The sequence below is a fragment of the Sphaerodactylus townsendi genome, linkage group LG07, assembly GCF_021028975.2.
Source record: "Sphaerodactylus townsendi isolate TG3544 linkage group LG07, MPM_Stown_v2.3, whole genome shotgun sequence".
Classification (NCBI taxonomy): domain Eukaryota; kingdom Metazoa; phylum Chordata; class Lepidosauria; order Squamata; family Sphaerodactylidae; genus Sphaerodactylus; species Sphaerodactylus townsendi.
In genome coordinates this window covers 70,580,543-70,719,072 of record NC_059431.1, presented here as the reverse complement: position 1 = coordinate 70,719,072, position 138,530 = coordinate 70,580,543, and the positions used below count along the sequence as shown (strand labels likewise).

The window sequence follows — 138,530 nt, the reverse complement described above, 5'->3', positions numbered from 1 at the left end:
GCGCCAAGGGGGGGTGCGTCATGCACCGGGCACATGCCCGGGAGGGCGGAAAATCGCCCCAAGCCCCTCCCTCTTTCCCCCTGCCCCCGCAGCCCCCTGCAGCTCCCCGCAGCACCCCCCGTGGCACACACACACACCGCCCCCCTTCCCACACTTACCTATGTTCCTTTTCTTTTTAAAGTACTTTTTGAGGCTGAAAAAAGTGGCCTATTTACAGTTCTGGCTAAAAATTGCCTGAGGAACTACAGTTCCCAGGAGATCTTGGGGCTCACAATGTCTCCTGGGAAGTATAATTCGTCAGGTAAGTTGATGAAATTACAACTGTAAAACAATGACAATATAAATGAGGTGGTCATTAAAGGTATTAGTCAGAGGAAGAAACAGTTGAACAACACTGGGCAGGTAAGCACATTAGCACATCCATTATCTTCACACTGGGCTGTATGGTCCAGGGTTGGCGATGGGAACTCTCTCCAGGCCAAGGTCTTTGTGTTCACTTAATCCTGTCAGGAAGGGTATGAGAGAAGCTTTGTGCAAGCTGATTTGGAGGGAGACAAATCAAGACATAGTTCTTTCTCCTTAGGGTGCACTGAACCAATGCAAGCAATGGGTTCCCCATTTTGGCATTGCACTGCTAAGAACCCCAAGGGTTGGCTGAAGTGGGTAGAGATGCCATTGTCTTCCACACAGGGTCCCCTTGGTCCACCATAGGTTGATCTGGCAACATGTGTTTGTGTACAGTGAACTACTTGTTACTGACATGTTGGTATTTACATTTGTTTGAATCTTCACAGAATGCCACCTGCATGCAAATTAAATCAATGAGCCACTTTCATCCTCACCATCCATAAATAATGATATGGTGCCTAAGAATTTCCTATCATTGCAGTGTTATGATTAGAGAAAATAAAAGCAGACATTTCAGGCAGTAAGGCTGGAAATTGAAAAAAAAGGCCACAACCTGTTATTTTTACTGTGCACCAATCCACCTTACCCTCTCCCCTCCTTACTTTCTGAGATATTTTCTTTTGTCAAGCAGAGTAATAGGTTGGAAATTTTAGGTAGGGGGAAGCGCCACCAATTACACTGTCATAGCGTCACTGATGAATAAAGCAAGGACAGTATGACTTTTTGGGAGTGGGGGGAATTAAGCCACTGCAAGTGTTCGATATTGCCGTGTCAATGCTTCAAATGTTTTTAACCATTCCTTCCCACAAAATAGAAGTCCTCATTGTTATGCATGATTGTTTGCATTTTTGTAACAGTTGCATTTTAATCACCAAGTTCTACCAAAGTTTTAGGAGTGCTTCCAAAATCATAAGTTACTGTTATTTAAAGTAATGTTGAAATTTCTAATTTCTAACAAGTTCTAATTCCTGAATGTTAAAACAGAAGATAAAAAGATAAACTTGTTGCAGAGACTGTATTGCAAGTGAAGTCAGAATGCTTCAGAAACAAAACGTTAAAGGCAAAAGTTTGATCCCAACAGAGGTTTATCCCAGTGTAAACTTCACCAACCTCTTTTCTTTCTTTTACTATAAATGCTAAAACATATTTTCAAATCACAATCAAAGTACAGATTTTTAAAAAATTAAAAATACTATTTCGTTCATTTCATGTTTCTCTGTGTTTAGTTTCTTTATTAGAGTGGAAACTAATTTGGGATTTTTTTGGTTATATTAATGTTTTATAACTATGTAAAGGGCCAGTTGCAGTTCTCTTAGAGCTCTCTCAATCCACTGGAAGCAGGCAATGGCAAACCACGTCTGAACATCTCTTGCCTTGAAAATCCTACAGGTAACATAAGTCTGCTGTGCCTTGACAGCACCTTCCACCACCAAATCTATCACAGAAAATTATAAAAGATCTCCCTGTTATATAGGATAATCCTACAGTGATGCGAAGTGATTTTCTTACATTGCTCTTCTTATATTGCTCGTTTTCCTTCTAGCCTTCCATCTACAGAATCTGTCTGGGGGTGAAAGCACGACATCGAGACATACTTTAGCAATATCTAAGCCATCAGCTCTAAAATCCTGGGAACTGACAGTAATGAGTAGCTAGTTGATTCCAAAAGAAAAAGAAACAAAAGGAATCTGTGGGCCTCCCTTCTACAAAATACCACAGGCCGTTTGGCTACTTTGGGTTTTTTACTTTTTTCAAGGACAACAAGGGAAAGCATATTAACACAGAAAAGAATAAGCAGGCGCTGCATCCGAAGGTATCTGCAAAATAGCTCTGCCAGCTGAGTCATCACAGCAAATGCCCTGTCTCCAGTTGCCATCCACCTCACCTCTGAAGTGGAAGTCCAGACAGCAAGGTTTGAGAGGCTGATCTTAACTGGTGGCCTGGATAGTACCCTGACCTCAAGCCATTTAAGGCTTTAAAGATAAGAACCAGCACTTTGAATTGTGCCCAGGAACAGATGGATAACCAGCGCATATCTTTCAGCATAGGGGTGATATGATCCCTGTAACCAAACACTGACAGTAGCCAGCCTGCCATATTTTAGACCAGGGGTAGGGAACCTGCGGCTCTCCAGATGTTCAGGAACTACAATTCCCATCAGCCCCTACCAGCATGGCCAATTGGCCATGCTGACAGAGGCTGATGGGAATTGCAGTTCCTGAACATCTGGAGAGCCGCAGGTTCCCTACCCCTGTTTTAGACCAATCAAGGTTTCTGAAACATTATCAAAGGGAGCCCCACAAAAGCATATTACAGCAATCTACCTTGGATGCGATCAGACCATATATCATTGTGGCCAAATCACATATTTCAAGGAATGGCTCCAGCTGGCAAATCAGATGGATGTGACTGAAAAAACTATGTGCTATAGGCTAGGATCTCCAAGCTGCAAACCTGCTCCTTCAGAGGCAGTGCAATTCATGTCCAAATGGGCTGAAGATCCTCAGCCAGGGTGATGTAACGACCCAAAGGACCCCAAGAATATTATTTATATATATTTCTGCTTTAAAATCATATTGGCAAAAGCTAGTTGCCAAAAGCACTCCTATGGGTTGTAGGTAGCAGCATGTCAAAAGGTCAAAACTACTTTAACAAAAGCTAAGATCATGAGTTACTCCAGCATAACTTGGAGGCCTCATTTGAGTCACTAGAATGCTTGATTACCTCACCTTGCAAAGATACTGTTAACAAAGAATATGGATCAGATACTGTCATTTCCCTATCTCTTCTGGAAACCAAGTCATCAACAGATGGTTGCTTCTCTGCATCTCCTCTTCCCATTGTTATGAATTTTCCTAAAGCACCCACCTTTCCCCGGTCTAATGTCTCAGCCCAAAATCAGAGTTACTTTGCATAAAGCCATTCTGTGCTTCCTGACTTAATCTAGGACCAATTGACTCCCATTGTCCCGGGTTTAGCAGTAGACCAGCTGACTAATGACCTCAGCACCCCCCAAGCCCAGCATGGGAAATTCCAGAGAATTTAGAAAAAAAAGGAAAACTCACTAGCTCCCGCCTCTTCCTGGGCAAAGGGTATAAAGGTTCAGTTTACCTGCAACATATTGCTCATTTGCCACATGTTCTCTTGCTGTGGTGTTGAGACATGGATTCGTCCTTCATTGGGTTCCTGTGCTGGCATGGAATCCCTGCCTTCTACTTCTACTCTCCTAAGAATCGATAGGTAATGTATTACCCAACAACCTCCATTTCTATCATCCAATCTATCTTTTAAAACCTTTTTTATATCTCAGGAACTTGAATGTATGTGCCCTTGTGTCTTGCTGTGCGTGTGTATTTTTAAACAAATTTATATAAACATTTAAACTCAATTTGGACTCTTGCTTCTCTGTGGAATATCCATTGCTAGAATTCCTTCCCCGTAGATACAGTCTAAAAGATCTCCTCTCGGCCCCTCTCGCTGCCAACGTGAGTGTTCATTCCCCATTGATCTACTTTTAAAAACTATATGTGTGCTGTTACACTTTTTAGCAGCTGGTGGAGAATCCCTTTAATAAAACCCTTACTCCTGTTAAGGCCGTAACAGTGATCAAGGCCATTTCCATTCCAAAACTAGCCCTGAATCCAGATTGAAATGGTCTCTGGATAATCCATCACCTCTACACTGAAATGGTCTAGATAATCCATTTCCTCCAAGAGACTGTGTATCCCAACCACCACCACTGCTCGTTTTTAAAACATGTTGCCTGATGAAGAGTTCTAGAGAAAGCTTATAAAATGTGTTGCATTATTTTGGTTTATCTTAAAAGAGATTGCTGGTACATGGATTTCTACACAGTTTAGTATAAAGCATTTACACCTACGCACATTATTTTCTTCTAACAAGGCTTTGTACCATCTCTTTACACCCTTGGCGGAGAAAGGTACATGTGATATGTGAAGGTTCTTCCTTAATTAATCACCTGAGATTATGTCATTATGTTTTATTTATAGTTCAGTTTATCATAGCAGAAGTATGTATCCCTACATTAACACTGTAATAATAATACAAAATAAAGTGCCCAATATGCATATAAGACATTTTCAAAGGTTGAAGGTGACTATATTAATTCAAAGCAAAATCCCAAAACAAAAGCCTCATAATACCTTTTATTTGAGCCACTCAAAACAGCACAACATGAGTGCAAGCTTTTATGTTCTTCAGGATTCTTAATCTGGTTGCTTGTTTAAAAAAATTGTGGGGGGGAACAGGAAGGAAAGTAGGTGTTGGGTAATTAGTCTATTTGCTAGATTTTTTTTTTAAAAAAAATCCATCTTTGCTTTAAGAATATCAGGCCAAAATAATTAATTATCCCTCCCACTTTATTATAACAATCCTGCATGGAAAAGTTGACTGAGGGAGACTTACTATTGGAGATTTTAACACAAGCTTCTGCCATCATAGTTTAACACCCTAGCCATTACAGCACCACAGCCAGCCTCTGAATGGTCTTTTTGTCATGTTGCATTCCTGTTTTTAAGTTTGCCATTTAATAAAGTTCAGTTTAATATATACATTCAGAGCAAGATAGTTACTGCCAGTGTCACTATGCCTACTTATAGCACCATCTTGCCCTCTGTGTACAGGAGCCCAAAGTGAATAGGACTGTACTGTGGTGTCTTTGAAATGGTCCACTGCATTGAGGAAGACAACAAAACAACGAGCTGCAGAAGGGTTACTGCATTTGTGTGAAGGACCTAAGTCCAGCTGAATTACCAAAATCATTGTGTAGTTCATGAGTGGGTAAAGAAGAGGGAATAAAAACACATCCTAAAGCCAGTGCTAAACTACAGTCCCATATAATTCCAGTGTGTGGCAGTTTGTATGTCTAGGCTAGATTGCACCTTCTTCACCTTGGGCATGGCTTGTGGAGTCCAAGCATGGCAAATAGGCCCCAATGGCCATTTTGGCTCAAAAATGTTACAGGGGGCAAGATTGAAGCCCCTCCTCCCCCCTCCCCCCATGCCACACTCTCCAGCTGAACAAGGCCCTGGGACATTTGTGACATTAGTTCCTCAACATGAATTCCATCTGCAAAACAGATCAACCTGACTCATAATAGAAACCACATCTAATTTGGCACAGAGAGTACAGCTCACATTTATCCATGCAGAATGTAGTCATATTCTCCTTAGTCTTACACCTGTAGAACTGGGAGGATTAAAGAAGAAGAGAAAACAGTGAAAGCAAACAATGGTAAAAGGGCACAAATTCAAAAGAGAGAGAAGCCCCTTGCACAAAGACTAAACTACTAGGGAAATTAGAATCCCAAACAAAAGAAAGCAAGGCAGTTCTGTGACACTTGTTGGCATTCCCAAACTCATGCCTCTGTAAAGGGAATGTATGGATAAGACATCCCACTGGGGCAAGTGAATTAGAATCTCACCATGAAGGAAGAAGGAACAACCACACCTAGGCATAAGGGCCAGCACCCAAACACTAATCAAGCCTTCCTCTTAAGTCAGCACTTCCAACACACTAGAACACAAATGCCCACTAACAGTGATGCTTTAATTCATAACTAATATTTACGTTATGCTGAATCAAAAGAACACCTTCCTCCTTAAAGGAAGATAGGAAGTTTGACTACAGTTGCTCCTTCCAACCCTTCCCTAACTTTTTTGATGTCTTCTCCCTCACACTATACAGTTGTATCAGAGCAGTGCCAATGTCACATACCTGCAAGGATGTAGGTAAGGGGGGTTTCTTGGGTTCAACCCCCACATTACATGTCCGAAGCTCCGCCCTGTTTGTGTTTTTTTGTATTTTTTAGTGTTTTTCAGTTTCTGGCCTGCAGGGGGTGCAGTTTTTAGGCTGCACCGGGCTTCATTTTCCCTAGCTATCTCTCTGCCTGGAGGGAAGGGCAGATGGGGCTGCCGGCTGGAAGCCCAGCTGGTGTGGGGGGGCAGGCAGGGCAGGGGAGTCTGCCGTCCCTGGCCTCGGAGATCTGCTTTTATAAGCACTGAGGGTGGGGGTGGGGCTTGGGGAGGCATGGTCATGCCCCCAGGAGCAGGTAGGGGCATGGCCCCACCCTGAACTCCCCCCTTAAAAAATCTATACCTATGTCACAGCTGTGCTTCAGCTTAGTTCAATGGATACAATGTTGAAAAATAACTGGGATTAATTTTTTTTAAAAAAAACCTCTGGGCCTAAATTTGCACCCATACATGCATGTTGGGACACAATCAGTGGCTAAACAAACAAAAAATGTTCTGCATGTGTTCAGGGCCATTCACACTCACATATAAACAACACATAAATCTTATGTTGTTTCTGTGTTGTATCGTTGAGTCTTAGGTTTACAGACTTCAGCTTGGGAAACTGCTGAATATTTGGGGCAGTGCCTGGGAAGGATGAAGTTTGATGAGGGGAGAGAGCTCAGTAGAGATGTGATGCTGTAAGTCCAGGCTCTGGGGCCCCCATTTTCTTCAAAGGAATTTATCTCTGTTGTCTAGAAATCAGTTGTAATTTCAGGAAAAATACTGGCTCCATTAGTCAGCTAGTGACCCTGGAATCAGTTAGCATGGCGAACTTTGGGACTTGGGGGTGGAAACCTCGGTGCAGATCCTTAGTGGTGTATCTAACTGGATGACAAGAGTCGTATTCTTTCAGGGAGACAACAGGCTATTAAGAAACAGCCAACGTTGAACTTTTCCCAGGAAGCTGCCTCGGGACAAGGGGAGGAACAACGCAGAGAGGGCTGAACGAAGGACGCCCAAGAAGAGCTGGGAACGAAGGTCAGGTGAACAGAAACGTTGGCCGGATTCCTGGACATGGCTCTACTGGTGGTCATGGGAGTGAGCGGCTCGGGAAAGTAGGTCCCCTCTGCGGCGCGATCGGTCGGGGACGGGTTCGCCCAGTCCGAAGCAGATCCCCTGGAGAGGGCGGAGCATAGACAAGGCTGACGCTCCCCCGAGCGACGCCTCCGCTCTAGCCAGCCATTGGGATCCCTGAGCGCCTCTGAGGAAGAGTGGGATCGTTTTCAAGGCCTGAGCTAAAGCGGGAAGGGGCTAGGGGGAAAGGGTGGGGGAAGGGAGTCTTACGTAGCGCGCTCTTGCTGCTGGCTATGGATGGCTTAGCAAGGTATAGGCTGGACCCCGTGAATTGTGCAGTTTCTTATGGTGTGGTGTGTAAAGATTACACATATATGTATGTTGCTAGATGTACCCTCGTCGGGAGGCTGGTGTTGAGACAACTGGGAACACAGACGCATGTGTGATCCTCACCCACGTGAAGAGCTGGTCAAGGTTTTTCACCTATGTCCTATATACCAACCAGAAGACAGCACACTTGTGAAAAAAATGTCACAGTAAAATGGTCCTGAACAGAATGATGACCAGTTATTCCAAGACCTACTCAGAAGCTAAGAAAAATCGGGGCGGGGGGGGGGGAACCCCTGGAGATTTGGGATGGATTTGAGTTAGGACTGCCTTCCTGAAAAGGTTACACATTTAAATTGTGAGATTAATTTCTATTCACAATCAGTTGCTGAAGCTGCTGTCCTCCCCCAGATCGTCCTCAGTTATGTAGCGAGAAAGACATCCTGTATACAGATGAGAATTCTCATTTATATAGCACCACTGGGGGGGGGGGGGGGTTGTGTGTGTGTGTGTGTACGTCTTCAGCACAGTTTTTCAATACTTTCTTCCCATACTCTCCATCACATTTTTGCTGTTCCTTATCCTTCTTCCTCATAGATTTATGTACTTATTTAAAACGTTTATTAATTGCCTTATAGATCAGTCATAGCCTGCTAATGAAGTTATTTTTGTTTGCTATTATCCCTACCTATTAATTTTAACCCCAGGAAATAGCCAAAATAAATATCTCTGACCTAGGATTGCCAAATATTTTTACTGATTGAAAATTTGCTCCTTTAACAGCAACAGAAATTATGGTTGTTCCAATGGTCCAGCTTTTCTTTGTCACTGTATCCCAATGATGGAAAATGCTGGATAACTTGAATTTCTGTGAGTCAGGAGCTGTCTAATGTAAGAAACAGAAACAATGGTGGACAAGACTTTCTTTGCCCCAAATCATGTTCCAGCCCTTGTGCTAGACAACTGGGCTGGACCAGAAGTGAGGCTAAGATTAGGTCTCTTCAGTATTGGATGAAGGACATGTCAGAGAATTCGACTTTAATTCCTGTTGGAAGATGCAGTCATCTGGTTGTAAAAAAAAAAGTTGGAGAATTAGGACAGCATTACTTAGTCAAATAAAATTATAGCCTTCACTCAAAGTTTGCTAAATACCACTGGTCTTCTAAATGCAGCAAAGATTTTATCATTTAATGAATGGAGGAACTTAATAGGTATGTGTTGGGTGTTGCTGCATTTTTGCCAATACAAAATGTCAAAAATAAACTGTAATACACGTAGTATCATAGGCTAACAGCACAAAATATTTTTTAGAATTTGTATGGAAAACACTTTTATTAGGACTCATAATATTGTAAATGCAGGTGATGCCAAGTGGATTGATGTATGCTCCCAGTAAATACAGCAAAGCAAGTTTTCTTTTTGCAGGTATCGTTGGGGATCCCCTGATATGAAAATTTAAACCCATACTCTATGAACAAAATCTTTGTGGGTGTGTTTAACACCCAAACATGCATGATAAAACATATGTAATACCCTGTTACCAAATATTACTTTGGAAGCGCTAGCCTATCTTTTATAGGCCACCTTATTTTAATTACATATCATACTTTTGTTTCACATGAATCATAGTTGGTAAACCAGTTTTGTGTAGGCGTATTCATTAAGTGTATTATGATAACCAAGCATTTCTCAATGAATAAGAGCAAGAAAGTGAGTTTCACAGCACTGACCTCTAGTACTGAGAATTGATGCAAAGGGTTTTATAAGTTTTCTGTATTGCAGTAGTGTAATAAGGGTGGGACTTGAGGGAGCTAGTGTCCTGGGCACCACTTGAGTAGGTCACATGGGGGTGCGTTAGGTGGGCCACCCCCTCTTTCTTGAGCAACTGCACTCCACCCAAACTCAAGAGGTGGAGTTTGGAGGCAGGCACGCAGTTGAATTTGGAACCCACTCTGAAGCTCCACCTCTGAAGGTCAGATGTACATTGGAATAAACTGGAGGGAAGTTCAACCTGGAGACTCCACAGTAAGTCATCTACCGTCAGTTAAGCTAAAAACTATTGGCTATCACAAATTATAACCATTTACAAATGCACTGACCTTTACAGATCAGGGCAAGATAAATAACATAGATGTATAGATAATTCAACATACAAATAAGGAATTTCCCTTGTACAAATTAAATGGATAAAATAATTTTCTTCATTGTAGCAGCAAAAGAAAGTTTGTACATCATAAATCTGTCTTACCATAATAATGATGCAACCCTGACCTGGGTAGGCCAGGCTAGCCTGATTCCATCAGATCTCAAAAGCTAAGAAGGGTAGGCTTTGGTTACTACTTAGCTGGGAGACCACTAGGTTTGTTATGCAGAGGAAGGCTTTGGAAAACCATCTCATTTAGTCTCTTGTTTAAAGAACCCTACTCGGTTGCCAGAAATCATCTATGGCATATTACACATACACAATTATTACACAAACACAATCACTTGGTCACTTGGAGCCTTAGAGAACCTCTCATCATCCTTTGCAAATGTAGCAAGAGATTTTACAAGACTTCTTACAATGCTATAATAGCTTCTCCATAGGTTTTCATTCTTGCCCAAGAGATTTCAAAAGCTCTTATACATAACACACTAGGATTTTCTTTCACTTTTCTCATGGAATACAGTGTGAAATATATTACAGACCTTTTAATAGTGGAGTATAATTTCTGCTTGCTGAAGCACATGATTGTGCCCAACTTCATAAGCTACATCTAAACAAAGATGGAATTCCTACTAGTCATTTTGTGGAAGTGGCTTCTCTTGACTTGTTGATACTGTGGTCCTAAGCAGACTTGTTCTTAATTTCTTAATAAACATATTACTTTGGGAAGTAAATAGTGGGGAAGCCTATAGCTAGGAATTATTTATGTGTGCTGAATATTCTGCAGATTGAAGAAAATTTTCTAAAGTACAGTAAAAATTGGAACAGAACTTTAGAAAATATGTTGAGTCAAGGTTAAAATGTGAATTCAAATTAGTTGCAAAAGGAATTTTTTATATTTTCTTTAGGAGGAGAGCATAAAACTACAAAAAGCACACAGAATCAGCAGCCCTTATATGTGAAAACCTGATAGCTCCCAGGTTTTGGAACCTGATGCTGGAACAGCCCCTTCCCCCCGGCATTTAGGAAAGGGAAATAAAATCCTATCAAAGTCATGCTTTACCTGCATAAGGGAGGACTTCCAGAATAATATGGAGAGCCAGGGTGATGTAGTGGATAGGAGTGGTGGACTATAATCTGGAGGCTCAGGTTTGATTTCCCACTTCTTCACATGAATGGCAGACTCTAATCTGGTGAACCAGATTTGTTTCCCCCCTTGTACACATGAAACCTGCTGGTGACTCTGAGCTAGTCACAGCTCTTCAGAACTCTCTCAGCCCCATTGACCTCACAAGGTGTCTGTTATGGGGAAAGGAAAGGAACAGTTTGTAAGCCCCCTTGAGTCTCCTTATATGAGAGAAAGGGGATACTAATCCAAACTCTTCTTCTTCTTCTGGAATACACATATTTTAATTATTTTAAGAGTCTGTTTCATTTTTAGCACTAAATCTATAGTACGTTATGTCTTGCACATAAAAAGTCTTTAATTGCTAATTGAAATTTGTTTTTAATCTTTAAATTTTGTATGCATAAGGTCCAGCTGACTTATAGTGAACCCTCATGGGATTTTCAAAGGAAGAGACCAACAAAGATAGTTTGCCATTGCTTTTAACTGACAACACCCCTGGCATTCCTTGGTGGTCTTCCATCTAAATACTAACCAGGACTGACCCTGCTTAGCTTCTGAGATCTGAGGAAATTGGGCTAGGTGATTTATAATTCTGCTATTGCTTGTAGATTAAAATATTTCACAGCTGAAGGTTTTGAATAAGGAGGTTTTAAATAAATGAACTTTTCACACAATTATTGGTATAGTCATAAACCCATTTGCAAATCTTTTAGGGGGAAATCTCTGTTGACATGTATGACAGAACTGTGATGAGTACATTTTGGTGCCACTTTGACCATGTCTATACAAAAGCCATATTGGCATCAAAAAAGGCCACAGATTCAGCCTGCCAGTTCTGGTTACATTTTCTTTCCTTTATGTGTATTTTAAATTCCAAATATATTTGTGCATGCTATTGAAGAAGGCAGCTCTGTAAGCGAAGAGCCTGTAACCCTGTTGAACCTCACACACGTTTAGAGTTTTGAAAAAGGGTAGTCAGTATCACTGCGAAATAGTTGCCATAGATAGAGCAAGCCAGATCACAAAATGACTATTAATAGACCCAGTTGCAACCAAATGAGAGTCCTTCCTGCAGATGTAAAGGTGATTATTCCAGAAGTCTTCTGTAACACCTTCTCCTTCAAGAAAGCTGAGGAAAGGCAGAACTGGCTTTACTTTGCTTTGGAGAAAAGATGCTGTATGGTTTCAGTTTCTACTGAAAGGAATGGTATCCAAAGGAGAGCTTCAAACCTCTGACCTTTCAAAATGCTAATTCTATTGTTGGGTGATAGAACACGCATCTAAATTAATTCTTCTCTTTTCATTTCAATTTACATTGAAGATTTTACGCTTGAAAAACTCATAGAGCAATTCATGGCAGGTCTTAACCCTCCCCCCCCCCCACCCCCAAAACCTTCCCCATAAGTTCTGCTAGCATGATTTTCCATTACATGTCTATCTGACAAAGTAGGCTGTGACTCAGAAAAGTTCATATAAAAATAACTGTTGTTGATCTTTAAGGTGCCACTGGACCTCTAATTTATTTCGCCTGTTCCTGAGTGATAACAATGTCTGTGTGTTTGGCCAAGCCTGCCTGGGAAGAACACTTTGTTAGTATAGTCAGCTTGTGGGAAACAATACAAAGCTTCTTTTGCTTCTGTTTCATTCAAGAGCCTTTAAATTTTATCTCCAAGATACAAGAAGCAAGCTGGCAGCAATAGACACATTGGTGGGCATTACAGAGCATGGGGTTGCTGCTGTAAACACACCCTAATGAGTATTATATTAACTTCTGTTTCACTGTCCCTTTTTTCCTGTCCCTTGGGATGACTTCATAACACACGTTTCGCAAACCACAAAGATACCCCTAAAAAGTAGCCATCTCCAGCTGCCCCAATGTTAAGATTACTTTCCATGGCGGTCATCATTCTTATCAAATGTTCCTGGTGGAGGTGTGGAGACTCTCAATGCTGTGATTGGTGAGGGGTTCACTCTTTACACTGAGGCTGTTTTTCACAGTATTTCTGCACTAAATACAATAGGTGAACAGCCCTATTTGTCCAGAGGTATCCCCCCTTTTCTGGTGCCCACCAAGTATTTTTAGAAAATAGGTGGGGCTTTTGCCCAGCAAGGCTTCTGACTGGACACTTGTGCAGATTTTTAAAAACATTATTTTGATAGCAGCCACCATGTCAGTGTAAGAATCCTCACTGTGTGACTGAAGATAAGCTGGGACAACCATTTTGTAGGCGGCTTCACCTCCTGCAGCAGACCTTTTATGACAGCCATTTTGTGGCTGTGCCAGTGCCCACAATGCTTTGTCAGAACATCAAAGGTGCCTGTAGGCACAAGAAGGTTGGGAACCTCTTCCTTAGTCATTGTTCAACTTGAAATAGTAAGCAATACACTTTTGACTTTCTATCCTATTTTTGTCACATCTGCCCTACAAGGAGTACAGTGTTTCTGATTTCTGCATAGATGTAGAGTCAAGAGTGCATCACAGTGTTCTTGCACCAGTTTTACAGCAGTTACCGCCAGTTATGGCCAGTCACATCTATCATAGTGAGCCAACTTTTTTGTTTCTGCTGGAAGCAGGACTGGCCCCACCTAGCTGGAAGATTGGGCAGAGATGAATGGATTTACCACTTGCTATAAACCAAGGAGCAGGCATTACTCCCTTTCTGTCTCCATATTCAGTCTTATCCTCTGCATCGAAATTATGCTGCCAGCCTCAAAGCTGTTTCTCATCAAATCAGTAGGCATGGAGGCCAGCATCTCCTCTTAAGAAACTACACATATCACTGTTTTTTGTTCTGTTTTTGAACCACAGTACAGTAGAAAGTTCTTGAGCACCAACTATTATGTTCTTGAGCACCAACAAATCTGTGCTCATGTACATTGTTCCTGATGCCCCCTTCCTTAGTTTATGATCATAACAACCTACCAAACCCTATTGGTTTAAAACTGGGGCTGATTCCGCATGGGCCAAAAACAGCAGTGTGAAAACGGTGTGAAAATGGTGTAAAAGGGTTTAAAACGGTGTAAAAGGGTTTATACTGTTTTCACACCGTTTTCTCACTGCTGTTTTGGGGCCATGCGGAATCAGCCAAAGATTGCCAGCTATCAATGAACATTAATGACAGTCAACTTACATCAATGTGAGTATCATAAGACTGCACTTTTACCTCGTACATGAAATGAAAATCTCTACTATTTCCTACTGGTAGGAAGTCACTCTTTCCAGATTGCAATATATAAAGCAAAGCACTTCCAAAAGCCAGATCTCTGCTCTATATAGGCATAACTGTCTATTTGGTCTGATGGGTTTACAGATGCCAGTCTCAGCACAGGATTGAGTTATGAAGGATTTCTAGTTTGGGCCTTGGGACAAATCCATAGCTGCCTGGTTGTCTGCAAGTCTCTCTGGGATTGTTGAATTTCAGAACTCTAACCACCAGCTCCTTTCATTGATCTGATGATACAGGAGAGCTTAACAATTCTACTTCTGTTATTACTGCCATGCTATGGCTACTGTCCATTAGCCAGCTGTCTCTACATATGTTCTATTCAAAAAGGAAAATAGTTACATAAAATCCCAAGCTACCTCAATACTTTAATTCTGACAATTACAGACCGAACAACTTGTAGGTTTCATTGATAATTTTTCCCTATATCATTATTTATTAAATGTATTTTTCCTCCAATGCCTTGTTTTTTAAATGTCGATTTTTGCTACAAAATTAAAATATACATTTATGTTGTATTGTTTTACAGATCCACTGTGGGCTCACTTCTGGCCAGTAAGGTACAGTTTATACTATATAGGTGTTGTATAGGTGTTTTTAATAGCCTTTCTGTGAGTGAGTGCTAAGGACACAACAACTGTGAGCCAAAGGCCATTTGCAACATGGGATCTTCATTTTATCCTGGAAATATGAGGTTTGTTTCACTGGCACTGTCAACTCGCTCTCTTGCTTTCAGGAGCACACTGCATTGTTCATCTTCTATTATGTTGGAGCAGCACCCAAAGGAAGCAATGTGAAGCCCACTTTTTATTGCATGTGAATCTTATCAGTTTATATAGATGGTCTTTCGTTTCATCACTGAATCAGGCACATAAAGTGCACTTTTGACTTAAAAAACAAAACACAGTCATACCATCTATTATAGACTGTTTCATCTTTTTAATTACATAATTTACTTTTCTGAGAAATGTAATCATGTAAATGGTGACTCATTTTGTGACAAAGCAAGTATTTGTATTTGCTGAGTTTTGTTGCTGCTGTACTTGCCTGTTTAATCCATAACTGTATTTCCTATTTAGTTGGGATGGAAATTCTATGATGGGGATGACTATCATCCAGAAGAAAATAAAAAGAAAATGGCACAAGGAATCCCTCTGAATGATCAGGTATCACATACCCTTCAGAAACCAAAGAACTCTTCTAAATATTGAGCACATTTATTTTCTAAAAGGTTCCAAGCTAACAAAATACCCACTGACTTGATTTGTTCTTGCACTTGTAATAATAGTTGATGTGCAGGACTCACCTGCTATTTGCTACAGCTCAAAAGCTGCTAAAGGCTAACTGTAGGCGTTCATGCCAAAGCAGGCAAACCTAACGTATGTATATACGGTGTTGAGAAGGCTCTGAGATTGTACCCCATGATAAGGACTTTAGACCAGCCTTTCCTTGGGATAGTTCTTCTTTAGATGAGAAAACCTTAAATATTTACAATGTGCTTACACCTGTCAATATGTAACTTATTGGTAACTTAAAGAAGCATTGTGGAGGCCTAAGTTGCTGTTGAAAGCCAGCATGGTGTAGCGGTTAACAGTAGCAGCCTGTAATCTGGAGAACTGGGTTTGATTCCCTAGTCTTCCACATGAAGCCTGCTGGATGACCTTGGGCAAGTTCCAGTTCTCTCAGAACTCTGTCAACCTATGCAGAGGCAGACAATGGCAATCCACCTCTGAATGTCTCTTGCCTTCAAAACCCTAGCCTAGGGAGTCACCATAAGCCTTGCTGTAGATTCATCACCTATTTGAAGAAGAGAGTTTGGAAGAAGAGTTTGGATTTATATCCCCCTCTCTCTCCTGTAGGAGACTCAAAGGGGCTTACAATCTCCTTGCCCTTCCCCCCTCACAACAAACACCCTGTGAGGTAGGTGGGGCTGAGAGAGCTCCGAAAAGCTGTGACTAGCCTAAGGTCACCCAGCTGGCGTGTGTGGGAGTGCACAGGCTAGTCTGAATTCCCCAGATAAGCCTCCACAACTCAAGTGGCAGAGCTGGGAATCAAACCCGGTTCCTCCAGATTTGCAGAGAATCCTAAATTCCCCCCTTCCCTGCTCGCACACAAGTACAGACAGCAAAGTGCGGCATGGAAGGGAGTCTCTGTATGCCTCTTAAATTCCCATCCACTTTTCTTCCATGCCTTTGTAAGGTACTTGTGCTCTTGCAGATTGTTGGAGTGTCAAGTGGACTGGGCCTTATGTTTCTGTAAAGTTAACTATATTACTGAATTTGAACTGGCAAGCCACAAGTATAATCTAGCCCAAATTAGGCATGCTAATGTGCTTTCAAAGGGACACAAATTTACTCATTTCCACTGAAATCATTAGAACTTTAAAGTGATTAATTATGGTTGGTTGGTGCCCCATTGCAAAACAATTTCTTTTGCTTGTAGCACAGACTCAGTTACTCTTCAAACTCGTGTAACCCTAAGGAAGTAAATTTAAAAGACAAGGGGGAAAATCTTCATATTCATTTCCTAAGACTACATGTTCAGTTTAATAGACTACATGTTCAGCTTAATCCTTTGGGCACCACTGGGGCCACTCCACCAGAAGTTGTCTGCTAATTGCCCCTTTTGGAGTACTTTTCCCAACACCAATTTCAGTATTATGAGAAACAGCTTGCTGTGAATTTTATGTGCACATCTCCAATTCCCTTTATCCCTGTTACCTCATTTTACAGACTTATGTGAATTGTTATGAGTACTGCCTATTACTCCACAAAGACAAGCTGATAAGAACCCCTCAACAATAGCATAAAATTAAACAAAACATTTTTGCTTGATGACTGGAGCCTGTGAAATCCGTTAGAGAAGAATATAAGAAAACACTGCACTTGCCTTTTTAAAGGAAATTACAACTGTCAATTTTTGCACATGCCAGTCAAAAAGTCTACTCTTCTTACACCATGCTTCAAGCAAATTAAATCTTGCAGCCATTTGTCATAGATGGAAATGCTGCTTATCCTGACTGCCTCTTATAATGAACAAAACCTTTTTTTTGTAATAAGCAGAAGAGTTGGTTTTTATACCCCACTTTTCTCTACCTTTCTCTACCAAAGCTCCTTGCCTTCCCCTCCCCACAACAGACACAGTGTGAAATAGATATAAGAGAGTTCTGAAAGAACTGTGACTAGCCCAAGGTCACCCAACAGGCTTCATGTGTAAAAGTGGGGAAACAAACCTGTTTCCACAGATTAGAGTCTGCTGCTCATCTGAAGGAGTGCACCATATTGTTTTATTTGTGAAAAACCTTTTTCATAAGCGTATGTCTATAGTAATGTCCTGCTAAAACCAATGATATGGAACTGAAAGCTTGTTGGAAATGGGAGAGTGCTTTGTCATGACTATAGAGTTTCCCATCTTCTTCCCAACATAGCCATCCTATCAGGTTCCCAAACAGTGTTCCATGGAGCACCTGGTGCTCCGTGAAGCATCTCCAAGTGCTCTGCAAAGAGTTTGGAATAAATGTCAAAATTGTGAATTTGTGCAGCCATGAACTGTGTATAGGTAAGTATTGGGTAGAAAGTATTTAGCTCCTGCAGCATGCTGTGAAGCAGTGTAGATAGCAAATATTATAGACTGAAGTGTATGCTATATATATGTTGCAAAACTGACAACTTGAAAAATACAGTTAGATAAAAACAGCCAAGAATGCACATACGTGCCTTTTGCATAAGGGCTCCATGATGAATTTGTCTCCTGAAAAGTGTTCCACAACTCAAAAAGTGTTCCACGACTCAGAATCATCTTGAATGCATTTGCCATACTTATTTGAATCCAGTGCATTCACAGGCAGAAATTATTTTCTTGCTAGGAAGAACTATTAAAACTAATGGGCTAGGATGATTTGAAATTGCTAGCAGCGTGACAATGCCATGAGGATTTTCTGGAGAAAAAATTGAAAACCTCCTGTAAATGGTACCATTTATTGTTTTCGGTGTACTGAAGCTCGCTTGCTCTTTTTTTTCTTCCTTTTTTCAGGACAGGATTCCATGGCTGTGTCACTTACATGATATGTTAATGAGGTAAGAGGATGTTTGACTTGCAGCATAAGGACTTATAATCATTGTTTTATGAATTCTACAACTGTTCAAACAAGCAACAATTGATAGTGAGCAAAGAACCCAAAATTCGAAGAATCACAATTAAAAATAAATAAATAAAAAGCTAGTTTCTAGTCCCTCTGACTGTATTCCAAAGGCATGAAATTTATGAAGGCAATGCCTTGTGAAACATTATCAGTGGGAGAACAGGTGTTAGGGCTGTTCTAGATTTCTAGTAGTTGGGAGTCATATGTTCAGTGTCATTCATTGTCTCTTCCAATGTCTAGCAGAAACCAAACCTATACAGATCTTACAGCAAATAAGGGCTGAAATGTAAATTCAAAAGAACAGGTCAACTCAGAATGGAAGTAGGGCATTATATGCATGTGATTCTTCTTGCTCCATTAAAAAAAATCTGCCCAACAAAGTCTGGCTCATTCCGCACACGCAAAATAATGCACTTTCAAGCTGCTTTCACAACTGTTTTTGCCATTCCGCACAGCTTCAAAGAGCCCTGAAAGCAGCTTGAAAGTGCATTATTCTGCGTGTGCGGAATGAGCCTCTGTAAGGGGAGGAGCTCTAGTCCAGCCTCCTTTTCATTGTATTTTTCTATGCACAAGAACTGCTTGCTTTGGCAAATGTTCAGAGACACCACCTGTACTCCAGAGTGGTGTAGTCCAAAGTCAGTCTCCTGAACTGCAAGCATGTGACAGAAAGTAATTCTACTAAATTGGATAGATAATGACAATGTTTTCTCTTTCTAGGGAGCACGCCTCTGGGCAAAACACAATTTTAGCCTGTTCAGCTCTGAAAAAAATGTACAGGTGCCTTTTAGAATATGGAGAGGCAGGGATCAATTGTGAGAATTCAAGTAGCCAGCTGGAAGAACAAAAGGAGCCTGCGTCCCGAAAAATCCTTTTTATCCACTTAGATGCACCTATGGACCTCATTGCTCAGCGCTTGGCAAAAAGGAGGGGCCACTTTATGCCACCTGAGCTACTACAATCTCAGTTTGATGCTCTTGAAGCTCCGTCAGCACCAGAAAATTTTATCACTGTCAGTGTGGAAAAGCCTGTTTCAGAAACAGTATCTGTAATTGAAGAATATGTTAGAAACAGGTATGGATAGTTTGCGTCAGATTGGTTCCTGGTTTACAGGACAAGCTCAAACAATGTTGTCCTTCAGAGTTGCTTTCTTATCACTGAACAGTACATATTAACTTTATTGTGCTTATGAAATGACAAGAATGCTGCTTAGTTGCAACATATTTTTCACTTTTTGCTTTTATGTAAACTGGATTTAGGTGAGAGTTCTTACAGCGTTATTATTGCCCTAATATTCCAGTGGATTATGTTAGAAAATGCCATTGAAAAATCTGGAAAACACAATTAAAGATGGAACCATAGAAGTTCCAGAGCTTATGGTGAAGTCTTCTAACAGAGCAGTCCTATCCTCCAGTTGCCTCTGGACAGATGTAGCATTGTTCCTAACTCCCTCTTCCTTTTGACAACTAAAATTTAGTGGCACTAAGTTAGCATGAAAACATATGTACAAGTGTGGCAGCTGAGAGGAGGGATTCCTGTCCTGCAGCTGGAAAAAAATGGGGAAGAGAAGGCTGGAAGTCTCTTAAACCAGAGGAAGGGAACATCAAATCACAGTACATTGCCACTATCCATGAGCCTTTTAAATATGCAGATGTAATATGGAAACAACCTGTAATATGTGTCAAAACCTTGAGAGAAGGAGATGCACGAACTCCTCAAAAGAGCCATGCAGAAAATAGTTATCTCATGTCATCTCAACTGTGGTGTTGCTGAGCAGTTTCAGAGCATGTACAGAGTACAGAGAAAAAACAAAGAAGTTTTGAGATACAAAACGAAATGAGTATTCAAAGTGTTAAAATGAATTGAAACTATATTTCTGAATTGGGGATCGAGTAATCATTATGCAAATTTCACCCAAAAGCAAACATGAAGTAAGATTAAACAGTCATCTAGCTTGTTACATTCCTAACTCTCTCCTGGTTCTCCAGAATTTCCCTCCAGAGTCCTCTTCGTTAGATCAAAGTAGTCCATGATTGAAATGACATATCCTTTTGAAGTCACACAACAGAAGGATGTTCTCAGCGCATTGCTACCATTTTAAAACCTAAACACCACATTATGGCTTATTTTTCCAATGTTAAAGTTCTTAATAGTGCAACTTTCATGGTCTGAAACCCTCCCCATCTTTCTAATCTGTGGACCCTTGCTGTGCTGATCAACTAGGTGTATGGCCAGTCTTTATGCTGTAGCCAGACCCAGTTTACTTTTTACAAGTACACACAGAAGTGATTTTGAGGGGAGAAAGTTTAACAGAATGATTTCTAGACCTCCACATGACGTCCTTGTTCTGCCAAGAGGCTGGTCCTACCAGCATAACCCATATGCTGAAGGACAGCGCCAGCTTGGGAGAATGGAGTGGAATTTGGGGCATGGTAAAGGAGCAGCAGAGTTGTTTGGAATTCTGTGCTTTCTCAGAGGTTGTAACTATCCCTCACAACAGCATAATGTTGCAGCCACAGAATATGCTATAAAATAAAAAGCTCCCATTGGAGTCAGTCTCCCAGAGGGAGATCCTGCCAAACGTAGGTATAGATTTTTTTAATGGGGTGGGTTTGATGACTGAGGGCTTTCCGGCTGCTCCATTCCATACATTATTTCAAGTGAGCCAGACATGTAATGGGAGCCGTTTGAACCTGAGAAAACCCCCCCCCAACCTTACCTACGTCCCTGCCAAACTGTCCCCTCCTACCTCTCAGAGGATACAATACTGACTAAGCCTGTAGCAATCATGGCAGGCTACCAGGAGTATGCAAGATCCAGCTATGAAACACAGTAGACAGTGTCCCTCACCAAGGACCACTGATAAATCAAGGGCAACAATTTGTTTTCGTGGAACTTTGCCTTAGCTCTCTTCCCAGTCCCACTGTTGCAACCAGGGTGTCAAGAAACCACATACAAGCATGCTAGGAAATCATGCCTCAGATTCCCTAAGTCTCTTCCATTTCACCCCAGTGCATTCTAACATATGAAGTGCTCAAACATCCTTGATCACGGTTCATATCCTACTCCCACTTTGAAGTATCGGGAAAGTATGCTTCTGTACTCAGTTTCAACAGCAGTGTGCCCCGCACACAGTAAACATAAACTGTGCAGAAAAAAGACCACAATGAACTTTTCCAAATGCAGTCACTTTCACGCCCAGTGAAGGCAATCAGGATCACAGGAGCTACTATGCACAACACATTGTGTTGTGGGCAAGCATTTATGACTTCGCTTTTTTTGCAAGACAATGCCCCCCTCTCCAACTCCAGTGATGAGGGTGACTTTACCTTTCAAATACACTGCCGAAACTAAGTTGGCTGCACCAGTCCTGCACAGCTGCCAAAAATGTTGTGATACAGTGAAAGTTGTGGCTAACTGGAAACATAAACACCTATTTCCCTTAGGTGTGTAACAGGAAGCAAGCAAACCAGGAGGCCAATGGATCACCCAGCAGAACTGACACTCTGCCACTTAGGCATGGCCTTCACTCTTGGAGCAGCAGCAAGGGATGGGAGTTGCAGCAACGGAAGACTCAGCTGGTTTCCCAATTATTGTTAGGATTAACCCAGCAGTTGGGACATAATGAGGCTGGAACCCACAGAAACGCTTCAATGTTAATGTTTCTCCTCTGCAGCAGCCTGCTTCTTGTCCTAAAAAGGGAGGAAGGGGGAAAAATCTATTTCACCTACTCCATCCATGTGCTTTTGCACAGGATTCCACCCACTGAGTTGGTGGTTTACAACAGTGTTACTTTGGTTCCCTAGCTAAACAAATATATACCGAATCTGTCCTCTACTTAGCTTTACAGCTGCATAAGACCTGGTTTTAGTCTACGTGACGAGGTCCATTCTAGGAGGCATGATATGGATTATGTGGCACTGGAAGAGTAAAAAGGCTACAAAAGCATGTGGTATCTGTTCCAGGTGTGTGGCCAGGATGATTTGGAGCAGAGGACCTTGAGTCTACATCGCCATATCTCCATTTGAAGATGTGGAGCCCATGCCTTTTACTACAGATTGTGCTTTCCTTTCCCGCAGAACTTAATCGCGTCCCAGGCTTCAGCCTGGGACGACATTGCAGGGGGGGAGGAAGGAATGCAAACCTCTCCCCCGCCGGCGGGCTGAGCCTGTCACGTGGCCGGGTACCAGCACGTGACAAGGGCTTCAGAGCAGCCTATATAAGGGCTGCGTCGGCGGGGTCCGGCCTCTTTTCGAGGCCGGCAGGTTTGAAACGACCTTGATTAGAGCTGGGCGAATTTAGCTGGGCGACCATCCCCCCCCCCCTTAACTCGCCGGGAGAGCACGGCCCGTTGTTCGGCTGTTTGCAACAGCCTCGACGATCGGCAGGGCGTCCAAAACAGCTGAGCGGGCGTTCCTCCTGCCTTTTGGTGGCCGTGCGGCTCTGCGGCTGCCGGGGCTTCTGCCGGCCGTCGGCTCGGCGGCTCCTCTTGCACGAGCGTTTCTGCGCTTGTGTGGCCTTACGACTGCTCTGCCCGGCGGATCGAGCGCTTTGGCAAGTCGTCAACTGACGGGTCGGCTGCCGAGTCGGCTGGGGTGCGGGGTTTTTTCTGCTCTCCCTTCCCCCACCCGTGTGCGTTTGACAGGCCCGGGGAGCCGGGCTTCAGGCGGGCAAAGCTTCTGGCCTTAGAGACGGTCGCGCGGGAGAGGAGCAGCGGCCATTTTGTTTACATTTAACCGCGCACCTCTCCTCGCCTTTTCTTCCTTTTGGGGTTCATAGCGGGCCAGTGAGGCAAGGCCGGCTTGAAGCTGTCCTGGCTGCGGTCCGGGGGGCTTAGACGAGGTGATTAGTGGGGAGGCTTCGCCTGTTCAACTTTAGCACCCATAATCAGAGTTTGCAATTTCTTTTTAGCGGCCATTTTAGGCGAGTGGGAGTGAAGAGACGACGGCCATTTTGGCAGCGTCATCTTCAGTGGGCCTGCTGTCCGTAGGCCATTCGAGGCATCACGAGCCTTGCCTTGGGTCGAGTGGCAGGTGGCAGTAATCGGAGGTAGTGATTTTCTGTGCCACCACTTTGTGCCACTTGGCTTCTTAGGATTTTATTGGCAACAATTTTATTATAGGATTTTGAAACCAACAAACAAACAAACGAACAAAAACATCTTTAATTTTACAACTTTTATTTGTTGATAGTAATAGTAGAGTTCAGACCATGGCTCCTCTCCCGCGCGACCATCTCTAAGGCCAGAAGCTTTGCCCGCCTGAAGCCCGGCTCCCCGGGCCTGTCAAACGCACACGGGCGGGGGAAGGGAGAGCAGACTCAGGATAGGGGAAGGGCATCAAGCCAGGGGCAGGGAGCACCAACCCCAGGGGTCATCCCAGGGGCCATCCAAGGTGCCGAGTTGGGAATGCCCCAGCCGAGCAGGGAGATGCCCGCTACTAGTGGGCAATCAGGACCGCCTGCCACCTCTGCCAGTGCAAGGAGGCTGGATGCACCCGCAGAACTTCTGCCTGAACTAGCAGGCACGGGGAGCGAGCTTAATGTGGGGCCACGGGCGCAAACAACGCCTGGCACTCCAGGATCGGCTCGGCCTCCGTCCGCAAGGAGTGGGGTAAACAATCCCACAGGTTTCATGACTTCTATTGCTCAAAGTGGGATGCCCACGCCGACAAGCCCCTTTCTCATGCCATGTCCGTACCCATATGCTCCTTATATGGGCTTGAACATGAATCCAGGCATGGGATGGCCAGGTCAATTTGCTCCCTCCCCCGGTTTTGGTCAATGGCCGGGTGGTGTTTTAGGGAGCCAGCAGGTACCCTCTTGCTCTTGGTCTCCACAAGGGCACAATTCCCCAGTACCCCTCTTTGGAGGGAATCAGGTACAACAGAGTCTGGGCTCCTTCTTACCCCCGTTTGCGGGGACTCAGGTACAACAGAGCGTTGGCTCTTCGGTCCCTACAGTCACAGGGACGCGGGGTCAGCAGAGCTTGGGTTCCCCTCTCCCTATTTTGGCGGGGACTCAGGTTCAGCAGAGCTTGGGTCCCTCTGTACCTCCGTGTGTGGGGACTCAAGTTCAGCAGGGCTTGGGTTACCAGGCACCTTTGGGCAGTTCGGACCCTCCGGTGGCAGCGGGCCCCTTAGTGCAGGGTCCAGAGTTGGCAGGCCCTTCCAACCAGACGGGAAGGGCACGAGCCAGAGCAAGACGCAGAGGGAAGAAGGCCTCTCGTCGTTCTCATCGTTCCCCTAGTTCATCCTCATCGGGTGAGTCGACGGATGAGGATTCCGCCCAGGCAGCGGGGGATTATTGGGAGCGAGGGGAAAAGGTGCCAGCTCTTCCTCATTGGATCATGCAAAGGAGGAAAGGGGACCTTGCTGTAGCGGACAGTGCAGGGAATTCAGAGTTGGCGGCTTTCTGCTCAGCTTGGGATCCAGGAGACCCTCCTGGCTCCCATATGCCGAGAAAACTGAGAGAAAGAGCCCTGGACGGCTACTACGTGGACCTCTTCACGGTTTTGCGGCCGGAAGAGGATCCTGAGGAGTCCGGTTCCCGTTCGGCCAGAAAGAAAAGGGAACGCCCGGAAAGAGCCGAGCGTTCTTTTGACAACTGGTCAAAAGGGTTTGCGGAGTATATGGCACTTATTGGAGCCGCCTACCCTCTAAGGGCCTGGCACCTGGCTGCTCACTGGGCCAACGTTTTGAAAGCCCGATCCCTCTCGGGGGACGCAGCGGCCTTGAAGTATGATGAAGCATTTCGAAAGAGTGCTTCACATCGCCCAGGCCGCAGGTGGGACATAATCCACGACCAAACGTGGATGACAAATGTGGTTTAGGTCACCCCTGCTAGTGGGGAAGGGCTGAAGAAGAAAGGGGTTAGCCAGCGAGACCCGCCACGTCACGCCTGCTGGGCTTTTAATCAAGGCTCTTGTAGGAAAGATAAGTGCAGGTTTGAGCACTCTTGCTCTAGATGCTTCGGGGCTCACACCAGGATACAGTGCCCTCAACTGGCGCGGCCTCCCTTTCGACGTGGCCGGAACCCTGGCTCCGGCGGCGCTAAGAAGGACGGTGGCGGCCAGGGAGGATCCTTCCCCGCCCAGAAGGCCTGAAGTCCCGGAGGTCCTACAGAGTCTCGCCCCCACCCCGGTGCGTGTGCAACTTTTAGCCCAGTGGCTGGACAGGTACCCGCGTCGGGAAGACGCATTATACTTGAAGGAGGGATTCCAATGGGGTTTCCACATTCCTTTTTTGGGGAACAGGGAGGCAACATTAGCTCCCAACTTAAAATCAGCCAGGGAATTGCCTGCAGTAGTGGCCGCCAAAATTTCAAAAGAATGCCTGGCGGGCAGGATCGCAGGCCCCTTTGCTGAGCCTCCGTTACCCAACCTCAGGGTTTCCCCCATCAGGGTGGTCCCCAAAAAGACCCCCGGGGAGTACAGAATGATACAACACTTGTCCTACCCCGCAGGGGGGTCGGTAAATGACTTTATCGACCCAGGCATCTGCTCTGTTCGGTACGCCACCTTGGATGAGGCAGTGAGTCTCATCCGGGAGGTGGGAACAGCATCAAGGTTAGCGAAATGTGATATACAGTCAGCTTTTCGGCTGCTGCCTATACACCCCAGGGACTTCGAACTCTTAGGTTTTCAATTTGACGGACGATGGTATGTCGATAAATGCATGCCCATGGGCTGTTCGATAGCTTGCGCAGCTTTTGAAAAATTTAGCACCTTTTTGGAATGGGCAATCAGAGATCGCATGCCATCGGCAAAAGTTACTCATTACCTTGATGATTTTTTATTTGTAGGCGCAGCAGACACTGGTGACTGTGCAGCGATGTTGTCAGCATTTCAGGACTTAGCGGCAGAGTTGGGAGTTCCTTTGGCGGCCGACAAGACTGAAGGGCCTGTGTCTTGCTTAACCTACTTAGGAATTCAGTTAGACACAATAGCAGGAACGTCTTCCCTGCCCCTTGATAAGCTGACGGCGTTGCGCACATTGATTAGTGAAATCTCTGCAAAAAGGAAGTGCAGACTGCAGGAAATACAGTCCCTGCTTGGGCACCTTAATTTTGCCTGCAGGGTGGTCTCCCCTGGAAGGGCCTTTTGTTCCCGTCTTGCCAGGTCCATGGCAGGCTACTCAGTTCCCCACCATCACATCAGGGTGACTTCGGGTTTGCGGCAAGACCTAAGGGTTTGGTTAAGTTTTCTTGAAAACTATAATGGGGTTTCAATTTGGCAAGTGCCTTGGGAGCTGCAAGAAAGTTTTCAAGTTCACACTGATGCAGCTGGCTCTATAGGTTTTGGTATTTATTTTAGGGGCCAGTGGTGTGCAGGGGAATGGCCATCAGCGTGGAATCAGACAGGAATTTTGCGGGACATGACTTTCCTGGAGTTGTTCCCTCTGGTGGCTGCGGTTCACATCTGGAAGGATGTGTTTCGCGACCACACAGTTAAGTTCTGGTGTGACAACCAGGCTGTTGTCAGGGTGGTAAACCGGCAGTCCAGCCGGTCAGAGCGTGTAATGCGGCTAGTACGGGAATTCGTGTTGGTTTGCCTGTCTAACAACATCTCTTTTAAAGCTGTTTTTCTGCCAGGTATAAATAACAACATTGCTGACGCCTTGTCTCGTCATCAGGTCAGCCGCTTTCGCTCCCTAGCTCCCGAAGCCAGCCAGTTTCCGGAGAAGTGTCCAGACCATCTGTGGCGTCTTGGAGGCAGTCCATAGCCGAAGGTGTCTTGCAGTCACTGGCCCCAGCTACACGTCGCGCGTATGAAGGGGCCCTGAGCACCTTTTTTGCATTTGCAGCTTCCATCGGCGAACCGGTGCGGCAAGGGTTTGCCAAGGATTTGGTTCTCCGGTATCTGGTGGAATTGAGGGACCGTCGAATGGCTGCCAGAACTATTAAGGTCCATTTGGTGGCCATTTCCTTTTTCAGCCAGGCTCTGGGGATCACCGACCACTCCCGGTCCTTTGAAGCTAGAAGAGCGGTGGCCGGGTGGCAGCGCGCTTCCCCCAGGCCACAAGATAGTAGGCGTCCCGTCACCAGGGAGCTCTTAGGGACTCTAATCAATGCTACAGAAACAGTATGTGACTCTGCTTATGAGGCTGCACTATTTCAAGCCTTATTTACTGTGGCCTTTTATGGGGCCTTTCGGTGTAGCGAATTAGTTGCTCCGTCCACCACATCATCGGCCCCTAAGGGTTTACAAAGAGTTGATGTTTCCATGGCCGATGGGAGCCTACTTATATGGTTGGCGGGGTCCAAGACTGACCAGCGGCGTCGAGGAACCAGAGTGACTTTGGCCCCTTCCCCACCAGGGTCTCCCTGCCCGGTGGCACACATGGCTGCATTTTTGGCCGTTCGTCCCGAAGGGCAGGGTCCACTGTTCATCCATAGTGATTGATTGGCAGTGTCCAGATACTAAATTTACAGCGGTTCTGCGGCATTGCTTACAGTTTGTGGGCCTCCCCGCCGAACAGTTTGGTTCCCACTCCTTTCGAATCGGAGCGGCAACCACGGCCTCTCAGGAAGGACACTCTGCAACTGAGATTCAGGCTTTAGGCCGCTGGAGGTCTCTAGCCTATCGTGTTTATGTCCGGCCTCACCTTTCGCTGTAACTTTGTTCTCTTTATAGTTCCGGTGGCCTGTCGGTACCAAGTTTGGCTGGTTGGTCACAGTATTGTGCACTGGGCGGGGCGCTATGCGAAGAAATCCGGCTGGGGAGAACATCTGGGCCTGGACACCTCTGCGGATATTCGCTGGCTGGCGAGACGAGGCATGATGTGGCCTGCTCTGCTTCTCCGGTTGCGGAACTCCGTCCTGCAATTTGGCTTCCCTGATGCAGTTTTGATTCAACTTGGGGAAAATGACATTCCGGCCTCTAAAGGGGTGGCGTTGCAGAACTCCATGAGGGACGACTTGATGCTGCTCCACCGTAAGATGCCGAAGACCAAACTGTTCTGGTCGTGCTTACTAGAGCGCAGGACTTGGAGGAACGCTGTGGCTCCGGCCAGGGTTAACAAAACCAGGTCTAAACTGTGTCGGTCCGCGGCCCGGCTGGTACTGAGCATGGGGGGGGGGATGTTATTCCCCATGTTGATCTATCTCATGCTCTGCCAGCATTGTTTTTGCCCGATGGAGTCCACTTATCGGATTGGGGCCAGGACATCTGGTTGCATGATGTCCGCCATGCTCTGCTGCAGTGGCTTCGCGGCCCGCACCGAGACGGCTGAAATCCGTATGCTTGGATGCAGTGCTTTGCGGCACGCACTGAGCTGTGGGACTCTGGGCTGCTGAAGCTGGGGCGGGAGCTGTTTGTTTAACAGCTCGGTGGCGGAGGGCATAAGAGCACATCCTATTTGGGGAAGGCAGTAGCTTGCGTGCCAGACCTTCCCCACCTTGGGGGCCTCCATATGAGGTCCGTGGTGGCGATAGAGCTCTGGTAAGCAAAGCCTTGGGGCCGCGCTGAGAGCTCGCTGCCCGGCAGGGAGGGGTGTCACAAATTGGATTTGCGTCCATGTGGCACCTAGTAACTTCCTGTTCCAGTTCCCTCAGGGGATATTCCGGACAGGGGTTCTGTCCGAAGGGCCTAAGGGGTCAGCTTGGGCTGCCCTATAACCAGGTTCAGCGGTTTGCTGCCTGGGGGCCAGGATGTGCTCTGATATGCTCGCCCAGCTTCAAGGTTTGGTTATGTTAAATAAAATTTGGGCTGCGGCCGATTTATTTCCAATAAGTATGTGTTAGTGTATTGATTGGAATGAGTCTCCACACATCCCCATGCAATGGGCAGTTTACAGAAGTGACTGTTGCAAGGTCGTGTAGCTTGTTTTTCACTGTACATTTGTACCCCCCAGAAAAATGTTTCTTTCCATCAGCACAGCAAACCACGCATAAAATTAGAAGAATTTATCTCTTCGAGTGTTATTATCACAAAGGAGCTCATCCACTTCAGCTGAGTTACCTCTAAGTTCTTCATGCAGTCCCCACTAGTTTCAAGTGCACTAATGTAGCTCCTTGCGGAGAGGGAAACTGTTGAAGTTTGTTCTCCAGTTTCCTGGGGATGTGGTATTGGGTCAAGTGATGTCACCAACCACAGCAGCCATTGCCTTATATGAAGTAGTGCCTTCCATGAAAGGAGCACCATTACTGGTCAACAAAGTGATTGGTGAGTGGTGGTGGACTTCTTGGGCAAGCTTAATTCTTGCAGTTATACTGCTAGTTATTCATAAGTCTGTGACATTCTAGAATTAGCTGAAGAAAAGTGGATGTTTGTATTCCAGGATCATAGATTAAACCTACTTTTAAGGTAAAGCCATCAGATCAGATTATAATACAGGAGTAAAAAAATTAGGAGGCTATTTCTGGTTCTGTTATTAAGCAGACTCACATTTGGACAAACTTTGAACAGGGATTAGAAATTCTGCTATTTTTCCAACTGAAATTTACAAATAGAGAACACTGATTTTTTTCCACCACTGCAATGCTTAACAGCACACTATTCAATGGTTATGCTGTACATTCCAATTTGTTTGGGGGCAGAGGGCAGAAACCCCACAAGTCAAATCCTGTGGCTAGTGCTGGGATTCAAAACTTTACTAATATTTAAATTAGACTTCACTATGTAAGACCATTTTATAAATTATGTACAAGCACTGTTTTCTTGAAGATTTATCACATGAAATAAATTATGGCATACGTGTAATAATCCGCAGGTTATTAATCCACTCTCAACTATAATCCAACAATACTTCAGCAATGAAAGTTTTCTCAATAGATGTACATTTTCCCACTTTTGAGGGGTAAAGTAAGGACATCCTAGAAAGTGTACTTAGCCTCTTGGAGGCTAAGGTGCTAAATCTATTTTTAATCCCACTGTTAAAACACTTTCCCAAAGCAGTTTAAACCTGAATTCTACACTCAAGTCTACAGAAGGGACTACGGTAATTGAAACTCAAATGAAGAGTGCCCTCTTGTGGTGTTTCCACTGTGTGTATGTAGACTTCAAAATTAGTCAATTATTTTAAATATAGTTGGATTCACTAAGCCATCAGTTAAAGGTGCTGTCATAGATCTCTGCTACCCCCTCCTCCCTACAGAAGTCATCTTTCCAAGTCTGGAAAACTTGATTCCTGGGATTGTGGGACCTGTGTGGAATAACAGCCATACAAACAATAGACTGCAATGAGGAGAAAAGAGGTTAAAGTCCTTCCTCCTCCTTTGCTCTGCACAGTTCTGCTGATTGGTAGCAGGAAGAGCAATTTCACCTCCCCTCCCCCACCCCACTGCAGCCTACTAACCTATATTGCCTGGGACTCACATTTTTCCAGGGTCAGAACTGGGAAAAGTAGGGAAAGGCAGGGAAGACCCAAGATCCTTGCATGAAACTCTGATCTATGCACCAGCAGATCACTATATTCCATTAATTAGTTACATCTAAGTGGGCCATTATATGTTTGCTAGACTTAAAGACTACCAGTCCATCATGTACAGTAATAGCATCACGTTTTAAGTGCCCCTCGTGTTAGTTACCAGTTAATAAAAAAGTAAAGTGACACAGGACAGTAAAAGAAACCTGCTGGTCATCCAGCCAAACTTGAGTTAGGGGCCTCTACACTAGTGATGGCGAACCTTTTCAAGACAGAGTGCCCAAACTGCAACCGAAAACCCACTTATTTATCGCAAAGTGCCAACACAGCAATTTAGCCTGAATACTGAGGTTTTAGTTTAGAAAAAACGGTTGGCTCTGAGGTGTGCGTTACTCAGGAGTAAGCTTGGTGGTAGTCGTTGGCTTTGCTTTGAAGCAACTATGCAACTCTTCGAACGGGTGAATCAAGACCCTAGGAGGGTTTACTCAGAAGCAAGCCCCATTGCCAGCAACCAAACTTACTCCCAGGTAAAGGATCGCACTTTAGTTCTTTGAATGAAAATCAGTGGGGTTTAACAGCACTTAACAGGGTTGCCTATGCTGCTTCCCCAAAACTAGGTCTTGGGTTTAATGCTAATAATCGAGCCCAGAGGCCCAGGTCAGCCTAGATGTGGAGATTCCCCCCCCACCCCGCCACATGACAAACTGTTTTCGCGTGCCCACAAAGAGGGCTCTGAGTGCCACCTCTGGCACCTGTGCCATAGGTTCGCCACCACTGCTCTACACAAACCTACCAATAGATTACTCTATACAGGCCATTATCTAAGACAGTGGTTCTCAACCTTCCTAATGCCGCAACCCTTTAATACAGTTCCTCATGTTGTGGTGACCCCCAACCCTAACATTTATCCATTTTACAGATGGAGAACACTGATGCAGAGTCTTAGGTGACCCCTATGAAAGGGTCATTCGAACGCCAAAGGGGTCCCGTCCCCCAGGTTGAGAACCACTGATCTAAGAGCACACAAACATTTTGAGTGCATGCTTAATTACTCCCCTCTCCCAAATTTATCAGATTGGTCCTCCAGCCAACTCTTCAAATGGTTATTTGATGTCCCATTAAGTGCATAAAAGTACTATAGGCCAAGAACATTTTAATGGAGAAATGCTGCCTCCCAATTTGTTTTCTCAAAAGATGACAATAAGCCACCCATCTCTTCCCTTGCTACTTCTTCCATGCCAACAAAACAAGAAATGGATGTTCAAAGGAAGTGTCAGGGCTCTCTCAGATGCAATATTAGGAATAAAAATGTTACCACAAGAAGTAGTACTTTTCTACAACTCGCCTCCCTTCAGAGGACTTTATTTTACAGCATTAATAGTCTGCCTTTCTCAGGAAGACAATCAGCTGCTTTGAGAGACTACCGGTATGTAAAGGAAGGGCTGCCTCATAGCAAGGTCCTAGTTTTCATTCAGCCTCTCCCTCAATTGCCTGCAGTTAGGATTCCTGTTCTGTAATTCAGACATTAACTAATTGTTCTGGTCTGAAGAGCACACACTTAAAAATCATCACCATAGCCTTAAACACGGTATCTGAATATCTACCATCAGGATAAAGTGACTTTGAAACAGGTTGCTCACAAAGAAGTTTAATTCATTTATTACCTGTGCACAAGAGAAATAACTACCAATAAAAACCCAAAAGATATACAGTATTTTTACATGGTGGTTAAAAGTAATTAGAGTATCACATGACAGTGTCAGTGAAAGTATGCTTCCAATTACAAATCATAATACAAGTTAGAATCCTCAAGGGGATAAAGCCAAAGAAGCTTCAGGTAAAAGCAGTTTTGGAGCAAACAGCTCTGCTCCTTCAGTTTGCACAAAGATGAAGGTAATTTACAATCAATCCTTGTGAATATTGAGACAATGCTACAATGCAGGTTTCTGTACAGTTAAGATGTCAAGATCAGATCAACAACCTTAGTATCTTAAAAGAATTTGCCAAAGCACTTTTGCAGAGAGAGACTTGCTAAGATGCTGTAAGATTCTACAACCCTGGAGATGTCCTTCGCATTTCATTTAGACTGGTTTTAAAATGGATGTTTTTGTACTACTGCAATGAAGAAGCCGCCTGGAAAAAAGATCTGTTTTCATGTGTATATCCTCTGTAGAAATAAAAGCAAGAGTTGTGGCTAAATCAAGTGGTATAAATCTTACAGCATTTTGCTAGCAAGAAAGACATGCCAAGTCACAATAAGCAATATGTATCCACAAATCATAGTTTCAATTAGTTTTTTTTTCTTAAATTTGTATTCTACATAAATTACTATCAAAGGCTAATGTTTCAGAAGCAACTAAATTGGACAGTTGAAGGTCAGATAAAACCTGGTCATCCAACTGCAGAAACAGATTTCCTTTTTTAAAAAAATCACAATAGATGCGGGATGAAGAAGAGTTTGATGCATGCAACAACCAAGTGAAAAGGTAATGATTCCCACTGTCCGAAGAAAACTACTGCACTCCACCTTAATGCATCAGACTGGGTTTAATTAGAACAAGACAATTCCCAAGAGTCAGAGTGAAATAAAGCTGGTATTTTAAAGATTTAAGAGCTGTTATCAAAAATAAATTACATTTTTCAAGTTTCAGAAATGTTGCTATGATGGCTGGGAACCCAGTAGCCTTTCGATGGCTGCGTTGATGTCGCCTCCTGTCGCTATGAGAGCCTGCAAGTTGGCTTCTCGGTTCAGAAAGCCCATGGCGCTGAGCTGCTCCAGTTGTTGCTGGAAGCGGACTTCTGGGTTTTGTAGTTGCTAAAAACAACAAAGTGTATTTCACATTATTCTGTATATACACATACAGCAAGTTTTATACACAAATGACCAGTGGCCCCACCCCAGAACTTTTCACTCTTTATCTTTCTGCAAAGATTTGCTTCTACTTCTCAAAGCAGCCAAATAAAGGGCTAAAGTTGTTACTTTAAAACTGACATGAACCAGATTAGAAAAGAGTTGAACTCCAAAGGTTTCCAACCTAGTCTTGAGACAACGAAAACCAGCAGTGAGATTTTATTACTTGCACTGTTTTTGAAAACATGACTTTAGTTGCCAGACTTCAGCTATGTCTGTCGGCATGAGAAACTAAATAATATATCCTTTCCCTCTTTTAGCACTGAGTTACCAATGGGGAAACCAGAATAAAAGAACACACAAAGTGCATCCCACTCTCAGAAAGCCATTGTGGTGCAGGTGTTAAGAATGTCAGATTAGGATCTGGAAGATTCAGGTAGGAATCCCCACTCTGCCATGGAAGTTTGTTGGGTGACCTTGTTTATGCTCATTCATTTCAGTGGGGTAGACTGGAGTAACTCTCCTTAGGATTGCACTGTAACTCATAAGTAGAATCTTAAGCAAGCCTGTGGCTCGATAGTTGAGCACAGACTTTATGCAAAGAAGGGCCAAGAATCAGTCCCAGCAACCTCCCACGAGGGAAAGCAGGTAGCAGACATTGGGGAAGATCTTTTTCTTGCAGAAAACCATGGAGAGCTGCTGCCAGTTGGAGTAGATAATACTGAGTTACATGGATCAATAGTCTGATTCAGTTTAAGGGAGATACACATGTCCCTCTGAATGAAAAACTTATTCGGAAACTATGGTTACAACACCCTAGAAGTAAAATTGCCACTTTCCAGTGGCATTTACCATCCAGCCCATTAAGAGATAAAGTATTAAAAGCATGCATTTCCAGCTACTTATTTTAATCTCTTGTTTCCGCGAGACACCATAAATAGCAAATTGCCAAAAATACCTGAAGCATTAAAAACCTAATTTCCTCACTATTTACCTGAGCATTTGCTCCAGCAAGTGCCTGCAACATCTGTTGGACAAACTGATGGTGTCCAGTTTCAGCAGTTCCTGATGCTGGACTTGCATTTTCACTGGGGATGGAAGTGGGTGCTGTTGTGCCAGGAGGAATGCCAGTGCTCCCTAATCCAGCTATACCAGCATTAAATCTGCATGGGAGAGAAGAAACATTCAGGTGGCTTTTATTTGTCAATGATCACCTAGCAACCAACTAGGAAGCTTGTACTGCAAACAAACACAAATGGAAATGACTACAAGCAGCATCCAAACATCAAATTCTTCAGTAATTTAAGTATTTGTAAAGCATCTCCTCCCAAAATCCAGTCACGAATTTAGAACTCAAACTCTTGGAATTAGACCAGCTTAGTATATTAACATAGTGTGGCTGAACATACACCAAAAATAACACCACATTTGGGCAACACTTACCCAGGGATAAGTCCTGGTGCCTCTGTTGCTAGTGTTTGCAAACCCTGCTGAATTTGAAGCAAAGCCTGCATAGCTCTAGGATTTGACATGGCAGATAGTGTATCAGGGTTCTGCATCTATTAAGAAAAAACACAGTCAGTATGTATGCAGACAGGTTTGTATGATTCTTTTCAAGCTACAGACTTTGCTTCCTCTTATGGGCTGCCCCCCCCCCCCCCCTTTACAACACTTGAAATCCAGCTATATAAGGAAGGGACAAGAATGTGAAGAAGTTTTGCCAATTCTGAAACTGCTGTGGCATTTCTGAGTTCAGAGGTTTAATGATGTAATGCTATTTTGCTTTATAAAGACATTCTTACATTTTGGCACACATTTATGTTATTTAATGCCAAGTCATGGGAGTGGACAATTGATGTGCCTGGTAAACTCTTACTTATTGAAATAATAAACCTAGGGCAATGGACCAGAACACAGAAAGGAACAGAGTGAACTCTCACACAAAAAGTCTGCTTGGTTATGTAAGCACACAGGTGACATACAACACTGAAGAGCACTCAAATGCTCTTGATGGTTGCATGATAAATACATATGTCTGGAGCAGGAACTTTCAGTAAAGTGAACCAGCCCTCTTTTGATTAAAGGCAAGGGAGTTTAATGGTCTATTTGAAACAATTTTTTGCCACAGTAATATATTCATGGCTTGCCTCATTTTTCAACTCACTTGTTGAAGGAAAGTTGGAATTTGTTGTCTCATCTGCTCTTGAAGTTGAGGATTTCCAGCAAATAAAGGGTTATTCAGCATCATCTGTGAAATAAAATACTTACTCAGATGTCTGATGTATCAGTATAACTCCACAGAATAGAAATGCCACTTAGACCATGCTTACTACCATAGTTAAAATATATATGTGCCCAAATCATCAATGTTTCTCTATGTCTAGCACCTAGTTATGAAAATCTAAAACTGGCTGCAATTAGGTTTTGCTCAGATAACATTTAGAAATATTCCAAACTATTCCTTTTTCTGCCATTTCCTGAAACGTCTTTGTTCTAGAATGCTCCATTTGGATCCTAGTGCCTTGGGGAACAGAACCAGGACCCAGGTAGGAACCAGGACCTAAGTGGAGTATTCTAGAATTCCTGTGCAGGAAATGGCTGATGAATTCTCAAATCTGGTGTCATCTTTATCCTGAAAAAGGTATACCTGAAAAAGGTATACCAAAAAACAGATGTGGGTAAACATTGAAGGATGGAAAGTAAAATTGCTGCTGATGTTTAAAACACTGGGCATGGTGATCAGTGTTACAGTTGCTACAGCTACAGACAGGCTCTGCTGAGAAACCAAGCATCCAAATTCCTCCTGCTCCTCATAAGCAATCCTCTTTGCATAGGTGCTTAAGGAGGGATGAAGTTCTACTATCACCTCTCTTTCTAAGCATTCTATGTGAAGAGATGATGGTCTTTTTTTCTCCACCATCTGGGACTTGCAGTGTGCTTGTGTGGATTCTCTCCTCAAGGTCCAGATGACATGTAAGAAATGAAAGGACCAGCCCAGCACACCCTAGAGCCCTCTCTTCATCTGAGACTGGAAGAAGAGATATAATCACATAGGCAAGATGTTGCTGTTGGCAAGGCAGACAGGCCTACCCTTTTTTATCTCAGCTCTCCCCCAAGCCAGATTCCATAGATTGCCACACTTTCTCCGCTGATCTTTATTTCTTTCACATCACATCCAACTGGATCATTTCCTCCCTTCTCATTAACCACCTCAATTTCCTTTTCTACTCATCCTAACAGCTCCAACCAAGTCCACTGTTGTGGGTCTGCCTGCCAAAGCTTCCTCAGATGTGGAAGAGATGAAGGAAGCTGGTCCCAGCCCTTGGGTGCTGCAGGAAGACCCACTGGACAAGGCAGAGACTCCATCAGATGAAGATGGAGAGCCTCAGGACAGTCAGAATACTGCACCCTCAGTCTTGCAGCAGGGGATCTGAGGCTGGAGTGCTGCAGCCACCATCCTCACCCTTAGGGCCCCCAGAGCCTTTGGAACACCAGAGAAAGTGTGCCCTGAGGGAGACACAGGAGTTCACCACAACACACAGTTGGCATCCTAGCACAGTCAACCTCAGCCTGTGAGCTTGAGTCACCATAGGATCAGAGCTGACAGCCATACAGAATGCCCACCCATTGAGGAGCAGCACTTGTTTCTGACCACAGTTGTCCTGATAAAAGCTTGAAAAGGGTGAACCAACATGGAAGCAACTTGTCCACAAACTTTGTGCATGTGCTGGTGTCCTATGCCTTAGCCTGCAGTGTCTTTGACCTTGAACAAGACTTGGACTCTGCTTACTTGATTCCACCTTGATTTTAAGCCATGACCTAGCTTGTGCTCTTTCGATTTGCCTCTTGGCATATTGACCCTGGATTGTGTTTGAACTATGCCTGTTATCTCTTGTCCCACATGACTGCATGAACCAGGAAATCCATCTTCCTCTCTCCCATTATTCTATGTGCCCATCCCACAGCCACAGAACACTTCTCCCCTCATCCCAAAATTCAGGTCTGCTTTGATGTTGCACCTTCAGACCAGGAAGCATTCAGACACTGATCTGAATTGGAGGCAGGCAGTTTTCATTCAGTAATGCGGGAGATTCTGCCAGAAGATTTCCTGACTGTCACTTCTTCCAACCTGACATTCTTACCCTACAACCAAAACAAGAATAGTGAAGGAGGCAGTGCAAAGAGCGGGATAAAAGGTCCCTACTCCAGCCAACATACAAGTACCTGTAGGGCTAAGAGAGAGAGAGAGAAACTGGAACCAAGATTACCCATCTTTTACAGAATTCAGGAGAGAGTGCAAACCAGAAACATGTTAGGCTACAAAAAGAACAGAAGGGACTGAACAACAGAAAGAGCGGGCATTTACAGACAATGCTGTTCATGACACCTGAGATGTATGGCATACCAACCTGCTATGGGTTGGGAACCCAACCTGCTACACCAATCTGCTCAAAGAGCAAAAAGGCTAAGCACAATTATACCATCAATCCAACAATTAGAATGGGTAGCACATTAGGTGCATTGACCTGGATGGCCCCATATTAGCCTGATTTCATCAAATCTCAGAATGCAAACAGAGCCAGCCCTGGCTAGTATTTGGATGGGAGACCACCAAGAAAGTCCAAGGTTGATATGCAAAGAAAGGCAATTATGAACCATCTCTGAGTCTATTGCCCTGAAAACCCCATAAGTAGTCCCTGTAAGTCATCTGTGACTTGGCAGCACTTTACAGACACATACAACACATTAGGTGCCCTGGGCAAAATGCCTCACCAACTCTTGCAAGTATCAGCACTGCACTCCAGTTTAGCTGTTACACATTTAAGAACTTACCTGTGCTGCAAGATCGGGATTCTGGCTCAATGACTGCATCATGCTCCTCATGTAGGGCGCAGACAACATATTCTGCATCAGCTGGGGATTTTCAGTTATTTGCTGCAACAAGCTCTGCATTCCAGGTGTGTTAAACATACCAGCTTTAAGAGAGGAAAGACCAACTTTCAGAAACTCACGGGTGTGACACTGCTTTCCATGAGTAAACATTTCATTGTAAATAATGAAAGCAACAAACCTCCAAGACCAGGGCCCAAGTTCGGCATTGTTGAGCTCTGTCCTGTACTTCCTCCAGTGCTGCTATTTTCAACATTACTTCCTCTTCCAGTGTCTCCACTGTTGCTGCCAGTGCTTGGGGAACTCTGTGTGCCAGACTGAGGAGCCCAAGGGTTTGGTAAAGGGTCTCTATTTTCTGTGCGAGATGGCTGGCTGTCTCCACCTGAAGCTGAGTTGCTTACCAGGGAAGCAAATGGGTTGCCTCCAAACTACAAAAGAAACCCATCCATGAACAAAGTTAAGCAGTGATATTCTTATTCAAGAGCAAGTTTTGGAACAGGAACGCACTTCTGCCATACTGATCTCACTGCAAAGCTACTTTACAAGGGATGCTACCAACTGGCTCAAGAACACCACCTTATAACATTCTGCAATGACAATGACAGCCAGTGTGGTGTACTGGTTAAGAGCAGTAAACTCCGATCTGGAGAACCAGGTTTGATTTCCACACCACCACATGAAGCCTGCTGGCCGGCCTTAGGCCAGTCACAGTTCTCACAGAACTCTCTCACCACATGCAGAAGCAGGCAATAGGAAACCACCTCCAAGCAGTGCTTGCCTTGAAAACCACACCAGGAGTTGCCGTAAGTCAGTTATCCCTTGATAGAACTTACCACCAATGACAATGCAGAGATAGCATGCAAAGTCCCTACAGTGCTTGTGGAACACAGCCAGAAGCTGCCAAAAAGAATTACAAAGGAGGTCCCTCCCATTAACCCTCCTAACATAGCTGTGAGTTTATTTTCCTTCTTACCAGGGCTTGCTTAAAATGGTTCCCATTTGAATACACTGCACTACTCCTGTGACATCAGAACAAATTAAAATATAGATTTTTTTTCTTACAGCAAAATTAGATGTCATACTTGATATTGAGATGGCACCAAAAAAATCAGGCCCATGATGAGTTCTTCCTCATTAAACGTTACTATTCAGGCACTAATACCAGTGTTTCAATGCCTTTTACATTATGCCCCATACCACATCATTGGCTGAAGCTGGAAGGGGAAAAGGCACAGTACATGAGCCTAAATGTTATGCAAGGAGAGGAGAGAACACAGTGTCGCTGTTTGGGCAGCGGTCATGCATCAAATGGAGAGCTTGGTTTTAGTCTTACAAAATGGGAAATATTATACACGTGGTACCAAAGACCTTTCCTCAAGTACAACAGTTCGCCTCATCTTTCAATTTTTGCATTCTCACCTGCTCTTGTGCTGCATTCAGCATTGGCTCCTGAATATCGGTGTACATGCGTCGCAGAGCATTATAACCACCAGGTATACTTTCAAGGTTGCTCAAGGCACGGTCCTGGTTTCTCATCATTTCTTGCATCATTGCAGGATTTCTAGCAAGTTCTAAAGTCTAAACAGGAAAATTCACATGTGACATAAATGTTCAAAGGTACAAGACAAGGATCCAAGGAACTAAATTAGGGGTGCTCAGGAACTTGCAAAAAAAATCCCCAGTGCTCATTTTCTTTTTGTGCCCCCACCTATAAGGATTAGTTCCTTAAGAAAAGCCAGGAAGCATAGGGGCTAGGGGACTTGCTATTTGAGAAGGCCAAACCCCAAAGCCTTCTTGAATGAATGGGGAAAGTTGCATACTAGAGAAATCAAATATCTACTATTCCCAACACTCTATCTAGTCACTTTAATGCAGTGAAGATTTTTGTGCTGTTGCCAAATCAACTTTTTAAAAAAATCTGCAGAGCTAACCAGCTCTCCAATGACCAATCAGAAGCCCTGCAAGTCAAAAGCCCCAACTAGCTCTGACAATTTTCTAAAACCACTTGGCAGGTGCCAGGGTACCTATAGGCATCACTTTGAGAATCTCTGGCTGAGTGGTAGAGCTCATGCATTATTTGCAGAGTCCTAGGTTTTAAGCCTTTCCCCTAATGCTTCCAGTTAAAAGGCTTCCAGGTAACAAAGTCTGGGAAGACTAATGCCTGAGACCCTTGACAGCCGCTACCTGTTGCCGGAGTTCAATCAATTGTACCATTAAACTGACTCAGCACCTGCCAGTTTCACATGTTCACATACGCAAGTGATAGGAAGGAAACGACCAGGATAAAGAGTTGCCCAGTTTTTTAAATAGTTTTTTTCCACCACTATACATTGTTAAAAAACATTCTTAAGGAATGTTGCCACAATAAATTAAATGTGTTTATAGTATAGATCAGTTTGCATACATATTTGATAGAAACTACAATTCAATACCAAGTTCACAAACCAAACTTAACATACCTGTCTCATTATATCTGGGTTATTAAGCATATGACTGATCTCAGGATTGCGCTGTATCAACTGTTGCATTTGAGGATTAGCCATAATTAACTGTCTCATTAGATCTGGATTTGAAAGCATGCTTTGGACAAAGGGATTCTCCATTATCTGAACCATCATCTCTGGATTGGACATTAGTTGTCGCTGCATCTGACTCTGTAGTACTGAGAAGTTTGAAGTATTCAGTCCCAGGCTACTCAGGCTTGCAAGTCCTCCAATACCACCTGGAAGGAACAAAACAGAACATGATAAATCATTATTTATTATATGTCCCTAACACTTAAAACCTATTTGCCAATTTTCTTAGTTAAAGAGTTCACTATGTCATTTAAATTTCCTGATGTCATGAATTAGCTGGAATGCTCTCCTAGCTGTGCCGTTTTTCCTTATCACATGGACATAACCAATGCTTTACAGTACACAGCAGTAAATTTATCACAGATAGAGGAATTGGATCCTATTGGACAGCAAATGGAACAAGGACACAAAAGCAACGGTTGCTGATTCCCATCTTCGTACTGCCCAGAAAAGCTCCTTTCATGGGTAAGGAGCCTTGCGAACAACATGGTGTGCAGTGCAGGGGACTGCACTAGAAGAAAACCCTCCCCTCAGGTGACTGCTTCTGCAAATCATGCAAAATGGGGCCAGGTTCAGCCAATCCCCTTTTTGGACACCACAGCTCACTCGGCATTCCACACTGCTCTTCAGGGTTGCCATGAGAACAGAGGAGGCAGAAAACAGAACATTGGACTTACTGTGAAGGTTCCTTCTTTTTAGGGAAGAGGAGGATACTGATATGCTTAGGTTCCTCTTTTCATGATATCTGAAGGCAGGAAATTGATTATACTTTCTGTCTCAGGAGGAGACACATCACCCTGTCTGGAGATTTCTGAAGCTAATAAAATTCCATAACGTGTGCCAAATAAGCAAAAGAGACAAACAAGGCCTACAGAAACTCTACAAAATGAACCATTACAGTTAAAGACCCACTGGTAGAACAGAGGGGAAAAATTAACACTGAGATCGACAGTCAGTCACCCTTTAGGAAAGTGTAAAAAGAGACCTTTCTGCTAGGGCCGTGGTGGCGAACCTATGGCACTCCAGATGTTCATGGACTACAATTCCCATCAGCCCCTGCCAGCATGGCCAATTGTAGTCCATGAACATCTGGAGTGCCATAGGTTCACCATCACTGTGCTAGGGTGTTCCAGAGTGTCTTCCTCAGCCTTGAGAAGAAAGAACCTAGTAAGCCAATGTTCTGTTTTCTCTCTAAGGTGAGGAAGATACTCTGATATCACTGGGATGTTACAAAGCTCTTCTGATTCAGGGAGGAGGAAGTGCTTGCCAGTCACAGAGAAAACAATCAGAATACACCACTTACTGAAGAATTCTCTGCCCAAATGCTGTCTCAGCCATGGCAACAGAATTCGTTTTGCAGTGCCTGATAAATGTTGACACTGAGGCCCGGGTAGCAGCCTTTCAGTCTGCAGTTGATGCATTTGGGTCAAATGTTGCTGTCATGAAAGAATTTCTTGTTGAATGTGCTATAATTCCCTCTGAAGCTCAAAGGCCCTGGGATATGCCAAAGAAATACAGTATGGCTATAAACATTCCTAGTAGACTGACTTCAAGATTGTATCATAATGTCCACTATTTCCTGGGAGAAACCTAGTTGGTTAGGCCCCAGTGTTCAATGTTCAGATTCAGCCAGGCAGGGTCCAGATGGTACACTGGCTCTTGCCTAGTAAGCACTGATGAATCGGTAGGTGCCAAGGAGAAACTGATGCCAGGCTCACCAGTTCGGAAAACCAAGTTCTCCTGGGCCAATGTGGGCAACTACGATGATCTGGGCCTTTTCTTCCTTGACCTTCCTCAGGAACCTCCCCTACAAAGGAGTAGGAAGGCATGCAGCAATCTTGGAGGCCATTTTGGCAAAAGGCATCATACCCCTCTGCTTGATTTTCCAGATTCCTGGAAAAGTATCTGGGAACTTCGGTGTTCTTTGCTATGGTGAACATATCCAGAACAGGTATACCAAGGCCCTGTTACTGTTTGGAAGGTCTCTGGGCTGAGGGTCCATGCCCCTGGGTCCAGTTGACTGGCTAAGCCAGTCTGCTATTGTGTTATTCACCCCTTTTATGTGAACCACCAGCAGACTTGCCAGATTTCTTTTGGACCAGCATAGAAGCAGGAAAGTCTTTTAATGAAGAGTTATTGCCCAGGTGCCCTCCTGAACATTTAGGTGGGCCTTGGCCCTTGTGCTGTCAGTTCTTATTAATACATGTTGGCCCTGGACTATCTCTTGAAAGGCTAGGAGACCCTTCCTGATAGCCCTTAACTCCAACCAGATTATGCTGAAGGAGCTCTCCTTTGTTGACCAACATCCCTGTGCGACTTGACTTTTACAGTGAGCTCCCCAGCTGCCTTTGCTGACATCTGTGGTTACTGGGACCTAGTTCATTTGCAGAAAATCCTTTCCCCTGGATAAGTGGGCAGGGACAGACCACCAGCTGAGGTACCTCTGCAGGTATACTGGTAAAGTGAACTTCCAATGTTTTTTTCTGGCAGATGTCCCACTGGAACAGCAGAAGCTCCCACTGAAGGTATCTGGCTTTCCTCTTTTCTGTCTTCACCATGACCTAGATGTACAATATCCTGTGTGGGGGTCAGGTGGCCCTTTTCTCAACTTATTACGAAGCCATGGGCCTGTAGTATTATCAGTGTGAACTGAGAATCCCTCAGCAGCATCTCTTCTGACAACGTCCTGATCAGCACATCATCTCAGTAAGAGTTCCTGTTTATCCCCCAAATTCTGAGTAACACAATGAAAGTGATCAGGACCTTGGAAAAAAACCCCAGAGGCTGAAGAAAGTCCAAAGGGCAAAACCCTCTGCTGGTACTGCTTTTCCCTAGACAAAAATGCAGGAAGTCTCCCTTCTGAATTGTTTGCAGCAAGGAGCACAGAGACTCCATATGGAACTTCCTTTTTTTCACCCACAAATTGAGGCATTTCAAGTTCAGAATTACTCGCCAATTCTCCAATTTCTTGGGGACCAGGAAAAGGGGTATGTGCACTGAAATTTCTGTGCCTCTGGAACTTTAAGGCACCAATCTCTAGGGGGTGCTGTTGAGTTTCCAAAAAGGGGCAGAGTTTGTGTGAAAACAGTAGAGATGTGAAGCTGAGGAAAGAGGGCGGGGATGAAACAAACTCTATTTTGTAACCCTGTAGAATCACATTCAAGACCTACACATCCGTGATGAACTTGTTCCACGCTCTAATGAAGTTCAGGAGTCAAGCAGAATTTGACTTTGGAGTCTGGGGCCTCTCCTGATGGTGCTGATTGTACAGTCTATTTTGGCCTCTGGAAAAAAAAATTTAACGATTCCTCCTAACAAACACATTGGAGGCTTGCGCAAAATTGAATGGAGTCTAGGGGGGCATCCACTGCAAACTGAGAAGTTCTCTGTATCTTCAGGAGTGATCTATGAAAATGACCAGGTCAGCCTCAAAGTAGATTACCAGTCCAGACATGGTGAAGAGCCAGAATGGTGTAGTGGTTAAGAGCTGGTGGACTCTAATCTGGAGAACTGAGTTTGATTCCCTACTCTTCCACATGAGCTGCACAAATCTGGTGAATCAGATATTTCCCTGCTACTTCACATGAAGCCTGCTTGGTGAGCTTGGGCTAGTCATAGTTCTTCAGAACTCTCTCAGACCCACCTACCTCACAAGGTATCTGCTGTGGAAGAAGGGAAAATGAGTTTGTAAGCCACCTTGAGACACCTTACAGGAGAGAAAAATGGGGTACAAATCCAAACTCTTCTTCTAACTCTTCTTCAAACTTCTACGGCTTCGGTGAAGTTGAAAACCACAGCCAAGGTTCTGATCCCGAGCATGGAAACTTCATGAGATTTTTAAGGAGTAATGTGCTATATTAAAATGCTATCGCCATTCTTAGTGAGTATAGCACCTAAGTGCACAGGCACCACTGGGGAGATCCTCCATAGTTCGCTGGGAAAAGTGTAGAAGCATTTTGCCACCAATGGTAGACCACTGCTTCCACTAAGGGAAGACCACTCACCATTGAGAACTTTATCCAACACCTTAGGGAAGGGGTATCTGTCAATGGGTTTTATAGGCTGTTTGAAGCCTCTGCTGCACAGCTTTAAGGTGGTGGGACTTCTTATCTGCCTTCTCATCCTGATAATTCAGTGTAGTCATATAAAGCAGTGGGGTTCCGGTTCCGGCTCCACCTCTGAAGCAGCTGCTTGGAAAACTGCTCCGATAAGGCCTGTTAAATCTTCTTTTATCTTGATCACTTACAATAATTTACAATCCATACAATCCCCCAACTTATGCAAGTAACATTCCAGCTGCCTTTAGAGCATTCTCCAGACATAATTTACTATGGGGAGTAAAAAACGAACTAGAGAGAATTCAGTGTAGTGGTCTGAATGGAGAGAAGAAACCTTCTCCTCTTCTTTGGCCTCTCTATTGTCCTCAGGGCATGTGTTTCCTTTTGCAGCCCTTCCCCAGCAAAGCAGGCTCTCCTGGGGTCCCCCTGGTATTGAAGGCTTGCTAAGTTTGGGGGGTGGGGAGCTGGGCCTAGTTGCCTGTTCCTCTTGTTTCCTGCTGCCACAGTGTAAGGGATGTTGCACAATGACTTGCAATGGGGTCAGCTGGCTTTTCTGAAAGCTGTTTAGAAAGTTGTGACTGGAAAGGCATTGAATAGTGTCCTCAATTTCCTGACTACTTGATCTCAAGAGGACAACCTTACGAGGAGGTCATCAGGATACAGATGGATATGAATTCCTTTGAGATGTATGCTTGCAACTAGTGAGATGGTTAGCTTTATAGACATCTGGGAAACCAACCCAAACGGTATGGCTCTGATCTGGAAGTGTTTTTGAACAAAAGTGATTTTCAGGAACTGTCTAGTCCAGGTTGTTATGGACATGTGATGATATGCCTTGGTCCAATCTATAGAGGCCAGGAAGTCCTCTGGTTTCAAGGCTTCCACAGTGATCTTCAGGGTCTCCATCTTGAACTTCCTTTACCTCACAAACCTGTTCAGAAATCTGAGATCCAGGATAGCATTCCAGTCCCTGTTCTTTTTGGAAACGGAGAAAAAATTAGAACAGATGACTAAGAACCTTTGAGACTATGGTAGAGGATCAACAGCAGCGATATCTACAAGATGACTGATGGCATCCTGTGTGTGTTGTCCTTTGACATGAACAGTATTAACTTCTTGTCTTTGATATCCATTAAGATGTCATCTGAGGTGTCCCTCAATAATTTTGCACCAATTAAAGGCCAACATGACACATGACTCAGAAAGAGAATCCATGTTTCAGGATATGAGCCTCAGATGTCTTCTGGCTCCTTCTGTGGAAGCCTAGGCCCTTGTTGAGAACTTAATCGTGTCCAGGCTAGAATTGAACATGAAGGCTGCTGCCCTTTCCATCCTGTGTGTATATCTGAGCAGGTGCTGAATTAAATCTGGATAACCTTGAGAAAAAATTCAAAGCCACATGTGTGAGACTCAGAGAAGTGACAGCAGAAGCTTTAATGGAAAAGGCATTGGCCTCATGGCCTCTGCAGACAAGTGAGTTGCTTTTTTGATTGCTGGCTATCTTTAAAAGTACTCCCTACTTTGGAAGAGCTACCCCAGATGCTAAGCTAGCCACAGGAGCATCCATCACCAGAACCTTCAGTAAACTGCTAACCCTCGGAGAAAAGGAATAATTCTTTTAGTCTATCCAGAATGTACACAGTTAACAGTGGGATCTATCAATTTCTCTTTAATCTCAGCTTTAAAGGAGGAGTAGAGTTCTCTAACCCTAGAGAATACCTCAAAGGCCCCTTTATTACCATCATCTTAATGCTTATCCTTGTAGATCTCCACCTTTGGGGCAGAAAACTGCAGGATTTTAATGCTCTCAGAAGCCAAGAAAGCTCCTCATGAGAAAAAAAAGCAGCGTTTTGACTTGCTCTGTTGAGGGACAGCTGATCAGACAGCTGGAGTTCCTCTATCTAAATTGGCATCATAATCCTCAGACACTAAGGAAGAATTCCTCTCTTCAGACCTGTAGTCTTGAATTTGAATAATTGCTCCTAATGGGGAGAGAGCTTCTACAAGTTATGAGCCTTTTTCTGTGTCAAAAAGCCCTGAAGTAGCTAGTTTGTTTTGCAGGTGATTGGTCAGAGAGGGGGGTAGTTAAAATGGATGAGAAGCCTCACTGAGTACCTAGCTTGTTGGCAGTAAAGTGTAGACAACTGGGGAAAGCAAATCATCATATAAACATAGTCTGTCTAGTAAATGTTGTGATGGGGCAATACCCCATGGGTAAGTAATTACCCGATCCTTAAACAGGGGACTCCGTTCATGTTTAGCTGCCTGGAGACAAATTGCTCTAGCCAGTCCTGAAAGTCCAGCTGAACTACCAAGGGCTCTCCCTGTCTCCCTACACAGTGAGAAGCTATTATCTCCCTTCAATTGGAGAGCTGCTGAAGGCTGAATTGAGCAGTCCTGATGGGCAGATACAGTCTGCCCTGGTTGGTTGGTAGAGGGCACAATTTAGGCACCAAAAAGCAAGCAGTTAAGCTTTAGGTTGGAACAAGCAGGTTTTTCTGCTGCTATATGCATTTGACACTGTATTCAGGAAATTGGAAAGGGAGCTGTTACAGATACAACTGAATGTTTTGAATTCTAACCGGAAAACCACAATTAGTGTTAACTGCAGGTTTAGAAGCTCAGTTTAACATCTACCAACAGCCTGTTTTCAAACATTATGATAAACTGGAGTTTAATCAAACTTTGGTACATAAGCTATAGCTTGTCATAACATCTGAATGAAGCTTGTGTGGTGCTTTCCCTAAATTCCAACAGAATTTGCTGCAAGCAGAAACTATATAAGTTTGTATAGTCAAGACAAATCTACATTTCCCCTCACAGCTACAAACTAACACCTCAAGGGAAATAAAGATTTTGCAATATATAGATGAACTCAAACTATGAGAAGTCCAATTACGGTAAGACAAGTACACTTCAAACATAATTCATATGCTTAAAAATTGGAGCTATAGCTATAAAAGCAATTTTCCCATTCCCAGAGATGGCTTCCCACAACCAAGCCAAGCCATTAAGCCTTACCCAAGCCAAAAGGACTGCTGGTTGTTGAACTTGTAGAGGTACTACTGGTGGATGTTGATGTTATAGCAGTACTTCCTGCAGTATTTGTTTGCTGAGCTGAATTATCATGTGATCTGTGAAAAAAGTTAACACAGAAGCATGTTACAATTCACTGAAAAACTGTTTAAACCTAACATTTAGTTATGGACATTTAGAAGAAGCTCATTTTTCCAATGCACATATCATGTTTTACCTATTCTAAAAGATTCTTCAAAAACTAAATTATTTGCATTTTGATACACTGGTTTAGTTTTTTATATAAAACACATGTGTCCCCTCAGTAAAATTCCCAGAATATATCCCACAAGATGGGCAAAAATGGAGGCCTGTCCAGATGGCAAAGATCAACAGAACTCTGGAACATGCTCAACAAGCAGAGATGTATTAGAAAATATGGCATAGTCTTTTTGTGCCATATCAATTACCATTCCAGTTAAAATTTGGGCCACCTAATGTTTCATGGCATAGGCTGTATTACCAGCTGTGATTTGATAACCAAGAGTCACTATAGATAAGAACTACAGATATTGTCCACAAAATAAAAAAGGAATCCAGTGGCACCTTGAAATTTGTTGCAGTGGCACCTTGTGAGTCAGTGCACACAACTGTCCACTGTACCCTCTGTTTTTGTTTGGCAGTTCTTTACACAGCAAATTATCCTGTCCATAAAATGAAAGATTATAGAACAAGGATTACAATTCTAGCACTGCTAGGCTGCCCGCCAAGCAGGAGAGAATAGCAAAGCATCAATGATGTTTGTCAGAAATAAAGAACTAGAAGATAAATGTTGCAGCGCTCATGTAATCATCTGTACTATTGCCCAAACCAATTGAAAAGTCATTTGTTACCCAACACAAAATGAGACCTCTTGCTTGGCGTGGCCATTACCTTTCAATACAATCCGATTTGGTTACATAGAAGAAATTTAACACTTCATATTTTAAGACCTTAATGATGACATCAACATGACACAAGAAATTTACAGTCATTTCAATAACTTAAAAGCATCTCCACCACAGAAGTGACTGTGAATGGACAGCACATACTACTTGCTTCCAAAATGTTAAGTTATAACTGCTGGAATTAGCACAACATGGCACAACAGCAAGAGAAGATTTAAGCAGCTTTCTTGTAAACCTGCTCAGAAAATTTTCCAGAAGGATTTTTTGCTCCTGGGGCTCTGCTTTTTAATGCAGAATTAGCAGAACTTCAAAGCTTTTAAAAGACAATGGAATATATAAGCACATGTAAGAACACGTGAAGTACAGACAATCTTGATGTTAGCAGATTCAGCAGTTTAAACAGGGAACAAAAGCTCCATTTTGAAGCAATTCATCCTATCAAGATTCATTACAGACACAAATAATTAAAGTAAGACATCCCACTTGCCCATTTACCTGTTTTGTGTTTTGATGACAAGGTGAACAGTAAGTCCATCATGGATCCCGTGCTGAGTTAAAGTGTCTTGATCTTTTAAGATTTTCCCAGCAAATATCAACACAAGTTGGTCTGTGTGAGCCTTAAAACGCTTGGAGATTTCTTCCTTGAACTGAAAAAAAAGTATAGTTTATTTATCCAGTTAAATAATCTACAACATTTTCTCAGAGTTACTAACTTGCATATTTTAAAACCACCAGCTCTTTTTTGGCCTGGGGCCCACATATCAAAGGCCTCTGTTGGAATATTGCTGTGTTGCAGCTTTATAACTCCCAGTAAAGGCTATTTGTTTAAGCCTCCTTTGTTCAGTGTACACTCTCCAGAAGCTCAGGTTGCTTGTACACTGGTTCTTCTGATGTAGTTCAACATATTTTAACTCTTTGTAAATGTTCAAGCCATTTTATATTCTAGTACATGCAGTTTTAATATATTCATTGTTATCTGCTTGTGGTCCTGCATGATCAATGTTAGGATGGGTTTATAAATATTTTAGATCACTACAAAAGCACAACAGAGTCTAAAATTACATATTATGGTCCCATTAATTTCAACAGAAGAGCTAAGCGCATGTATAACCTTTTCCCATTAAAACCAATAGGGTTGAACAGTACTTTAACTTTGACTAGACTGTGCACTATACAACATACACCTTAAAAGCACCTATTAAAACATCCCTTTTCTTCAGATAATAATAGTGACACTGAGGCATTATTTCAATTTTTTTCACATATACAAGCTTCATCATACTACAGCAAGCCATTCTAGTAACTTGAGATATTAAGAACAGACTGAGACATTTCAACATTTCTTGAGCATTTATGTAGCCCCATCATGTTCCTCTACATTTGTGTTAGCTTAGCCACTCCAAATCCCAGCCCAACCTTACCTATCAATCACTTTTACAGAAAAGCAAAATAATGTATGAAGAATTCCCTTTAAGTATAATGTAATTAACACAAGAGACTACCCTCACATAACAACTGGCTGCTAGCCAAGTTTTCATTCCCAGTTGCAACATATTCAGCAATGCATTTGCTAAAAAATCAAACACAAAATGAAGCCACGGTGCAAACTTAAACAGAGTTATATTGAATACATCCACAGACTTACTAACTCTACTTACAACTGCCCTGCTAGGGCTTTACTAGTGATAAAGCAACACTGTGAACAGGTCAAATACTGTTCTCAAAACTGAGGCTAAACACTACATTATAAGCCAATGGACGTAATTAATTTGTTACAAAAACTGGCTTATTCCTATGGCAGAAGTAGCTGAAGTTCCTCCACTTAAGGGAAGGGTAGAGGATCACACAAGGTGCTACAGCCTTACTTCTGTCTCTCTTGGTAACATCTGTTCTCAATATGAAAGACGAATGTTATGGTGGTAGGGGAGTAGAGCTTAATGTGCAGGGCAAAATGGAACAAGGGGTTTGGCCTAAACATCCAGCATTCGGCTCTGCACCACCTCCAAAGGTCATGTGGACTCTGGAAGTGGGGGGGGGGGAGGAGCTGAATGCTGAGTGAGGCTCAGCTGGACCTAGTGTTCAGCTCTTTGACGCCTTTGAGCCCATGTGTACTGCATGGGTCAGCTGGTAGATGAGGGGGAAAGGTGATCCCCCATCTTTTTTTTTATTTGGCAAGGCCATAGAAGTCCCAAAAAAATGTCAATAAAAATTCAGGATCCACTTTTGCATCTCCCTCACATTGTCACTATATTTTTGGTTTGGCTTTACCAGAATGCACATCCCTAGGGATTAGCAATGATCAGCCCCAACTGCTACATGCCCTGCATGGTTCATTTCCTCCAATCATATGGTATTAGAATTGTGTACTATACACAAACAAATCTGCACAATAAGTGAAAATCTGTGTTTATGGTGCAGAATTTAAGCATGTTTCCAACATACTAAACAGACTTGGCTATGCCCCCTGTACCACCAATTTATGCCAATGCAGCTTTTTAATACTGTTCTATTTGACAGCAGTGTCAGATTAACAGTAGAGAAATCCACCTTCCTGTGCCAGAAAAAATATGTGTAACACTAGATTGTATTGACTTGCATGAAGAAGCATCAAGGGAATAGTTTAACAAAATTTGGCAGAAAGAGGTAAAAATAAATGTGTTCTTGTTTTATTTAACAATCTCCTTGACACTATCTTACCATGCACCACAAAAAAATCAGAATATTAACATCTTATTAAAATATGGTATTGTGCTAAAAAACTGATCACAATTGCTTGTAGTGACTAAGTTAGATTTTAAGTACAAACTGATCTCATAAAAGCCAACTTCAAAGCCCTTCCAATAGGTTGATGCAGCTGGATTGTAGACCAACCTGTGCACATTTACTTGGATTGAGTCCTGAAGACTTCTGTGTTTCGAGTAAGCACAGAAATGTAGCCTTTGGTTGTTTCAGCATACAATCTTCCCTTGCTGACTAACACTGAGTGATTACAGCACTGTATAAATCCTCTATCAATGGAGACAGTTCATATATTCTGATAAGCCACTTCATTAGCACTTCTCCTACATTCTAGGTTGAATATTCAAGGTAACTTCCAATTAAAATGACAAAAAATATACATAAAAGCAATTGCATAAAATCTTCCATAGCAAAGCCATATAGCACACTATAAAACTAAATTGATAGAACAAGCAGAGAGCATAGATAATATGGTATGAGATGAAGGTTGTAAAAGAAAAGACAAAAAAAAAACCCACAACAGTAAAAGAGGATGGTAACAGGCAGAGCCACAACACTGTCAGCCAGTGTAGTTCTTTAAGGACTGGTAAAACATGTTCTCAATAATTAGCATATGAGGGGAATCATGGGGAGATGGCTGGCAGCCACATTAGAACTGGACTAAACAGATATTTCCATCCTGTTGCTTGTACCTAAGGCCTGGACATGGGCATGGATACAAAGAGCCCCTAGCTCTTAAGGCATAGTTCACAGCCTGAGAACCTCATGGACTTCCCTAGGGGATCCCAGCCTGTTTAGAGTACCCTTTCTTCTGTTTACACTGTAGTTTGTTAAAATTGGTATTTTTGTAAGCTGATAAAAAAATATGCACCAGCAAACCTTGATTCTACACACATTGAACTCAAATACAATTCTATGCATATAACACTACAGTAATCTAAACAATGTAATCAGCACCTGGCTAACTGGCCACCTCTGGTTTATCAAGGGAAGAGTGCAGCAAGCACAACAATCAAAGTGGTTGAAAATGCTATGCACCACACATGATACTGAAACATTCATCTTCAGACACAGATCCAGCACAATCCCATTCAGAAGAGGCTAACCCTTCCCTCCTCAATTAGCAGCATTGACAATCACCACCACAACCTTCAATTCACTTGCCCTCTCTCATCCTATTACCACCTTCAAACAGGCGGTCAATATGAAACAAATTACCCCAGGCTCAAGCCATTTAGGGTCTTACACATAAGAACCCACACTTTGAATTAAGCCCAAAAACCAATTGCAGCCAATACAGATATTTCAACATAGGGGCAATATAGCATGGAGATGCTTGTTCTATCTCCAGGCCCGGACAATAATGTGGTTGCTGCATTCTGGACCACTAAAAATTCCTAAGCAGTTGCCCTATGTGGGTAAGACCAGACAAGATGAGAAGTGACAAACCACATTCACTCAGGCAGCTTGTTAACATCCTTAAGGTTCATCAATTGTAAGTTATCAACTCTGGCACAGCTATCCTTCACTCCAATACCAACTGATCTGCGAAAGTAGCAGTGTCCAAATCTGAGTAAAGGAGAGTGATGTTACATGAAAATGCTTTGCAAATATGTTCCAGCAACCAAATGAGAGAAAAGTACAAATTCTGTCCTCCCCAAAGTCTTGGAATATGCTTTCAAGGTTGAAACAAAGTAGCATTACTCTTGTTAAAAGGCACATATGTAACATTTTAAAATTACAAGCTTTAGAAGCAATAATTATGGAGTTGACCAAACATTTCACTGGCCTTATTAAGATTTTGCAAATATAAATATATTTCAAGAGATTTTGAGAGTATAAAATCAGTGAAATTCCTGATGTCAAAAAACAACCACCACCAGATTTTGGAAAAGGGAAGATATTTAGCAGTTTCAGTAGTTTAGAATATTTGCTTTGTGTAAACAGAAATACTAGCCTTATTCTATTCTCAAATAGACACAGAAGTCTGAGACCTACAAATTTCAATGAAGCTTTATAATAGCTAGGAACCTAGACCAGAATGATTGCAAAAGTAGAACATAGTCACAGCTACATGCATACAAACGAGATGGCTGCTAAACATACATATTTATTTTTTAAAAAAGAAAAAACTATAATAGCACTCAAGCATACCAGTACTTATTTGGTCTTTTATGCACCTATACTCTGTCTCAGAAAAAGATACTAGATGGTCAGCTGAGGTGCAGCGGTCAAGAAAATTGTATGCTTCCTTATTAGAATATAGTCTCAAAAAATATGAGAATTATTCATTTGTACGTATTACCTTTGTCAAAACCATTATTTTGTGTATTATTGAGCATGGTACTTTGATACAGGAGCATTTATAGTTAATAGAATAACTATCAAATGGATGGGGGGGGGGGGGGATGTAGGGCTAAGTAGACACAAGGACCCAGGCGGAGCATTCTACAACAAAGAAGGTCCAGCATGTTGAATTCTGTGGTGGAGGAATTGTCAGGGGGATGCTATGCAGGTGATTGAGATACATTCCTGGAACCGTGCAACCGCTTAAAATAACAAATTGCTGTTGCTAGAAAGATATACGTAACCAGTCTGCTAAATGTAACCACTGCCATCTGTGCATTCTTTCCTTGATCTTTACAGCTTCATACACTTTGTAGATAACTAGGCTTCCCCTGGTTCTCCTGTCCCATGGGAACTATGTATCATCCATTATCTCGTAGGGCAGGAAGCCAGGTGGCTTTCTCTTGCTATCTGCTGCCAACCTTGGGGCACCTTAGCTCCACACACTGTTTTTCACAAACTCTTGGGAAAACAGGAAGGGGGTTCTCTATGGGGGATAAAGAGGATTGTGAGTGCCAGCTTTGTCAGAACTGGGTTTGCCATGTGTGGTGATTCAATTCCTATTCAATAAATGCTACTGATAAATACTTCAGAGTCCATTTATTGGTTTAAGGTTGCGAGACCTAACAGGAATATACAACGGTACTAACATCTTTTTCAAAGACAGACTAGAACTGGCAATAAAGTCCACTGTGAGAAAAAAATACAATGGGCTCTACAAAACTAATTCTCCCAGGGCAAGAAATATAGAAGGGACATATTCACAGGAAATAGCACCCAGCGCAAACACTGAGATTGAACCTCTCCCCAAACATACCAGCTTTGCCAAAGAGGGGCAAGAGGGTGCCTATGAGAGAGAGAGAGAGAGAGAGAGAGAGAGAGAGAGAGAGAGAGAGAGAGAGAGAGAGAGAGAGAGAGAGACACACACACGGTTTGCAAAGCTAGATCCCAGATTTGCAAAGGAGGTGAGCCAGCAGGGTGCCTGTGAAAATGGAACAAGTTCTCCCCATCTCCATAGGCACCTTCTCCCCCATCTGCAAAGCTGGATTCCGGCTTTGAAATGGTAGGAGTCACCGGGGGAAGGGGGAGCCAACAGCAAGTGGACATTACCCCCACTTTTTTTATTCTTTTCTTCCCTTCTTTTCTGACTCACTTTTGATTCTGCCACCCCTTCTTTTAATCTTCTCTATTTTTGTCCTGTTACCTCAACCTTCTATCTAGACCCCTACCCCAGTTTTCTTTCTGCCCCACTACCCCTCTCTCTGTCTGCCCACTTATTCCAGCTTTCTTTCCTCTCTCCCTACCTGAACTCTCTATTCTATATGTTTCTGCCACCATACCACAGTTTTTGTTCTCTTTTTCTGGCCACCATAGCTCTCTCTTTCTGACTCTCTTCAGTACTCATTCTCTTTCTGCTCCTACTCCTGCTCCAACTCTCTCTTTCTCCCCTCCCCCTGTCCAATTTTTGGTAGCTTGTCCGGAGTACTCTGGATGGGCACAGCCCTGCTCTCACTGCTTCATCCAGAGTCATTCTAGGTAGTAGAAGAGGAAGAGTTTGGATTTATACCTAATCTTTCCCTCCTGTAAGAAGACTCAAGGTTGCTTACAAGTTCCTTTTCCTTCCTCTTCCCACAACAGACACCTTGTGAGGTAGGTGGGGCTGAGACAGTTCTGAAGAACTGTGACACCCAAGGTCACTCAGCAGGAATGTAGGAGTGCGGAAACACATCTGGTTCACCAGATAAGCCTCTGCTACTCAGGTGGAGGAATGGTGAATCAAACCTGGTTCTCCAGATTAGAATCCACCTGTTCTTAACCACTATACCAGGGGTAGGGAACCTGCGGCTCTCCAGATGTTCAGGAACTACAATTCCCATCAGCCCCTACCAGCATGGCCAATTGGCCATGCTGGTAGGGGCTGATGGGAATTGTAGTTCCTGAACATCTGGAGAGCCGCAGGTTCCCTACCCCTGCACTATACCATGCTGGCTCTGTGGTCTGGCCTTCCCCCTCTCCACCAAACAGCCTGGAATGGGGTGGCCTATTCAGTACTTGCCTCTGATGGTTGGACCCGCTGCTGACTTACTTTATATACTCGCATAGAAGTCTACTTTTTCAGCACATTTTTTGTGCTGAAAAAAGCCCCCCTCGACTTACACGAGAGTGAACGGGTGGTGAGCAGGTGGGGGGAATGGGTGGCGAGTGAAAAAAGGCTGGGAGCTGAGGGTGTTTTTCTGCACCTGCTCCCTGCTATGTGGACACAAAGGTAGCTCCCAGGTTAGCCTTGAGCTGTTGCTTCGCTGCACTACAGGTGGCCAGTAGCTTCATTCACAGTGAACATTCAGTGAATAGGTGTAAATATTAAATATTAAATGTATATGCTACAGAATTTTTGTTCAGGCCAGGAAGCTCCATGAATGCTAGGGAGACATACTCATTGGGAAATCCGCACCATTGGAGCCCATGGTGGCAGGAATCCCCCCCCCCCCACACACACACACACAGGATGCCCTGGGGTGTAGCCACTGCCAGCACCTTTCTCGGCTCCCACCCAGTGTTTTTGGAAAGCAGGTGGGACTTCTGTCCAGCTGAGCTTGCAGACCTGCAAAAAAGACTTGCTTAAGGCAGGGGCTGCCATCACCACGCAAGCATCTTCACTGTGTAATGATAAGCTATCCGTGTTGAAGGAGAACCTGTAGGGACTTTTTAAAAGGGGGATCTTGTTGAGCATCTTCCATATGAAACTTTGAAGAGATACTGTCTGTGAGAGTTATATATTCCACTTCAGAACTTTAAAAGTTACTGTTGATACCATACTGCTTTTCTTTGAAATAAATATTTAAAAACATTTTTATTGGTATCTATTTTTATTTTTGAAATTTACGAGTAGTTGCTGCATTTCCCACCCTAGACTTATACACGAGTCAATAAGTTTTCCCAGTTTTTTGTGGTAAAATTAGGTGCCTTGACTTATATGTGGGTCAACTTATACAAGAGTATATATGGTAGTCAAGAGCTGGCTCAGGAAAAGAATAGGACAGCCCTGTGATGACCCCAGAGCTTTAAGAAGTGTTACTGGCTGAGTGAGAAGAAATCTGGAAGTTGTAGTCCCGCCAGCTCCTCTGTACATAAGAACTACAACTCCCAGAGTCCTTTACCTTTCCTGGTTTGTTATCAGGAACACACTGTTCAATTATATATACTTAATTTATACTGAACTGTTTGGTTTTTTTAACAGGTTTTATGTATAGGGCTTTTTTAAAAAATGCATTCTATGTATAGGGCTTTTTAAAAAAATGCATTCTAAAAAAAGTTCCACATGTAAGAAATTACTACACAAAATCCAGAATAACTCTAAAAATCCAGCATCTGAAGTTTGATTACATCATCTAAAATCACAGAGAACATTATGAACATCTGCAAATTTCACACCAGAGGTAGAAAATGTTATGATATCATAAACACAAGTCCAGTCCTTGACCAGAGTTCCTAATATGGATGACTAAGTTAGGGTTTTGCTGTATATGCAGCAGCCATTTTGCTGGCTCTGAAAATTTTACAGCAAACACCAAGAAGGTCTTTATTTGATGAACTGATAACTAACTGAACCCAACCTTGGCTTGTGGTCTTTCCTCCGCTAGCGTGAGTTGCAACTGCATCAGGAAAATGAATCAAACTTCGGCTGAAAGAGGACATTGCTATCTCAGCAAGACATTGTCAATGCATGCCATACAGTCAGCCAGAGCAGAATATGATGCAAGTGTGTCATGCAACATGGGCAGGGAGAGCACTGCCCATTCAGAATGATACTATTGCACCACATATCAGTATATGTGAGTACAAGTAAGCCAATGGTTTCACAGCAACGGCTGTCAGACTTGCAACTACCAAGCCTAGCAGATTACAACTCTTCACAAAGTAGGCAAAAATTGAAATTTTACTGAGACTCTATAGTGTGGGATGGGGAAAGGGTGGGAGGCTACAGATAAGCTAAGCAGCCAACCAACCTGAACTTTGCCAACATCAGTCCAAATCCAAAGAACAGGCACTGAAAAAAAAGCAAGCTTAACTCCAAAATACACTAGTGAACATCTCAGAACACATTTGATTTCTGAAAACGCCATCCTTTCTGCACAATCTGAAGACAATTCTGTCAAGAATAATGTCATTTTAAAACTATATTAAGAAAATTAGTCTGTTTAAGTTAATTTTGAAGGTATGAATGGACTCTACACCCCCATTTTTAAAGTATTAACACACTTTCAATTGTACCGGGATTCAGAAACCATTGTGTGGACTGCTTAAATCTAAGTACCATGACACCAGCTTGTAATTTAAATAAAATACATAAACATGTTTATAGCAGTCTGTTTTCACACTTGCAGTTTACAGGTATTGATCTATTTCAAGAACATAACCACCTGAAGAACTACAGAATCAAAAGCAGACCCATTTAAGAAACTCCAAAAGCTTGTTCCTTTGGTTCATAATGGGAGCAAATCATACTTGGTGCTCCAGTTTCTGAAACAGGCTCCACTCAAAGCCAGTGCCGCCATCATTAAGTTTTAAGAGGCAGAAATAGCAGTTGTAAGAATACAGGCACTGAAAACCTTGCAGAACACATCCAAGGGATATCTGACTAGCCCTTCAACTTAAAAAATCCTCAGATTTACATATGTTCCCAGCCTGGTCAAGAAATCAAAAAGCTAGGAATTCCAACACTTTCATGTCTGGGCTCTTTTACACATACAACTTCTAAAGCCTGCTGCTAATCCTCTGCTGTTTTGCAAGTTAGGTCACATTAATATGACATCTAGAATCTTGAAAATGTAGTTACTGATATCCCAGCATATCTGATATCCCAGTTGATATCCCAGCATTAAAAATGACCAGGCTTAAAAACTAGGAATTCCAATAGCTGCTTTTAGAAGAAAATATCCAAGGAGTAAGGCAGTAGTGACACATGACTTAGCAAATAATATTCCTATGTTTGAATTCAAAACACAGGCAAATGTACTTGATAGTTATGGTATGCACAGAACAATCTGTGCATCCAGTGGCAAAACCAAATTTGAGTAATATCTATTCCTAAGAACTTAATGTGCTACAGACCATTCCCAATGCAACAATTAAACAATTGAGCGTTTGTCACGTTTAAATTCCACCCTACAGACTGAAAAAGGTTTGTTACACCCCCCCCCCATTTAGATTTCGAACTCTCCCCACCTACTGAAAACCATCAGACCCTTACAACCAGAATGGCCTTCTTCTAAGCTACGATCCTGCTCATGTTTAGTCAGGAACAAATCCCATTACGTGTCATTGGTCTCAGATAGGATCGGGCCCCTGAGCCTAATCAGATTCTTGGCAAACCCACCTGAAAGAATGACGGTGACGGCGCATCCGGTTTGCAGCCGAGTCAGAGCTTTCCCAGGCCCTGGACTAGGCAAGAGCTCCGCCCGCGTCAGCAGATCGGCGGGCGGCTACACAGGTGGCCGGGGTAGTTTCTGCTCGCCGCTGAGGCCTTAGAGGAAAGATGCCGGTAGGAGCCGGTTCCCATGACTCCACCAGCCTCCGAGCGGCGGCACCGACCACGCCCCTCCCCCACTCACCTGCCGGATGCTGCTCGTCTCAGGCACCGCGAACTCCTCCTTCTCTTTGGGTGTCTTCACGGTGACTTTGATGATTCGCGGCTCAGAGGAAGAAGCCGAGGCGGCTGAGGCGGGGGTTTCGTTGGGGCTCTGGGCCCCAGGGGGGCTCTCGCCACTGTCAGACATGGCGCGCGCGGAGGGGAGAGGGAAGGAGGGCCGGCCGGCCAAAAAGGCCTCCTTGGCTCGTTAGGTCAGTGAAGCCGCGCAGTGTACGCTGGGTAACACCGACCGTTCTCCCCCACCCCCTTTACAACCTCTGCTGCGCGCGCCCCGACGAAGTAAAGCTCTACCACTCTCGGAGAGTTCAACGGAAGCAGCCCGGCTAAGGTGTGGCGCGCGGTGATGACGTAAACAATCGGGGAAGTTACTAGAAAAAGGGAGCCGTCTTGCCCGGCGTTAAAGAGAACGCTGAAAGGAAATACGCATGTGCAGGAGGCGCGTGCGCTTCCGGAACCTTCGCCTCCGAGCGCAAGCGCAGCCTCAATAGAGGGCCCAGTCTGACTGCCTCAGGCCGGAAGTGCTGTTGGAGAAACAACTGTATGCGCAGACATCGGCTTCTTGATCATCTATCCTGGAGGCTTGGCTCGCTGGCCTCGCGTTGCTCCTTCAAGTTCTTTATGAACTTGTACTCTTTTAACGCAGTTTCATAGCACTACATAGACTATTGCTGGCTAGGTACCACTAGGTTTCCGGCAGCGGTTCTGCTTGCATACTGTTGATGGGGACTTCCTCGCCCTCAGTGGAACTTGCTTCTGAATCAAAAGCTCTGTGTATTCATACTTTTGACTGCAAAAAGATTCCTAAAGTTCCTGCTTATTTTTTTAAGAACGCAGACTATGCATGAGTCTACTAAAATAACCACAAACTTCAGAATCCCTTTAAAACGGGTATTTCATATCTTTTCAGATTGTGCTAATTTCAGTTTCAGACCTGCATCTTCTCATACACAGAGCTGTAGTGATGACAAACAGGTGTGTACATGTTAAGGAAATTCCGTTTACATTAGCAGGCTTAACATTTTCAAATGTAATTTTCAATTCTGTTGTAAACTACATTGACAGCCATGGAAGGCAGAATAGAAACATTTTAAAGAAAAATTACTGAATATAAATACAGGCATGTAATGAAGAAAAGTTCTCTTGCTAACTGGAAGGGGGTTGGGGCAGAAATTCATAAAGAATTGCCCTGTGGGAGCAAATTAGTGATTAAAAAGATGCACAGAGCAAATGGCTCAGGGAAAACCTAATAACATGGTTGGTGGGTATTTTGGAAGGGGTTTGGCTGGTAATTATATAGGGAACGAGTCAGGATAAGGTTACCCAAGCAGAACTGGATTAGTTTGGGTGATAAATCTCTTTGCAGCAGGAAACATGAGTCAAAGGCAACAGTGCTTGCAACAGGAGGAGAGGTGTGCTAAGTGGAAGTGGATTGGAACAGTCCTTCAGTGCCAGGTAGAGACAGTTTGTAAATTAAGGACATTAAAAGATGACATTAGACTACCAGTTGTAGTACCGGTAAATGCGACAGGATGACAAGGATATAATGCATCACGACAGGGTAAGATTCAAACAACCGATGAGGGTCAATATTATACATATTTTGGCCAACGTATATGTGAAGATGGGCGTAAGATGGGAGCATATTAACCCAGGAAGTAGTATTTTAGGGTTAACATGTTGGTTAGAAAAATCTATGAATGTAACAGGGCTTATTGTGAGGGAAATGCAAGAAGAAATTGAAGAACTATACCAAGATATGTTACAAAACAGACTAGCTATAGATTATTTACTGGCCGCAAAAGGAGAACTTTGTTAGATCTTAAAAGGGCCTGTAAAATTACTTATAATTGTTTAAATAAAACAGTTCAGGGACAATTACAAGATTTATTGATTATGGAGACATAATATAAAAGGAGAAGAATAGAGTCCATTGGACTGGTTCACCAGCTGGCTGCTAGATCTTTTTTGGTTAAAAGGAATAATAGGGATATCTGTCTTCATAATAGCAGTAGGGTTTATTTTTTGTATTTGTATTCAATGCTTACCTGCTTGTTTAGCAATCTGTAATAGTCTATTACCAGTCTGGAGTGCAAACCAATGAAAGGATCCATTTAATGATCCAGCTGGAATCCCTGCTTATAACAACAAAAATGTGGCTGTACTTCGAGGACAGGTTTATAATAGCTATTAAAGCTAACTGGAACTTATATTTAAAACTATAATAGGAGGCTTTGTCCATATCCTAATTTTCAGGGACATCTGGTTGGCACTGTGGGGAATAGGATGATAAATAGAACCAACAAGACTTTTATGTACTGGTGGGAGCTGGAAACTAGGATTTTCTCTTGCATTCTCTTTCTCCCTGCAAAACCTCACACTTAATAATAATTCAACATACTAAAGGGTTCTTATTTTTAATTTTATATTTAATATTATTCGACTCCTCCCCTGTTCTAGGAACTTTGTGTTCTCATACCAGTTATGCTGTAAGTACTTGTACCTGTTATTACAAGTTAGGGCAGACGTTCTTTGAAACCTCTGAGGTAGACTTAGCTTTCAGTTACCTTGCCTGGCACCCATTGCCCTCTATCCCTTTACGCAGTGGGTCACTTTATCAGGACATAGGATATTTGAATAATCCTTTCTGGGTTTTCTTCTATCATACCCTTTGTAATTATTTTAAGGTTATGAGTCTGTGTGTAACTAAACTGAGAGCTGAGTTGCAGAAAGAGTGGGGGTGAGAGGGTTATGCAATAGCATACATCACTGAGTGTTTGCTGATATATTCAGTGCATAACTGATTGAGTATGTCTTCAGAGATGCACACTGCAATGGTGGCTGTTGACATTACTGGTTTATTTAAAGCATTTAAAAACTGTTTTCCCTTTCATTCAAAGAAGTTGCTACAGACTCTAGGGGAGTGGTCTGACATATAATCATGTCTTTAACTTGGGCTGATTCCGCACATGCAGAATAAGGCACTTTCAAACTGCTTTCAGTGCTCTTTGAAGCTGTGCGGAATGGCAAAATCCACTTGCAAACAGTTGTGAAAGTGGTTTGAAAATGCATTATTTTGCGTGTGCGGAAGGGGCCTTAGTTTGTAATTCTATACTCCCTCAGGAGCTACATTTACACTGGCATAAGCCCGACCTTCCCTGGCAATTTCTGTTGCACAACCTATGCTGTGAGATCCTTCGGCTCCAATGTACATGGCCATCTCGGGCCATCTCACACAGTTGCTTAATTGCTTCCTTTATGGTTCACTTCCTTGTATCAATCTAAGTCAAGCGCTCAGCATTTGGAGAAAATATGGAAAGCTATAAAATAGAGCTGAAAGTTAAGGTTGCCAACAGCTTGGAGAAAAAGAGTCTTGTTCCTTTAATAGAGGCTTAATAGATGCTATATACCAGGTAATGTTATTTACCGACATGCCATGAAAACTGCAGCTCCCCATTTCCACACTCCCACTTCCCTGACCTTCCACAAACTATTTATTTATTTATTTATATACCGCCCCATCCCCTAAGGCAGGGGTGGGCAACTATGGCCCTCCAGATGTTCGTGGACTACAATTCCCATCAGCCCCTACCAGAATAGCCAATTGGCCATGCTGGCAGGGGCTGATGGGAATTGTAGTCCACAAACATCTGGAGGGCCATAGTTGCCCATCCCTGCCCTAAGGGCTCTGGGCGGTGGACAACAAAATAATATTACATAGACGGCAATAACAATTGCAATAAAAATCAATATAGTTAGCATCATTAATTGTATTACTCAAGAGGGCTTTTCTTCAGAGGCAATAAAGTTGCATTATGCTAAATGATTCTCAACGTTATTTAGAAAAATGGCAACTGTGGTCTATATTACTTTAAGCCTCTATTAAAGAGATAAGACATCTCCAGGTCTGTTGACAACTCTAGCTGAAAGTAATTACGAAAAGGAATTCTATGGCCTTAATCATCTCAGAGTTAGTATGGTGTAGTGGTTAAGGTGTTGGGCTAGGACCTGGGAAACCCAGGTTTTAATCCTCAATTGTAAAATGGAAACTTGCTTGGTAACCTTGAGCTATTCACATACATTCTCAGCCCTGATCCTGGCTATATTAGGATGGGAAACCTCCAAGGAATACCATGGTTGTGACACAGTGAAAGCGATACCAGACAACCTCTGAATATCCCTTGCCTTGAAAACCCTACAGCAGCATCATAACTCAGTTGTGACTTATCAGCAAAAAAGAAAAAAAAATCTCATACCTGATTAATGCTTTTAACCTTATGGAAACTGAAGACATAAGGACATACAAATAACCAACGTTTATTGGCAGATGAAAAACTAAATACACCATTAGCACAAAATTTGAGCTCAACTATAATACTAGTTTCCAGCTTCTCTTCTTTACACTATAAGTGCAATGTATACTCAGAATGTTAGTCAATTAACGTCTTGCTGTCAACCCCCCAAAAAACTGCATAGTTAAGCAGTAGGTACAAATATACACTTTTGCAAAACCCCTGAAGATCAAGATTCCATTTTTATTTTATTTTTCTCTGAAGCTTGTACAACCGTGATCACCTGCACTGGTCAGACTCTGAATTTCTTTTCCCTTTTCTTCCACCCTATAAGAGAGAACACTGAATTATTGAAAAGCTGAGTATCACCAAAACGAGCAGAATGAATCAAGATAGCATACTATCACAAGCAGGAGACCAAATTTAGAACACTGTAATTTAGTTTTCTGAAATACAGTTTGTAATGATTTAAAATATTGTTTCTTTAAATTGAGAGACAAGTTGTAGAAGGAAGGAGGGAGAAAGGGGGATTAGAGAGCAAGATGATTGGTTGACATGAGATTGTGCCAAGTCTGTGCTGAACAGAGAGAATGTGTGTAAAAAACTTGGGAGAGAGACAGTAATCTGAGCTAAACTGGGAGGGAGAGTCAGTCTGTGCTAAACTGTACTGAGAAAAGAGAGGCTGTCTGTGCTAAAGCTTTGGTGTTATATGAAGTGTAGAATTGCCAAAGAAATAGGAATAAACATTGTGAGACTAGAAATGGAGCCAAATCCTATGGTCTCAGAGATGTAAAGGAGCGAGAGAGTGGATTGATGCAAAGTGAAAGTCGCCTCAACAGATGTTGTTGCCTCGTTTTATTTGTTGTAAATTATTTCTTGAAACGTTTAAGCTAAAGAACGTATACAAATAAACTTTTAGTTTGTTAATGCAACCCAGAATCCCACACTAGTAATTTCCCTCAAGACCATGTAGTCCTTTGAAACTGCTATAAAGCTCAGGCACACTACTTCAGGAGAAATTATAAAGGGGTTTGGAATTAAATTCCTGGTGGCAGCAAAATATAGAGAAAGAAAGGGGGAAATATTATTTTGCACCTATTATATATATTTATTTGTAAAGAGATAAGAGTGGGCATCGCAGTTGTTTCACAATATAATTTTAGGATGTACAAATGCAATTCTAAGGAAAGTTACTCCAGTCTACGCTCATTCATTTCAGTGGGTTTAGACTAGAGTAAGAATAGGATTGTATGGTAAATAACTTTTTCACAAGGTAATAGTTTAAACAATATGCAAACTATGTAACAAAAGATACATGAATATAAATGACCGGCAGATACTAAAGATAGTTTGCAGTGTATTTGTTGGCTATGTATTTTTCACTCTGACAATTAAAATAAAGCCCATCTACAACAGTTAAGACTAGTCAGTGAAGCACCTGGCTACAAATATTCACATTCTGGATTGATTTCACTATAGCAAGCAATAAAATAGCTGGCTCTGTACAGGAGCATAGATACTACGGGGACATGTAGGGACAGATGTCCCGGGCGCCCACCATTTGATCACATGGGGAGGCGCAGAAAAATTTGGGTTCGTTTGTATTTTTAAATATATTTTAGTGTTTTTACTTTGTCGGCCAGCAGGGGGGGGCAGTTTTTAGGCTAGCGGCACCAAAATTTCAGGCTATCATCAGGTGACACTCCTGATGATACCAGCCAGGTTTGGTGAAGTTTGGTTCTGGGGATCCAATGTTATGGCCCCCAAAGGGGTCCCCCCATCCCCATTGTTTCCAATGGGAGCCAGTAGTAGATGGGGCTACCCTTTTTGAGAATCTGAGCTCCATAGATTAAAAAACATTGAAAGTATTGTCGAAGACTTTCACAGCCGGATTCAACTAGTTGTGGTGGGTTTTCCGGGCTGTGTGGCCGTGGTCTGGTAGATCTTGTTCCTAATGTTTCGCCTGCATCTGTGGCTGGCACCTTCAGAGGTGTATCACAGAGAGAAGTCTGTTATAAGAGAAGTCTGGACAGCGTATAACAGACTATGAATTGCTGGCATAGCTTATGCATCCCGGCATTATGGCCCTCACCCAGACAGAGCAAGCATAAACTATGCTCATCAGTCAATGTCATTTTGGCACCACACTGAGTGTATTTTTGAACAAGGTCTTCTGCTCCATATCTATTTTCTGCCACTCCCTTACACTTTTGTGAGAAAGGGAGAATGAAATTAGTACTCTAATACAGTTACTCACAACTTTGCATGCAATAAAGCTCTCACATGACCAATCCTAGTTGTGGCAAAGAAGGAACAGAGGGAAGGGCACTCTGCCATTGGGCATGTCATCACTGAAGGAAAAAAGGTCACAAGGCATGTTTAATGGCAAGAGCGCCCTCTGGTATGGAAGCTCAAGATTGATCTGTTGCTGACCTGTGAAGGCACAGTCCCAATGTGTGGACTGCACAGAAGACCGATGGAGAATTGCTGAAAATTACTGAGCATTTTTTCTGCTCAAGCTATTGTAAAAATGCACTATTCTTATGAAATACTTGGAAACAGACAAAACACTCTGTCATGCTGTTTCATAAGGAGATTCAAAATCTGGAAAACAGGTAGCTTTCCCCAAAGTAATGTTTCGCACACTTCTTCAGCAACATTCCAATGAATGGGTCTTTACTTCAAAGAATCAACCTGCAAAGGATTGTGCTTATATGATTTATACAATTAAATACTTTGAAACCATAAATAGGAAAGATACAGATTGTGATGGAGGTATTGTGCAAATAATTATAAAAGGTATGACACAATTTTTAAATATTAAGGTAGAGAAGAAAAAGAAGTATCAGTATAAGTAAACTGCAGAAAAAATAAGAATTTTAGTCTATATTGCTGAAACATGAAGCAAAAAACTATTCACATAAGTGCTGAACAATATTAATTGCACTGAATCTTAAGAGAACGTTGTTTAAATTTGCTTTAAAAATTCTTCAAAGAAAAACACACCAAAACTAAAGGATTTTTTAAAATCAAAGATATGTATGTTTAAATACCTCATACAGTCCATATTACCTGATATTTGGTTAATTCTGCTTGCAGAGTTTTCACTTTAGATCTTTCTTGCTCCAATGCAGCATGAAGAGAAGTCACCTGGAACAAAAATAATGCTCACTGAGAACAAGCATAATTTTCTAAACAGAGGCACCTGAAGCCCTTTCCATAGTATTTTAATGATCTTTTTTTTAAAAAAAGACACACATAAAGGAAAAAAACCCCACACAAACCAAAAACCAAACAAGCAAAAAAGAAAAAGGTACACAGAAAAAAATATTTTTTAAAGTATGTTAAAAGGCTCCCCATTTCATCTCCACCAAATAGAAACACACTTAAACATTTTATAAACATTCTCATAAAAAACTTAAAGTACTTCAATTAGCATTAGTACATTTGAGACCCCTTTAACCACATTTCTCCAGGGCCGGAGCGAAGGGGAACTGCGCCCGGGGCACACGTGTGCCCTGCGCCTGTACTGCCACGCACCCAGTGTATCATGCACCCCCCGACCCCTTGGCACTACACCGCTGCATTTCTCCCATTGTTCCATTTACATATTGTACTCAAATTATATACCCCGTTTTGTCATACAGTCTTTCACTTTTTTTCTTTTTCAAATCTCAACAAAAGCTTATACAGAGTTGCACTCACCTGTAACTGTAGTTCATCGAGTAGGCTTCTGTGCAGGCCAGCCACAGTCTGTTTAGAAAGTTTCTTCAATCTTCTGTTGCTAGGTAAAAAGGCACTCCCTCCCCTCCCCCAGCGGCTGTGCAAGGAGTTTCCCACCCAAACAGTGACATGGTGGGAGGGGTAGGAGTGCCATTACCGCCAGATGTGGCCACAGCCAAAACCAAGCAACCAAATACAAACTGAACCAAGCAACCAAATACAAAGCTGTAGCAGGGTAGGAGGATGGGATGTGTGCCTGCATAGAAGCCCACCCGATTAACTATAGTTACAGGTAAGTGCAACTCTATTTCATCCTTGTGGGCATTCTGTGCATTCTGTGCAGTCCCACATTGGGAGACTAGAAAGCAAGACACAAACAGCAAGTAGATAAGTATCATATTTGAAAATTGCATACAGAACAGCCCTCCCCAAAGTAGTATCCCTGCAAGAACCTACATCAATTGCATAATGTTTAACAAACGTAAACTCAGAGGACCAAGTGGTTGCCTTGTGAATATCAATAATGTCTACCCTAGACAACCAGGCCACAGTGACAGCTACCACCCTAGTGGAATGGGCCCTGAGGTACAAAAGGGCAACCACTGCTGCTGCATCATATACCATGTGAATGGCCTTTCCGAATCCAATGGGATAGTGTCTGAGAAGACACAGGAGAACCTTTGCAGGGACCTCTAAAACAGACAAACAAACCATCAGTTCCATGAAAGCAGGAAGTCTTGTGCAAGTAATATAACAATGCTCTGCAGGCATCCAAGTTTTGTAAAGCCTCCTCAGATGTGGAGGCAGGGTCAGGAAAAAACACTGGCAGAAGAACATCCTGTGAAACATGGAACTGTGAAGCAACCTTTGGTAACTGGGTAAGACGAGGGCATAACACCACCTTGTTAGGGTGGAATTTGAGGAAGAGAGTATTAGAGCGCAGGGCTTGAAGATCTCCAACCCACCTAGGCGAAGTGACTGTGACCAGGAATGCCATTTAATAGGAATGCACAGCCAGATCTCAGGAGAATAGCTGTTCAAAGAGATGTCTCATCATGGCAGTGAGAACTAGTCAAGCTCCATTGAGTGAGCGGCCTGCTACAGGAAGGATGCAAGTTGCTCAGTCCCTTAAGGAACAGTTTCACCACTGGGTGGGAGAAAGGGAAGATGATTTGAAGCCTACATGGAAAGCCGAAATAGCCGATAAGTGAACCTTGATGGGGGACAAAAATAAACCTCTGTCCAGCAAGAACAGTAAGTATTCAAAAACAAACAACCCTCTCGTGCTGAATCAGCCAAGCTTTTAGTTTGAGGGAGGCTACATCTGGGTAGTGGAAATGGTCCAGTTGAAGGAGGTCTGGAATAGGTGGAAATGTGTAGCATATCCCTCAAGAAAGGGAATGTGTGGCATATTCCTCGAGAAAGAGTAGTACAGGAAACCAAGGTCTTTTCGGCCATGCCGGGGCTATCAGAAAGGCAGAGAACTGATCTGCCTGGACCATTACCACCACCTAGCCCAGTACAGTGAAGGGTGGGAAGATGAACAGGAAGACACCTGTCTAGGCAAACTGGAAGGCACGAATGGCGGTGTAAACCCACAGCCAAGCAACACCAACAGAAGATTGAAAAAAGCTTTCTAAACAGACCGTGGCTGGCCTGTACAAACACAGTCCCAATGTGGGACTGCACAGAATGCCCATAAAGATGAAATACAATGAAATCTTGTCATACAGTCTTTCACTTGTTCTTTTCAAAGCTCAACGAAAGTTCATACATGTTAACAATAACATGATTAGCGTTTGAACACAACTCTACCTCAAATTTAGTCTTAGAATGTTCAAAACCTTAGGACCTTTGATCTATTTCAAATCTTTCTAATAATAATTGTGTATAAATCCCTTCTGTCATTAATTATTCTCTTACTTTCGTTTTACATTCCCTATGTGAGAAATCTAAAATAACGCAATATGTTATCCATCTATTTTCAAATATAATTTCTCATTTGAATAAGGCTTCTGATGGTGAGAGCCGCATGTGTTTTTTGACAGTCTACATTTAAACGTATCCCATACTCTCAGAATGGCATGCCTAATATAACGATTATTAAAATCCTTATTGACTTTAACTTTCTCAAACTATAGATAAGTATACCATCCAAATCTCAAATTGGATCCCTCTAAATAAAGCAATCTTCTATTTTTCAGTGTAACCCATTCGTTCATCCAAACCAAATAGCACAGAGCAAAATATAATTTCAAAATGGGTAAACCTAGACCTCCTCTCTCCTTTGAAACTTGCAAGATTTTAATCCAAGGCTATTGTCTTTGCCAGAGTAAATTTGATATATCCTTCTCCCATTGTTTAAATGGAGTATCACCTTCCAACACTAGTATTGTTTGAAACAAAAATAGCATTTCTGGTAATACATTCATCTAAATCATGGGTCGGGAACCCGCGGCTCATGAGCCGCATGCGGCTCCTTCCCGCTTGTACTGTGGCTCCCGGAACGGCTGCCCCTTCCAGAGGCGTACCAGGTCCAAATGGTGCCTGGAGACAAAAAAACCCTCCGGGCACCCCCCTGCGGAGTTTCGCTTACTCACGAGTAAGCACTGCAGCGCTTACTCATGCAGCCTGGCCTCCTCAGCAGCCACCCCGACTTACCGAGGCTAGCTCCAAGCTGCCACTCCAGGCAGCCAGCCAGCCTTTATGACTTTCTTAAAGAGGCAATGTAGGGGTGAGCCTGCAAACCCGGCAGAGCTTCAGACAGAGCACAGGAATGCCTGCGCCATCTGTTGCCCTCTGGGCAAGCATCCTCACCGGTCACAAGACCCCCGTGACTCACAGGTCACAAGATGTCCTGGACAAAGGGACAAAAGGTACATACCCCCAGGTATGGATTAGGCCCAGACAGGAACGTTTCCTCTCGCACGTACGCAGCCCATGATTCATGTATTGTGCAACATTCTCCCGCTCTCCCGCCTTCCCAAAAACCCTAATAAAAGGTGCCAGGGACCGCCAGCTCGGCAGAGTAGCCAGATCCACGGATCACGCTATATCGCCACTGGCTTCTTTCCACCGGATGATATTGCCGCGTCTCGCCTATTCCTTGTGTCGCCCGTAACAACTTCAAGGCAATTCCCCAAAAGATTGCTTAAAGGGGAAAGCAATCTTTAATCAATCTTTGGATGATTGCCCTTTTAAGAAAGTCACATAGAGACTGGCTGCCAGAAGCCGAGCCTCAGAGCCTGCCGTGGGAGGGTAAGTGAGGGGGAGGAGGGGAATGACGGCCAGCTGGCCAGTTGGCAGGGGGGGGTAAGGGGGGGCAGGAGCCTGTTTGTGGTACAGCTTCTGATTTTGATAACATGAAATACTATGGAATGAGTGTTATAGAGAAATTTTAAAAACATCTATTTTCGTTCATATACATTTATTCTGATTATTTAGATCTAATGTGTTGTTTTTAAATACAGAGATCTTTACCTGTAAAGTCAGCTCATTCTTAATACTCTGAGATTCATCAACCTGAAGGAGTATTTCAGCTTTATCTTTCACTAAAATATTAAACAAAGAAAAGTTTAGATTCAGTAGCCTTGACACCTTGAAAAATACTGCGGTTATCCAGTACTTGATAGGCGACATTCAGCTTCCTCTCATAAACTGTGAAGGCCTCCCCTAAATAAAAAACTAGATTTGTCTTTGGCTGATTCCGCATGGGCCAAAAACAGCAGTGTGAAAATGGTGTGAAAATGGTGTAAAAGAGTTTAAAACGGTGTAAAAGGGTTTATACTGTTTTCACAGTTTTCACACACCACTGTTTTTGGCCCATGCAGAATCAGCCTTAGTGTGATAGAGCCAAGTTCATCTCCTTTTCTACTATCTGCAAATCCACCTTGTACTCTGGTGGTCTGGACAGAAAGCCAGAAACAACCAGTCAAGGTTCTTGGAACATTTGGAGGGAGAAAGGAAAGGGAGAAGCAGATGGGGAAAGAGGTATTTAATGGAGGTTTGATAGGGTTTAGCGGTTTCTTTAGTAGGGTAGAGATCTTGCTCTGTCTTGCTCTGAGTTGAAAGTAAACTGTTCAGTGTGATAGCCTGCTGTGAGAGTAACATGTATATATATAGTCTTTCTGGGTGACTGAAAAGCTGTTACAAAATCAATACATGCTACCATCATAATAACAGTGGTGCTGGGCAGTATGGGGCTTGCCAAGCAAAATATTATAGTACCTGCTCCTGCCACTCCAAACTAGAACACTTACTGTTTCCAAAACAGTTTCTGGTAGGTAGCCATGTTGGTCTGCCCTAGAAGATGAAGAGAGTCCAGTAGCATTTTTGAGGCCAACAGCTTTGACTCTCAAAAGCTTATATTCTGAAAATCTTGTTGTTCTTTGAAGGAGATACTGGACTTGAGCCTTAGTGCCCAAACAGTTTTAGACATCTTCTTAGAATGAAATTTGTAAAAGAATACTTCATTTAAAAAAAAAACTTACTTTCACCTTCCTGTAGCATTTTCAACAGCTGTGCATTTCGTGCTTTGACTTCTTTATACTTTGCCTAAACATTTTTTAAAAACCAATTAATATAAATGGTGTATTGCTACATGGTTTGAAAAACAGAGTTTTCATTTTAAAGTTGTACATTAAATCACTAATTAATGCAGTGGTTCTCAACCTGGGGGTCGGGACCCCTTTGGGGGAGTCAAACGACCTTTTCACAGGGTCTCTGCATCAGTGTTCTCCATCTGTAAAATGGATAAATGTTAGGGTTGGGGGTCACCACAACCTGAGGAACTGTATTAAAGGGTCGCGGCATTAGGAAGGTTGAGAACCACTGAATTAATGGGAGACAATAATCAAAATATAGAATGGTTCAATATGACTATACACAAATAAAAACAAACTGACAGTTTTATTAATTCAACTGTTGTCTTGAATGACCAATTGATATTCTCCCTGTTCAAAATCCAAAAGATAAATTGCACAATGAACTATGCAGTTTGGATCAGCAACGTTTACAGCTAAAAGATCAATTGTATAAAAATGCTTAAGTTCATACTGTGTACATTTGTATGTATATATTTTCTTTAAATCAAGAGAGACTGTGTAAAGAATCTATAGAACGGGCATCTTTTGCATAATGTTTTATAGGGAGATGTTAGAAATGAAAATATAGATTCAGTGCCTTCAGAGGTAAACAATTCATTATATACTTAAGAAAGCTAAAATTACTAAGAAACCCATGCTCTGCTGGAAATGTAAATTAGAAAATGGCTCCTTCTTTCATCAATGGTGCGCTTGTAAGAAAATTAAGAAGTTTTGGACACCAATTCACATAGAGGTACAGAGTATGCTTAAAATAAAAATAAAATGTTCCCCAGAATTATACTTGCTGGGGATGTGTAATAGCATTACGGATATGGGTAAAAGAATAATATTTCAATATTTAGCAACAGCAGCTAGAATAGTTCTGGCTAAAAATTGGAAAAGTTCAATTATTCCATCTATATTTGATTGGAACATGAAGAAGTTAGAAGTGATTAAGATCTCGCAATTGACAGGACAGGAGGTGTTAGAAGAGAATTATAATACTAAAAATCAATGGGAACAATGGAAAATGTATATAAACAAGAAATACCATATCCAAAGCAAAGTATTTAAGTAAAAGTTACTAAATTAAAAATAGAGTACACACAGAAGGAAGTACAATTAAAGAGTAATGGATAGAATCGCTAAATTATTCTGAATGTGTTTTTTTCTCTGTTGTTTGACTATCTGTTATTAGTTAATAACTTGTGTGATATAATGATGTATCAATTTTTGTATATCTATCTATAATTTTGTTTCCTTTTCTTGTATTATTCTCAATTTTCTTTTCTATAATAAAGCATTTTTAAAAAAGAAAGTAAAAATGTTAAATGTTGTATGATATGCTAATATTAAAAGGGAGACTGCAATCAGGAAATGGAGAAGTCACTAGATGGAACGTAACATACACACATGAATACTTTAGAAGTGAATATGTCTTCAAATTGTCATCCTCTCACTAATACAGGCTGACAAAGTACATATTAATGAAACAATTTTGGGAAAAATGCTGCAAAAAGGCCATAGCATCTTTTCAGTTTTTGCTAACCTTCCTAATTTAGCACTGTTAGGGATTACTTACCTCCCACTGACTGATAACACTCTTTAGTTGCTGGATTTCTACATCTTTCTTTTCAAGTTCCAGCTTTAGTCTTTCCATTCTTCCATCCTTCAGAAAAAAATTCTTCAGATTAAAAAAAATACCATGAAAGTTAGGGGGACAGTAGCCACATTCATTGGTTAGAATATTATGGCAACTTACATGCTAGTATGTTTATGGTGTAGTCCTTTCTATCCCCATTGACTTCAAAGGACTTAGACAGGTTTAACTGTTCTTAGAATCACACTGTTACTCTAGCTTTTTGTGACCAAGAGCTGACTTATCATAAAGTGAACTCTAACCCATGAAAGCTTGGAATGCATTAGTCTTTAAGGTGCTTTTGTTTATCTCATACAAAGCTGAAGGAATATGAACCTTGTTTTAAAATTCAAAATATTTTACAAGTCACTTGAAACTACTGGCTCTCTTCACACCTTGTATTTCACAACACAATGTGCAATAAAACTGTCACATTTTCTGTGGGAACTAAAGTATACCACTTAGATCTTTCCTGACTCAAGGAAGTATCCCTGTCAAGCTATAATGGTGGATAAAGAAGTAGCCCCCCTAAATTGGACCTTAAATCATAGAACTTTGTGGTAAACTTCTATACTTGCAGAAGGCTTTAGAACTCCACCCTCAAATGTTGCAGCCAACATTCCCTGAAAGCTGTATGAGTGCATGGCCGTGTGGCCACTGTATCTGCTGTGCAGATAAGGGGCCTCCTGGCAGAGTAACTCTCTGAAGCAGCTCAGTTCCATGCAGCATTTGAGAAGTTCCATGCAACACTGAGGAACAATTACAGGAACTATTGATTGCTGCGCACACTTAAGGTGTCCAAGGTGTCTTAAGTAGCTGCTTGTGGTAATGGGGAACACATTCATATCCTCATATACATATCCATATATGCATTTTTTCTGACTAAAAGGCCTCTTTGCATTGTAGTACCAGAATTTAAGAACAAACACAGAAGAACAACTAATATGGCACAGTCCTCAGAGCATTGGACCAGGGCTATGAAAATAGGTTCATATTCCTGCTCAGCCATAAAACTCACTGAGTCACCTGTGGCCAATTATTTTCTTCCACAGGATTATCCGAAAGGATAAATTGAAGGGACAACCACATAAGCTTCCCTGATGTCCAGCAAGGAAGGGCAGGATAAAAATGTTATATGGATATCATACATTGTAAACTATCTCCATATGGACTTTTTACTTTGGGACTGAGTAAAACTATTACCTCTCCTTGCTAGATCATTCTCAGATCAAGAAATTCAATGGCCTCGTTATAACTCACAGTTATTTCTTCAGCAGATACATTATCCTCTACTACAGCTGTGTTCTTCAACGTATGTGGATTGTGCATTTAAGAATTTCTTTTTAACATGCCTGTGGGGGATCTCGAGATGTAGTGGTATCCATTCCATTGTGGTCTGTGATCTGTTCTCTTCTTTTCTCTTTAATAAGAATTTTGTGCACATCATCTTCCAGTCTATTGAAGAATCCTCCATCATGCAAGGCAGGATGTGAGGATCCCAATTCCTGTCAAGTATCAATGATTAATAATCAGTAAAAACAATTCAACAAATTAAGCAATAAATATAATTATTTTTTAAGTCTCTGCATGGAACTCAACAGAATTTAATATTTCATTAGAAGTTTCCCTTTCCTTCCCAAGTCTAAATCTCACCTTAAAGCAGGTTCATTAGAACATTCATCTAAAAATTAGGTAATTACAAAAACATTAAACATGTTAAAACTTAAATTTCGTAATGCCTTGACAATTAGTTTCATTGTCATGCCCTTGTCATGCAGCAAGACACACTGTTTCTGTACTGCAGAGACCTGATCCAGCAGGGGGCCGAGCGGTCGCTCTTCGTTGAGCTCCTCCACCTTTTAAAGATAAGTTTTAAATTTCTCCTACCCTTTGTAGTTTTATCTCTTAGTATTTAGCACTTTCTTTTAATTTAGAGCTTTCTACTGCAATTTTGTTGAGAGAGACTATATTAAAGAACCTTCTGAGTTGATATTTTAAAACCAGGCTAAAATCCACAATACTTTAATAATAGCAATGCTGACTAATGAGTCTGTTTCCCTTTTGTTTTTAAAACAATTTGTGTACTTCTGAAGCCTGGAGCTTCCCTATCATCAGGTGTGGTTGAACTGCTGGTTTTATTTTATCTTTATTTTTTATTTTCTTGGCTCAACCAGAGTGTTTGAGGGCTTTTTTGCTGGCTCATTCCTCATTCCCTGACCAGCTGGTGTGGAGACGCCAATTTCCCCTATTCTCAGCTAAAAGCCTTGAGACTTCTACTAGTTTTTTTAGGTTTTTTTAACACCAGCTGTTAAGGTTCTGTTTTATATTATATATTTTAATGAACTTCTGAAGTTTAATGAACTTTTGAAGTTTGCTCTTAAGCCTTTTAGCTACTTAGTATTTTTTACCAGCCTTTGGCTGCCTTAAGCCGCCTGTTTTAGCTTAGTGTAATTAATTGCTCCTGTGCAAATATTTTACTCATTGTCTGATTGTTTTACGGCTGCTATCTAAAATGAAGAACGGGAGGAAACGGTACCTTTCATCCCCACACTCTCCATGCCAGAAGTCTAGTGAACAGACTAAAATTGACCAGTTTTTCACCGACAATTCTCCAGTGGAGGCACTAATTGAGGGATTAACACTATCAAATAGATTTGCTCCATTGGAAGCTAACCTGGAGCTGGAGGATATGTTTCCTAGCCCTGCAGAAGAAGTTTTTGCAACAAGCCCATCTCCAACTGGTTTAGGAAAACAGGATGCTTTAATCCCAAGTTTACAAAAGCCTCCAAATAAGAATAAAGAACTAACAACACATGACAATTTATACATTCGACAGGAACTTTTCTCTAATGAGTTGATTTTAATTTCAAAACTCTTGACTCATACTTTTAACAAATGTTACCACCCTGGGGCTAAGTTAGACTTGATCTCCCATCAAATTTTAAAGACACAAGCTTCAGGAAATGGATCTGACGCAGTAGCTCCCTTTTATTCAGACACTGCCCATTGGCCTTCAAGGCCTACACTCCACCCGCAGCTAAAACTAGTTAATATGAATTCGTTAATTTTGCAAAAAGAGCGAAAGTGGTGTTGTATATTGGACATTCCAAGCTAAACCAAAATAGGTGGTCAAATTATAGTGCAATTAGGTTCTCTTTGAGCCAGTTGTTAGGAGTGTGCTCCATACAAGATTCAGTTGACTTCATATGAATACTTGCCCCCTGTGGATTACTATAAAAGAATTGCCCTAACTTTTAGCACATCTAAAATGCCTTCACTATTGTTGAAACATCGCCACTTTTTTTCCAGAAGGTATGATATTAAAATTATGCGTCTCTTTAGGAATACTACTATTCACAGACTCATTGAGGACACCCATGCTACACCTGACAAGAGAGAAATGCAAATTCAAAGGAGTTCAACAAAGCCACTGCTGTTGGAAACCCTAACAAAACTGACACTCTTTTCAGAAGCTTTTACCAAAGGAATCAAAGAACTAGCGGTTGAGTGGAAGCAACTTGAGATGTCCCTGAATGAAATCCACTCTTCCCACCAACATATCCTTGAGGAAGTGGAGGATGTTTTATACCACTCCTGCTCCCAATTCTGTTCCAGAGGCATAGGGGGATGTATTGTACTCTGGAAATTCCCCTTCTTGCCCAACCTTACTTGCCTATAATCCTGCAATTCAAAGTTACTGTTCTCCAGATAACTCTCCTAATGAAGCAAATTGTGTGCCCATAAGTAAAGGGGGGACTGCCAGTCAGGCTAAAGGCAACCCTTATTCAACCAGCCCTACTACAAAGGCCTTGAGGCTGCACCTCGCCAAGAACACAGACCACCCTATTACAATGCCAGAGCCTGTGTCAAAGCCACCCACAGCAGCTCACGGTGAAACACATTGTTCCCCAACAAATACTGATCTTACTCCAACACCTATCCAGGCGGCTACCTCTCTAGCACTTGAGAATGTATATCAGCAAACCTCCCCCTTACATTGGGAGGTAGACCTCAGGTCCACAAATGTACTGGATAAAGATACTCTCCTAAAAACTCCAAAGAAATCTTGGTTCGAGGAACTGAAAGAGCTGAGGATGACCCCACATCAATCAACAGAAGCCCACCCAAACATCAGCATCCCTCTGTCAAAGGAGGTTACTACGTCTCAGAAGACAGATCAGGTTATAGATAATAACAGATCATCTGGGATTTCCATTCAAGTACCGATTGAAATACATGCATTTAAGAGCTTCTTGGATAATACAACTCAGCCAAGCCCCACCAAAGAGATTATAATTGACTATTCTTCCACGGCTTCAGATACACATACCCCCATGCCAGACCCGATTAGGCTACAAGGTAATGGATGTGTGGTCCAAAATGACCACGAAATTACAACCATAGACCAATCTCAGTGACGCCAACCCTTATCAAAATCTCTTAGCCAATCTGGGACCAACACAGCATGGGGTGAAGTATCTCCAAATCCAAGTCACAGAAGAGATGTGATTTCCCTCATCTCGTGGAATATAAAATGATGGATCAAGAAATGCGATAATCGTGGATTTCCTCACTTATCTACAAAATTTACGCTTATAGCCTTACAAGAAACTTGGTCCAATTCAGAGCTTGCCTTAAATGGCTACCAACAATACTCTCTTCCTGCTACAAGAGTATCCAAGTTTGGTCGTTATTCTGGAGGACTTTCACTATTTGTAGCCAACAGCATCAAAGCAACTCCTCTCGACTCATGTCCCCCTCTTGCACAGGCTGTTTTGGTAGAGGGGGAGCTCTTCACATGATTATAGTGAACTTGTATATACCTGCTGGATTGACACGAGACTCCTTAATCAACACATGGAGTAGGATATCATCATTTGTAGAAAATTTAGAAAATAAACAACCATCTACGGAGGTGATCCTGGTAGGCGATTTTAACGCCAGAGTGGGTACGGACCTTTCTACCACTTTGGCCCATTTGAATCAGGAGGATGATCTCGTATAGCTTCTTCTAACCCCAACTCTTCGCCTCAAAGGACTCTCTCGCGGAATGCTGCAGGAATTCAGTTAATCAAATTTGCCATCAAATTTAACAAATTATGGTTAAACGGCCTCAAGTGCTATAGGAATGCAGATAGCTTTACCTTGGTAAACTCGCTCGGTGCTAGCGTGATCGACATATCTTAATATCCCCCTATCTACACTAGTGTGTCACATCTTTTAGCGTTGGGGACTTATTGCTAAGTGATCATCTTCCACTCAATGTAACTTTTCATTTGAGGTAAAGACTAATACAGAGGACCCCACCAACTTTAGGCATCAGAAAATAACATGGTCACCTCAGGTGGCAGCTGCTACAGAAACACTACTTAGCTCTTTTACATTTAATAAATTAAAAGAGAATATATTACAGGCTGACACACCAGAACGTGGAATACATCACTTTGAACAACTAGTTTCAAATTTAGCAGGGGAACTTCAAGCCGTCTCCTCGCCCAAACCTAACGCTGTAAACGGTCATAGAGAATGGTTTAATCGCTACTGTATTGCATTTAACAACTTAATATGCTCATTCTACAGAAGTTACCAAGCAGCACAGGTGAGGAAAAGCTACTCAGCAATATAACCCAACTGAAAAGGATTTTCAAATTATGGTACAATGGAAACGTAAAAAATCAATTCGAACAGCAGGGGAACAACTATATCAAGCCACTTTAACAAATAACATTAAGCAATTCTGGCAGATCATAAATCGAAGGGCCCAAACGTGCAGTATCCAGTTGCCCCATATTTCACTAGGACGATGGTTCAGTTATTTTTCTAATCTGTTCAATGCTAGCCTAACTGAATACCCTGATTCCACTTCAATACCAGAGGAGCTACCAGATTGGCCTGAGGTTAATCCTCAAGAAGTGAGTAAACTAATCAGTGGTTTGAAAAGCGGTAAGGCCCCAGGTCCTGATGCAATAATACCAGAAATACTTAAATCCTCACCCGAGTGGTGGGCTACAACTCTGGCTTCCTTATTTACCCATGTAAATAACACGGGCCGCATCCCAAAGATGTGGCTGGCGTCTATAGTTGTCCCAATCTACAAAAAGGGTGATAATACAAATCCTTCAAACTATCGTCCTATAAGCCTATTATCTGTAATTGGCAAACTATATGCAAAACTACTCCTTAGGAGAGTGGAAGATTGGGTCAAGCAAGCAGAAGTAATAGGACCGGAGCAAATTGGATTCACTAAAAATAAATCAACACTGGATCATGTAACAGTTTTAGCACACTTAGCTAACAAAAGTATAACTCATAATAACCGTAAACTGTTTGCAGCCTTCCTGGATTTAAAAGGGCATTTGACTCCATATCTAGAGCCCTACTGTGGAGAAAACTGACGGAGGCAAGTTACACATGGACCCCAGACTCCTGTTTATTATAATACAGCTACACACTTGCACTAGCTGCATGATAAGAGCAGCAACAAAAGGACCGCTCACAGAAAATATCATCACAACCAGAGGGGTCAAACAAGGCTGTACATTGGCCCCCCACTTTGTTCAATATATTCCTTAGTGATCTAGTGCCAACCCTCCAGAAGGCCAATGGGCATGTTCCCAAACTAAGCACTAAACACGTGCCCGCGTTACTGTATGCTGATGACACCGTTCTTCTTTCCCACACTAAAGTTGGTCTCACTCGTCTCTTAAATTGCTGTGCTGAATATTGTAAGAGGAACGAACTGGTAATTAACTATGAAAAAACCAAAATAATGGTCATCGCTAGAAGACCCTCTAGTCATACATGGACCATCAATAACAGACCCATAGAACCAGTTAACCAGTTCAAATATTTGGGCATAACTCTTACTAGCAACCTTTAATTGGGCAGTACATAGAAATTAGCACTCGCTGCAGCTAACAACAGTGCCCTAGCAATTCAGCCAGTTTCTTTTTCACTGTGGCCCACCAGTATATACCATCCGCATTGAAGGTGTTCAATGCTAAATCGCGGCTCTCAGCTCCTCTATGGAGCACCTATTTGGATCGGAGCTATAAACAAAAATATAAACACAGCCCAGTCCCGTTTCTTCCACAAAATTATGGGCTTACCAAATTGTGCTTCATATGCAGCCCTATGTTTAGAACTTGGGCAAATATCATATGCCACGATGGCCTGGCTGAGAACTGTCAGATACTGGCTACGTATCCACTATCTGCAGGATCACTCCAGTTTGTTACACCTCATGCTTTCCGACTATGCAAATTCTAGGTGGCTGAAACTAGTTGAGGGAAAAATCAACACTCTTGGCTTTTCATTAGAGTCGTTAGTCCCTCTTTCCCTATCAGAAGCATATAGCTGCTTGAAAACTAAGCTATTAGAACAAGAGTATCGGGATATGATAACAGCTGCGAGGAAAACGTGTTCCCCCTGACCCCTGCTTATTCCGTTAATTGAACAAGGACACATGGCCAATTATTTACAGTGGATCACCAACCCTAAATTAAGAAGAGCTTTAACACTGGCCAGATTCAATCTAATGCCTTCTATGCTGCTCTATGGCAGATATCAACAAATTGATAAACAGAAGGAGGCTATGTCCATGCAATATGGGTCAGGTGGAGACACTCGATCATACCCTCTTTCATTGTGTAAGGTTTGCAAAAATCAGAATGTCACAATCTGCACTTATCCCATTTCTGTATAACAATCTAACTGATGCTCTTAAGATACCTATGCTTTTGAACAACATGGATCCCACAGTGTGTGAGAATGTAGCAAAATTTCTGCTAACAATAATAGACGTAAGTCTAGATGAATACCAACCAATGTCTATGTATTATGACCACATATAGCCAGCAGTAATTTTGCTAGCTTCTGTCAGTATCCGATGACGTTTAAGTGAGTTAACTTAGCTGAAGGAATGTCCTATAGTTACAGAAGGACCATGTATATATTTTAGTATTTAATATTTTAGTACCAGTGTCTATAATTGTGAGCAATAATGGGCAAATTTTGTATGCTGATTTTGTATGTTTATTTTATGCCAATAAAGGCTTGTGTACTGCAGAGAAGCCAGGTGACACTCTTTCTCTTGATGCACCATACTAAGAAGGCAGGTAATTAAACCACTGCAGCACCTCAGAGTATCATCCCATTGCCTATCACAGGACAAATTGTGCCTAGCAGTGCTATTTATTTCTGATTTTTAAAGTAGTTTTTTAAAAAATTAAATCAAACCCAATAATAAAAATGTTGCTGTGATTTTACTTCAGAAGCACTGATCAGTAGCTTCTAATAACATTATTAGCATCTCAGACACAGAACAATTTCCATGTTTCCATACTAAAAGTTGGCCCAAAAGAACAGCAAGCAATAGGAAAAAAATATCTGTCGTACATCTCTCAAAAAACCCTTCTCCCTCTCACAAAAAAACCCATTTGATTAACTGTAATTTGCACAGCCATTTTCAGGGAGAAAAAAAGGAATACACATTAACAAACTGAAATAGGAAATCCACAAGGACTTAGAGGGGCATCTCATTTTCCTCTCCAACACCACTATTTCCATTTTCCCTTTCCTGAAAGCTCCTTTCCAATCACTAGTCAATCTACCTTTATCTGTTTCCTTCTCTTCAGCTTTCCTCCCCTGGCAGAATTTCCCTGGGAAATCCTGGCAAAGTTGTGCGGGGTCAGGGCAGAACTTGCAAAGACTTGCAGAGGATAGGTTCCCTTTCCCCTGTTTTCCCCACACCCAACTCTATTCCTCTTTCCCTCCTTCTGGTAGCCCCATATCCTCAACTTTTCCTGCTACCTTGTTTCCTACCTTTTATCGGCCCTCCCCCCCATCTTCAACTATACTCATTTACTTCATATTATTTTTCTCCCAGTGGGGAATGAAAGGAGCTTCTCTCTCAGTTCTTCTCTCAATTTTATCTCTACAACAATCCTGAAAAGTAGGTTAAGCCGAGAGTGTGTGACTGGCCCAAGATTACCTAGTGAGCATCACTGTAGAGTTGATATTTGAATCTGGGTCTCCTACACACTACGCTGAAACCCTAATCACTGTACCACACACTGGCTTTCATGGCTGTTGCTGAACAGTTTCAAGCACTTGGGCCTTTGTAAGTCAAGCATCAGGTGGCAGAAAATAGGCTAGAGGTTGCTGGCAAGACTGCCCCAAATGAGTCCACCCTCAAGGGTCAAAGCAGCTCTTGGAAAGGGTGCTGTTCCCCTATCTTGCTTTTATTGATACAAACTAATGCTTAAAGCCTGGCATTACTGTGGTTTTTGCCTAGCAATGGACACCAAGAGAACATTTGCTCCTTAAAGCTACAGGCACTGCTTCTACTGGAGAAGGTGGGAGGTTAAACCAAGGATGTTTTGTTCTTTTTAGATTTCAGATTTTTCGGCAACCTGGGGGCTTTTCTCAAGTTTGTAGAAGGATCTGTCTTGTAAATTCATGGCCCCAATCTCTGGATTGAAATATAGACAGATGGGGTCATGTTGAGAAGTAGGCATACTGGTAAATATCTATGCTGCATGCATGCATTTATTTATAGTGTGCTTTTCTCTCCAGTTGGTATTAAAGTGGCCAACTACATTGTTCTCATTTCCTCCATTTCCCAGCAACAACCACTTTGTGAGGCAGGCCAGGATTTGTGACAGCTGTGACCCAGAAAGCTTCCATGGTAAAAAAAAAAGGGGGGGGGGGGTCCGAACTATGCCAGATTGGCTCAATCTTTCTTTATGACTTTAAGGATTATATAATACCCAGAACAAATTACATCAATGTATAGTCGAAGGCCTTCATGGCCGGATTCAACTGGTTCTGGTGGGTTTTCCGGGCTGTGTGGGTTTTCCGGGCTGTGAAGATGCCAGCCACAGATGCAGATGAAACGTTAGGAACAAAATCCACCAGACCATGGCCACACAGCCCGGAAAACCCACCAGAACCAAATTACATCAAATTATGGTTGTTTAATCAGACACTTACCTCCTGCTTTTTGGAAACAAGATCTGAAATACAACATGAAAAATATCAAATGTTAATGGGCTATATATTAAATATATACTATTAAATATATATTGCTTAATTTGCCGCCAAAAATAACACAATGCCAATTCAAGACTGATTCAGTACTCAAACACTGTTAGTTTATAATTAAGATTCCCTAAACTAAGTTCAGCCATTATTTTAAAATCCTTGGTCTTTTAATTTGTCAGATTTCTAAATCTAGTAACCAAAGCACTATCTGGTTTGTTTCCACTGAGGTATAGGGTTTTGACAGTATGCTAACTATGGACTATATTCCAAATATAGACAAGGATTAAAAAAGGCATGGTGTTCTATGCAAAAACTTTTTCTGAACCATTCCTCCCAGTGCAGATTCTTGTACTTTCACAGGATCAGGAGACCATACAACTTATATGGTATGCAAAGCTCATCTACATATGGAGAAATCTAGACCACAGCCACAGTACTTGCTCACATCTACAGAAGTAGATATCCAAACGGAAGCTTAATTACAGTCTTTCTTAAATGTCTGAACTGGAATTGCTGCTCTGAAGACACAAAGAGCAAATTAGGTCAAGCAATTTTTTCCCTTGCTTTAGAAATAGGGTAACAACTAAGGATGGAAACAAACATGGGTATCCAGAGTGCTGGATAGCTACCCCATACCCAAATTCTGGATATATTTCATTGTGTTTGTTCAACAAAAACTAATTTACATTGTATCCAGAAAGACTCAAAAAAAATTTTTTGCTTTTTAGTTATTTGAACATAAGCTACATCTGGGTTTGGTTTTAGAACAAATTAAGTGGCTCACAGATACAATAAACACAAAGTATACCTATGTTACTGTCCAACTGAAAGTCTTTTAAAGACACTGTGAGAGGTTTGTCTTTTCCTTGCTGATTTTTTCTCTTCTCTTTCTTGTGTGCAGCTTTTGAAAGAGGAGAAGCATTTTCAGCATTTTCATATTCCTGTAAAGGAATAAAAAGCTCACAAATGTCTTTAACTTCAAACATCAAATTGCTTGACAAAATATAACAAGCAGGGGACCTGCAAAGACTCACAGTAGACATGTAAATTTCACACTGTATCCCCCTCCCCACACTATTTCTTTTTTCCCTTCCCCTGGAAACCCCCACAGCTTCTATCCCTTCCCTACTTCCTTCAGTCTACTTGCCCCCATTTTTCACTTTCCCTCTCCAGGATTTTCTCTCCTACCCACCTACCTTCTTTTTCCTGTTGTCATTCCCCCTCCCCCTTTCCTTTCTTTACTCTCCTCCTTCCACCTTTTACCTTTTTCAGTCTTTTGACCACCACTGTCTTTGATTCTAGGAAACCAAAGGTGGTAAGCCGCAGTAATATTGTTTAGGTTGACTAGTAACTCCCAAATGGCCATATAGATTTCAGAATGTAACCTTGAAATGTCTCAGTAGCATTCACATCTTACAGTTAAAAGATTTTGCTTCTAATATTTTGAAGCAACAACTTTAGCTCTCCAATATCAACTCTCCAATTTTTAAAAAATATTTCAGGTGGTTTTTTTTTTTTTTTGCAAAGTCGTGGCTTTTCTCAGAAAAATCCCTCAACTGTAGATTCTAGGGCTCAGTTCAAAATTATACAAAATAATACAAAAATATTTACAAAAGAGAAAAAGTTGTTTGAAATGATTTGATGCGATTCTCGTTTAATATTCTGAAACAATGCCCATTGAACAAGCTGACAAATACACTGCCTAATGACTCAGATAAAAACACTTCAATTATATGTATCAGTGACTGCAAAAGTGCAGACTTCTTATGTTCATCACTATTACAGAAGAAGTGAAAAATGCCAGCACCCTTTGCTGGATCTGCTGCTACTCTGACGTCAACTACCACCATACTGTCCATTACATTTTAAATTGCCATACCTATGCGGCATCTACATGTCATTCAGTGTTATGCTAGTGTCACTTGGCATAAGTCCTTCTTAACTCGACTGTCAAGCCCACACAAGAAAATTCTGTTGTGAATTATTACTACAGTGAAATGATAGCACAATATCCAACACAGTGGGAATGCAGCCCTGGTTTCAAGCACCCAAGTATGCATACAGATAATTATGTGGGTCAAGTTCCTGATATTGTAAACAGGAAAGGGAAAAATGAACACAATTTTAATGCCATCTCTAAATAGCTATACTGTTCTCTAATCCTTCTTCCAAGAAAAATAATTGAAACTTGAAACAGCTGATCTTTGATCAAAAGAAATGAAAATAAATAAGCTTACTAAAGCAACTTTAAAGTTCTCTGAATGTACTGCAGGTAGTTGAATCTTCTTTTAATGCCTTAATAATTCACTAATATCTTTGGGAAAACTACAAATTTAAAAAAAAGGAGTTTCTAAATATTTCCTGTAGGTTAACAAAGTATTTGATCCTGGAGCTCATCCAAATATCCATTGAGATCAGGCCACAGTAAACATAGGAAATACCTTTCTGTGTTCTTCATATTCCAGTTTGCTCAGAAGCAAAGCCTTTTCAAGATCTGCTTCAAACATTTCAGAAGTCAGCTGAAGAAACAAGATGGAGCTTAGTTTTTAACCTTACTTTGGTAAAAGTGTGATTTCTCACCAATGTCAATCCACAGTAAAGCACTACTACCAGTGAAGTAATAAGATGCAAGATACAAGGAAAGTATGACTGAAAATAACTGAGTTCCTGGAGGATTAATCTGTGCCCAAGTTATCTTATGTATGTACACATCTGAGGTACAAACTTTTCAGTGGCATGATCTGTATTCTATACTTTGTAAAATTTAGATTTTAAAATTTGTTCATAAAAATTATCCTTTAAAACACTTGGTGAAATAATTAAGTATGGATTGATATCACCTATGATTCTGCTACTCTCCATGGCTATTTTTGTTCCAGAGCTTGAAACTTGTTTGGAGTTACCAGCTATAAAGTAGTAAGCAAAAAAGAGTAACGTAAAAAGTGAAAGTATGGAGAAATTAGTGGGGGTAGTGGAAAGAGAAAAAGAATAAGAAAAACTGAAAAGACAGCAATAGAGTATGGAAGAGAAAATAGCGTGAAATTGAGGACCTTAGTCCTCACTAAAGAACTTGAGAAATGGGATCAAATGGGATCAGCAGTAGTGTAGGAGGTTAAGAGCTTGTGTATCTAATCTGGAGGAACCAGGTTTGATTCTCCGCTCTGCCGCCTGAGCTGTGGAGGCTTATCTGGGGAATTCAGATTAGCCTGTACACTCCCACACATGCCAGCTGGGTGACCTTGGGCTAGTCACAGTTCTTCTGAGCTCTCTCAGCCCCACCTACCTCACAGGGTGTTTGTTGTGAGGGGGGAAGGGAAAGGAGATTGTAAGCCCCTCTGAGTCTCCTGCAGGAGAGAAAGAGGGGATATAAATCCAAACTCTTCTCTTCTTCTTATTTCCATCTGTTAATTTTATACCCTTCTTTGTACACCATTGGTTCTTCTATCCATAAACCTGCAATTGTAAATGCCCTGAACAGAATAAGTCTCACTACGCCAACTTATCTTAGTGTAAATAGAAAAGCTCAGTTCCTAGCAAAGTTTAATCAAGCACAGTTCTTAAGATGTGAAACAAAATATTCAAGCTAACAAGTTCAGTTACCTGTTCATCTCTTTGTCTCCACTCTTGCCAATTTTCCTCTTGAGAAACTTTCCGTACTGAGCTACGTGATGTTTGCTCATGTTGAGACAAGCAAGCTCCATGGGAAGACTTCTGTGGAATTTTTTTGAAAGCAAGGTTTCTGAGCTGCATTGAAAAAGGGACATGAATTTCAGCACTGTGACATGCCCATCCTACATATTTGTCCCCTTTAAAAGGCATATATTGGGAATGTAAAGGTGCAACTTAGGTTGTTTAATTGCATATCATTAATTGCATGATAAAGATCTTATGCAGCTGCAAAACAGTAAATTAGGACAGCAACAGTGAGAAAGTCTCTGAATCAGAGACAACATTTTAATGAGATTCAGTAGTATAATTTTTCTAGAAAATGAATAACCTTTATTATTTTACAATCACATACAAAGGAATTGCGGTATCAAAAATAAGGAGCTAAAAGATAAACTGGGAACAACCCTATAGATTCTCCTGGACTTCTCTGAAGTTTTCACTGAGTATGTTATCCTTCTGGCAACCCAGTTCTACCCGCTGGATCAAGTTCACCTAATGCTGGGAGACTTTAGCTCCATGGCATATGCCACAGTATTCCACAGGACGTTTCCTCATCAAAACTGATAGATACTTCTTCTTGTTCTTGGGCTATATTCCCCATGAGGGGGTTAGCGCTGACATTTTCTTCACCAAATAGCTCAATTTTGGGCATTTTCAGAGGTAAGGTTGACAGCACGCATGTCTTCAGCAATGCTGTCCATCCACTGTTTCTTTGGTCTTCCACATGGGCAGTGGCCGCCAGGGTCACAATTTTTGCAACAGAAGTCTCCTCCTGTCACATAACGTGCCTGTACCATTGGAGTCGTGCTTCCCTCATTTTCTTTGTTATTGGGTAAGGAGCAAGATTTCTACTATTGTCGCCAAACACCTCTTGAAACACATGAGGATATTTAGCAATTTATTAAATGACCATCATTTTACCTCATTTGCTTCGCTCTGCTGCTGTTCCTTCTTTTTTCTCCTCTTTTCTTTTTTCTTTTCATTAGAAGTTGATTTACTGCCTGAAACTTGGGATTTCCCAGCATTATGATCACCTCTTCCCTTTCCAGATTCTGAATCTGATCCACTACCACTATCAACATGTAAGAGAGCAAATCGAGAAGCAGTGGTAGGAACTGAACTTATTACTGCAGAGGCCATTTTAAAGCTGGAGGTATCCTGAAGCAGATCCCTTGTTCAAGATGCTTTCTATGGAAAAAAAATGCAACAAAAAAGGAAAATGAAGGGAAAAGGCAGAATCATTACTATACTACTATTTTGATACAATTGCACTTGCACTAATAATATACTTCAATCAACAATTACATTTTTATTATCTGTTAAAAGACAGGAAAATCATACTGCTGCATTTTTAATCTTGTTTTTATCAAATAACCAGTTCTAACACAATGAAAAACTGAGAGGTGGTTCAGTTATGCAGTAGAATCCACAGAGACTAAAAGTGATAGAAGCCATTGTACTAGAAAGTTGGGAAAATGGCAATGCCTCTAAAATTCAGTAGTAAAAAATGCTTAGCAACATCATAGTTCTTTCTCCGGGAACATGGCTTGTACTAAATGCACCAAGTGTCATAGAAAGACCACCAAGTAGGAATGGTTAATGGGAAATAAGTTGCCATCTTGTTCTTAAAGAACACCATAAAAGTTCAATAATTTTTTGGAATCACTGTCCCATCAACGTGCACTCTTCAGAGTGAGATCAAAAAGGAAGTATCCTAGGATTTTATAAGAAAGGTTTCTTCGTTTTTAGGGATTTTAGTTCCCTGAAAGAGCCATGCTATCCTAGAATATATTTAAGAAAAAAATGCTTTTTATGTTACTGAAGTACAACAAAGTGAAGCAAAATTGCTATGGAATGTTCACAAAATGTTTTGCTACATTATTAAAAGTGAAGCAATGGAAGGTTTATCAGAGAAGACCATACATGTCTTTCACCCACATTCTTAAGAATTTTGTGAGATTTGCCCCTGACATATCAACAATGACAAAAGTGACTGTGGCCCCTTCCGCACATGCAGAACAAAGCACTTTCAATTCACTTTCACAACTGTTTGCCAGTGGATTTTGCTATTCCGCACAGTAAAATCCAGCTGCAAAGTGGATTGAAGATGGATTGAAAGTGCATTATTCTGCATGTGTGGAAGGGGCCTGTGTGGAATAGCAAAATCCACTTTCAAATAATTATGAAAGTGGATTGAAAGTGCATTATTCTGTATGTGCGGAAGAGGCCATAGGCCCATTATGTGTGGATCACTTACCTCAGGGCTCTTAGCTGTGCAATGGGGTTATATTATGGTCTCCTCATGTTTCTCTGTTTAGACATGAGGCATCCACTGCCTGCTGCGTAGCTGCTTGCAGTGGATCTCTTTTCTTGATTCTGTTACCTCGGAGCAACAGCTCCTTCTTAAAGACACAGATCTCATCATACCCAGTAGTTGCAAGATAAACTGCACTTATATTGATATACCTGTGATTGCATTTATATCGATACTGTAGCCCATTTCCAAAAATAGCCCCCCCCCCACACACACACACAAAAGAGGCAAAGTAATTCCCCAGACCACACTCTACTGAAGGAGGGGACCATGTCGTGGAACTGATATTCCCTGTAATGATTTTCAAGGTTGGACTGAAATGATTGTAGGTTTGTGTGTCTTTAAACTAAGTGCTGAATAGGAGGGAGAGAGGGTGTAGCCATAAAAAGGCAGGAGAGTTGTTACTGGGTTTTGTGAGAAGAAAGAATATAAAAGGGGTGGAGACAGAGTGTGTCAGTTTGAGAGATGGAGAGCTCAGTGTAAGATTGAGGATCTGTGCTGAAACAGAGAGGGAGCTCTGTGTGAGATTGAGAGTATGTGCTGAACATAGAAAGTAGAGTTCTGTGTGGAAAAGAGTTCTGTCAGAGAGTCTTGTGTGGAAAAGAGTTCTGACAGAGATGGAGAGATTTGTATGAGGGCACAACATCTGTGTGACAAGAATTTTACACACACTCTCTCTCTCTTTCTGCTGCTGTTGCCACAGCAGGAGAGGCTTATTATTAAATTATTAGCCCACCATTCGTACTTAATTGATATATCAATATAATAAATAACAACAATTGAATCAATAACAAATCTGAAAAGGGGGAAGTCCCGGGAGAGATGTGACTGGGAGCAGGTGGTGGGAGGAGGGAAGATGTCCAGGGTGCTCACTGGCAAATCTCCTCAGCTCTGGTGGCGAATAAAATTAAAGTTGCATGGGAAGAATAGAAATTGGAAGTGGGGCTTGGGAAAATACATCTATACAAGAAATCTTGCTGCGAGGGACATTTGCCCCTGCTGCACAGCAGAACCTTGTGCATAACAGGCTGCAGACAGAGGAGATATTACTGCATGGTACCTTATTTTCCAGATGCATGGTCACAAATATTACCTACCACCTTGCTAGCAAACTAATGTTGACCAGAGACCACAACAAAATGTCTCATGAGAAGGCATTTTTTGAATAAAGTGGTTTCATTATAATAAAATGATTTATTCCTTCACAGAAATGTCCCTAAGGGTATGTACTGCCAAATGAGGCTTCAAAAATCTGCCTTTTTCCTTCAGAGTTGTATTTAAAGCATATCCTATATACATATACCTATATTCCTGTATCTGTTTACATGTAAATATTTCCACGAACATAATGACACTACCAAGATAAACAAGGAAGCAGCCTAGGAGTTTATAAGTAAGGTTTGGTTGCTTTCAATTGAGTAGAAATAGCAGATAGGCTGCAAATGTCTTCTGGTTTAGGTGTACTATAAATGTCAGACTTATGGAAAATTTCCTGCAGCACTTCACCAGGAGTAGATGGATTTTTCATAGTTCTTCACTGGAGGTGACACCTGACAAAGTGACCTGCTACCCCAGGATGTGAAACAGAATTTAGGTCAGCTAAAATCCTCACAAAATTAAACATTCTTGCAGTTAAACAGCTAAAGACGTGTTCATTCATTACAATGTCAACAGAAACAATTTTTCGTTGGGGCTTCACCCTCACTTGGCAGCTTCCTGAATCCTCAGAAATTTCACTGCTGAGAGTTGGTAGACTCCCAGAGCAAAATACCACATAGTGAGTGTGTGTGGTGTGTGTGTGCAGTGAAAAGAGTCATTCAATTGGAATTGCTCTTTCCTCCCTCTTTTGTGCATGGCACAATACTGCACAGACATTACAGTCTACCCCCACCTTCCTAATTCCCTTGTGCTACATGGCATTCTATTAGAGGTTTATAAAATTATGCATGGGGTGGAAAAAGTTGACAGAAAGTGCTTTTTCTCATTCTTCCATTGTATAAAACTCAGGGATACCTACAAAAGTTGATGGGCAATAGTACAAGCTAGATTAAAGGAATTATTTCTTTGTTCAAAGAGTAGTTAAGAGTTCTGCCAGTGGACATAGTGATGGCCACAGGAATAGGGCTTTAAAAGGGATTAGAACAATTCATGGAAAGTAGGATTATCAATAGCTACTAGTCATGATGACTAAAGGGAACCTCCATATTCAGAGGCATTACCTCTGAAACCTAATGATAGGAGGAAATATCAGGTAGGGCCTTTGCCTCAACATCCTGCTTGTTGGACCTCCAGGGCAAAACTGAAGCAGTTTTAAGAGTCACCAAATAACAGTTCAGGAAAACAGATTATTTCATATTCCAGCCAGCAAAAATTGGTCCAAAGTAGATATTTTGCTAAGGTTTTTTTAAAACAACTTTTCAATATACTATTAGCACAACAGTTTACAAGGAAGGATCAAAGCCATTTTCTACTCCTCACTACAATCTATGGTTGCCAGATTCACTCTTGGTCACCAGGGGGAGATGGGGCTCCCAGCTCCAGGTTGGGAAATTCCTGGAGATTTGGAGATGGGGGGGGGGAGGGGGAGGACAGGGACCTCAGTGGGGTACAATGCCATAGAAACTACGCTCCAAAGCATTCATTTTCTCTGGAGGAACAGATCTCTGTAATCTGGAGTTGAGCAGTAACTCCGGGGGATCCCCAGGTCCCACCTAGAGGTTAGCCTCCCCTCCTCCCCATTAACCTTCTCCCAGCAGTGTGAAGGATAGTGAACAAGTGAGGAAGTCTGGACAGGGGAAGAGAAGACAAGTCAGAGCCAGCTCCAGCTTCCCACTCTATTCGGAACCTGCTGAAGTTTCCAAACCATTTTCAAAGGTAGCACCATAAGAAGAACAGTAAGGAGTCTCAAAACGGCTTACAAACTCTTCCCTTCTCCGCACAACAGACACTTTGAGAGGGGCTGACAGAGGTCTAGGAACTGTGCCTAACCCAAGGTTACCCAGCAGGCTTCATGCATAGGAATGGGGAAACAACCCGATTCTCCAGATCAGAGTCCACCATTCTTAACCACTACACCACAGTAGTTGAGCCTAGTCATAACTGTAAAGAAGTAATTCCCCTTCAAGACATAACGGTGGCAATTATTGCCATAGTTCTGCATGCTATTTTAGTTCTCAATGCTACAGCAGCAATCCAAAATCTTTCACAACTCCAGGCATGAGATTGATTTGTAACTTCTGCACATTCAAGTCCATCAATAGTGATTTGGAGGGAACAACTGTCCACCATTTTTGCATAAAAACCATAAGATTTGGTTGCAAACCTGGGGATTAACCTAGATTTGTACACCTGTGTATTACAGTCACTGCTGGATCTGTTGGGTAATTTGCCTACTTGAGTGGGAACCAGCTCTTAGTTGTTAGATATAGACATGTCTGTTGATAGAAATAGCACTGCAGATTTTATCACTTAGGAAGAAAAAGTAAAATCATGCCAAAGTTAAGCACTAATAAGTGCCATTAATCTTTTCCACAGATAACGTAACATCATTTGCTTTAAAGTTCCCATTGAGTAAGCAACATTCACTGGTCCACTGCAAGGATAAACTTGGGGGGAAACTATGGTTCTCTGATCTCCTCAGGGTAGAGTAACAATGTGATAAAGAACATCAGTTGGATAATATCCTTTCCCCTTTTGCTGTTTAATCAATGCTGTTCAAACATGAAAGCTAACACACAGTAAGTATTACAAGCTATATTATATGAATTGATACCCTGGGGTTCTATTAAAGCAGAAAAAGTCGCAAGCAGGGTGGATAGTTTTTTAACCTATACCACCTGCAGTAGAAAATGCAGCACAGTCATACCCACTTACTTAGAAGTAAGAACATAAGAAACATATTAAGAGCAAGCGTGTCCATTCCAACTTAATTTCAAAAGATGTTAAGGTTCATAAGGCTTTCACCCAGGGAGAAAAGCTCGGGGAGAGGGCAACAAGAAGCGGCACCTGCTGCTGCCCAGAAGCAAACCTGAAGGGGGGGGGGAGCTCTCCGGGCCACTCGCAGGGGCGCTACGAGACCGGCCTTTAGTGAACTCCGCAGCGCGCCACCCTCATTCTGCGCCCCCTCCCCTCACATGCCAACCCAAATCTGCTCCCTCCCCTTCCCGTGAGAGGAGTCGGACCACGTATCCCCCACTGCTCCACTTTTCGCTTCCCAAGTTCGGGGTCAGCGGGCAGAGAAAGGAAGCCACGGTGAGCCAGTACGAAAGAGGAGGGCCCTCACCGCTTTCCTGAGCCCCTAAGCCGCGCGTCGGGAGGGGGCAACGGTGGCGGCCTCCCGTCGGCGGTCCACACAACGGCTCGGGACGCGGCTGGTGCAGAGACGCTCGAAGCGACGGTCCCGCGTCAGACGGAGGTTGAGCGGGGTGGAGATCGTTGGGGCTCCCAACTGCTCGCGGGCGCGCGCATCTGGCTCGGGCGCGCGTTCGTTGGCGGAGTTTGTTTATTTCTCGGGTCGGCAGGCTCCCGGACAGGGACATCGGCTGGCGCATGCGCAACGCAGCTGGTTTGTTACGCAGGCGGGACCGCTGCGACGGCGGCTACCTCCTTGCTGCCCCTCCTGGATCCCGAAACTATAATCCGGCTATAGAAGCAAGGAAACACCGGGATTAACGCTTCACTGTTCGGGTTCATAGTGAAAGAACCTCTTTTAAAAAAAATTTTTTAAAGTTATAGAATATTTAGTGTGACAACTAGCAGCCTTGCTGATTAACGTAACGGCCTACCAGTTTGAAAAGGGAACAGGACATAGGCCCCTTCCGCACATGCAGAATAATGCACTTTCAATCCACTTTGCAGCTGGATTTGACTGTGCGGAATAGCAAAATCCATTACTAACAAAATAATGAACCAGGAAACTGTCTCCTCTGTAGAAGACTTGGGCATGAATATATATATATGTCTTATGCTTTTCAGTAAAGTAAGGTGCAGAAGTACTTAAAATTATTTGGCTGTAACTATTTATTTCATTCTTTAACTATACAAACAATAGTGAACAGGAGTTGAGCAGAGTATCAGGATTCATTTTAACAGTGTTAATAGTAACATGTAATAACAAAACTGTAAGGCAAAGTATAACACACATATATGTGAAGGAGAGGAGTGCTTTACAGGTTGTGGAGCCAAGGAAATACATGATCCTCCAGGCTGCTCCTTTAACTCTCTATAAATGTTTATATACAAATTTTATACAATTACATATGTACAATTCTAATCCTTAGTAATATGGAGGAGTTTAGGATGTACATCTATTCCCTTTATACCCATATATTGTTTTTGTTTATTAAGGAGACACTGGATAACATCAGTGCACTGAAATCAATATAAAGGATTACTGAATTAGTTGTAGAGTGGATTAATTCATATGGAGGCAATCTATTATCTTGGAATAATCCTGCAGGTAATGTTTTTCCCTAAAAAAAAGCATGCTTTGTTAAAAAGTCCTAGGCCTGTTCCAAAGTCACTTTTATGTTATATGAATTTTTATTAACTTTTATTAACAACTTTATTAACTTTTATTAACAACTACCTCAAACTTAATGTTTGCAAGCGTTTGGAAGTAAAGAGGTTATTTGCTTTAAATAGAAATTGGTTTTGTTAAGTTACCTAAATAAACACTAATTCATTGCCCAGAAAACAGTCATTCTTTTTGAAGGACACTGATTGCATAGTCAGCTAAGTGGTTTGTCATAAACCTCAGCATAAGTGTACATACACAAAAGCAGATTAGGTAACTATTACTCCTGATGTTTCCATGAAGAATTAGCTATATCTAAACAGGTAACACAATAGTTTTTATTCATGTGAACACCCCAATGATCACACTGCAGTATGCAAGACTGAGTAGTAACTTATCTAGCCAACAGCATTTCCTGTAACGAAATTGACAATTTTGTCCCCACTTAGTCAATCAAATGGAGTGCTTATGGCCACAGCTGATTTTTCCACTTATATACTGTTTAGCCATGTAAACATACTCTCAGGAATGGTCAAGATTATATTGGGTGAAGTGACTCTAAGATTATTTGTAGTGTAAGATGTAAAGGATACATTCAAGAGAATACAGTATAAAGCTCCATTCTAATTCTACAATGAAAGGAGTACAGTTAGTGACAGAATTCCTCAAAGGTGAAAATTCTGTTATTTCAGCCCTTTATGTCATCACTGCATCAAAGCAGTATTACAGATCTCTACATAAAATAATGATCTGTGGCATGAGGCACAGCTAGAGGTAATTTGCATAAGCATCATAGCTGCCTGAAATACATTGGAAGGAAATTTTGTAATTCATATAACATTCATATTATAAAAGAAATGATTATATATTGTAGTCATTAGGTTTTCAAGACATTTCAAAGGAATTGTCAGCAACAGAGTTTTTAAGGCTTGAGAGCCTTGATGAAAGTTCGGACACAGGAATAGGACGCAATTCTTTGCGGGAAAGTTTTACTGGGGTTACTCCTTGAACCTGTGTCAATGTCTCTCCTGGCTGAAAATGGCAGAATACTTGTGGATGTGATTTTGCAAGCTGATGCACTTTTCCTGCTTGTTCCCCATGACTATTGGATGAACACAGCGCATTGGATACCAGCTCTGCACCATCCCGTTCAAGTCTATGTGAATTTTGCTGTGCTTCTAAGTCACCCACTGGGTATTCTGTTTCTTTCAATTTTCCAGATGATTTGGATGTATACACATGTTCTTCTGAAGAGATATCTGCTCTTTCTTGATCCAGCATTCCATTATTAGAATAATTACCTAAAAAGAAATATTCAGGGAAACAGGTGGTTTAGATGTTTTGAGATCATTGTAATTTTTTCTGCTTTTTTGTTAGCAATTTTAGCAGAATGACCATTGGCTAACCCATGAAGGGTTATTCTCCACTGAGCATCAGAGAACATCTGGGTATTTCTTCATCCACCAATCAGGGAGGCAGGAAAAAACTTGATGGTTTTCTAACTTCTTGGCAGTTGGTCTCTGCCCCCTTTGCTCTTCAGTTTGGGGTCTCCTCTCAGTATCTCAAAATGTAATTCTGGATCAGAAAAACAACTCCTTACCTAATCAGAAAACTTTAGAGATAGTTCATACAGAAGGAAACCAAGTAAACATACTGAGCAGAGAATAGATGGTGTGAACTTTTGGAACATTCCATCACACTAAGGGAAGAAACAAGCAATTATAGCTTCAAACCAAGAAGCTTAATATACTTACAAATGCTTCCTTGCCTTATGAAAGGAAATAACGACCGACCCAGAGGCGGGGGGGGGGGGATGTCCTCTGTTGCTCAATGGAGAATAATCCTTCACGGGTAAGCCAATGGTCGTTCTCCAGTGAGTGAGAGGACATCTGGGTGATGTTCCACAGCAGTGTCACTTTCTATAGGGTTGGGGTCGTAGTCCTCTCCAATAATGTGTTCTAGGACTCTACGGCTGTAATCAGCATTGGCCATACTGAAGACATTTAACCTGTAATGTTTAACAAAGGTTGAAAGAGAAGACCACATTGCGGCCCTGCAGATCTCTCCCACCAGCACATTGTTGTTAAAAGCCGCACAGAGTTGCACACAGAGCGTGCAGTCATTCCCGTCATGACATTGAGGCCTTGGACCCTATATGCTTCGGCTATATACTCTCTGAAGCATTTGCTGATGGTTTGGGGGGGAAAGCTCGTACCCTCTATTGTGGTCGGTGACTGAAATGAAAAGGGACTCAAGATCTCCTAAACTCATGGGTTCTGATGAGAAAGGCTTTAAGGGTTCTCCTAATATCTAACTTATGCCAGTAAATCTCCTTAGGATGTTTTGGATTTGGACAAAAAGTGGGTAGATCTCCTGTTGTCTGTGGAATTTGGAGTTCACATTGGGCATGAATGTCAGGTCTGTACAGAGGACCACCTTATCCTTATGAAAGATGCATAAAGAGGGTTTGGCTGAGAGTGCTGCTGACTTGGAAGATGAACTGGTTTGTATGTCAAGAGTCTTGAGTATATTGGCAAACCACAGTTGACTGGACCACCATAGTGCCACCAGAAGTACCTCTGCCCGCTCTTCCCTGATCTTGCGTAAAAACCCTGGGGATCGGAGGAAAAGCAGTCCTGGTGGCCAAGGTGTCGACAGGGCGTCCATTACCTCTGCTAGGGGATGTCGGAACAGCGAGAAAAATCTGGTCACTTGCTTGTTCTGGTGGGAGGCAAACAGGTCCAGAACCAGGCTGCCCAGGAGCTCCGTAATCCAGAAGAAGACCTCCTTGTTGAGGGACCATTCTCCTGGGTGAACTGACTGACGGTTCAGCCAATCCACTTGGATATTGAGCACTTCCTGGATGTGCTTCGTGCGGATCAATAGGAGGTATTTCTCCACCCATTGGAGGATGAGAACAGCTTCCTTCTGCAGGGAAGGGGACCTGGATCACTCCTGCCGATTTAAGTAGGCTTTGGCTGCTACATTGTCCGTTTGAACCAGCACGTGAGATCCCTTTAATGAGGACTGAAAGTGCAGGAGTGCCAAGTGGATGGCCCTCAGTTCTAGAATGTTGATTGGCAGTCTGGTCTCTTCTGTGGACCATAGGCCCTGGGTGTGATTGTCCTCCAATGCCCCTTTCCGATGGGCTGGCATTGGTGAACATCTGCCTGGTGGAGCTGATCCAGAAGTGCTTGCCTTGAGACAAGTTGGCTGGCTTGGACCACCAAAGTAGACTGGAACAAACTACTCATGTGATGTTTCGACAAACCTTGTAGGCGATCTGGAACTGGTAAGGACGGAGGAATTTCTGAAGGGTGTTGGAATGAAACTGACCCCACTGGAGTGCCTCTGAATAGGCCACCATGAGTCCCAGCTGAAGTCAGTAGTGAGCATGTAGTGAGTCTTGAGTATATTGGCACCATGACTCACTGTGACTAGCTGAAGTCAGTAGTGAGCATCTGGGGCTGGCTAGAATTGATCTGATCTTGGTATGGAGTAACATTTGGTTTTCTAGGGGAATAGACAACTTGCATGTCCCTGTGTCTCTTATGAATCCCAGGTGTTCCAGTGTCTGAGCTGGCTCTAGACAACTCTTTTTGAGGATGACTATGAAGCCATGCTTCTCCAATGTCTGAATGGTTAGATTGCAATCTCTCTGAACGTGAGTCTGATCTTATGAGTATGTCGTCTGGATAGGGGTGTAGACAAACTCCCTGTCCTCTGAGAAGTACTACTAGATTTATCAAGACTTTGGAAAACACCCTTGGTCCTGTACAGAGGCCGAATGGGAGTGCCTTGAATTGGAACTGGTCTCCTCCTATCGAAAATCTGAGGAAGCGACGAGGGCCCTCAAATATTGGAATGTGGAGATAGGCCTCCAACAGGTCGATGGATGTGAGATATTCGCCAGGTTGTAGGGAATCGGAGATGGACCTTATGTTTTCCATTCGAAAATAGTGTAACCTGATTAATTTGTTTACAAACTTTAAGTCTAGGATCGCTCTCCATTCCCTGTTCTTTTTTGGAACGGTAAACAGGATGGAGTAGGCTCCCAGATCTCTTTGGCTTAGGGAAACCAGTTCCACTGCTCCTATACAGGCAAGGTGCGAGACCGCCTCTAGTTTTCTCATTTTTTCCCCATCTTTGAATAGGGGGAAAGATATGAACCTGTATGGAGGAATAGAACGAAATTCTATCATGTAACCGTAGGTGACTATATCTAGTGCCCAAATGTCTGCATTTGAGAGGGACCAGATCCAATGAAATAGCTGTAATCTTGCCCCAACTCGCCTGACCTTGGTGTAATTTGTTCTGTGTCTGGTCCTGACCGGGGTGTCTGGGACCCAAGAATCTTCTGTGGGTGAAACCTCTTTTGGTTTGTTGTCCTCTATTTCCCCAGAAAGGGACCCTATAGTCATTTTTGTTACGTGAGAAGGCCTGTTGGGGACGAAAGGAATAGTTAAAGTTCGAGCGTTTGTCAAACCTCCAAAAAGGTTTGGGCTTTACTTTGGTCTTATCTTTACATTCTACCAAGATGCTGTTCAGCTCTTCCCCAAACAGCTTGTTGCCCTGGAAAACAAACTCCATGAGTCTGGCTTTGGCCCTCCATTCCATTTGCCATGCTCTTAGCCAAAGTAACCTCCTGGCAGCAACTGAGGAAACTATGGCCCTTGCTGAAAAAGTCAGATTGTCCAGGGTAGCGTCAGCGCAGAAGGCAGCAGCCATCAGAATTCGATTGACCCCTTCAACCATTCTCTCCTATGTAGGAGGGATGAGCTCTAAACGTTTCTTGGCCTAGACTATGGAAGCCCTAGAAACTATGGAGGCAGTGGCTGCCAATTTAATGCTCATGGCAATGGCCTCTTGGGCACTCTTGCAGAACAGTTCAGTCCTCCTATCTGCAGTATCTTTAATCTGCCCTTGCCCGTCTTTGGTAAGTCAGCGGATTGCAGGGTTGCCACAGGAGTATCAATGAGTGGGACCTGAAGCAGCTCATTGGGGTACTCGGGTAGAGCATAAAGCCAACAGAGAAAACTAGGGAATTGCTTGTTAGCAGCAGGCTGCTCCTACTCTTTGGTGAGTTAATCAGTTCTGGGAAGGGAAAAACCTTTTTTGTTTGGTGGGGAGCTGGCAAATACTCAACATACCCTTTATGTCTGGATTTGCGCTTAGGCTTCTCAGACTCCTCACCCTCAGCAGCCTCCTCCAGATGAAGTGCTGCTATAGCTTTGGATAAGAGGTACTGATAACCATCAGGGTTGAAAAAATGTGACACCTATTCCTGAACAGCTATGTCCTCAGGAATGTCTTCCCTCATTCCTATACCCCCTTGTACAGAGACTTAGGACTCTAGGGGTGTGTAGTCGGGGCTCATCCTGGGCTTTTTAAGTGCTGCCTTGGTCCTCCAAGGTGCATATGCCCATTTATTATCCTTAGGTGGGGGGTTGGGAGCCCTATCCTGATCACCCTGGGAGGGATATGGGAATCCAAAATCCTTGAGGTGATCCCTGAACATGTTCACCACATCCTCCTTCATGGCTGCTCTCTCAGCAGAATAAGATTCTTTAATAAAGGATAAGATTTCGGCTTTAAAGGAGGATAAATTTTCACCCATCTGCTGGGAATCTGCTGCTGTTGGAGGCCGATTCCAAGCCAGAGGTGACCTGGAGAAGAGCCCCAGAGCATACTAAGATTTCATCTTCTAAAGCGCGCCTCCTCCAGCCACGGCAGCCATTTTAGGCGTGACTGCGATTTTGGTGCCAAAAACCTTGTTGTCAGAATGTGCATTTAGGGAAGCCTCCAGTCCGGGGAAAGGAAGTGGGTCGCCAGGTGTGAGGATGTAGGATGTACCATCCCTGGCCAGTGAACAGGAGGTGTTGAGCTGGCTGTCCTCAGAAGACAGGAAAACTTTTCCATTGTGGGGCGTTGCGGTTGCAATTCACCCCCCTTAGCTGCCCTTGTACTGAAAGGAGAAACAGGCAGCCTCTGGCAAAGATGCCCGAAAAGGAGCATCTCATTAAAGCTACAGCCCAAAATTTGCAGGCAGCAAGGTTAGCAAGCTGGAAAGGAAACTGAAGAATAGAAAAAGGCAAGACAGTGTCTAACAACGTCTGCTTGTCCCTGAGGCATGAATAGAACTGGAGAGCAAAGGGGGCAGAGACCAACTGCCAACCACCAAGAAGCTGGAAATCACTCAAGTTTTTTCCTGCCTCCCTGATTGGTGGATGAAGAAATACCCAGATGTCCTCTCGCTCAATGGAGAATCCATAGTTTTCTGATATGGGAAAGAGATGTGAATGTATTAGTGGGAATTAATACTATTGCACATGAAATCACTATTAAATAAAGAAATGGCTAAGTTACTGTATTGCCAAAGTTAGAAAGAGAAATGTTGCTTTAAAAAGATGAAAACTGGAGGTCAATCAGCTTGTCTGTACTTAAAGGAAACAAAGTGCTGAAATACCCTCTGTATGAACTATGTCTAAAAAATGTGCAGACCAACTCTTTTATGCTTGAGAGAAGCATACATAAATGACAGCTGTGTATGAATGATCAGCCTTTTACTTTGTATAGGAGGAGGATGTTGCATCGATTCTCCAAGGAATTCTTTTAATTTCTTCTTTAGTTCTCTGCTCATTTTTTTATAGAAGAACAAGTCTTTTTCCAGTCGCTGGACTTTGGCTTCATATGTTTGAAGGGATTCTGTAATACTTTCCCCATCTTTCTCTGGAACGACAACATTAATTTTAGAATCAAACTTATGCTATAAAATGAAAGAAAAACAAAACACAGAATAAAGCATGTTGAATCTGAAACAACTATGAATAAAAGAAACTATCAGAAGGGATCTTTGTTGCCTTCACTTTCTTACTGCAGTCTCACTGTGTTCTTTGAACTGTACTTGAAGTTAGATTGGCATAAAATGTAGCACAAGGAGATGCAGGCTGAAGTGGGATGAATTGTGCCCTCTGTGAGTAATCACATGCTGCAGCCCTCTGTGGACCTCTGTAATGGTTTGGGTGTTGGACTGGAATCTGGGACACCCAGGATTGACTCCCCGTTGGCCATGGAAGCCTCTAAGGTGACCTTGGACCAATAACACACTCTCACCCTTCCCTTCCTCACAGGGTTGATGTGAGAATACAACACAGGAGGGGGAAATTACATTAGGTCCTTATTGAGGAAAAAGGTAGAATATAAATTAATAAAAATAAATCAATAAAATACATCTACAGTTCTGTGGGATCCAACTCAGTGTATTATATGTCTCATTTTCAGTTTCTCTCAGCTTTTGAAAGAGTTAAATTATAATGCAAGAAGCATGCTCAGGGGAAACTATTCTTAGAGATTAAGGCTCTAAAAAGGGCAAAACAAAGACAAGGACATCCATTCAGTGAAACTACAAGCAACAAAATGATAATAGAAGGTTTAGCTTGCAAGATGCACATAAACGCTCCTAAATTATAATTCAGTTCTGAGGAAAACATACAGCAAGCATAGGGTGACTTTTTTCAAGCAACTGGGGAGAAAAATATTAAGTTCAAAGAGATATCATACAGAAATTTTTCAAATAAAATTGTAATGTGTTAAAATTATTCTAATATTAAAATATGTTTACTATTAATCTTTGTTGATTGCAACCATGCTTTACACCTTAACATCAAAGCCAGTTAGAACACACCTTTATCTAACTACTTAACTTTGAGCAGGAGCCTGGGATGGTTGACAGAATATGCTGGAACTGATTTTGGAACCATGAAATGTAATTTTGCATTTCAAAGAACTGTAAGCTATTTATGTTCAGTCTATAATTCAGAACCAATGTTCAGTCTGTAATTCAGAACCAATTTTCAGAACATTTTCCAGTACCAATATTTAGGTTTATCACATCTTACAAATCAAATACCTTTGCAATGAACTAGTATTAATTGCATCTTCTGTTCATGATCTTTCTGTTGGAGGGTCAAACGCCTATCACACTGAAGCATAAGATGCTGAAGAGCCAATTCAAGCTCTTTTACTATGTTTTCTTGTTCTACCATTCTCATTCTCAGTTCTTCAGTCTGGAGCTGCAACTGCCGTTCGCTCTCTCGGAGGCTGACAACCTAATAAAGAAACTGGCAAATCAAATCATTGCTAACCATGAAAACCTAGCACACCACACATGGCAGCCATCACCAAGGCATTCCCAATAGGGTGGGTGCCCCACCTGGCATCCGTCCCATTCCGCATGAGCAATGAATAACAAAGCTATCACACTGCACTATAACCACCTTATATCTTTCAGCTAATAAAGAATCACTGAAAACTCTTACTGGAGCTGAATGTCCGCAGAATTATTTATTTTGAATTCAGTAGAAGAAATAGAGCATTTTTATAAGCCCAGCCATAGTTAATACATTCTTGAAGTATTTTCTTTCACAGTGTAATAAAAGTACAGTAAGTCATTGGCATATTTGTTCCTAGTGATCTTTGCTACATGTAACTATCATATGAAGATAACTTTTGTAAAGACAATCAAGTTTTCCTCATAATGCTTTTATATATGCCCTTGTTCATCCTAAGAAAAAAAACGACTAAGCTAGACAGTGCGTGGAAATAAGCAACTTACCACACGCAGAACATGCTTTACATTTAGACCACAACTGTTCAGTCAACCAGGTCACAGCCAGAAAATTAAAAAAAACCCACTTATGTAAGCTCATGGATCACATTGGGAACCATGTGGCTGCTTTTCAAAACCATCTTCATATTTCCGAGCTGGAATGATGAACCCAGATCCTGGCCCAGAGTTTGCTTCAAATATCCCAGTGTCATTTCACCAGTGTAAACAAGGGACTCTATCTATCCATTGCACATTAACTATAGAGCCCTTCGGGGATGGGGCGGTATAAAAGCCTAATTAAATAAATAAATAAATATAATTGACAACTGTTTTGCCTTCCTTTTAAAAGAACCAGTGCCACACTATTGAAACATATACTCTATTTCATGTATAAAAGAAAAGCTGAGGAAATTATGCTAACAATTTGGTATAACTTGGTGTTCATGTTTTAATAAATATTTGCTTTAATAAATTGGAATGCCTTTAAAAAATTGGAACAAAATTTTTGCATTCTGCATTCTTGCCATCACAAGCTAGAATAAGAACACATCACACAATCATTCTCTGCGACAAGAGGAAGAAAAATCAGAGTTTAGTCTGTGGCATATTATTCTTATGGACAAACCTTGTTAAAATACTTTAAGAGAATTGACTGTAGGTCAGTAGCAGACAAGGAAACTAGTTTTCCTATCACATTGGCCTCATTCTGAGAGAGGATTTGAGATGATGCTCTGAGCAAGTTCTTGTGATTTTGAATACTTTCATTCTTGTAGGCAATGGCAGCCTCCAAGGCATCAATTCCCTCTTCAAGCTGGAATAGAAGATGTTCTTCCTGGAGAAAAATCAAAGATTATGACTTAAGTTAAGGTCCAACAAAAGGCTAATTAACAAGCAATGCTGATATCACTATGTTTATTAATGTGTCATCATATAAAGATGATATAAAGACACTGACCCCATTCACTAACCATTATGTGACTTCTGTAGAAGGATTATTTTAGAGCATAATTTAAGTGGCATCCGTCCCCCATGCAGGTCTTCTTATCAAGCTTCCATTGATAGAGAACTGTTAATAGAGCCCAGTCCTATGCTTGGTTACTAACTAAAAAGTAACATCCATCCAGTTCTGTGGGTTAAACTTCAAGTAAGGATGCACTTTTTCAGGCTTCTGTTTATCTGAGAAGTTTTCAGAAATGTATCAAAATTCCTAAAATCAGACATGGCAGACAAGATCCTCTGCAAAACAGTTTGTGCCCCGTTTGTGTAACAGTTTGTGTACCAATATTTTCATGCCATGCCTAGCTGCAAGGGGAGCATTCATATATTCTTGGACTCACGTAATTGACAACTCCTGTCAGGAGTGGAGTCAGGTAAAGTAGAATTAAAATCGATATAAAACTAACATAAAAAGGACAGAGGATAAAAACATACATTTTCAATTAAACAAAATAACCAGCTTCATCTTGAACTCAAAGAACTAGCTCATCATGACATTACTTCACTAAGCCTGCAGGAGATGATCTGCACAAAAAGCCAAAAAAGACATGACACGTGAGATCTGAAAGTAGATTTCTTGTCGTTTTAAAAGTTCAAAGCATCTGTGGCAAGGTGTATTTAATATATCTTCTCTTTCTGAAGCTGCAATGATTACTAGGGTGGGCAACAAGAATAGATGCCTATTATTCATCTCCTGTAGTTATCATTTCTACTTTGGTTTTTAATGGGAAAGTCAAGATGGACATAGGAGGACAGAAGTTGCTGGTTTGGGCTATCTCCAATGTATGCGGATTATCAGTGACCAAAAACCGTTCTCAATTAAGTTGAAACAATCTGAAATAAACATGTTCCAAAGGCTGTTCTTAAAAATGTATTCAACCAGCTCAGTTTTTACTTCTATTTCAGCATCTTCCAATTTAAGCTAGTGATTTTAATGACCTTTTCTATCAACAGTGACTGGCAGCTGTGCTTATCAAATAGATACCTACTTCAGGGGACAACACTCTGCCATTTTTAAGTTTCTCATCCACACTATTTCTTCTTCTTAGCAGTTGATCCTTCTCTTTTTGCAGAAATTGAACCTCTTCCAAAATCTTTCCTTGCTCATCACTGGAACTGCTCTGAAGCCGTATATTTTTGTTGCATAATTCCTGATCCAACATGTTCAGGTGGGCAGATAATTTCAAACTGTCTGAATTGAGCGCCTAAAAAGACAGAAGTAAAAAATAAAACTCTATCCAGAAGAATTATACTAACTGTCCAAAAAAGGAAGCAAAAGCACTAACAATATAAGTTAATTGAAGCACCAATAATAAAGGGTTCCAATCTTTTTATAAATATTTATTTTTTGCTTTTAGGGGTGAAACTGCAAATATTAATATGTAAAAACATTAATTTATATAATCTGAGATGAATTCAAGCACTTGCAGGAAAAATGATATGTTGCATTATGTCTCTAACCCACAATGTTGTTATTTTTACTACTCCAATTTTACAGAGAAAAGAAGTACATTAACATGCTTTATTATTTTCTCACACATTTTAAAACTTAACTTTTAGAGAACAGATCAAGAGTATAAAAATAAATCACCTGGCTGGACCTCAATTTCTTTATTTCCAAATGGTTCTTTTCTTGTATCAGCATTTCTTTCTTGGAAATGATGGTTTCCCTTCTCTTTAAATCTTCCTCTAAATTAGCCAACTCTTGACGCTGCTGCAAAATCTTCTCTAGTTCTTCATCAAGCCACTTCTTTTTCTCTTCTAATTGCTGAAGAAAAAGCACAATATGTAACCTTTTTCTTGCATGAAACCTCATACTGGCTCCTTATGATTCTGGGATTTTAAGACCTGACACATCCAAAAGGCACAAAAGGACCATCTATTCCCATACAAACCTGTCTGTCTGTTAAGATCTTCCTTGGAGGTATTGTTTAGCCTTCCACATTTCTCTGAGGTAAGCAAGTTGTTACTAGAAACTGAACCTTCTCAGCTGTAGCACTCCTATGGTAAAACATCTTTTCACTTACTTCATACCCTGTGCTTTTAAAAAAGAACCTTGTAGCTGTTTTAATGTTTTATAGACTTGCTTTCGATGGATAATTTTTAAAAATTGGGTTTTAATGTTTTAGATTGCTGTATGCTTTTAATTATTAAGATTTATTATACATTTCTTGTTCTCATTTTTAAAGATTTATATAAGACACCCCAAGAAATAGTTTTGTTGAGGAGGCAGTCAGACAATTTGTACAAAACAATATAATGATGATACCTAACATTTGGATCAAACAATTATTGGGTGTCAACCGACTAAAACAATTAATAACACTACACAGGATAGTACTGTAACTGATACTTTCAACTTAATTCAATCAATTGTTGATTACATATTGAAAACCTTATTAAAAGGGGTGTCTTTTTGAAGACATCCAGAAGAGTTATTTTTCTCTAACATATAAAGTAATCTACCAATTGACACTATATTTTAGCTTGGAAAACTGACAAGAAAAAGTATCATTGTAAAATTTCTCATCAACCTGGAACATGGAAGAGGGAAACCAGCATCAGAGTGTGCACTGCACCCTGATGGAACTTTAAATATTCTGTCTCGGTGTTTTTGTTTGCCCTACCAATTAACCAAGGAGAATATCAAAATGATTAAACACATGGGGCAACAGACTAAAAATGTACTTTATTTCTGACCAATTGGAAACAGCTTAATTAATCTGCCCCAAATTTTCAGAAGCCAGACTCATTTTTCAGCCTTCAGAGTTTACTTTAATGACCAAAATTTCTAACTATTTCTACCACAAAACTTAATTCTAACTTTTTCATGGTTTCTTGAGATTTTATAAAAGATACTAGCGGGCCCAGCCATGCTTCGCTGTGGCTTTGTGTGGTAAGCTCGGAGGGGAAGGGGAGAGGCATTACGGCTGTTTCTTACCGGGTGCCTGGGAACGCTCCTCCTTCCTCTTCCTGTGCTGGCGAGTCCGGCAGCCTACAGTTGAGGCTGGCGTGCACATGCACGCCGCAGAGAAGGTGGGCAAGCCACGCCCCCGGCACGGCGGCCCCTGATTGGTCCACCACGGGTTTTGGAGAAACGTGCAGTTTATCGGGTTCAGGTATGGACTTTTGGCAATTTGAAGGTCTGATTACCTGCCCGCAATGGGGAGGGATGTCATGGGAAAATTTGGGAGGAATTGGTCCTGCCTTTTCTGCGTTAGAGCATGACAAACAAACGCAGGGTTAGCTTTTTATATATATAGATGACAGAGTAGTCATACAGCAATTGTCATTACCACATTGAAAGTTAACCTCTAACAAGCCTAACTGCTATTAAAAGCATCCTTCAATTGAATACTGGAATCAGTATTGAAAGCAACTAGTTAAGAAATGAATTAATCCACCACTATTAAATAGTGTAAAATTAACTTTACGTATGAACAAGTAGTTGTAAAAGCTCCATACACATTTATTTTATCTTCTCATATCAAAACATTCTGATGAAAAATAATAAAAAGCTTCAGACTAGATCCAGCTAGTTTAAGTCGCAGCCAGTTTCTTTCCTTACAAGCCACTGTTCTACATGACTTTTGCTCCATCAAGGTGCCATGTGCCCAACTGCAGTCTTTTTGGTGGTCCAAGAAGATCCCTGCTCCCTTAATCACTAGTGGAAAACTGTCTGGATCCAGCTGTCTGGATCTCCATTGAGAATCACCAAGAAATGCTACTTATGTCGAAAATATTAGGTGCCACTGCAATCTGGCACCCAGGATTTCTCAAGCACTGCCCTGAGCACCCATTATTTCCTAGCAGATGATAATGTATTTCTCTCACAAAATCACAGTAGCAGTCGAAGTCTTCATAACATATATGCTACCTGAAGTTGCTGTGGAGGTACAGATGAATTTTTCCTCTTAAATACAGCAATTTCTTCATCTTTTAGTTTTAAAATCTTTTCCTGCTGTTCTGTCTTTTGCTGAAGTTCCTGCAAATAAAAAAGAACCGTTTTCCCAATACTGAGACTTTAGAATTCTTGCCACTTGCACATGCTTCCAAATGGATCATTTCTACTACACAATGAATAATTTTAGTATATAAAACTGAATTTTAACAATGGGATTTGTTACTACACTGGAACTATCATAAGAGAATAAACAGATGAACTGTATAACATTATTTCAGTTAAATATCTTTACATTTCTTAAAACTTATTTACAAAGTATAAGTAGGTTTCTGCAGAGTGTTAAAAGCACTTTATATACAGTGCCAGGAATTCTTACACAACCCTGCAAGATAGGATCAGTATTATTATCTTCATGATGCAGATAGGTAAGACTGTTAAGGCTGAAAGAGTTTGCACTGGACACTAATGAGTTCATGGATGAAACACTATTTCATCAAGGGGCTTTTCCCCATGCCCCGCCCCCCCGCCATCGTTTCTGCTTTGCTTTATACTGCTTTGCTTTACTCTAATTTCCACACACATTTTTGTACCCTTAGCTTTCAGTTCCTTTTTTCCCTACCTCTTTTGAAACTACTTTTACCCTGATCTTTTTCTGGAAGCTGATTTTGAGTTGTGTTCCTTCTAGTGTGTAATGTTTCTATCAGTTTTCTTTGTCCTACTTACTCCCACTCACCTCCAGCCTCTTGTCAATTAATGGTTTGTCGTCACCAATAAACCACTCCCTCTCTCCCCTCCAACCAGTCCTTTTCAATTTTCTTTAAAAAGGCCCTAAAATATCAATATAATATTGTAGTCCTGCAATGATAGTTTGTTTTCATTTTAAAAAGAGTAAATCTCTAGTCCCTTTCCTTGTAGAGATAAGAAAAGGGCATATCTCTGTGTGGGATGCAGCTGGAGACTTGTCTTAACTTTTTTATGGAAGCTGAGAATTCAGAGAACCTGCTCAAACAACCACTACAACACTACAGTGTTATATCAATATTGTAGGACCATTTTCTAAAAAATGGGAGGTGTTGTGACTCTACCCAGGGGCATACCACCCATAGGGACATATGGGGTCAAATGTCCCTGGGCTGTGGCCATTTAGTGACGTGGGGGCAGAAAACCACCCCCACACCCCCTCCTCCTCCCCCCCCCCGGTCCATACACTGACTTCAAGACCTGGTGCAAAAAAAGTTTGGTCGAGGTGGGAGAGGGTGGTTGTCCTTACAGGGGTGGGGGGAAACTCAGACTTTACACCGGGCTACCTTTTCCCTAGATATGCCTCTGACTACACCAAAGATGGCAGCATTGTCCTTTGAACAACTTCATTATTTAAAGTCACATGTGGAAGAAAATAAACCCACTCCACAACTGTAAAAATGCACAGGGAGGGCAGACATGCAGACACCCCTTGCCCAAACCAATTTTAACGCTTAGGGGTTGACTCCCAAGAAAACCAGGAGTAACTCCAACATGCAGAAAAGGTTGAGGACTTCCTATCTCACAACTGATAGTTTAAGCTATAATAATACACCAGCTTCTGCCTTGATACGTGCAGTAATGTGCACGATTAAAAAGGTGTACAAGGGAAGAAGGTTCAAAGTTATTCACAGTAATCTAGAGAAAACAAAGAAACAATTCCTTTTACATTTCCACTGGGTAGGCAAACAGAAGTATCTCAACCTTGATCTGCTTTTGGCCCTGTTGAATTTCTGCCTCCAAGGATTTCTTTGTTTGACTTTCCTCTTGCAGCCTTTTCTGAAGTTGGGCTTGCTGATTTTTCATGCGCCTGACATTTTGTTCCAGTTCTGTTACATGTTTCTCATTCTGGGTGGACAGTGATGCCAACTTCTTCGTGTTCTGCTGTTTCCTCTGTAAATCCTATGATCATATAGTACGCTTTAGTCTGCCAGCAAGACCACCATACTGCACCTAACTATTGTTTTGTTACTATGAATTCACTGCAAAAAATTTTTGCTGTTGTTTCCATTTGATTGTATTTGTGAACTGCATTGAGTACAGTTTTCAGTAGAAAATCAAACTATATATTTTTGCTGTAAAGAAAGAAGCAGGCAGACACAAGGTACACATGGAAACAGAGGTTTCTGGGGAATAAAGTGAAAAATGTCTTGAAATTGTATTGCATAAAATCAACATCAGCAAGTGAAGTGCTCAGGTATTTGCACAATGGTAGAATTCACTATGTAGCTTTTTCGCAGAAAGAAAATTTACTGATTGGAATACGGTTTGTAAATAAATATTTTCTTTCTGATTTTTACACAGTGCCCACACCTGTATTATACAAGCAATTACATGTAGGTTCGTCTGTTCATTAAATAATGTGGTAGATAGTTAGGCAAGAGTGTTTGTAAGAAAAATGTCAGATTTTGAATTATGGGCAACAATGAGCATAAACTAAGTTTATGCTTAGTTTATCACACCATCTATTTATCTAGTTCAGGGGTAGGGAACCTGCGGCTCTCCAGATGTTCAGGAACTACAATTCCCATCAGCCCCTACCAGCATGGCCAATTGGCCATGCTGACAGAGGCTGATGGGAATTGTAGTTCCTGAACATCTGGAGAGCCGCAGGTTCCCTACCCCTGATCTAGTTTAATCACACCATCTATTTATCAGAGTTTCACAAGTAGGAAATCAATTTGTGGGAGCAGCTATCCCATTTGCCTCATCTTTGCTTCCTCCCCTATTCCCCTACTTCTGCCAGACTCTCACCCTTTCTTCCTCCTGCCACCTCTCTTCTTACTCACTCTCTCCTCCACGGTTGTCACCTTCTCTCATTCTGCCCCCATCACCTATCCAGCCTTTTGCCTGCTTCCTCTTTGAAAGCTAGTTCTCTAATCTGGTGAACCAAGCAGTTTCCCCACTCCTGGGTGACCTTAGGCCAGTCACAGTTCTCACAGAACTCTCTCAGCCCCACCTACCTCACAAGGTGCCTCTTGTGGGGAAAAGAAGGGAATGTGGTTGTAAACTGCTTTTGAAATTCCCCACCCCACCCACAGCAGCAATGGCTCTCCTGGAATCACACCCAATTTCCCAACTACAGAGACCAGTTTCTCGTAGGGCTGCCAGCTCCAAGTTGGAAAATTCCTGAAGACTTTGGGGTGGAGCTGTGGGAGAAAAGCAACCGCAGCATGGTGCAATGTCATAGACTCCATCCTCTAAAGCAGCCATTTTCTCAGGGGAACTGATCTCTGTCATCTGGAGATCAGTTGTCATTTCAAATGATCTGCAGTCCTCACATGGAAGTTGGCAACCCTAATTCTTGGAGGAAATAGCTGCCGGAGGGTGGAATCTGTGGTATTTTACCTTTCTAAGGTCCCTCTTCTATTGCAACCCCACCTTCCCCAGCTCCACTCCTCAAATCTCCAAAAATTTCCCAACCTCAAGTTGGCAAACCTATCTCCTTTCCACGCAACAGCCACCCTACCTTTATCAAGAGGGCAACCTACCTCTGTCTTAAGTTTTGTATCTCCACCCCTGCAGCTTCTACTTTGTAAAACCACAGTCTATTTCCACAGTGGGGACCAAAGTAGTTTACATTATCCTTATCTCCTTCTTTTTATCTACACACAACTCTGTCAAGTAGGTTAGGCTGAAAGCATGTGATTAGTCCAAAATCACAAGATGGCAATTTTAACCTGGGTCCTGAAGACCATGGTCTGAAGCTTCAACTGGTACACCACAGTTGCTTTCATAAGGATGGCTGCTGCTGAACAATAGGAAGCAAGCAGGCTTAGTTGTGCCATGAAAGTCAGGTGGTATCAAGTCATCCAGAGGCTGCTGCCTGGAGTTGCCAACTTCCAGGTGAAACCTACAGTCTGCTGAAATTACATCTGAACTTCAGACAACAGAGATCTGCCCTCCTGGATGAAATGGCTGTTCTGGCATCATACCCTGCTGAGGCCTCTTTCTTCCTCAAACCCTGCCCTCAGGCTCCACCACAAAATCTCCAGGAATTTCCCAGCTTGGAGCTGGTGACCCTAGACCTGGCCCCCATGAGTCTTCCCTAAAAGCTCAAAATAGGCCTGGAAAGGGCTCTGTCTCCTCCCCCTTGGCTTTTACTCACATTGAAGGCTTGAAGGCTGTGGTTGCCTTGCACTGGCACTGAGGGAATCTCTTGCTTAATGATACAGGTACTCCTTCTGTCATTGCCGGATTTTTACCCCTCACCCCCGTGTATTTGTTTTACATTTCCCATTTTTCTGAAAACTTGGGAACCAAAGATCTGGTCAACCGCTACTGGAATATAAACTCCTACCCCTTTTAATCTGGTGGCACATATGATCCCTCCATTTTATCCTAACAAGCCTATGAGGTACAAGATACAAGTGACCTTCATGCAGAGTGGGATTTGAACGTGGGCCTCCTATCCCAATAACTACCAAATTTGTCAATCACAAAATAACAATGTGTAATACTATAGATTGCTCAAGGCACTTCACATGCATTGACTTGTTACAATACTTACAGCACTTGTACACATAAGCCAGTATCAGTCCCCTGATATTCTAGCTGATGGGCTAAAGACTGGCTAGCTTAAGCTTATGCATGGCAGAGGTGAGATTCTAAACTGGGATGTCCTGATCTATAGGTCACTGACTCAGTTGCTATGCTAAACCCCCTCTTCCGTTTATGGTCACACCAGCTGGGCAATTTGATTTATTCTGAAAGAAGATTACCATCAATAATGCTGGCATAAAGGATAAAATAATAAGAGCCATTTACCATGTTAATACAGGGTGTTGTTATAGGTCCCCAGTTACATGTACCTGCACTTTAAGCTTTGCTGCATCCATCTTCTTCCTAAATTCCTTCTGCAGTCTGGCTTTCTCTGCAGTGTCTCTTAACTCCTTGTTCTCTAGTTCCTGCAACTGCTTTTGTGTTTCAACTAGTTCCATTTTTGCCTGCTCCGCTTCATGTTCCAGTTGTGTTATTTTCAAAGAATACTGCTTGGTTACAGATCGGGCATCATGACCTTAAAAACCCCAAAATTAGCAGGGGAAAAACACACGTAGATATACAAAATCCCAAATCATCACTTGTGACTTTTCATATTGTAGAAGCTCTCTGCACAAGATGAATCTATGTCATTTATTAAAATTAATGTTTAAGAACACTTATCAGAACCATACTATTTTATTGCTATTTAAATATCTACTTTAAAAAATCTTCTGCTTTATACCCAGTACATCCATATCTGCCTTACACCCTTACACAAGCAGATCAAGCAGATCAAGTCAAGCCAGAGAGCAATTTCTAAGACCAAATTAAAAAACAAAGAACACACAATTGAAGCCCATTTGGCTTCTGGCTCTAACTGATTATGATTTACCTTTGGCCCTGTTTCTATCTATATGCATATTTGTAACTAAAAAGAGATTCACAAGATTACCTGTTTTTACTAACTCTTTAATAAGTTCTTCTTTCATTCTGATATTAAGTGTAAGTTCATTCATTTTTTGCTTTGCAGCAGTAAGTTTTAGCTCTGAATTCTTTAACTTCTGCATATTTAGTATCTGACTCTTCTGGATACATTCAATATCTTCACCTTAAAAAAAGATAATACTTATATATAATGTGCAGGGACAAGGTCTAATGTTTCAGCATCAAGCTGTTTTCACAGCACATGAGGAAAATAAATTAACAGTATTTGTATTATTTGAACAAGGAATAATATTAAAAGCACAAGATGAAATTCTAAGCAAGTCTATGTGGAAATAAATCCCATTTAATTTAATGAGATTACTCCCAGTAAATGTTTTTAGGATCACATGCTTAATTATGTATATGTTATTCATTGGACAATATGCATAAACACTGGCAACTGTGTGTACTTATGTGAAGACACAGAAGAAGAAATAACATGAAGAGAGTTTTTTTGGTCAACATATGTAGTTTCACAATGATACGCAAAATGTGAACAAATGGATAACATCAGTGGGGTCCTTTCTAGACTGGCCAGCCAATATACATATGCTATGTTTGGAGACTACATACATTGTCTAAGCAATTTATTGCTTTAATGTGGTGGTTACGGATGTTCTATATTCTATCCTTCATTAATTTGTCCAACCCCCTCTCAATCCATTTATACCAGGAGCCACAGAATCTTACAGTAGACACCACTGTGGCACATTACCCATTGTGACAAATAGTATTCCCTCTATCTGCCTTCAATACACTACTAATCAGTTCCATAGGGGGACCCCTAAATTCTAGTATTATGGAAGAGTTAAAAAGTTTCTCTCTTTCCACGCACACTCTGCCTAATTATGTAATCCCTACCACAGTCACTTTTCCCCCTAAACTAAAAATCCCCAGCTGATTTATCCTTGCCTCGTGTAGAAAGCACTCCAATCCCATTTTCCTTTTGATAGGCATATTTTGTAATTTCTTCTAGTCCCTCAGTTTCTTTATGGAGATGTGGCAACCTGAACTCTACAAAGCATTCTGAATGTGGTTGCGCTAGTTTTATTCTCAGCCTCTTTCCTCATTGTTACCCAGCATGCAATTTTCCCTTATAAAACTCTCATTGCATACTAAGATAATGTTTTAAGTGAGCCATCCACAAAGTCTTGGGGCAGGGTGTGGGGGGAGGGGAGAATCACTGCCAGTGTAGAAACCCTGTGTGTGAAATCATGATTTCATGTGTGTGACATCATCATCTTTTCGTACCCTTATGTATCACTTTTCACTACTTACACTAAATTTTACATTTAATTTTATTGCCCATTGTGGGGAGGTTCTTTTGGAGCTCCTCAGAATCTACTTCTCCACATCCCAAACTTCTAAAACTTCCTTGAGCTGCTTAGGAAACTCACACATTTCTGCACTATAAGTTCAACACTATCCAGGGACATAGGTAAGGTGTCAGGTTGGCTGATTTGTGGGGGATGGTATTTCTGTCTGCTGTGCTTTTCCTGTATGAAATTATGTTCCTGCTACTCTCCGACTCTGCTTATCTCTTCTCACTCCTAGTGAAGGCCAAACAGCCTAAAAGGTTTGGTTCTTTGTAATGCCGCTGGGAATCTGGATGGGGGGCAGGGAGGAAGTAGTACTGTCTGAGTTTATGATCCAGGCATTCTGGCTGAGCAAGCCTGTAACGTCTTGGACCATGTTCAGGATTCGTCTGATCTACAATAAAGAAATCATTGTTCATCACAACTGTTTCAATTGTTTGGTTCATGGTGGTTCTGACATTAAGGGGGGGGGGGTTCTTGTCTGGTAGGGGTGGGCGCTCCTGTGCACCCACACAGGCACAGCCCACATTGCACGCTTGCAAGATGCAAGACAGTCGGAACCCGGGAAAGAAAGTCTCACCTCTTGCAAGACCTGCTGTGCTAGAGGCAAGACTTTCTTTCCTGGGGTCCGGCTGGATTGCAAGCTGGAGGTGGGGCTTGGGGCGGCAGGGCCCCGCCCCCAGGGGTGGGTGGGAGCGGGGCCTCGCCCCAAAATTACCCCATAAAAATTCTATACCTACATCCCTGACACTATCGATTGTACAACAGCTACTCAGTCATCATATCGCATAAAACATAACTATACATTTTCCATATTGAGGGTTTAATTCAACTCACCTGTAACAGTTTCATTTTGTGAAACGTTTTCATTTTGTGAAGAGGAATTGTGCAGGGTTTCTTTTGGTTCGGGGATGAAGCTGTGGGAAACTTCTTTTTGTGTCCACGTACGGTTTAAGGACTGTCTAAAAAATTAAAGTCAAAATAATGTATTTATGAGGGTTAAAAGAGATAAAATGTGAGCTCACTCTTAATATATTAGAATTTTGTTCTGCCTAGCATTACATACAAAGCCACCAGCTTTCCTGCTGAACAACACTGTTGCTAAGGGCCAAACTAGACACTATGTCCGCGATTCCATTTTATAGACAGACATGATCTCTGGGAACTGAGAGTGCAGAATGAGATGAAGAGGAGCTTCAGCTCTCCCTCCACTCCCCAGTATCATGATCCCAAGCTGAATCGAGACATGCGGGGAGGGTGACTCTCTGCCCCCGCCCCCCATGCTGCCCTCTCATGTTGAATTGGGTCCTGGAGTGCCTATGAATGTTAGTTACTCAGTATCATGTCTGGAAATACACATATCATGGTAGATGTAATGTCTAGTTGGCTCTAATAAAGTCATCAGATGCTTTTTTGTGGTCAATGTGCAATGCGTTTAATCCTACCCATGCAGAACTAGTATTCCATATTGGTCCTCTTCTCAACGCCTACCCAGCTTAATACCCAGTGCTATGAACAGATATTCTTATTTATTCAAGCATACCTCTGGTACAACATGGAGTTAGACCTGGTTTATACATGCTGTGGGGAATGGGCTGCACCAATTCAGACTGAAGGCAGAAGATCACATTTTGGAATGTTTCCCTGAGTTGAAACTCCCAGCAAACAGAAAAAGATGGGTAGATCCTTTCTTCTTGCTGTACTAGTTTTCTACCTGAATAGAGTTTGGTATGCTAAAGGAACATTCAAATGCGAATCCACAGACCTGCACTGTGCACCCCATTCTACAATTTTATTCTCCTGCAAGCATGAGACAGGGATCACTTTATGTCTATCAATCATTGTAAATGAGACTTTATAAATGCTGAGTTTAACAATGGCATATAGGGGTTGATTAAATGTGAACAACAGGCTAGTTTTAATATTAAATAAACATACATTAAATATGACCAAGAAAATACCTAAATGGGGGTCGTCTTATGTTCTTTGCATTTCTTTCACCTTCACTACAATCAGAAAAGCAGGAACGAAGAACTTCATCTTGTTCTTCGATGTGATCCAACATTATTTGACTTCGGGTTCGAAACCCTGCCATTACTTTGCTTAGAGAGTATGTAGGTGGGCTTGTGTGGACCTTTAAAGACATCATAAACATTTTTTGTGAAAATTAATCATTTGTTGACCAACCTTTCTTAGAAAAAAAACCCTTGTCTTAAGGCTCTTTGAGAAGCAACACAAAATTTTCTTGCTTGTATTGGTATTTGGTAGCTGGAAGGAAATAAATAAATATTTTAAAAATTTTAAAATTAAATGCCATTACCTTGTCTATGTGATTGTGATGCATATATAACTAATTGTTAATGGCTGATTTGTTATAAAATTGGCTTAACAGTATTTTAATTGCTTCTCAAAAGTATTTATAGCACTAGTTTAGGGGGTTATATTTTTAAATAATAAATTAATTAAAATGAATGGCAAATGAACTGTAATTTGACCCAGCAAGCAGAAATTTAGCACAACAAATAATCTAGACACCTAGACACCTTTGACCACTGGGGAATTCTGATATAGACAACAATAAAGGAGGCAGACCAAAAAGGGTGAGCTAGGAGATAGTGCAGTAGAAAAGCAGTTTAGAGCAAAGACACAATTTCAGTAGGAGTACAGTATGGGGATAACTTCACTGACTACTTATCCTAGAAAAAAGAGAGACAGAGACAGGTACAACCTTCCATTTATTGGTTTCCATTATTCCAGTCCCTTCCGCTGACAGTGTAATTATCCTGTATCCTCTGTGTCTAAAATTATGGCCACATGTTTCGGAATCACTTTCTACATGTATGAATCAGCATGGGACTTGTATCCAATTAATAAATGCAGATTCCTCATTAAAATGGATTATGAATGTGTAAAAATCTGTGCACCTTAATTAATCTGGAAAACCAGCAAGCACACAGTGCCCCCCCCCCCACAGACAACGAGTCCATGAGTAAGATAAACAAGGATGTTAACTAGAACAAGTGAAAAGAATAAGAGTTAAATGGAGTCCCTGAACCATGTTAGACCTGACTAGATTCAAGAAAGTCTTGCCTTCTGAGATTTAATCTAACAATCCTAACCATAGAGCAGCAGACCTCCAAGAAAAATACACTTACAGCAAGTCAACATAATACAATACAATAACCTTTATTAGGCATAAGTTAAAAGGTTGTTTATGGCCTGAACAAGAGTCGTTAAACAGGGGTGACAACAAATTAACAAAAGTATCAATGAATTATCAGGAGGTAAAAGTTAAATCTTCTATAAAATATTATAAAAATAAAATAATAAAAAGAGAATAAAAGATAGAAGGAGTGTACCGTTCTTCGGTCAAGGGTATAAAAACATGAGTTTACAATGTTAAAAATATAAATATGTATTAAGAGACCCATAGTTATACCACTTTTAAAGTACAACAAGTCCTGTGTTCTATACCCATTGGAGAAGGATGTCTTGGAAGGGGATGTGAAATGACAAGGAAGACAATCTGCTGCAATTAGGGATGCAGAATATATTGGAAGATGCTATACCTAAGGCTAGCATTCATTGAAGCAAAGGTGCCCACTCTACAGTAATAGTCAAAAGTGGAAACTAAGGCCCTGTGCGGAAAATGTGTGCTCATAAGGACACTGCTTATCCCATCCGTTCAAGAGTTACACTGCAGTATTGGACTCTGTGAAGATTTTGCCCCGGCTGCACTCAAAAAATATTGACAGTAGTTTGGACATCAACATTCTTGGCTGCTGAGGTTTCAGGTTTGCTGTGGATCTTGAAATCTGAGCAGGTTGTATTTGGATGGCTCCAATTCTACTTTATTCACTGCTCATACAGTTACTTTCTACTAGTTAATCTATAGTAGTCAAAAGGAAACAGAAAGGCACGAAGACAGGTAGGCTTCTCTATTGGAATGGATAAGTAAAAACAATCTTGCTCTGCTGGGCAACTCCTGTATCAAGTAGGTTAGGAAATCTGTAGGAAATTCTCTGTCCCAAGTCTGATTGGAGGAATTACCCTTTCCATGAAACTCTTACATACCGAGGGAGAAGCTGCAAGTTTCCACACTGTCACTAGCCTTCTCAATATACCTGAAGCAGTGGCATGCAAAAAGATGTGGCAGATTACCACACTGGTGAATTGCTTCTTTTGTAAAGGAACTGCAGTAATGAGAAAAATGTTAAATTTGATACCTACCTTTCGACAATCCAACCCCATTGGCATATTATTGGACTGTATAAGCCTTTTAGTCAGTGGGACACTATAAGGCCTTTTAGCAGATATTAGAGCAGCTGGTCCATCTCCACAATCACCCCTGGAGGAAGAACTACTGGACATTTTTTCTAACTTGTCATTCAGCTGGTCAATTATAAGCTGTTGCTCCACCATCTTCTCATTCTTGAAATAGAAAAAAAAAGATATTTAGATGTCTGGCAAAACTGAATCACTTCTACCTTTAATGGCCAGCACAGTATTCTTAACTCCAGAGACGTATTGTGGGGAAATGGCGCCCCACCTCCAAGCTGCACCCCCCCCCCCCCGCAGCCCAGCTCCTGCCCTCCCCTCTGGGGAGAGCAGAAGAGACTGCCGTCTTCCGTCCTCTGAGAGGTGCTTTTATAAACACTGAGGGTGGAGGTGGAACTCAGGGGGGCAAAGCTGTGTTTTAAATGTGTTGGGCAAAGAATCATGAATGTTATTTTATAAACCAAATAAGTCACACACAGGGGAAGTTACCTGCAGCCTATTTGTTTCCTGTGCCTCCTTGAATGATACCAAGTATTCTTGATTCTCCTTTATTAATTTTTGTATTTGATCTTGCAGTTCTTTTAGTTCAAGTTCTTTCTCACTGAACACATCTGCATCTGTAGCCAGAGCCTGCTAGGTGATGAAGTGGAACAAGGACAAATATATGAAACAGAGTGCTCTCTACAAGTTGCATACTAATCACAGTAGAACCTGATAGAATTTGCTCTAGTTATCTCATTAATTAGACATGACTTATAATACCCCTACATAACAGTACTCTACATCTCAACAGAAAATACTGCAAACCAGAGCTGCAGCAAATTAAGAGTATCCGTATATGAAGACTATGAGTATGAAAACTCCAGAGGAATGAACCTGTTATGTTTATTAAGTTAAAATACAGGATGGCAACTAGTAAAAGGGGGGGGGGTATATTTGTTACTGATTAGTCTTTGATTATCCAGAAAGTATCATGTTATTTATTTTAGTCAGTTGTTCCTTTTAGAAAACCTACCCACATACAGTTTCCACAAACCAATCAAAATTGCCATCTAAAAGTTTTGTGAATTAATAACTAATGTTTCTATCTGGAGGAGCTGGAAATTGGAAAAAGGAAGCCATGACTGGAATGGGAAGATGAGTTTCTATTTATTGGCTGAGCTCATACACCTAGCACAGTGGTTCCCAAACTTTTTCAGGCCACCACCCCCTTGGTTCCATAAACTCACTCACAGTGCCCACTACACTACCCTACCTGATAAAAGTGTTATTCAAAACAGGGGTTTGCATGACATCTAGAAAGTTTGATTTCTCAAACCCAAATCTCAAAGTTTGACATCTCAAAGTTTGATTTCTCAAACCCAAATGAGCAAGTAATGTAAATGAAATGTATGGAGAATTCCTGGCAGGAGAACCAAAGATCTGGAAATTCTTCAGCTCTGTGGGTTTCCTTTATAAATCATTTACTAGTTTAATTAAAGTTGCAATAAAATACCTGGTATTTCTTCAGCTCCCTTTTCAACTGAAGAATGGTGATATGATATGGTCCTTCTTGGTCACCTTCACTTCCACTGTTTACTCTGGGAATACTTGAAGCCTCTCGCCTTAGTGCCTGAGCCAGGCAGAGCCAATCCTGCACTCTTTCCTGTTGACTATCTGTTAAGCTAGCAATATTTTTTAAGTCAACAAGGAACACATAGGCTTCCTCTATGTAATTTCGGTAGCTAAAACATTCTACCTGAAGATGGGCAAGCTGTTCTTCAAGGGAACGGATTTTGTTTCTATCCTGTAACAAATCCTGTGACCCTTGGCTGCTAGGGGTATGTCCCCTGACCTGCTGGTTTTGCAAAGCTTCCCGGAGCAACTTGATTTCAAGCTCCATTTCGTCAATACGGTCCAGGTCTGGATTGTAGTTGACAATAGGTTTATTTCTAATATTTTTGGCTCTGTTAGCATATTTAATGGAGTTTAATGATTCATCAAAATCAGAAGATGATGGGCTAATACAAGTTATCATTAGAGTCTTGGCATTCCCTCCCAAGGAATCCTTAAGAATACGTGTGATTTTAGCATCCCTATATGGAACATGCGCACTTTTTCTCTTTGGGTCTCCAAGAGCACTTATCACATTTCCCAGAGCCAACAAACCACTGTTTATCTGAACTGATTCTTTGAACCTTTCACCAGTGTTCCCAGTTTTTGTTACTCTTTCTGATCCTGCGAGGTCCACAAAGTGAAATTTGGAAACAATAAGCTGGCCTGAACTCCAAGATGAGTACTGTGCAGCATCTACATCCTTTTCGTTCAGCACAGGTTGCTGCTGTTGACAAATGCTGATTGTAAAAACAGCATGAGATCGACTAGAGTCTTCATTCATTTGTGTTGTGCCTGTATGACGAGCTGCATTCCCAGTTTCCAACAGGCTCATCACTTCAGCCACACTTTCAACTTGACAGTCTTTGGCACCAACAAGAACTTCAAACATCAAGATAAACAGAATGATAAACAATCAAGTTATAGTAAAACTTCCAGCTATATAGAATAGATTATATACAATGTGTTAGGATGCATGCAGCTATTATTTTATTATAGCAGGCAGCTATTATTTAATTTTAAACAGTAACACTGCAAATGCCTGAAAAGCCAGTATTTGAATGGAGTGCTATATAAATTTACACAAACTGCATGCTATGTACTGTAAAACTCTGAGCATACCTAAAAAGTAATACTGGATTCAACAGCAAACAAAAGAAACACATATTGATACAGGCCCATAACTATTCAAACAATTTATATCCTTACACTCTACCAAAAACAAATATGAAAATCAATAGCTGGAACTTTAAGTGGAGATAAATTATCACAATTCAAAATATAGGATTATTACTGAAATTTCCAAACTATAGTTAGAATATTATGCAGTAGGTGTTATTTAAAATATTAAGTTGCTATCCTACTCACTTTGAAATGCACACAAATGTCAATTTAACCCAGAACAATATTTTTCTCAGTACTAGGTTAAGAATTCAAGGGAGCACAGCATGATGAAATGTTGTCAAAGATAATATACATGCTCACTGGAGTGAAACTAGATATTACATTCATACTAACCAAAAGCAACTGTTTTATATAATATTTCAAATTAATGGGTTCTTGAATAAGTGCGTGTTCTGACCTGGATAGCCCCAGGCGAGCCTGAGCTCGTTAGATTTGAGATGCCAAGTAGGGTCAGCCCTGGCTAGTATTTAGAAGGGAGACATCCACAAAACAGCAGGTTATGATGCAGAGGCAGGCAATGACAAACCACCTCTGAACATCCCTTGCCGTGAAAACCCTATGGGATCACCATAAGTCATCTGTCACAACAGCAAAACAACCTGTGTATGCTTTACAGAGCAAGACTATTGGCATATATTCAATGACCACATGAAACAGAGAGGAGCTTTCAGGACTGGACTTTCCCACCTCTCCCTTCCATTGTAGCCAACCATATCTCATGAAATAATGGAGATCAGTCAGCCCCCGTAACTGCACTGGATACAGTGCAGAGGCTGGAGGGGAGGGACTGGCAGAAATTGTCCCTTCGTTTTCCAGCAGCCAAAGTGCCCTTCAAATGACACAAAACTGCTGCTAGATACAAACCATTGTGAATTGCTGAACATAAAATTTACAGTGCACTTGTTTACGAATTTTCTTTTTGGCTCATAACTAAGAACATAATACAATTTACATTTAAATTAAACTGTTTACCTGTATTTCCCTTTTCATCTTCTCTAATGTGCAGATCTTTCATAGATGTCTCCAGTTCCAGTAAATCACGAAGCTCTTCTTTGTAGACTTCTAAATAAGAAACTTTCACAGTGAAGTCTATATTATGGTTTTCTGAAATAATCTGAAATATTTCCTGGATTGCTCGTGGAATAATACCTCTCTCTTCCTCTGCAACAGATGCTAAAGTGAATCAAGAAATGATTTAAGGCAATTAAAATATCTGCACACTTATATGCAAAGCAAATACATACTGAAATAGTAGGGAAAATCTGAAGATACAAGTTATTTATATACCGTATATACTCGTGTATAAATCGAGTTTTTCAGCACATTGTTTGTGCTGAAAAAGCCCCCCTCGATTTATACACGAGTTAACTGTATTTTAAAAATATTTTAGGGTTTTCACTTTGTCGGCCGCCGGGGGGCGCAGGTTTTAGGCTAGCGGCACCAGAACTTCAGGATATCATCAGGTGACACTCCTGATGATACCACCCAAGTTTGGTAAAGTTTGGTTCAAGGGGTCCAAAGTTATGGACCCCCAAAGAGGGTGCCTCCATCCCCCATTGTTTCCAATGGGAGCTAATAGTAGATGGGGCTACATTTTGAGGGTCCATAACTTTGGACCCCTTGAACCAAACTTCACCAAACCTGGGTGGTATCATCAGGAGGGTCTCCTGAAGATACTCTGAAATGTTGGTACTGCTAACATAAACATTCCTCCCCTGACCAAAAATCCAGCTTTGAAGGATTTTAACTCTTGTGTTTTAGCTTGGTTGCTGGTTGAGCTAAGGTTTTTGTACTTTTAAAGTTATTGTTGAGACCATATTGTTTTTGTTGACTCCCTTTTCCACTTACAGAGCCAGTTTACTGTTTTTCTTTGAAATAAATATTCAAAAACATTTAACCTACTGATGCCTCAATTAATGTAATTTTATTGGTATCTATTTTTATTTTTGAAATTTACCAGTAGCTGCTGCAATTCCCACCCTCGACTTATATGCGAGTCAATAAGTTTTCCCAGTTTTTTTGTGGTAAAATTAGGTGCCTCGACTTATATGTGGGTTGACTTATACACGAGTATATACGGTAATAGCTGTTTGCCCACAAAATTAATGCTTCTCCACATTATGGAACTTTTGTGTGCCTCCTTGGTTTTCCCCTTCTTTCCTGTGAGCCTTCCCAATCCAGTTTGCACAAAGCTTTGGGAACTCACTGCAAAACCAGATTGATACTCACTGTGGAAGGGAAAGTCCAGATCTTCCTGAAGCAGCCCACATTTAGAAACATTTTCCCTGCCTCAATCCCCACAGCCATCCCTCCCCCAACCCCACCAGGGCCTTTTTTATTTCTGTTTTTAATGGTAATCCCTATATTAATTTAAAACAAAACAAACTTCCTGAGGACAAGGGGAGAAAGGAATTGCTACTGGAATCTGGGACAGGGGAACCTGCCATGAGAAAGCTGTGTTGCCGCTGAATTAGCAACTACAGCAACAATTGGGAAGAACAGGAAAGCATTGCTGTGTAGAAATGCCCATAATTAAATAGAGTAGGAGAAAAACAGAATGAGGTGCAAGGCAGAGCAGTTTAGTAGACCTTTTAGATCTCAATGCATTTTGCAATAAGCTTCATCAGGGGATCTTACACAGAAACTCCTCTGGCTCCCATCTTGGACAAATGGATCAAAATTGGAGGCCAGAGAAGTTTCTTTGCAAGATTCTCTGACAAAGTTTATAACAAAATGTGTTCGGATCAAAAAGGTCCACTAAACAGCTCTACCTTACACCTTGTTCTTTTTTCCCCCTCCTAATTGCTTGTGTGGCCTTATTTCGTCCTCATAATTAACTTGAGTCATTCAGTTCTGCCCAATTCCACAAAAATGCCACTGAAGATAGCTATCAATCAAAGCTAAAATCTTCAGGCAGCAGGGAGTCTAAATTTAAAAAGACAAAACACCAATGGGGTGGGTAGAATGGGGAGGGGAGTTCAAATACCCACATAGCTATAATATTCACTGGGCAACCTTGGGTCACTCTTCAGTTATTAAGAAGATGTTTGGGATAAAGCGCTAGATTCTAATACAGTGAAGTAAGAATTATCTTGATCTCTTGTGAATGGTGGTGGTGGTGGTGGAATGTGCCATCAAGTCAACAGCAGACTTGACAACAACCCTTTAAGAGTTTCAAGGCAAGAGAGGCTCATAGGTGGTTTGCCATTGCCTATTCCTGTGCAGTGATCCTGAACTTCCTTGTGGTTTCCCAATTAAATATCACAAATACCTGTACATTTATTGAAAAGGTAAAATAATGTCTGCTCATGCAGTGCGCCAATGCATTGTTAAGAAGCTATTAAAGATGGTATATTTTATATGGAATGCAGCCCTAACAATATTAAAGCAAATACATGGGATTCAAGAAAAAAACATCAGCCTCCAATTACTCCATCAACACAACTGAAATAAGATAGCATAAGCAGCTTGTGACCGATAGTCAGCAGAAATATAAAGGAGGTCCTTTACTATATGGGGAGATCACCTGCTGACATCATTAATACTTGAACAGCAGGAGTGTGGTTACACTGAAAGCCACACCATACTCAGTATTGGAACAATACAATAGAATAGTGCTTTGAAAGGGAATGAATTTTGAAGGAAAGCTAGACATTCAAGGATATGAACATGGAGGACAATTAAGTAGATTGGATCCGGCACAGAATTCCACTCCAGGAAGGTAGGAGATTTTTTCCAGTTTCCCCCTCCCATTGCAGGCCTCTAGGTCCAGTCTCATGCTGTACTGGGGACAACTGCCCTGTAAGACCAACATTTCAGAGGACATTTTGAGCTGCCATTGAAGTCCTCTTCAGATGATGAAAACCCATTCCATCACCAGAGATTTTCCATGGGATTGAAATCATGGCCTTTTTCCCGGGGGGGGGGGGGGGGAAAAAATTTTAAAGTTGCATTTTAGCTTTGGCTGTAGTTTTGTAAATATTATGTAAAACCTTCCAAGAAATCAAAGTTGCACAATAGAAGTCATCTACATAGCATGCAGCTGGAAACTTGAGTCTTTGTTGGCTAGTTTAAAATAATTTCATCCAGAATTATATGTAGGTTTTCCAATTCCTTGCACACTATACACACACAAATTATGGCAATTTACAATTGGTTTGGGGGAGGGGTGTTACATTCTCATCTGGCAGTAAAACATATAAAGGAACAACAATCCTTTGCTATTTCTTCAACAACTACTATAGTGTCAGGAGTGGCCAACCTATGGTGCTCCAGATGCTCATGGACTACAATTCCCATCAGCTCCTGCTCACATGGTCAACTGGCAGACCTGACGGGAACTGCAGTCCATGAACATCTGGAGCACCATAGGTTGGCCACCCCTGGCTTATGTAATTTCACCAACCTAAAACTCAGTAAAATAAACATTCTTTAAAACATACCAATGTGACCTCCTCCAATAGTGTAAGTCTTTCCAGAGCCTGTTTGTCCATAGGCAAAAACCGTAGCATTATAGCCTTCCATCAAAGATGCTACCAATGGCTTAATGCATGTTGTATATACTTCATCTTGAGTTGAATGTTTGCCAAAAACAAAATCAAAAGTGAAAACACGGTCTTTTCCAATTATAATCTGCTGAGTATCGGGAATTAATCTCACACATACTTGATGGTTGTGAAGTACTTCTTTAGAAAGCAGAGGTCTTATTCTTACTGCTACTTTAACAGGAATCTCTTCCATTGCATAGAATGTGGGTTTAGAATTTAAATCCTCACTTTGACAGATTTCCCCACTTATCTGTCGTCACAATATGTGATTTTTAGTATTTAAGAAAGAATTGAGTTCTGTGGGAAACAAAGAAGAGCATCTTAAGGACTATGTTGCATTAGAAAATACTGTGAAATGAAGGACTTGTTTGAAAAGTTAATGTAAAATTGATATTAAATTCACATACTCTCATTTCATATTCCATCTCCTCCAAACAGTTGTAGACATGAAGCATCAACAGAAGTTTAAATTTAATGTAGATGATTCCTGCTATTAATACAAAACAACAATGTGAACTACACAATGCTACTATTAGATGGATTTCTAATTGGTTGACTGATTGAACTCAAAGGGTGGTCCTTAATGGCTCATCTTCATCCTGGAAAAAAGTGACTAGTGGGGTGCCACAGGGTTCTGTCCTGGGCCCAGTGCTATTCAATATTTTTAACAGCGACTTGGATGATGGAATAGAGGGCATGCTAATCAAATTTGCAGATGACACCAAATCATGAGATGTAGCTAATACCCCAGAGGACAGTCAGAATTCAAAATTACTTGGACAGATTAGAGAGCTGGGCCAAAACAAACAACATGAATTTCAACAGAGGTACTTGTAAGATACTACACTTAGGCAGAAAAAATTATCTGCACAGATATAGGTTGGGTGCCACCTGGCTTGACAACACTACATGCGAATGGGATCTGGGAGTCTTAGTAGACCATAAACTAAACATTAGTCAGCAGTGTGATGCAGCAGCCAAGAAAGCCAATGTGATTTTGGGCTGTATCAATAGGAGTATAGTGTCAAAGTCGAGACGTAATTGTACCTCTCTATTCTGCATTGGTTAGACCTCACCTGGAATACTGTGTACAGTTTTGGGCACCTCAATACAAGAAGGACATTGACAAGCTGGAACGGGTCCAGAGGAGGGCAACAAAAATGGTAAAAGGTCTGGAGTACATGCCCTACGAAGAGAGGCTTAGTTTTGGAGAAGTGAAGGTTAAGGGGGGATATGTTAGCTATGTTTAAATATTTCAAGGGATGCCATGTCGAAGAGGGAGCAAGTTTGTTGTCTGCTGCCTCAGAGACTAGGACATGGAGTAATGGATTCAAGATGTAGGAAAAGAGATTCCACCTAAACATTAGGAAGAACTTCCTGACTGTCAGGGCTGTTCGACAGTGGAATTCACTACCTTGGAGAGTTGTGGCATCTCCTTCTTTGGAGTTTTTTTTAACAAAGGCTGGATGAACATATGTTGGGAGTGCTTTGATTGTGTGTTCCTGCATTGCAGGGGGTTGGATTTGATGGCCCTTGGGGTCTCTTCCAACTCTATGATTCTATGAACTACTGTGCATACTCTACTTCTACTCATTGCCAAAGTGTCTCCTCACTCAGAGCATGTGTAGTATAGTGGATCGAGTGTTGAATGTCAGTTTTCCAGGTCCTAGTCTGTCTTCATTCAGTGCACTGGCAGAACTTGGGCCAATCACTCAGAATAACCTACTTCACAGGGATGTTGTGACGATATAACAGATTGGGAAGACAGAACTAGATATGCTACCCTGAGCTCCTTGATGGGAGAACACAATAAAAAAGGATAATTCTTTCTGGCCTCTTTAGCCACTGCAGCCACTGAGAAGAAATCAGCTGGGCTGTGCGGCAATGCCAGTAGAACACGAGAAGAAACCTAATCCCTGACTGCAGAGCAGCATATCATCAATGACCTAATGGGGGACAGAAAAGTGAGAGCTTTTACTCTATCACCGCCAAAGAAAAACAGCCAGAACCCCAGGAAGACCTTGAAAACTAAGAGAGGCCACTAAAACACACACAGAGTGAGTGCATAAGAATTTTGGATGGATTTTGTAAACCACCATAAAGGCCATATATAATAGAAAAGCTGGATAAACATCTTTTAGATTAGAAATACTAACTCAGCAGCTTGGAATCATGTATGGCTGTTTTCAGTATCCTTTCCCAATGTGGGACTTACCCCATTCAGGAGGTGGACAAGGCCCTTGTTCAGCGGGGCTTGTGGCTTTCCAGTGGTTCTCACCTTGAAACATCTGCCACCAAAGGAATGAATAGATCATGAGACTCCTTGAGGTGCAGGCCTCATGTCAGGGGTGGAAGTAAATGTGGCTCTTTTGGATTAAGCCATTGCAAATATGGCTCTCTGTTTTAGATATATAGGCTATTTTTGGCACAGTATTTACTGGGGCTTAAGAATCTGCACAAGTACATCCAAGGCAATACAGTTGAAAGAATGATACATAGTACTGGATGTTTGTAAATGTGTATTTGGGTTACATAGTGCATCTTTAGATATAAATATCTAATTTTCCTGTAACATCTGTTTTTATACCACTATATATGGAGAGATTGGTCTGTGTATATTCTCAACTAAAAATGTTATATTGCTTTATTTAGGAGGTGGGTTTACAGAATGGACATTTCTTGAACACTGATTGGGATAACAATAGTGCTGAGTGCTACAAACCCCTTCCAATTCCTGCGCCTTTCCATAAAGTTGTTTCTAGGTTTTTCCTGCCCATCTAAATTCTTCAGTGGCTTCAGGGACTAGAATAAAACTTAATCTGATGCTTCTAAGTGGCAAGAGCAGAAAACTCAGCGCCTCACTCCCAAATTCATAAATGATCCATTTTTTTAATGACCATGTAGTTTTATTATGTTCTTTACACTCCCCTCTTGTGATGGAAAACGCACTTGTACACTTTTAACACAGCAGTATGGCTATCTCCTTCATCATCTTTAAATTCATTGAATGGAAATGGGATTATGTAATGCCACATTTCCCCACCAGTCATCTTGTTCCTTTAGCATGGGGTTGAAAACAAAGAATTCAACTGGGAACATTTTCCACTCAGTCACTCACTATTCTACTCTATTCTGGAATTGCACCTGTTGAACTTCTAGCAAACATTATAGATACAGGACTGCTTCCTAGAAAATAGATAACAATGCTAAATAGTGCCGTTTTAGCAGCCTCAATCTTCGGCATGATGGTTTTACAAACCTAAACTGAAAATACTTCACTCACATATTCTTCAAGAGCTATCTGATGAACGTTTATTCAGAAGTAATTCTCACAGTGTTCACTGGGTTCTTCTAAGTAAGCATAGTAGAATGAGTTAACTAACGGCGACCAAGTACGCGGCACTGTCATTAACACTGAACAAACCTCCATGTAAGCATACCTTGAAAAGGTACTAGATAGTATAATTATAATTCTTGAAAGCTAATATCATCATAAACTGTCCGAAGTAGGTACCGCAATAAGAATCAGACAAGTTCAGCAAACTACCGGGATGGGGGGGGGGGGGGGGAACCCTCAGTGTTTGTATTAGGCAATAAAATCATTTATTTTTCGGGTACCACGAGTCTCTTTTGTCATTTAGCCTGCAGCAAACAGGGCTACTACCCGCTGCAACTTGTGCTCGCTGGAGTTTTCTACGGGCCTTTTACAGCCCGTGAAATCTTTCGCGCATCTACACTCACTCCACGCACAGCAGATCTCTCCCCATCCTCCCACCCTCGTTGCTTGCTCGATCAGCGTTTGCAACAACCAAATCAGCCGAGGCCAGGAGGACTCACCCGCTCAGTCTCCCGCTCCCATTCACGGCCTGCCCAGCCACTACCCAAGCAGCGGCGTCGGTTTCCCCAGGCCACACTGGTCCCTTTTTTGTTTACACTCGTTCACCAGGCAACTAGAGAATCATTTCCTGCCGCTAACAGCGAGGCTGTAGTTTTCCAAAGAGCGGCAGCACGACCACCTTCTTCCTGCAGTCCTTCCAACACAGCGCACCCTGCAGGCGCCCAGAGGATTAGCCTCGCTGTTCCCATCAAAGCTCATGCTGCGCACCATATTTATAACGAGTTGCAATCGTTATAAATGAACTCGTTGGAAAACGAATTCGTTTATAATGACTGCAACTCGTTACAAATATGCCGTGCGGAATCCACACAAATTTGGCTCACCATGTCATAGAAAGAGTTGCAGCTCTGTAGATGTTGAGTTCCCCACACAGCTGTTTGCCTAGTTTGTTTATTTATCCCACATAATGTACTTCCCTCTCTCATAACAAAAGCCAAGTAATATTTTTTTTATTTAGGCCAACTAGATTTACACAGCATGGAAACTGTGCACAAAATGGTTGTATTGGATTGTACGATTGGACTGGACTTTGCAATGGACAGTCTTCCAACTTTAAATGGCCAGTAATTCATCAGATGCTTAGTCCCATATGAAATACATTGGCCTCTTAAAAAGCTGCCAACAAACAAACAAAATGTTTACTTCCAATATAAACCTAGGTATAAGTCTAAGCCAGTGAAAGCCAAATTATGTAGTATTATTGTGGGACAGATAGTACTGCCTATTTTGGTCAGAGATAGCAATGTCTGCTTTAGATTGTAAGGCAGAAAAGCCAGGGTCAAAGGCCAGGGTTAGTAGTTAAAAATGTTTACATTGCAAATACACACTGCAAACATCTGGTGTTTATCAAGTCAAAATAGATAAGCTCTTTGCAGTAAACCAGGTCTGTGTTCTTTGTGTATTTAGACCAATAAATTGTCTAGTTAGAAACTATTTTGCCTTATATGGAGCAACCAATCAGTATGAGCCCCGAACTTCTCGGTTGTTAGAAAATGTATAAGAAGGAGTGTCTTTGTTCTCCCTCTCTTGAGACACATGTTTTGGACACTGCCCTGGTGTTTCCACTGTTTATTGCAATGAAAGCTATCTGGCGACTTCACAAGACCAGCTATGTTTGGACAGCCTTTATTTGTCTAACATTATGAAGAACTTTCTGACTTGGAAGAAGCAAGGGTATCTGGGATGACTTAGAAGCAGTACAGAGACATTGGCTGCATTTTGGATTATTTACTGAGTTCACAAGAAAGGGCTCTATAGCTAAAACCTGTGAAAATTGGGGAGAGGGGTCTTTAAGGGTACCACCAGCTGGCAGGTGGGTGTTTTTATCCAATTAGGAAATTTATATGCAAAAAAAAAAAACTGCTTGAGGTGTCTCATGGCACAAACAGTGAAAAATAAAAACAAACAAAACATTCTATATACTAAATCTCATTTAGTTTTCCAAACTTAAAGGAGAGTCAATGCATTCCCTAATAGTGAAATTAAAGATCGCAAACGGGAAGAACACAAAGATACATTACAAGGACTCCTTGATAATTTCCTAGACAGGTTTAAGGACTTGAAAAATCTGAAACCCAGCTTCGCTTTTTTTGTAAATCCATTGATGTAATCAGTGATGATTGTCCAGTTCCCCAGAGGTGTACTGGCAGAAAATGGTGTCTGGGGGAAGACCAGATGAAGATGGTGCACACGAGAACAGTAATGTTAGGAAACAATGAACACATCCTAAGTAGCTCAGGTTGCCTAATATAGTTAATGTAAAATAGTGACCTATCAGAGACTAAAGGACTGCCAGTTCTTGAAGGGTCTAGTACCAAAGTTCTCTTGGCCAGTTTGGAGCTATGGCAGTGATGATCTCCCTGAGACTCTACTTTACCTCCTGTATTTCGTGGAGGCTGAGCCATTTTACTTGAAGATTTGCAACACCCCTGATGTGTTTCACTTGGAGGGATAGGATGGAGCGTTCTACTAGGGAAAGGACCTTAGAAGCCTCCTGGTGAAGAGCTGAGGAGCGAGAACCCCCCTGGTCGTTCAGGTATGCTTAGGTGGTGATGTTTGTCTGAATGAGGATGTGCTTGGCCTGGATCCTCTGTAGAAACCACAAGAGAGCAAGAAAAACCACTTTCACCTCCTGTTGACTGGCAGGAAGGACTTCCTGGTGGACTGGAGGCCCTGGGGTGGGGATTCCTCCACCGAGCCCCCCCCCCCCCAGCTGTGGAGACTGGTGTCTGTGAAGATTTGGATTTGTTGAGGGATCCAGTTACACTTTCTCTGGAGAGGGTTGGTTTCTTTTGTCCTCCATACTAGGCTGCACTTCACTCACTGGCGAAATGCCCATTGGGCAAGGTGGGCAGCTGCCCAGGGCATCACCTTGTGGAGGGCATCAAAATGCTGGGTTCGTTTTTGGGTATTTTAAGTGGTTTTCCATTTTGGCCTGCAGGGGGCGCAGTGTTTAGGCTAGCGCAGGGGTAGGGAACCTGCGGCTCTCCAGATGTTCAGGAACTACAATTCCCATCAGCCCCTACCAGCATGGCCAATTGGCCATGCTGACAGAGGCTGATGGGAATTGTAGTTCCTGAACATCTGGAGAGCCGCAGGTTCCCTACCCCTGGGCTAGCGGCACCACAATTTCAGCATATCATCAGGAGACTGTCCTTATACAACCCCCCATGTTTGGTGAGGTTTGGTTTGGGGAGTCCAAAGTTATGGACTCCCAAAGGGGGTGCCCCTATCCCCCATTGTTTCCAATGGGAGCTAATAGGAGATGGAAGCTACAGTTTGAGGGTCCATAACTTTGGCCCCCCTGAACCAAAACCAAACCTGGGGGGTATCATTAGGGCAGTCTTTTTATGAGACCCTGAAAGTTTTGAGACTGTGCCTTCAGAAATGTCCCCCCGCCCCCGCCTGCAACCCTCATTGACAGCAATGCAGAAAACTCAATGCAGAACAAAGATTCTTGGGCACATTTCAGGATGTTCTTGCAGGGAGAGCATTCTTGGACGTATCAGCACCAAAATTTCAGGGTACCACCTGGAGACTGTCATGATGGCACCCCCACGGTTTGGTGCAGTTTGGTTCAGGGGGTCCAAAGTTATGGATCCTCAAAAGGGTAGCCCCCATCTCCTTAGCAAAGAATGTGGGATGGGGTACCCCCTTTGAGGGTCCATAACTTTGGACCCCCTAAACCAAACTGCACCAAACTTGGGGGGGGGGTCCCATCAGGACAGTTTCCAGATGATACCCTGATATTTTGGTACTGATGCATCCAAAAATGCGCCCCCTTCAGGAGCATCCCAGAAATTTGCCCAAGAATCTTTGTTCTGCATTGAGTTTTCTGAATTGCTGTCAATGGGGGTTGCAGGCTGGGGGGTGGGGGCACATTTCTGAAGGCACAGTCTCAAAACTTTCAGGGTCTCATCAGGAGACTGCCCTGATGATACCCCAGGTTTGGTGCAGTTTGGTTCAGGGGGGGCAAAGTTATGGACCCTCAAAACTGTAGCCCCCATCTCCTATTATCTCCCATTACAAGCCTTTATTGGCATAAACAACAGTACAACAATAATAAAAACGGATTAAAAAGCATATACAATACAGGAAATAAATGTTAGGTCAAAGGAAATCTACTGGCGTTTAGTAATTTCCAGGAGAAAGTCTGCCATTATCATACAGAGAGAAGGATCAGGATTGTCCAACAAGTAGTGTAATCTAATTAAATTGGGGAGATCTGGTAAATGTAAAGGAGTAAGATTCACATACTTGGATCTGATTTCCTTGAATCTGAGACAGTGTAGTAATTGGTGGGCCAGAGATTCAACTGAGCCATCATTACATGGGCACAATCTTTTAGCCTTTTCTTGCTTATTAAATCTGCCATGTAACAAGGCAGAAGGCATAACATTAAACCTGGCAAGCATTATGGCTCTCCTTTGAGCAGGGTTTATTAAGCAATACAGGTAGTGTGCCAAGTGGCCCCATTCAAATGGAAGAGAAAAATACAGGGGGGAGCATGTTTTCTTGGCTGCGGTAATTAGGGTAGAGAACTCTCTATCCAATAGTTGACCTTTTAATTTTCTATAAGCTTCTGAATAGGACAAAGGGCAAAGTGAAACCACTGACAGTCCAGTAGAGGCCATTTTTTCTTCAATTATGGAAAACAAGGGGTTGGAATGGGTGTCAGAGAGCAGACGGTGGACCAGGGATTTACAGTCCGAGAGAAAATGAATTCGCAGCCAGAATCTAAAAACCCTCAGCCAAGCAGCTGATTCCAAGGAGTTTTGATCTAACTCCAGACAAAGGGCTGCGTAGGGCATGCAATTTGGGGATTAGCTCCCATTGGAAACAATGGGGGATGGGGCACCCCCTTTGGGAGTCCATAACTTTGGACTCCTTGAACCAAACCTCATCAAACTTGGGGGGTAGCATAAGGACAGTCTCCTGATGATACGCTGAAATTTTAGTGCTGATATGTCTAAAAATGCACACCCTGCACGCATTAATGTCCTGGTGCAAAAAAAATTTGGTCGTGGTGGAGTGGCCGCCCATGGGCGGGGGGGGGGGGGGCATCCAACTCAGGTTTTGCCCAGAGCTACAGTTTGCCTCGTCACACCCCTGACTTCACTTGGTGGGAGACTTGAATGGGAATGCATCATTTTTGAATAATATCATCCTGCTAGGGGGCTAGCAGCTGTTGAGACTTCTGGTGTGAAATCTCCCCCATTGAATGGCATACATGGTGGATGTCAGTAAATCCAGGAGTGACAGAACCAAAAGGCTGGACAATTTGCTGCAGATGGTGATCAGAACTAGTCCTTGATTTTGGATACCTCCTTTGTTGCAATGAAGAACTTGCTTAGTGAAGTGTGGATGACCATCCTCACGTTTGAGCCTCTGGTTGGGAACAAGAGAGCTTTTTGCAAGGTTCACAAGGAAACCACGCTCCTGCAGACAGGTAAGAACCTTCTATGAATTAAGCTCTGCTTGGGCCTGAGTTGGGTATCTGATGAGAATGTCATCCAAGCATGGGTGAAGGTGGACATTGGACTGATGAAGTAGGACAATTACATTAACAAGAAGCTTTGAGAAAACTCAGTGAGCTCATTAACTGGCCACCCACAAGACGTCCTCCGCTCAGAGAAGGACCCTTCACAGGTAAGTACCAATGGTTGTTTCCACTCCCTTGCAATATCTAAAAATATGCCCTGATAAAGCTGTACTCAGGCAGCATCCAAGTCAGTTTTGCAAAAATTTAGAATGTATCATCCTCTCCTATAACAAACTTTTCAATTTTGTGCATGTGTTGGGACACATTTGAGGAAAAGTGATTGGGTGAACTGCTGTAGATATTATCAGTTCATACAATATTTTCCTGTAGAAATCCTTAGGAGATGAAAACTGGTGAGGATCACATACAGCATCAGCACGCCACACAGGCTTTCTGCACCTAAGAACTGTAAGACTCTGTAAGTCTTTTGCTATCAAGAGTGTATGAGACCAGAACTGTTTAACACTGTTCTGCAGTTGTTTTGTACTCTCCTTTGCAGAAGCAAGAAGTTCTGCTTGATGGAACTGTGGATTACTTTTTTGAAGAGCTATGTTTAATGTGTCCAAATGACCAAATACAAGCAACAATAACTATAGCATGAAGTAAGAAGCAAATCTCAACAAGCGTCATGCACATCCATCTACTTTTGTCCCAGGCCAAAAAACAGGTGTTGTTTTTCCTTCATCTCTTGAATTATGAGTTTTTATCCTGCCAGACAGTTAACCCATTGTTGATTTGATGTTAACTGGTGTTACTGTTGAAACTAAGTTCTATTGGTATTCTATTTTTGTCTGCATTATTTTTGAATCGGTAGGGATGAAAGGCAAGATAAACAACATGTTATAAGAAGAGTTTACTCCTACATCCAATCAGAGAATCTGGACTAAACAATTTCAAAAGGGTTGCCTATGCAAACCATTTAGCAGCAGTGTTCTCCAGGATTTATCTATTAAACAATCATTATCAACCTTTTAATATAATACAAATAAGAGGTAAGTTCAAATCTTTGAATTCTAACCAGCAACCCAGAACAAAAATTTGTATAGACTTATCTTTTATTAAGAAATCATTCTCTTTATTATGCAAGACATTAGGAAATACAACCATGTAAAAATTAACTCAACAATTACTGCAAAAATAAGTGCTAAAATTACCAAAGTTCCTAGCATGGCTTAATCATATTACAGCATATTATAGTTTAAAAAGCAAACGAGGTTTCATGTTTTTTCTTCACTGCATTAGAGGTTATACCCAAGTTACACACCCAAAATTCACACCAAATGTTTTTCTGAAACTTCCAGAGAAATTTGATTTGCGTATCACATTAGTGCATATTACAGAAAATTATTAATTTTGTTATAAATCTGTTCTGTCATAATCATGAGATTATTATCTAGATAAGTGATTAAGTAAATATGAGGTAATGCAAGTGCAAATGATCCAATCAGCAGCTGCATGAGTTACATCTGATATAGCAAAACAAGGCCAATCTCAACTCTCACCCCCTTATTAAAAAGCAATTAATCTAATTTTTCTGTCCAAGTTTAAAAGTAACTTTGAGCAAAGTCAGTTTGCTTGCAAAATCAGCAGGAAAAAGTGATATAATAGCTACTGCTATAACATGATCCCTAGTGCCAACCCCATAAATAAACATCATTCAGTTAAATGGCCCCGACATTTCTTTAATCTCTGTCACTCTAATTTCAGCCTTTTCCTCAATCCCCAGTGGAACATGACTCCTGACTTCCCCCTTCCTCTACTTGGCTTTGGAAAGGAAACAGCAACAAAGCCTTCAGCCTTCTGCTGGAGTAGCCCCATGATGTCCCGCTGTTTAGACAAGGGAAGATTATGTGGCAACCTCCCCCTTCCCCCCACCCTTATTGAGGTATCAATTCATCTTGTTTTCTATTCTTTACAGGGACTCAACTCTGCTGAATGTCTCTCAATCCTTGTGAAGAGAAGTTTTCATTACTATTCTTGTCTTTACACTCAAGCACTATTGCTCACTTTTAATGTTCAGAATTGTTATAGCAATTGCAAAATTATATAATCTTTTATTTATTTATTTACTTGACATTTTATGAAAATGACTAGAAAAAAATTACCATCCTGAAAACATTTCATTTATTATGCTGAGAAACTGAAACTGGTTTAAAACAAGGAGAAGTGTTAAAGGCACAATAGCCCTGGAAAGACTCAGTAGCATTTTTGTCAAGTCTATACCCACCAGGCTTGCATTTGTCTTACATTTAAAGTAAATGAACA

General features: G+C 41.7%; 4 protein-coding genes across 15 annotated transcripts; 1 reads left to right on the top strand and 3 right to left on the bottom strand.

Annotated features, from left to right (window-relative positions):
• Positions 1-7,080: 7,080 nt before the first annotated feature.
• IDNK (IDNK gluconokinase) lies at positions 7,081-19,563 on the top strand. 2 transcript variants are annotated; one of them, XM_048503968.1, is made up of 5 exons: positions 7,081-7,202; positions 14,594-14,624; positions 15,144-15,230; positions 18,097-18,140; positions 18,923-19,563. In XM_048503968.1, exons 3-5 carry the CDS (start codon positions 15,201-15,203, stop codon positions 19,284-19,286), a joined length of 438 nt encoding a protein of 145 aa, XP_048359925.1. In that variant the 5' UTR covers positions 7,081-7,202; positions 14,594-14,624; positions 15,144-15,200; the 3' UTR covers positions 19,287-19,563. The 2 variants fall into 2 exon arrangements, with proteins under 2 accessions (XP_048359925.1, XP_048359924.1); XM_048503967.1 differs by having other exon boundaries at positions 7,081-7,279.
• A 12,633-nt stretch (positions 19,564-32,196) lies between these two features.
• On the bottom strand, positions 32,197-60,039 carry UBQLN1 (ubiquilin 1). Of its 2 annotated transcripts, XM_048503521.1 has the most exons (12): positions 59,599-60,039; positions 49,397-49,548; positions 47,961-48,073; positions 40,765-41,027; positions 39,725-39,883; positions 38,487-38,733; positions 38,249-38,391; positions 35,580-35,663; positions 34,859-34,974; positions 34,410-34,578; positions 33,200-33,379; positions 32,197-32,731 (listed from the first exon to the last, which is right to left on the bottom strand). In XM_048503521.1, exons 1-11 carry the CDS (start codon positions 59,761-59,763, stop codon positions 33,224-33,226), a joined length of 1,767 nt encoding a protein of 588 aa, XP_048359478.1. In that variant the 5' UTR covers positions 59,764-60,039; the 3' UTR covers positions 32,197-32,731; positions 33,200-33,223. The 2 variants fall into 2 exon arrangements, with proteins under 2 accessions (XP_048359478.1, XP_048359477.1); XM_048503520.1 differs by having other exon boundaries at positions 32,197-33,379; positions 59,599-60,038.
• Positions 60,040-63,934: 3,895 nt separating this feature from the next.
• GKAP1 (G kinase anchoring protein 1) lies at positions 63,935-94,450 on the bottom strand. Of its 2 annotated transcripts, none has more exons than XM_048504687.1 (12): positions 94,180-94,450; positions 88,505-88,771; positions 87,515-87,658; positions 86,356-86,433; positions 84,723-84,855; positions 83,864-83,886; positions 75,223-75,375; positions 73,814-73,915; positions 72,139-72,202; positions 71,129-71,199; positions 66,998-67,075; positions 63,935-64,252 (listed from the first exon to the last, which is right to left on the bottom strand). In XM_048504687.1, the coding sequence occupies exons 2-12, from the start codon at positions 88,721-88,723 to the stop codon at positions 64,205-64,207; spliced, it is 1,113 nt and encodes a 370-aa protein (XP_048360644.1). In that variant the 5' UTR covers positions 88,724-88,771; positions 94,180-94,450; the 3' UTR covers positions 63,935-64,204. The 2 variants fall into 2 exon arrangements, with proteins under 2 accessions (XP_048360644.1, XP_048360645.1); XM_048504688.1 differs by having other exon boundaries at positions 73,814-73,900.
• A 448-nt stretch (positions 94,451-94,898) lies between these two features.
• Positions 94,899-131,300, bottom strand: KIF27 (kinesin family member 27). 9 transcript variants are annotated; one of them, XM_048504681.1, is made up of 20 exons: positions 131,164-131,290; positions 129,542-129,614; positions 127,222-127,623; positions 123,929-123,952; positions 123,752-123,841; positions 121,497-122,476; positions 120,491-120,634; positions 119,954-120,154; positions 117,685-117,857; positions 116,561-116,685; positions 114,376-114,531; positions 113,753-113,958; positions 110,646-110,843; positions 108,894-109,001; positions 106,608-106,784; positions 106,006-106,221; positions 104,646-104,852; positions 103,322-103,520; positions 101,980-102,141; positions 94,899-96,713 (listed from the first exon to the last, which is right to left on the bottom strand). In XM_048504681.1, the coding sequence occupies exons 3-20, from the start codon at positions 127,517-127,519 to the stop codon at positions 96,298-96,300; spliced, it is 4,080 nt and encodes a 1,359-aa protein (XP_048360638.1). In that variant the 5' UTR covers positions 127,520-127,623; positions 129,542-129,614; positions 131,164-131,290; the 3' UTR covers positions 94,899-96,297. The 9 variants fall into 9 exon arrangements, with proteins under 9 accessions (XP_048360638.1, XP_048360636.1, XP_048360640.1 ...); XM_048504679.1 differs by adding an exon at positions 127,734-127,816 and having other exon boundaries at positions 123,752-123,952; positions 131,164-131,289; XM_048504683.1 differs by having other exon boundaries at positions 123,752-123,952; positions 127,222-127,347; positions 127,445-127,623; positions 131,164-131,288.
• Positions 131,301-138,530: the final 7,230 nt, after the last annotated feature.

What these genes read in the sequence shown, in the direction of transcription:
- GKAP1 (XM_048504687.1), bottom strand. Translation starts at nt 88,723, where the DNA reads ATGGCCTCTGCAGTAATAAGTTCAGTTCCTACCACTGCTTCTCGATTT. An exon ending in CATCTCGAGATCCCCCACAG is followed by an intron (nt 73,916 to 75,222) that starts GCATGTTAAAAA and finishes TTTAATCTGAAG; the next exon opens with AATTTTTTTCTGAAGGATGG. An exon ending in GTGTTATCAGTCAGTGGGAG is followed by an intron (nt 72,203 to 73,813) that starts GTAAGTAATCCC and finishes AAAAATGTTTAG; the next exon opens with GCAAAGTATAAAGAAGTCAA.
- UBQLN1 (XM_048503521.1), bottom strand. Translation starts at nt 59,763, where the DNA reads ATGTCTGACAGTGGCGAGAGCCCCCCTGGGGCCCAGAGCCCCAACGAA. An exon ending in TGAATGCAGCACAAGAGCAG is followed by an intron (nt 38,734 to 39,724) that starts GTGAGAATGCAA and finishes TTTCTTTTGTAG; the next exon opens with TTTGGAGGCAACCCATTTGC. An exon ending in TTGCTGGAGCAAATGCTCAG is followed by an intron (nt 33,380 to 34,409) that starts GTAAATAGTGAG and finishes TGTTGTTTTTAG; the next exon opens with CAACTACAAAACCCAGAAGT.
- KIF27 (XM_048504679.1), bottom strand. Translation starts at nt 127,519, where the DNA reads ATGGAAGAGATTCCTGTTAAAGTAGCAGTAAGAATAAGACCTCTGCTT. An exon ending in TACCTCCACAGCAACTTCAG is followed by an intron (nt 106,785 to 108,893) that starts GTAGCATATATG and finishes CTTTTTCTTCAG; the next exon opens with CAATTAGAAGAGAAAAAGAA. An exon ending in ACATCCTCCTCCTATACAAA is followed by an intron (nt 96,714 to 101,979) that starts GTAAAAGGCTGA and finishes ATTTCTTTTTAG; the next exon opens with GTAATTATTCTAATAATGGA.
- IDNK (XM_048503967.1), top strand. Translation starts at nt 7,239, where the DNA reads ATGGCTCTACTGGTGGTCATGGGAGTGAGCGGCTCGGGAAA. An exon ending in GAATCCCTCTGAATGATCAG is followed by an intron (nt 15,231 to 18,096) that starts GTATCACATACC and finishes TCCTTTTTTCAG; the next exon opens with GACAGGATTCCATGGCTGTG. An exon ending in TTACATGATATGTTAATGAG is followed by an intron (nt 18,141 to 18,922) that starts GTAAGAGGATGT and finishes TTCTCTTTCTAG; the next exon opens with GGAGCACGCCTCTGGGCAAA.